At 36.2% G+C, this 123,500-nt stretch overlaps 4 protein-coding genes and 1 non-coding gene across 8 annotated transcripts; 4 read left to right on the top strand and 1 right to left on the bottom strand.

Annotated features, from left to right (window-relative positions):
• Positions 1-19,105: 19,105 nt before the first annotated feature.
• LOC123537080 (uncharacterized) lies at positions 19,106-23,054 on the top strand. Its single transcript, XM_053529309.1, has one exon. It carries the CDS (start codon positions 19,323-19,325, stop codon positions 21,039-21,041), a length of 1,719 nt encoding a protein of 572 aa, XP_053385284.1. The 5' UTR covers positions 19,106-19,322; the 3' UTR covers positions 21,042-23,054.
• Positions 23,055-28,535: 5,481 nt separating this feature from the next.
• Positions 28,536-55,574, bottom strand: LOC123535896 (putative phosphatidate phosphatase). Of its 2 annotated transcripts, XM_053529305.1 has the most exons (7): positions 55,431-55,573; positions 47,776-47,905; positions 46,845-46,996; positions 44,381-44,688; positions 43,409-43,466; positions 33,443-33,619; positions 28,536-31,110 (listed from the first exon to the last, which is right to left on the bottom strand). In XM_053529305.1, the coding sequence occupies exons 2-7, from the start codon at positions 47,846-47,848 to the stop codon at positions 30,964-30,966; spliced, it is 915 nt and encodes a 304-aa protein (XP_053385280.1). In that variant the 5' UTR covers positions 47,849-47,905; positions 55,431-55,573; the 3' UTR covers positions 28,536-30,963. The 2 variants fall into 2 exon arrangements, with proteins under 2 accessions (XP_053385280.1, XP_053385281.1); XM_053529306.1 differs by lacking the exon at positions 33,443-33,619 and having other exon boundaries at positions 55,431-55,574.
• Positions 32,603-32,675, top strand: Trnat-ugu (transfer RNA threonine (anticodon UGU)). The gene has a single exon. It is a non-coding gene; the product is annotated as a tRNA-Thr (tRNA).
• LOC123537082 (uncharacterized) lies at positions 55,413-83,453 on the top strand. 3 transcript variants are annotated; one of them, XR_008368246.1, is made up of 7 exons: positions 55,413-55,666; positions 65,135-65,267; positions 67,325-67,435; positions 71,567-71,645; positions 75,756-75,835; positions 77,618-79,460; positions 79,597-83,453. XR_008368246.1 is itself a non-coding variant. In XM_053529307.1 (6 exons), the coding sequence occupies exons 1-6, from the start codon at positions 55,643-55,645 to the stop codon at positions 77,710-77,712; spliced, it is 522 nt and encodes a 173-aa protein (XP_053385282.1). In that variant the 5' UTR covers positions 55,413-55,642; the 3' UTR covers positions 77,713-83,453. The 3 variants fall into 3 exon arrangements, 2 of the variants coding, with proteins under 2 accessions (XP_053385282.1, XP_053385283.1); XM_053529307.1 differs by having other exon boundaries at positions 77,618-83,453; XM_053529308.1 differs by having other exon boundaries at positions 55,418-55,666; positions 71,570-71,645; positions 77,618-83,453.
• Positions 83,454-85,981: 2,528 nt separating this feature from the next.
• Positions 85,982-123,206, top strand: LOC123537063 (nucleobindin-1-like). Its single transcript, XM_053527722.1, has 13 exons — positions 85,982-86,151; positions 86,883-87,015; positions 87,826-87,876; positions 88,842-88,949; positions 92,467-92,629; positions 96,188-96,282; positions 100,281-100,466; positions 103,425-103,515; positions 105,484-105,542; positions 116,125-116,179; positions 117,201-117,596; positions 117,881-118,168; positions 123,070-123,206. The coding sequence occupies exons 2-13, from the start codon at positions 86,896-86,898 to the stop codon at positions 123,204-123,206; spliced, it is 1,749 nt and encodes a 582-aa protein (XP_053383697.1). The 5' UTR covers positions 85,982-86,151; positions 86,883-86,895.
• The last annotated feature ends 294 nt before the right edge of the window (positions 123,207-123,500 follow it).

Raw genomic sequence — 123,500 nt, 5'->3', positions numbered from 1 at the left:
TTTGGCATAAATTTTAGTTTTAACAGATTCTTTGAAACGAAATACTAGTAAGTATGCTTCGACTGAGTAACCTTTCTATTAGTTTTCTAAGCCTCAAATATTGCTTATCAAACTAAATTTTTCTGTTCAAGCAAGGATATATTGCTTGTCTGATATGAGCTTTTCTTGAACATTTTAATGTATCATAGATCATGCATGCCATTAAAACAGATCATAGCTTTTATAGAAGTATGTGCTTATAAACTTATTCCATGAATTATTAATCATTTAAGGAGTTATGAGTACACTTTCTTTCATATTCGCCTACATACATATTTCTTGTAAAAACATCGTTGTCATATAATTCAACCGAAGCTCCAGCTATGTGATATGAGTTTTTCAAGTAGGACTTTCGTCAGTAAGTGTTCATGAACACGTGCATATTTCTGCACATGCCCTGCACGTGCAAAATATGCTATATTGGTCAAAACGCCTAATGCGGTTACGTTGGCATTGAGTCGGCCAAAAATAAATCGATAATTAGCTGTAGTACCTATTCAAATGTCGGATGTTAAAATTCTTGTAAATACATGCATTATTAACAAAATAATAATACAAAATAAATTGACCGATTAGAAATTTATGGAGTGAAGGCCGCTGGTCCTCCAGGACGCTAATTTCAGGCCGCTAGGCTGCTAGGCTGGCAACTTCAAGTCGCTACCCCGCCGACTTCACTATAGACTTTATTGATTTTTTGTTTGGGGGCAACAACATAAGGATATTAATCAAGTAGCAAAAAAGTAGAGAGGGGAAAAAACTTTTTAAAATTTATTTTGGTAGACTGTTTTTTTTTCCCTTGACTACAATAAAGAACAGAATTTAAGACCTTCTCAAAAAGGAAGTAAAATCAGTTTACATAACAGTACGATATTATAGCCCTTTTCTCGAAAGGGAAGTCAAATCGTTGATCATTTACCGTAACTCAGAATGTGCTTTTTTTCTAAATTTAATTTTACACATTTATCTTCTTTTTCTTTCAACGGGAAATTTATGTTTGTGGGCTATTATTACAAGATTTGCGGCAAAAAAACAAAGATTTAAATAATCTGAAATACTATGTAACACTAGTTCTAATTTGACCTCAAATTTGGGCAGTTTCGGGTCGAAAGGTTCGGGTTTTAAAGGTTTCTATACCCAAAGGTTCAGCAGAGTATTTTGACTATAGTGTCAACCATTTTTGGGCGATTGGTCAGCAAATAGAACTCATGATTTTGTGGGCTGTAAAGAATACCTTTGTAAGAACTGCCTACTTACAAAAAGAACAAAGGCCTCAAAACACACACCGGGGTAAAAAAAGAAATAAAATAAACAGCTGTTCCCACGAAAATTCGATTGTGCACTAAAATGGCCGTGATCATAAAAATAAGTAAAAAATTTTTTCTGTGTAAACCTAAGCACTTGGTTCCATACTGCATGAAAAAAGGATCATAGAACAGTAAAATCGACTATTACCTGACAAATTTTTCAAGAAAGGGGCATGAAAGTTCAAGAGGTAATGAGAAACGGGACCAGAAAGTGAATGGGCCCGGGGATGTTATAAAGATGGCCTCATGTAGAAAAAAAAAATTTGTTCCTGCCAGAAAACCCTTCAAAAAAATTTAAAAATTTTTCGCAAAGAGAAAAATGATGCAAACCCAACTACAAACGAAAATTTGTGGCAGATGCGGGCCCAAAAAAATTTCACAGATCAACAACATTAAAGAAGGTTTTTTAAAAACATGTACAAAAAATTCCTCAGAAATAAAACCCCTACAGTAAAGATTACAAGATTAAAAAGCTCACAGCAGAAGGACAATTTACTTTACAATGAAACAAGCAAAAACCCAAAACAAAAGTCAACAAAATAAAGGGGGCAACAGAATTTTAAAAATACAAACAGCAATATATTGAGCAAAACCAAAGGCCGGAAAACACTTTCAACACAAAATCATTTGGGAAAGCTCCAACTGTCTTTTCCGTCGAAATTTAAAAGGGAGACGAACTGATAAAAAATTGACCCCAAAAAAACAAAAATGTCGACGGACTCAGATCAGAGGAATGCTGGATACGGAGGGTTGTCCGCCCTCTACGACTTGGGGGGCCGACGTTAACATGGGAAAGAAAGTTTTGACACAAAAAATAAAGCAAAAATAAAAGAGTCAAAACTTTATTCAAATCCATGGGACATTGCAGCAATACCTCGGGCCCGTATTGCTGTGAAAAGATTTTAAGAAAGGACCTTAAAAAAAACACCGGAAAACTAACATTGTCCGCAAGTGCCCGGGTTAAAAGGGTGACTGTAGATATAGCTTATCATAAAGGGTCTTTCTTATATAGTTTCCATTGTTCCGAGGTGTGTTTTATTACAAAACAAAAGGGTAACGTTCAAAACACAATTTTATTTGTAAAAAGAGATTTGGCAACCAAGTTTTTACTATAATAAGGATCTGAGTCAATCTTCATCAGTAAAAGGGAAAAACAGTGTTTTTAAAACTTACAAGTATATATTGCTGAATACAAAAAAAAGATTTTAAAAACCCCACGGGGAATGATGACTTGAGAGGGATCCTTGCGGTGTGCTGCTGTAGGGAAGATGGCACATACATCAAATCCTTGAATGAAAAATGTATACAATATGAGATCTGGCCCCCATCCTCTATGTGCATAATGGGATCAACATGGCTTTCGGATGTTCTTAAACAATAGATGATTGGCTGTGCAAAAAATTAGTTTTATAACACAAAAACCCGTTTTGGGTCATGCAAAAATTTTTTTTATAATTTTTCATATGCTTTCCTTTTTGTCGAAACGATTAAAAGAAATGGAGGTAAAAAATACAACTTTTAATCTCAGCAAATTATAACACATTATATGGTACGATAAACGACATTAAGCAGTGCATTTTTTGTTGACTTTGGTAAAATGTATTTTAAACAGATTTGATCTGCATTTCTAACCCTTTTTTATTACATCCACTCGATGTACTCCTCTGAAATGTTTTGTCATTATTCCTAATGGTGAGTCTACATTTTTTGAGCTTGAATATTTTATACAATGTCATAAAGACTGTCACCCATTTCCAACCTTCACATTCATAAATACATTATTTAAAGTTTGAAGCAAAGCGAGCCAAAAAAAATCAAAATTGAATGATTTTTTCAATTTTTATCGAAAGGGGTTTTTGCTCATCGGATTTTGGGGGCGCACGCCACCCGCGCCCCCGGGACCGCCCTTTTTTTTGAAAAAACTTTCACAAACCCGAACTTTTTGTTGATTAGTATTCTATTAGTATAATACAATGTTGATTTTAATAAAATTTCTAACGTCGTAAATGAACGTGTTTTTTAATTTTGAGATATTTGCCCATGTTAAAGACATCTAGCATTTCAATGTTTTTTTTTTTTACATTTTGGAATTATTTAACGTGTGAGATTTCGAATATTTATTTTAACTTTGAAAGTGAAAAGCAAACCCATCATAAAAGTAACAGTAAATCTCTAAAAAAAAGACTTTTTATTAAAATAGTTTAAAGAAGATGATCTATTTAAGAAAAAAAAATTTTGTCAAAATATAAACCCTTACAAACAATTGTGGCTTCCTCACAGGAAAAAAAAAGGAATAAAGTATTGCCAGCAATAAAAAGTCCCCCTAAAGGGTACATAATTTTCTCTACTGCAGTATAACATAAGAACTGATACTGTCAATAGTAAAAACAATATTGTCATACAAAAATAGAAACAAAACCCGGGATTAAAATTTGCATAATAAAAACCTACATTTTTTTCATTGGAATTTTTTTGGGCCATTTTTAAAAAGTTACATATTAGTTTTTTATAGTAACAAAAAAGGGGAAAAAAAATCCTAAAACAAAAGTTTGGACGGACAGCAAAAAAGCCCTTTTTACTTTTGACCCCAATTTGGACCTTGCCCTTTTGGCTAGGGCCCGGGGTTTTTGGCATGACACCCGTCTCATATGGGAAACATTTGGCCAAGTAAAATTAAAACCCCTTTCGAATAACAAGTTGGACCAGAACGAAATTGCGGACGGACGGACGGAAGGGTCGCGGAATGACGGACAAAAAGCGCACTCCTATTCCCTAAACGGGTTTTTTCAACCAGTGGGGGACTAAAAATCTACATCCAAAGCGATTTTTCGAACCTAACGATTAGGGGCGTTTCCATTGACCTCACCCCGACATCCCGGGTTTTCCCCTCCTTGACCAAAAAAATTTTTAGGGTCGAAGTTTATGAATATGACGGGAAACACCAAATTTCAGGTTTAAAATTTTTTGGTTTAAAAAATTAAAAAACATACTGTTTTCCTTTTTTTAAATTCTTTTTCAACTTCTCTTTTACGCAAAAGGTGCCATTTTATAACATTTTTCCCATGTTCTTTTTTTGTTTTATAAAAAGGATTGTTTCAATATGTAGACTAAAACATTCTTAAGAATTCCCGAGTTGCAATAGAACTTTTTTTTTTTTTCAAAATATCATGATTGATTTGAATTTACTCAATTTTTTATGTTAAATGCCACCATTGTTTTGAACCAATAAATTTAGGGCAAATGGCTAAATCATCACCTCCATACGGGACTTAAACCCCATTTTGGTGAAGACAAATGGTCTAAGTCATTTCCCCCCTGCGGATTTAAACCCTATTGGTGAATGACAAATAATCTAAACATTACCTCCATAGGGATTTGAACCCATTTTGGGTGAATGAAAAATACCAAAAGTCATTCCCTCCAGCAGGAATTGAGCCCATTCCCCCTTGTGAGGGAAAAAAGATCAAGTCATCACCTCCATAGCGACTTAAAACCCAAAATTTGGGAAGACAAATAAAATCTAACTCATTAACTCCATAGCAGGTTTTTACCCCAATTCCAGAGGGAAAAATGAGTCAAAGTCAGTTACCTCCATAGCGGGACTTAACAATGCCATGGGGACAAATGAGTCAAGTCTGTCACCTCGATAGCGGGGCCTTAAAACCAATTTTCGGAGGGACAAATGGTGTGGGTCAGTTACCTCCATCAGGACTTAAACCCCAATTGACGGGGGACAAACGAGTCAAAGCAGTCACCCATAGCGGGGCTTGAACCTTTTTCGTGGTGTCAATGATTTGGGGTCTTTTACCTCCTATAGCGGGACTTGAACCAAATGGGGGACTGACAAATAGTCTAAATCACACCTCTATAGCGGGACTTGAACCATATTAGGAGGGACAAATGATTCAGGTCAGTTTCTCCAAGCCACTTGAACCCATATTGGTGAGGGATAGCTAACCTAAGTCACCTCCATAGCGGAACTTAAAAACTTATTGACGGGGACAAATGTTTCTGGTCATTTTATCTCCATACAAAACTTGAACACATTCGATGAGGATAAACAGTCACCTCTATAGAGGACTTGAACCAATATTCGTGTAGGACAAAAGATCTTGGGATACCTCCACAGCAGGACTTGAACCATATGGGAATGACAATGAATCAAGTCAGTTCCCCTAGCAGGAATTAAACCCAATTGTAGGGACAAATATCGGGGGCAGACCTCCAAGCGACTTGAACCGAGCCCTGGGAACAAATGATCAAGTCTTTTTCCCCCATAGCAGAACTTGAAGCAATAACCCGGGGGACAAAGAGTACAGGTCAGCACCTCCAAGAAGACTTGAAGCAATATTCGGAGGTACAAATTATTCTAGGTCATTTTTTCTCCAACGGGGCTTAAAAAATTTTCGCGTGGACTTGAGGTAGGTAAATTTCCCTCAATATAGCGGCTTGAAAATATGGGAGACGGACAAATGATTTAAAATCGTCACCTCTATAGCGGGACTTAAAACCAAATTTTCGTGAGGGACAAATGATTCTAGTCATTATCTCCAAACCCGGACTTAAAACCCAACGTGGTGAGGGAAAACTACCCTAAATCAGTAAACCCAAATAGCGGACTTTAACCAATTTTCGTGAGGACAAATGAGTGAGGTCAGTTACCTCCAATAGGCTTGAACCCATTTTAACGAGGAAAAAACGAGTCAAGTCATCACCCCATAGCAGACTTGAACCAATATCGTGAAAAAATGAGTGTAGGCATTACCTTATATAGGACTTGAACCCATATTAACGGGGGAAAAAAACGAGCTAATCATCACCTCCATAGCAGGACTTGAACCCATTTTAACGAGGGAAAAACGAGTCTAAGCAGTCACCTCCATCAGGACTTGAACCAATTTTCGTGGGGGACAAATAGTGTGGGTCAGTTCCCTTTCTAGTAGGACTTAACCCCATTTAACGAGGGAAAAACGAGTCTAATCGTCACCACCATAGTGGGATTGAACCCTATTAAGGGGGAAAAAACGAGTCAAAGTCATCACCCCATACGGACTTGAACCAATATTCGTGAGGGAAAAATGTCTAGGTCAGTTACCCCCCATAGCAGGACTTAACCCATACAGGTAGAGACAAATGACCTTTAACGGTCCCACCAAGCAAACTTGAACCCTACGGGTAAAGGACAATGACCTTTAAAAGGGTCACCACCATAGCAGGACTTGCCCCCAAATTTTGGGCGGGGGCAAATACCCTTTAAAGGGGAAACCCCCCATACGGGGACTTGAATTGTTTTTTGGGGGGGACAAATGGTTTAGGTCAGTTCCCTCCAAGTAGGACTTAAAACCCATATTAACAGGGAAAAACGGTCAAGTCATTCCTCCAAGCGGACTTGAACCCATACGGTGGAGACAAATAGTGTAGGCAGTTCCCTTCATAAGATTTGAACCCATATTAACGGGGAAAAACGGTCTAGGTCAGTTCCTCCATAGTAGGCTTAAACCCATACGGTGAGAGACAAATGGTGTAGGCATTTCCTTCATAGTGGGACTTGAACCCATATTAAGGGGGGGAAAAAAAACGAGTCAAAGTAGCCCCAAACCGTAGGACTGAACCCATTTTAACGGGGGAAAAAACGGCAAGTCATCACCTCCATAGCAGGATTTTGAACCAATATTCGGAGGGACAAATGAGTCATCTTACCTCCATAGGGGGACTTGAACCCATACGGGTTAGAGAAAAATGACCCTTAAAGGGGTCCCCCATAAGCAAACTTGAACCAACGGGTGAAAAAAAAAAGACCTTAAGCGGTCACCACCATAGCGGACTTAACCCTTTTGGCGGGGGAAAAATACCCCTTAAGCGGTCACCACCAACCCACTTGAACTTGTTTTTGTAGGGACAAATGACAATCATTACCCCCATAGCGGATTTGAAACCCATACAGGTAGAGACAAATGACCTTAAAGGGCGGTCACCCCATAGCAGGACTTAAACCCCATACGGTGAGAGCAAATGAGCCTTAACGGTCACCACCATAGCAAATTTGAACCCTACGGGTGAAGACAAATCCTTAAGCGGTCACCACCATGCAGGCTTGAACCCATTTTGGCGGGGACAAATGACCTTAAAGCGGTCACCACCATAGCAGGACTTAAACTTGTATTTGTGAGGGACAAAGAGTAAAAGCTTTACCTTCTAGTGGGCTAAACCCCCATTTTGGCGGGGACAAATGACCTTTAAAAGCGGCACCCCCATAGCGGCTTGAACTTTTATTTGTGGGGACAAATGATCTAGGCAGTTCCTCCTAGCAGGACTTAAACCCCATACGGGTGAGAGACAAATGACCTTAAGCGGTCACCCCATGAGGCCTTGAATTTGTATTTGTGGGGGACAAAAGTCTAAGTCGTTACCCCCATAGCGGGACTTGAACCCATACAGGTAGAGACAAATCCTTAAGGGGGCACCACCTTAGCGGGGACTTGAACCCAACAGGGAGAGACAAATAGCCTTTAAACGCACCCCCAAAAGCAAACTTGAACCCTACGGGGAGAGAAAAAGAGCCTTTAACGGTCCCCACCATAGCGGGATTTAACCCATATTGGCGAGGAAAAAAGAGTTTTAAAGGGGGTCACCACCATGCGGACTAAAAATTGATTTGTAGGGAAAATGATCTAAGTCGTTACCCCCAACGGGATTGAACCCATACGGGGAAGAAAATACCTTAAGCGGTCCCCACCTTTAGGGGCTTAAACCCAAAAGGTAAAAAAAAATGAGCCTTAAGGGGTCACCACCATAGCAAACTGAACCCATACAGGTGAAGAAAAATGACCTTAAGCGGTCACCACCAAAAGGGGACTTGAACCCATATTGGCGGGGGGACAAATGACCCTTTAAAGCGGAACCACCATAGCAGGCTTGATTTGTATTTTGAGGCAAAGGTTTAAGTCATTCCCACTCCATAGCGGGGGGTTTTAACTAACAACTAAAAGATGTAATACAGAATTTGAAAAAAATTTAAACTTTTTATTTTTCTTTGTTTACGAAAAAGTGACAACAAAAATTTTAAAATTCGCAGAGAACGTTTTGTAAATTATCATCAATATCATCCAAAATGCCTGGTCCCGTTGAGGGCACCTGCGGATGAATCCCCAAGAAAATTTTTTAGTACTCAGCCAGGTGGCGACCTTGTTTGTTAATTGGGGGTTTTTAATGGAAAACGACTTCTCCATTCTAGAATTCACCCAGATATTTGTTCCAAAAATTTTTAAACAAGAATTTTTTTTTCAAAAAAAGGGGTCTAACTAAAGACAAAAAAAAGATTGAGTTTGTGAAATGATGGCTTTTTTGTTGAAAGTTTGAAATGGATAATGTTTTTTTTTTAATTAAAGATCAGAGTTTAAGACCTGTTAAAATAAAGGGGCTTATCTTAAAATTTAAGAAACTGGCGTCATTAAAATGTTTTCCAAATTTAGAATTTATTAATTTGTTGTGTTAACCAAAGTTTAATCTAATTAGCATAAAAATGAAATTAATTTCCGACTAAAAAAAATCTTTTTTAAACAAAAAGAAACATTACATGTTTTTCATCGAAAAAGGACATCGCCGCGTACCAAATCAATATAATTTTAGACACATTAAAACAATCAGCTTTTTTACTTAGTGGGTGTACAAACGAAAAAAATGAAAAATCACACTTTTTTACCTGATTTTTTCTGTAACCTTTTTTATATCCGTTTGTATGTAATTTTGGATTTTCTTCAAATTATTTTAAGGGCCTTTAAGGGCAAAAAAATGCGAGCGGGGGCCCATCATGATGGACAACGACCCCAAAATACAGTATGTATAATTATATTATACACACTTTAAACTTGATAAATCTAAGACGTTAATCAAATCTCTTATTCCATAATTTTACAAAAAATGTACGCTATTAAGAATTTTTTAACTGTTAAATTATTCCTGTTAAATGAAAATTTGTTGTATTAAGTAGATTTACTTGGTAGATTCTGCTATCAACAAGTGAAAAAAAAATTAATTTAATAATTATAGACTTCAACGTTGATGGACTAAATACACTCAACCATTATAAAAAAGTAGACTGGGTATATCCTATTTTACAAAATAAAAAAATAAAAAAATACATAAAATTTAAAAGCGTCTAGACTTGAACCTAATTGGTGTGGGAAAATGAGTCCAGTCGGACCCCCAAAAGCAGGACTTGAACCCCTATTGGCGAAGGACAAAGTCGTCACCTAAACCCTTTTGGGCGACAGGCTATTTCGTAACATATTTTCAAAAGTGCAATTTTTTTAGTGTTTAAATTATCACGGTTACACAGTTTTATAAAAACTCTGATATTATGTCTAGATATTTGATGAAGCCTTAATTGTGTTTTTAATGTTCGAGAATTTTGAAAAAGAAAAAAAAAAAAAAACTCCACAGGCCGTTTCAAAACCCGACAAAACGGAAATGTTGCATGAAATACAAAGCATTTGTTGAAATCTCTGAATCAAATCACATAAATTCCATGTTTAATTAATTCTTCTTGAGAAGTCCCGACAAATCTTTAATTTTTTCATGTATGTCCACATTTCACGTTCTGAAGCTTTTAATTTTTTCTATTATTGACATTTTATCCATTTCTTAAATTAAATCATTTCCCTTTCCCTTCTTTATTCTCTCCATATTTTGTGCTCTCCCTTGTCTGTCATACTGAATAGATCGATCACAAACTACCTTAAGATTAAAAAATTTTTGCAAAAAAGAAAAATGGTATCACCAATTGTAATGGAAACTGCATTTCTATTGATTTTTAGGGCAAATTGCGTATTTCTTATGCCTGACTAAAAAAAGACGGGGAGGCATGTCTTCTAAAAAAGATAATTGACTATTTTAAAACATATAATGCTACCATTAATTTTTTGCGAAAGCTGTTTTTTTTAAATATTTTTAAAAAAGCTTGTTACGTCAATTTTTAAAATGATAGCAGGAAGAAGGAAAAAGAAACTTTAAAAAACCATAAAGGAAAAAAATGCTTCAGATTTTTTACGCAAACTGTAATCTCTTTAATCTCCATACAGTCGTCCCCCTTTCAGTCAAGATCACAGGTTTTTCAAATTTTCATGTTTTTTTTTACATTATTTGCTTGTTTTCAAAAAAAAAAACTACGTGTAGTCAAAAAAATAAAATCTTTGAAACATAAAAAGTTTATTTAAAATAATAACATTTGAAATTTTTGATAACATGTCCCGCTATTGCGGTAATCTTGCGCTTTGGATAATCCGTACTGAACTGCACCTCGTCTAAATCATTTCCTGTCTACAACTAGACATTTGTCTAGTTTTATAGACTTTCGCTAGAAAAGAAAAGTAAATATTCAAAAAAGCAATAAACCCTATCATTTTGAATGGAAATCGTAACCCTTCATGTTAAGGTACGGTTTTGTAAAAAAAACGCAAAAAACTTTCAATACCCGTGAATAAAGTTTTTTATTTAAACGGTTCAAAAAAGTCACAACATAAATAAATTTTTTAAAATATCACATTTCCTTATTATCTTACCATCATTTCTTTTATGGATCTTAAAATAGTCATAAAGTGTAAGGGTTTTCAGCAACCAACTTGCGCAATGAGAATTACCCACGCAGTGTTGTGTACATCCTTCTTTCGCCTTTTGTTAAAAAAAATAAATTTTCCCCAACAGGACTTCCCGAGAATTAAAACATTGTTTTAAAATTCAGAAGGGCGAATGCAGTTTAAATGATAGAAATATCATTTTGGATGACAAAACATTGACCAGAGGTTGTAAATTTTTAAGGTTAACGTCAAACCCGACCAAGAGGACATATTGCGACTTTTGAGGAAAGCCCGATACAGGATCTCAGGCTTGGACTAGTTACAGGATTTCAGGCTGGACATTCCCGAGAACCTATGATTTCCGGACTAGCTGGGTTGATTGTTTTTCCCCACATGTAAGTTTCTACGAGCGGGGGTTTTGAACCCAAAAGATGAGAGGGAAATAGCAATGCCTTACTAAATAGCCCAAAAACACCGACATCCCGACAGAGTTCCCTCCTTTACCAAAAGAGTTTTTATTTTTGAAAATTTAAATATGACTGGTCAAATTTTAATCCTTTTCACAATGACCCAAATTTCTGACAAAAAAATTAATGACCAAATATTTTTAACAATTTGAGTGTTTAATACAAAAAAAAAAAATTACAAAAATTAGAATGTTCAATAAAGAATAAAGACAATCATTTTATAAAAAAAAGTGCAAAAAAAAAAGTTAACAAAGATACAAAATTTTTAAAAATTTTGATACTGATTTACTTTAGACAAACGGAAAAAACTACAAACCATTCTAAAAAAAAACAACATTCTTTATTTTCTGAACCCCCCCAAAATTTTGAACAGGTACAGAAATTTGGGAAAGGGGGACTATTAAGTAGGGGTTTTTCATCCAGAAGAAAAGTAAGAAAATAAAATTCACCATCTCCCCAGGGAAAGTCAATATGGAGTGTGATGAAATGAACAATTATTTTTAAATTTTAAATTAAAATTTTTTTTTGTATAACGATGATATTGCATCAATACAAAAACCAATTCTAATGTAAAAGGGGCAAAAAAAAATGAAATAGGTGTGAGGATTGAATTAGTGTTATTAAAAATTTTTGGTTCTTTTGGGGTTATGGGTAATGCAATATCCATGTTAAAAGAATTTCCTGCTAGGGTTTTTTTGAATTAAAATTTCCCCAAAAAGACTCAACAAACTAAATCTGCTTAAATTTTGCTTGGGGTTTCATTCTACGTTTACAAAGGACTTTTAATAAAATTATGACTTTCACACAGCAATTTTAATTGCAGTAGGCGGGCCCCTACTTGGGTTCATTTGTTTAAATTTTTAGGTCTATCAGGGAAAAAGAGTACATTCAATTCATGAAATAAATTGCTAGCTGGGACAAGGGGGCGTGGGAGTATTGGGCATTCCATTTCTCCATAACAGAGCGATCACCGGTTTTTCTATTATTTCTTTGTTGCTTCGTGTTTTCCACGGGGTTTCTAATATTTTTTATTGACCTTTGCCATATGTGTGTGTTATGATGTTTAAAAAAATCTTTTTTGATCACACTATCAGGGATTAAAAAGAAATGTCTCTGGAAAAGACACCGGTGTGACAAAAGGGTGAGGGGAAAGGGTGAAAATTTTTTGTAAATCGAGCTATTAAAAAATCTAAAAAATCCACTTGATCCAGTTTAGACAAATATGATTAATATAGAGTTGATACACTTAAAAACAATACTACATAATGTAACGTAGATTATTATATATGTTTTGTTTGTTTAGATGTTTCCTAACATTTTTTTTTCTTCTGTAATTTATATGTTTGTTTATTGTATGCATACACTTTTACTTTTTTGAACTGTATATGTATACATGTATTTGTATCAATAGTTAATATGCCATGTTCCTGTTATATTTGTTAATGGCCAAAGGCATGTGTAATGCCGAATTTGCCGAATAAACCTTGAACCTTGAATTAAAATAATCGTTTGATATATTAGCACGTTTGATAAAATCTTTGATATTATGTTTTCGTGTTTGCTGAAGTCTCTGATATTATGTCTTTATGTCTAATGAAGTCTCTTATATTATGTTTCCATGCCTGATGAGGTCTCAAGTATCTGATATAATGTCGACATCTTCGACAAAGTCCCAAATACCATGTTTGCATGTTCGACGAAGTATCTGATATTGTGTTTGCATGTTTAATAAAGTTTCTGTCACTGATATTAGTTCGACATGTTCTATTAAGTCTCTGATAGCATGTCAAACTCTTTCATTAAATCCTCTATTAATCCGGCTTGATTAAGTATACATGTTCCATGAAATATCTGATATCATATCTAGATGCTCAGCGCAGTCTATAATACTTTTGTCTATATGTTCGATGAAGACTCTGATATTATATGTATATACTCGATGAAGACTCTGATATTATATGTATATACTCGATGAAGACTAGTATTCCTTGCATACCAGACGGGAATTTACCGGTGCTGGAAAAATCCATCTTTAAGTTAATCCCGGGGTTTTTTTTGGTGGGGAGGGGGTGGAGTCGGGGGGTTTAACGTCGCACCGACAGAATTGTAGGTCATATAGCGACTTGATTTATGTAGTAATTCATATTTTTTTTTTCATAAATCGGAACAAAAATCTAAAACTTTGACTGTTCCTCTTTGTGCCTGATTATATTTGTCGATTTAAAAAAAAGTTATTTTATCAAAAATGAATAACGTTACGCTGCAACTGATAAAACAAAACCGGAACTAAACATTGTTATTTGTCTTTGAAACGTCATGACGTCTTTCCTGTTTACGGACATTATTTTTGTTTTAAAACGCTGCTATAAGAAATAGTTCTAGAAAGAAAGTCGTTCGATTTTCATTTTTATTATTATTTCTTGAATATGGTATGCGAAAAAAGATTATATCACTGGCTGTAGGTGCAGATGGGAATATCCGCCTAAACAGTTATACTCGAGGCCGGCTATTCCCATCTGCATCTACAACAAATGAAAGAACCTTATAGTATAATATGTTCGATGATGTCTCTGGTATTATGTCTCTATGTTTCGTCTATATATTCCCCAAAGTCTCTAATATTATATCTACATGCTCGATGAAAACCCTGATATTACGACTACATGCTCGACGAAGACTGTGATATCATGTCTACATGCACGATGAAGTCTCTAATATTATGTCTATATATTTGATAAAGTGTCTAACATTATGCATACATGTTTGATGGAGCCTCTTGCTATACTGTTCAAATGTTCGATGTTCGATGAAGTCTCTGATATTATGTCTATATGTTCGATGAAGTCTCTGATATTATGTATATATGTTTGATGAAATCAGTGCAATTATGCTACATGTTTGATGTAATCTTTGGTAATATGTCTATTTGATCGTTGACGTCTCGTCTCTAAAATTATGTTTGCAGGTTCGATTAAGTCTCTTATATACATGATCGATGGAGTCTTCATCTGCGGACGTCCCTAAATTGAATTTCTGTACTTGTAACATGTAAACATGTTGAGCTCTGCTCAACTTGTGGCTAGAGGGCGTGGACGGTTATACTATACCGTCCACGAACAGGCTCAATCTTACCGAGTCTGTAACATTTTCTTTTATTCCGTGTTGGTCGACCTCTGGTTGTTCACTTTTTTATTTAACATGTTGGACGAAGTCTCAATATCAATATCATGTCTAAACATATTCGGTAACGCCTCAGAGAGAGAGAGAGAGAGAGAGAGAGAGAGAGAGAGAGAGAGAGAGAGAGAGAGAGGGGATATATATATATATATCAGTGCATGAGTTTGTCAGGCACAATTTGACTGAAGCGTCTGATACTTTCTCTATATCTGTATTATGTTCTGGGCTATATCTGACATTCTCTACATATGTGTGTACATCTCCCCGTTTATATTTAACGCCCCAGAAATAAAAGGTCGTAAGTGAAAAACAGTACCTTTGAGAAAATTGAAAAAAAAATCGTGTTCACCGAAACTGTTCGTATCTATATATATTCGCCTTTAAATACTTCAAATATTTACCGATTGTCATAAAAATATGGATATTACAGAAATTATATATTCACCATTTTAAGAATGTGCATGCACTTAAAGTATCTGAATACAGCAGAGGATGGCCTATCACCAGCAGGCGATGACCTATCACCAGCAGACGAAAACCTATCACCAGTAGACGATACATGTCACCAGCAGACGAAAACCTATCACCAGCAGACGATAAATGTCGCTCGCAGACGACAAATACCACCAGTAGACAATGATACATCCGCTGCAGACTACAACATAGCACCATCAGACAATGAAATATCGGCAGTAGACTAAGACGTATCACTAGCAACCGACATTATTTGTGTCCAAATTTAAAACAAAAGTTAATTTTATGAGAATGTAATGAATTAAATGGTTACAACAATATTTCTGTTTTGAAACAGTAACATTTGATGTAAAGAGGCGTGAAAAACATGTTAATTTTTCATTAATCTATAAATACTTTATGATCAGATGACAAGTTATATTTCTTAGATTGATATGTATCAGCTTTTACATACAACTGTGTTTTTCGTTTATTCTCCTTTGTAGATATTGTGGTTTATAGAGGCTGTGTTCTACAGGTAAATATTCTTAGGTATCTGTATCCGTAAGGTGGCTGATTTCTACAAAGTCGTGTTGGCGTGTTTTGCGCGGTGAAAACACGACAGCACGAAAACATAACATATTCTTATACCTTTGTTGTCGCGATTTTGTGTTTTCGCCCCACCGACATGAAAACAAGACAAATATATTATTTGTCAAGTTTTTGTGTTTTCGTTTTGGCGTTTTCCGTTAGACATGAGAACAACTTTATTACGCAAGACATGCAAAGAGATCTAGACTGATGATATCAGGTCATAGTAACAAAATCTGAATGGCGTGAAAAACATGACAAATAGTTGCTGAAGTAACTGGTATTGTGGAGGATGAGAACTGGTATGAGCTGCTCCCTGAGGATACCAACCCACCACACTCACGACCAGTACGAACCCAGACCAGCCAGTGCACCCCCACGATCCGCCAAGATCCCACACCTCCCACCGTGAGCGACTAGTAGGGACCCCGGCCAGACCACCCAGACTTGCACGCCAGCCCGGATCCACACCGACTGCAACAGTAGCACGCCGGCCCCGCAGGGCGCGACTCACACGATGCTATTAACCATTTATCTAAAATCAGCAATAATTTTCTTACAGAAGACAGTCAGTTTTAACAAAGTATTCTTATTGTTGCTGTTCATAAGGTTCGAAAATTTGAAAGTATTTGGATTTTTATAATAATATTCGTCTTCATATTTCTTTCTATCAACATTGAAGTATTTGTAATTAAAAAGATAGTGAAATTCAACTCCTAATAAATTACTGTTACACAGGTGACAAGTTCCCTGTTCTCTTCTCAATGTTTTTAGTTCAACCTTTTTTCTGTTGGCAACAGATGCTTCATGCATCTGAATTTACAAAGTGAAATGCTAAGGTCTTAACGTAAGAGCTTGAAATATTTTTCAAATACAAAGTCGTGTTTATACATTCTATAATTTAAACATTTGCTTGAGTTATTGACAGAGAAAGTTCCAATTTTGTATAAACTGATCTTTAATCCTGGTGTAAACAGCATTTTTGAAGGAGTTAAGAGAATGAATTTATAGCGCACAGTATAAGAATATGACCCATCTGGCGCTCAATTTGTGCGTAGTCAACGGCAAATGGTTTGAGTATACCTCCCGTTACAGCTCTTCTTTTTCTAGCCCGGGCTGTACAAAATGCATTAACCATGGTTTAGATTTGAAAACCGTATTTTCAAAATGTGAACATTTTACATATCTATCTACATGATCGGGACTTTTTATCCAAATACAACAAATATTTAAATAGATTAGTATGACTATGTGATAATGCAAAAAGATTGTTTGATTAAGGAGGTAGAGTTATTTTTTGTTGTATCTTTAATCTTTGCAACCATGTTTCGATTCTGATGTCACTTCCCTTTGGAAACAGTCTGTGATCTGTAACAAATACTGTGTAAGACATCCGTTTAATTATTTCTAAAGTATGAAATATATTTACCTATTTCGCACTCAAGCTCGAATTCAGGCATTTAAAAGACCATCTGTTTCATCTTTCGAGCGCGGTATAAAACTTATGTTACATTCCCTTTTTAAACTAGAAATAGGCTTTCGAAAGGTACCAATAATATAGTCTTAAATATATTTATGTTGTATTCTAAAAATCAAGAAATCATACGTTCAGACTAGAAGTAGACAATGCCTAAATCAAAATATTGTTTGTTTCCCCTCCCGGTTCCTACCCACAAGAAATTGACTCTACCCAAAATATTTCAATGCAAATTTAAAAGTATTCTTAGGACGTCAGAAGTATTATAGACAAAATGTGTATAACAGCGGTGTTTATGACTGAAAAATTGTACAACTATAAAGTAGCACATGGGAAAGACAGATTTTATATCTCATAAAGTATTTGTCGTGTTTTCGTGTCGCAGATAAGGTATTTGTCATGTTTTCATGGATGAAATCTTGACAACATGAAAGCATGGCAAATAAAGGCACCAACACGACATATTCATACATGCAAAGACGAAACCTCACCTCGACAAATCAATATGTCGTATCGGCGCCCTCTAAACGTCGTGTTTTCTAAGAAGAAGTATACCGACGAAGAAGAATGCAGATGATGAAGTATACGACGACTAATAATTTTGAAGACGAAGACGAAGAATACCGACGAAGAAGAATGCCGCCGAGTTCGAGTGCTGCCGAGGACGAATGTCGATGAGGAAGAATGCTGACGACAGAGATGCTGACGACGATGAATGTCTATTACGGACCGTCTATAACAAAGGAGGTGACGAAGAATCATTCCTGTATTGATCCTTGTGTTGGGCGGGGGGTGGGAGGTACCAGTGCATGTTCAGGAATACCAATGAACCTCTATATTTAGACCATGAAAACCGAAACCATATGAAAAATAAAGTATATCTGGCCACGCCGATCGTGATGACACTATATAAATAATATTCAGTAACTTTACTGCGTGAATAACTCTGCACACATCTTTACTATCTCATTACAGAATATATACCAATATTTTCATAAAAAATACTTCTCAACACTAACGAATCGCATTGTATTATCTATGCGTGCATGCGTGTGTGTGTGTACGTGTGCGTGTGTGTGTGTGTTTACAACACTGCAATTTTCGGCTGTTTTATGTAAATCTGGATGTATGTCCCCCACACCTCTTTATTTAACCTTTGGTCTACTGGCGGCAAGTTATTCTGCCTTTGCGCCCAGTGCAGACGGTCTGAACTGTTCGGTATTCAATCAGTAAATTTTCAGTGAACACCCCTTCAAATAATAAATGGTACTGCCCAAATTGAACGATAGACCAGTCCATTGTAGAAATTTAACAGGGTAAAGGTTAGAAAAATAGACATAAATATTGTCCGTATGTATTGACCTGGCCCTCTTTAACCTTCGCCAATATTTTCAAGTGTTTTTCCTTATCTAACAAGTGACATCTAGATTTTTTAAATTCAATGTAATGTAATTTTATCGATTTTGCTTCTATTCTAACATTATTCTATAACATAGTTCACTTCATTTGTTTTCATTTTTTAAATGTTTTTGTATTATTTATTTTATGATCTCTGATTTTCATCTGCTGACGCTAGTGGCTTGAATTGTCCATTGCATTGAATGAAAGAACGCTTGTCCAGTCCTTAATTTTTTTGAAATTTTATGGAAACGCTGGTGACAAGAAATTTTGATCTTTTGACCTAAGACGTTCTGCAACGGTACAGTGACGTCTACATAAAGAAATGTTGAAATCAAGTGTATTGAGCAATAAAAATCATAACATGTGCGACAATTATTTACAGATGAAAAACAAGAGATGGTTGTTTGGCAGCTGAACAGCTATCTGCACATCCGACGTGGTGTCAGTTAAGAAATGTATATCTTTATTTTTTTTTAATATCCCTTATTTGTTCGAACAATGAAAACTATTTACAGAAACGTGCGGGTTCATCACAAAACTGAGGGGAGATAACTTATTAAAGTTGATTTCGTGTAGACATGTGTATTATTTTCCCTTGATAACAAAGTTCATTTTAACTGGAACATGATATTTATAGACTCGTTCTCGAAAAGGAAGTAAATTCAGTTTAATATTTACCGTAACTTCAGAAAGTGTTGTTTTTCTAAATTTCTTTTCATTTTACAAACATTTACTTCGGTTTTTCTTTCAACGGGAAATATTTCGTGTTGTGAACTACTTAGTTACAAATATTTTCCCTAAATAACAGAGACACTAGTTGAAAGTTTGACCTCTTAATATGGCGGTATCGGGTCGAAAGACTACTGATTTCCAAGGTTCCATATCCAAAGGTTCATCAGAGGACTTTGACCATAGATGTGAACCATGTTTGGCGATTGGTCAGCAGATAGAAGCTCATGGATTTTGTGTGGACTGCCAAGAATACTTGTGTAAGAACTGCTTTGCTTATCATCAAAGGATAAAGGCGACCAAACATCATCATTTGGTCAACAAAGATAATATGGATAAACATGCTGTTATCAAGAAGGAGTCAGACGAATGCACCGAGAAGTGTCAAGTGCACAAAAAAGAAGTGATTAAATTTTTCTGTCCAAAACATGAAGCACTCGGCTGCAACGATTGTATCGTCCTGAATCACAGAGCATGTGACATTGACTATATACCTGAGAAATGTGCAGGTATTGGCGACAGTACAGAGTTCAGAGAGTTACTAAAGGAACTTGATCAACAAGTAAATGAGACTGATAATATTATAAAGCAGGCCTCAAGTAGAGAAAAAGAATTAGATTCTTGCTATGATAAGCTGCTCAAAGAAATCACAATGTTTCGCAAAGAGATAAATGATCGCTTAGACCAGCTACAAAAGCAAATCTGGACAGAAGCTGACAAAAAGAAATCCACAGATAAACAAGCAGTAAGGAAAGTGCTTGAAACATGTACAACCATTTCTTCAGATATCAAACAACTACAATCAAGACTACAAGATTACAAAGCCTCACAGCAGAATGGACAACTTTACATTACAATGAAACAAGCCAAATCCAAACTAAAGTCAGACGAAATAAAGGAGACAGACAGAAGTTTAGAAAAGACAAACATGCAATACACATTTGAGCAAAACCAAGACCTGACAAACATGCTTTCAAGACAAAATGTATTTGGAAAGCTCACTCTGTCGTCTTCTCTTGTAACTTCAAAGGGGAGGAAACCCATCAACAAATTAACCCGCAAAGAAAACATAAATGTAAAGACGAAATCAGATTGGACGAAATGCTGGATCACAGGATATGTTGTTCTGTCCTCTAACAAACTTGTGGCGGCTGACTTTTACAGTATCAAGCTGAAAGTTGTTGACATAAAAAACAAAGCTATAATAGAAGAGACAACACTTTCTTCAAATCCATGGGACATTGCAGTAGTGCCTCAGGACCATATTGCTGTGACAATGCCAGAGAAGAAAGAGATCCTTATAATGACAACAACAGGTAAACTGTCAACTGTCCGCAAATTTCCAGTTAAAGGATATTGTAGAGGCATAGCTTATCATGAGGAACATCTCTATATAGTCAGCAGTTATCCAAAGTGTGTATATGTTACAGATACACAAGGTAACGTACAGAACACAATTAAACTGGATGATAAGATATTTGTCAAACCATACTACTTACTGCTGAGTAAAGATCTGAGACATATCTTCATCAGTGACTGGGGTAGCCACAGTGTCTTCGGTATAACATTACAAGGTGATATATCTGCTGAATACAAAAACAAAGACTTTATATCACCAGAGGGAATGATGATGCTAGACGATGGATCCTTGCTGGTGTGTTGCAGTGTAGGAAATGGCAGCATATATCGTATCTCGGGTGATTTGAAGCAATGTCACACAATGATAGATAATCTATCATACCACTACTCTATGTGCTATAATCGTGATGCACATGAGGTCTATGTCGGATGTATTAGTGATCAGATGATTGTGTTGAGTTCAAAATAATGTGTTTTATGACACAGAAAACAGTCTGGGTCATGTAAAAATACAATATTGTGTCATTCATATTTCATATGCATTCTTTAAAAGATCAACGATTACAGAAATGGATGAAATAATTCTAAACATTTAGAATCTAATCCCTAATAATCAGAGAACAATTTTAACCGCTTACACAAAAGTGATAAACTAGAAAACAGTTATAACTGTTAAATGAAATTTGAAGCGGTTTAACTCTGACTGTACTATTGATAATATAATCAGATTCTGAGTTTTGTTACATCTTCTATTTATGTTATACATGTACCTATATATAAAAATAATCGTTTTCCGGGGTAGATACAGGGTTTTGGTTAGAGTGCATGGTGTTTTAGGGCATCCAGGATATCTTCATTTAACAAGTTTGTTATCTAAACAGATTTAATATTTTAAAGATATAGTAGGCTAAATTTTTCCAATCCATCATTAAATTTTGTACAGGTAAAATAACAAGTGCTGTCCGTAAGACAGCGCGCTCGACTTTTCGCAGTGCTTGATTCTGAATTAGAGCTTTGCCAGTAAAAAAATCCAAGTTGAAATGGGACATAACTCAAATCAGAGTTATGGAAATTGTGACTCCTGATGTATACTTTGATAGTAAATAAATATTTTGAGTTTCAAGTCAAAAGCTTTAATAGTAACAGAGATATTTGACTTAAAAGGGGGCATAATGTTGTCAACATTCAAATCAGAGTTGTGCGGATTGTTTCTCCTGGTGTAGACTTTGAAAGCAAATCACTATTTTGAGTTTCAAATTCATAGCTTTAATAGTAACAGAGATATTTGACTTTATAAAAAAATTTAACAAAAAAGTTTTAAGCTAAAAAGGGGAATAATTCTGTCAAAGTTCAAATCAGGGTTATGGGGATTGTTTCTCCTGGTGTAGACTTTGATGGCAGATAAGTATTTTTAAGTTTCAAGTCAATAACTTTGATAGTAACAGAGATATTTCACTTTATCAAAAACTATAACCAAAAATTCTAAGTTAAAAAGGGGCATAATTCTGTCAAGATTCAAATTAAAGTTATGGGAATTATTTCTACTGGTGTAGACTTTCATAGTAAATAAATATTTTAAGTGTCAAGTCAATAGCTTTGATAGTAACAGAGATTTTTGACTTTATCAAAAACTTTAACCAACGACGACGCCAACACCGACACTAGGGCAAGTGTAATAGCTCTACATTTTCTTCGAAAAGTCTAGCTAAAATTATTATTATATTATATATATTAACTATTATATATATACAAGGCAAATTTTTTGAATAAATTTTTGAAATTTCACACCTGAAAATCTTGGACTTTATTTTTTTTACTTTAATGTACACATATTTGGTCCATTTTTTGAGCAGGTGTAATGTAAAAAAAACATAGAAAAAATCTATTAGATATTAAATAAATAATATGAGACAGGTAATTAAATATTTCCTTGTAACCACAGGTGTCTGAAGCTCAATTAATAAAATATATATGCAAGTTAGATCTCATAGTAGGTGGGTGGGGTATGGTAATGCATATACATGTATCTATTGATGGAGCTTCAAGCGCCTGTGTTGTAACAGCCATGTGATTTTCATTTTATCATGTGATGTTTGCTATGACAGTTATTAATACATGTATTGTATCAATGTCGAATCATCTGAATATTTCTGGCAAGTGGCAAGGTGTCCGGTCCTGAAATCAATATACATGTACTATGATCTATTGTTTATTACCACATATAAATGGTAATTGTTGGTGAAGATTAGTTGTCATACGTTATTACGGGTTTGTTTTGTAACTATTTTTATAGATAACTACCAGTCACGCACGCTGGAGAGAGTATTCAAATTAATAACTGGGCCTCTCGACAGCCCTTTACAAGTTGTCTAAAGATCCGGTAACCTGATAACGGGCCCTAGCCGCTGCTTAATTTCTATCTCTTGCGTACCGCATGAAAAGATATTTTATACGTGAACGTAATAAAACATATCATAGTATATTTTCATCTTAAATTTCCATCACTTTTATATCTAAAAATGCTGCCATTTGCTTTTATTTTATGGAACTTAACCAACCTAAGCTGTTAGGAAATTTAAACTCCTGAGTATCTGAGATCTCATCTTCTTAAGTATTGCTTGGTTGGTTCTTGTTTTCTTTCTCTGTCTGTTTGGGTTTAATGTCACACCGACACAATTATTGGTCATACTGTGACTTTCCTGCTTTTGTTGGTAGAGGAAGACCCTAGATGCCCCTTCAGGCATTGTTGGTAGAGGAAGACCATAGGTGTCCCACTGGGCATTGTTGGTGGATGAAGACCCTTGGTGCCCCTTCGGGCATTGGTGGTGGAGGAAGACCCTAGTTGCCTTTCGGGCATTATTTTAGACATAGACGAGCAACCAGGTAGAACTACCGATCTTCCGTAAGCCAACTTGGTAGATTCCTCATAAGAAAACAAGAGGGCCATGAATCGATCACCTGACCTACTGACCTAAAGATTATCAAGATTAACATTCTGACCAAGTTTCGTGAAGATACAGTCATAAATGTGGCTTCTAGATTGTTAACAAGCTTTACATTTGATTTGACCTGGTGACCTAGTTTTGACCCCACCTGACCCAGATTAAAACTTAACCTTATGATCATTGAGACTAGAAGTTGCTTTTGTAAAAACGCACTTGTCTTCCCCAATGCAAAGTCATATAGGCAAGAAGCCAATAGGGGTCAGGAGCAAAAGTCAAAGAGACACTAATGGTTGGCTGAGACAGTGATAATCTACTTGACATGTCCAGTCATCCCACTAAGTTTCAACATTCTTGGCCTAGTGGTTCTCAAGTTACTGTTCAAGCTCCTGTGACCTTGACCTTTGATCAAGTGACCCCAAAATTAATAGGGTCATCTACTTTGCATGTCCAATCATCCTATTCAGTTTCAACATTTTAGGTCAAGTCATTCTCAAGTTACTGTCCGGAATTGATTTTACATGACCAGACCCCTGTGACCTTGACCTTTAACATAGTGATCCAAAAATCATATGAGGTCATCTACTCTGCATGTTCAATCATCCTATGTAATTTTAACTTTCTGAGTCAAGTGGTTCTCATTTATTGATCGGAAACGGTTTTCCATGTTCAGGCCCCAGTGACCTTGACCTTAAACAGAGTGACCCCAAAATCAATAGGGTTCATCTACTCTGCATGACCAATCATTCTATGAAGTTTCAACATTCTGGGTCAAGTGGTTCTCAACTTACTGACCGGAAACGGTTTTCAATGTTTAGGCCCCTCTGTCCTTGACCTTTAACAAATTGACCTCAAAATCAACATGAATCATTTACTTTTGCATAAACAATCATCCTATTAAGCTTCAACATTCTGGGTCAAGTGGTACTCAAGTTATTGATTGGAAATGTTTTTCAATGTTCAAGCCCCTGTGACTTTGACCTTTGACGGAGTGACCCAAAAAAACAAAAGGGGTCGTATACTCTAGTAGCCCTACCACCCTATGAAGTTTGAAGGTTCTAGGTCAAATTCTTCCCCAGTTATTGATCAGAAATGGAGTGTGACTTACAGACAGATGGACAGGCCAAAAACAATATGTCTCCCCTAGATGGGAGAAGCGCAGGGAGTGTGTGTGTGTGTGTGTAGGGGTGGGGGGGAGACATAATTAACATTCTGACCAAGTTTCATGAAGATATGGTCATAAATGTGGTCTCTAGAGTGTCCACTAGCTTTTCCTTTGATTTGATTTGGTGGCCTAGTTTTTCATCCCACATGACCCAGATTCCATCTTGGCCTAAAGAACACCAAGATTAACATTCTGACCAACTTTCATGTAGATAGAATCACAAATTTGACCTCTAGATTGTTAACAAGCTTTACCGTTGATATGTCCCGGTGACCTAGTTTTTTACCCCACATGACTCGGAATCGAACCTGATCTAGACGTCATAAAGACAAACATTATGATCAATTCCTATGAATTCCAAACTTAAAATTAGGTCTGTAGAGTGTTCACAAGCTTAACCTTTGATTTGACCAGGTGATCTAGGTTTTGGTGGCCTAGTTTTTAATCCCACATGACCCAGATTCCATCTTGGCCTAAAGAACACCAAGATTAACATTCTGACCAACTTTCATGTAGATAGAATCACAAATTTGACCTCTAGATTGTTAACAAGCTTTACCGTTGATATGTCCCGGTGACCTAGTTTTCTACCCCACATGACTCGGAATCGAACCTGATCTAGACGTCATCAAGACAAACATTATGATCAATTCCTATGAATTCCAAACTTAAAATTAGGTCTGTAGAGTGTTCACAAGCTTAACCTTTGATTTGACCAGGTGATCTAGGTTTTGACCTCACCTGCAGTAAATTGAAACTTGACCTAAAGATCTTCTAGATTAACATTCTGACCAAGTTTCATTAAGATTTGGTCATAAATGTGGCCTCTAGAGTGTTAACTAGTTTTTTCTTTCATTTGACCTGGTGACCTAGTTTTTGATCCTACATAACCCAGATTCATATCTGACCTAAAAATCATCAAGGTTTACATTCTGATCAAGTTTCATGAAGATACGGTTATAAATGTGGCTTATAGAGTGTTAAATAGCTTTTCCTTTGATTTGACCCGGTGACCTAGTTTTTGACCCCACATATACCAGGTTCGAAACTGACCTAAAGATCATCAAGATTAACATTCTGACAAAGTTTCATTAAGATATGGTCATGAATGTGGCCTCTAGAGTGTTAACTAGCTTTTTCTTTGTTTTGACCTGATGACCTAGTTTTTGACCCCACCTGACAAGTTTAAAAGTTGTCCTAAAGATAAACAAGATTAACATTCTAACCAAGTTTCGTTAAGAAATGGTCATAATTGTGGCCTCTAGAGTGTTATCTAGCTTATCTTTTGATTTTACCTGGTGACCCTGTTTTTAACCCCAAACAACCAAGGTCCGAACTTGATCTAAATCATAGAAATTTAACATTCTGACCGAGTTTCATGAAGATACAATCATAAATGTGGCCTGTAGAGTGTTTACAAGCTTTTTCTTTGATTTGGGCTGGTGACCTAATTTTTAACCCCACCTGACCCAGATTTAAACATGACCTAAAGGTCACTAAGATACAATCATAAATGTGGCCTGTAGAGTGTTAACAAGCTTTTTCTTTGATTTGAGCTGGTGACCTAATTTTTAACCCCACCTGTCCCAGATTTAAACATGACCTAAAGGTCACTAAGATACAATCATAAATGTGGCCTGTAGAGTGTTACCAAGCTTTTTCTTTGATTTGATCTGGTGACCTAATTTTTAACCCCACCTGACCCAGATTTAAACATGACCTAAAGGTCACTAAGATTAACAGTCTGACCAAATTTCATTAAGATACAATCATAAATGTGGCCTCTAGGGTGTTAACAAACTTTTCCTTTGATTTGACCTGGTGACATACATTTTGACCCTACCTGACCAGGATTTGAACTTGACCTAAAAATCATTATTATTATTATTATACCAGATTTATATAGCGCCCTTTTCATGATCAATTTCACATTCAAAGGCGCTTTACATAGTTCAAATGCAGCCACACAGGGCGCCTAATTCATCCTCTACTAGTACAGACAAAGAGCGATCTGACCAAAGGGACAGAGTGAGACAAAGCCCCCACGACAGAGAGATCAGAAATCAGATACAGGCTTATCCAGCTAACTTAGCCTAGCTCGTTTCGAATAGACAGCCTGGTTCTTTAACTTGCCCAGTGTATAAATTATCAAGATTAACATTCTGACAAAGTTTCATTATACCCCTACAAAACAAAGTTTGGGGGGTATATAGGAGCGAGCTTGGCGGTTGGTCGGTCCGTTGGTTTTCATGGTTTCAGGATGGTAACTCATGAAAGGCTTGACCAATTTAAGTAACGTTTGGTACACAGGTGTAACATCAGAAAATACAGGTCAAGTTCAAATTTGGGGTCAGTAGGTCAAAGGTCAAGGTCACAGTTACCCTGAACAATTAAACGGTTTCCGGATGATAACTTCAGAACGCTTGGGCCTAGGATCATAAATTTTGTTACACAGGTGTAACATCATAAAGTGAAGGTCAATTCAACTTTGAGGTCTGTAGGTCAAAGGTCAAGGTTACAGTGACTCGGAACAGTTAAATGGTTTCCGGATGATAACTTGAGAACGCTTGGGCCTAGGATCAAAAATTTTGGTACAAAGGTGTACCATCATGAAATGCAGGTCAAGTTCGGCTGTGAGGTCTGTAGGTCAAAGGTCAAGGTCACAGTGACTCGAAACAGTTAAATGGTTTCCAGATGGTAACTTGAGAATGCTTGGGCCTAGGATCATAAATTTTGGTACACAGGTGTAACATCATGAAATACAGGTCAAGTACTACTTTGAGGTCAGAAGGTCAAAGGTCAAGGTCACAGTGACTCGGAACAGTTAAATGGTTTCCAGATGATAACTTGAGAACGCTTGGGCCTAGGATCAAGAATTTTGGTACACAGGTGTAACATCATGACATACAGGTCAAGTTATACTTTAAGGTCAGTAGGTCAAAGGTCAAGGTCACAGTGACTTGGAACAGTTTAACGGTTTCTGGATGGTAACTTGAGAATGCCTGGGCTAGGATCGTGAAAATTGATGGGGAGGTTGGTTATGACTAGCAGATGACCCCTAATGATTTTGAGGTCAGTAGGTCACAAGTCAAGGTCACAGTGACCCGGAACATTTGAACAGTTTTCGGACAATAACTTTAGAACGTTTGGGACTAGGATCAGGAAACTTAATCGGGAGGTTGGTCACATCAAGCAGATGATTTTGAGTTCCAAAGGTCAAAGGTCGTTTAAACCTTTTATGGACAATAATTTGAGAACACTTGGGTCGAGGATCGTGAAACTTTATAGGGAGGTTGATCAGACTAGAAGATGACCTCTATGATTTTGTGGTCAGTAGGTCAAAGGTCAAGCAAGTTCAGCTTTGATATTGGCTTAGGTCTGTGACAAGGCAATATTGTGGGGGTAAAATTCCTCACCCCTTTGACAACTCTATTTAAGATATGGTGATAAATGTGGCCTCTAGAGTGTTAACAAGCTTTTCCTTTGATTTGACCTTGTGACCTAGGTTTTGACCCCAGATGACCCAATATCAAACTCGTCCATGAGTTTATTAAAGGTAACATTCTGACCAAGTTTGGGCTAAAATTGTGACCTCTAGAGAGTTAACAATCAAACTGTTGACGACTAGGGACGACTAGGGACGACGGACAGACAAACAGACACAGGGCGATCACAAAAGCTCACCTTGAGCACTTCGTGCTAAGGTGAGCTAAAAATCTACACCCAAAGCAAAGTTTCAAACCCAAAGTGATGAGGGTTGATTGCAATTATACTTCAGCGCTGGTATCCCTCTGTACTGGTCTGAAGATTTTAAATACGACTGGTCAAAATTGAAAGCCCTTTTTCAAAGAACAAGTACGTGTTGACAAAGTTTTAATGACCAGAACAGTTTAAACAATAGAAAGCATTTAATATAAAAGTAATACTAAACAATCCTCAGAACTTAACAATAAAATGAACAAATATAAATAATCTATATATAAAAGTGCAAAAACGTATAGTAAACAAAGATAACAAACTCAGCTGTTTATTATTTCTTTACATTAATAGAGGAGTGGACAAAACATTTCCATCTGATTTTTTACTATGTGTACCCCTTTCATGAACCTCTCCCATGAATTTTCCTTAATTTTCATTTTCAAATATTTTCAAGGACAAAAATTTAACTATGTTTAGTTGTATTTAATGTTACAAAAAAAAAGCTGATGATGCTGAATATACAAATACTTTCATATTTTTCTTTACAAAATTGTGATTATTCTCTTAAATGTACCGGAGAAATTTTGTCTGCTTTGTGAAACATAAATAACCAAAGATTTGGAAAAATTTACAGATTCTTCTGTAATGGATATCATTTTGTTTGTTTCAGTGTGAGATTGAAAAATCCTTTAACAAGTGAACATCAGATGCAATATTTTCACGAGTGTCATAGTTACAATTGAAAATTTCACAAGTGAAAGATACTTTGATTGACACGTGAGACAATTTTTTTACTTTATGTCTTCCAACGGTTTTTACCAAATTATGCCAGTTTTACCAGTGCAATGCCATGCACATTTTGCAACATGTTTTTCTTTGTTTTACATCTAAATACGACAGTGTGCATATCTTTATCATTTTACTTCTGTATCTTTTTAATGTATATTAAAGAAAGAATACTTCCAATTATATATACTTCATATCCTTTCATGTTCAAGTTAAGTTCCACAACAGTGAAAATTATAAAATGAAAATCCCAATGTTTAAAACAGTAAAAGTTTCATATAAATCCCCACTTATATTTCAATAAACTACTGAAAAACATGAAATCAAACTAGATGCCCACAGACAACATCTCAGCCCACCCTTTGACCCATAACTGTGACCTTGACCTTTGAGATAAGAGTCCGTCTCATTGAGATAAACACTCATGCCAAATACAAACAAGATTCCTAAATGCATGTCAAAGTTATGGGCCAGACAAGATCTGAGATGACCTTTGACCTCCAACCTTGACCTTTGAGATAGGAACCTGAGGTTTGCGCATGACATTCTGTCTCACTGAGGTTAACATTCATGCCAAATATAAACAAGATTGCTCCATGCATGTCAAAGTTATGGTCCGGACAAACAAATCCGAACGGATGCACTCACGTACTGACGGACGCACACACGCACATACAACGAACAGCCATTTGGACAACTATGTCTTCGCTTCCGCAAGCTGGCTCTACAAAAAACAGGTTCAATTAATTTAGCAGGTTTTGTTATACATATATAAAGAAAAACAAATGAATTGTTAATGATTTGTTAATGTCAGTTATGATTAAAACTGTATGATTCATAAACTTAAGAAAATAACATACTACTGTGAAATTGTTAGAAGTAAAACTAAATGATTCATAAATGAAAAAAGAGCATAAAACTGTGAAATTCACAAAAACAACACAATAGAACTTGAAAGAAAAACAAAACATTAGCATTCTGCAGCCTTTCAGTCATATTGCAGAACCAACAACCTTCCGCAAGCTTCCTCTCACGACAGCGAGAACAGGACTTGAACCTATATAGGTGAGGGGCAAAGGAATCCAAGTCAGCAACTTTAACTACTGGGCCTCAATGACCCCTAACATTTTAACCAAAGTATATATTTTGAAACTCACTCAGTTTTATTTGTTTGTTTTGCGGTTTAACACCATTTTTTAAACAGTATTTCAGTTATGTAACTGACAGCAGTTAACCTAACCAGTGTTCCTTGATTCTGTACCAATACAAATCTATTCTAGGTTAACTGCCTACTTCCCCACATAAATCAGAGGTGGAGGAGAAATGATTTCAGACACAGTATCTTTCATCAAATCGTCACAGAGAACATATTTCCCGCCTGGGTGTCAAACTCACGAACGCACGATCAGTAGATCTGTGCTCTCCCTATTTAGCTAGTAAGCGGATGGGGTGCAGCTGTCTAAATCTTATCACTGGTGACACATGTTCGATAAAATCTCTGATGCTATGTGTAAATATTTGATGAAGTCACTAATATTTTGTCTAAATGTCCATTGAAGTCTCTGATATTATGTCTTGACATTTGTTGAATTCACTAATATTATGTCTCATTGTTTGATAAGTCTAACATATGATGTCTACATCACTGTCATATTTGATGAAGTCTCTAATATTATGTCAACATGTTCGATGAAGCCTCTGATATTATGTTGACATGTTCAATAAAGACTCTGATATAAGATCTACATGTTGGATTGAGTATCTTATATTTTGTCTAAATCAGTGCATCAGTTGGCCAGTCACAATTTTACTGAAGTATCTGACATTTTGTCAATGTCTGAAGTCCTTTCTCTGCCATTCTCTGATATTCTCTCCATATTTTTGTACATGTCCCTGTATGTCTCCCTGCTGTCTGTCATGCTGAATAGATCTGACACACAAACTGCCTGCAAGATTCAAACATTATATGAAGAATGAGAAGAATGGTAGAAGTCAATCTGACTAAAGTACATCTCCAATTATAGCTATGCTTTGGATCTGAAGATGTGCTATTGATAGACTTGTTCTGACGACCCTTCCGCTAGCCAATCAGAGCCTTGCTTTCAACATTTTGAAAGTGAAAGTAGAAGTTTAAACAAGAGCACTGCCTTGCTGACACTCATCGGATTTTTTTTTGTATAATAGAGAAATTGTCCTAGCCATGATTTTCTAAGTCCAAAAGGGGCCATAATTCTTGCAAAAAGCAGGATGGAGTTATGTTTTCAGATGTACATAGTCAGCTTATAATGGTGAACAACTGTTGCAAGTTTCAAAGCAATAGCTTGAATAGTTTAGGAGAAAAGCTGACCTAAACATAAAACTTACTGTAACCAATACATCTGATATTTTCTAAGTCCAAAAGGGGCCATAAGTCTTGCAAAAAGCAGGACAGAGTTATGTTTCTTGCTGTACATGGTCAACTTATGATGATGAACAAGTGTTGCAAATTTTAAAGCAATAGCTTTGATAGTTTATGAGAAAAGCTGACTTAAACATATTACTCAACCTAGAAATCCAAAAGGGGCAATAATTCTTCAAAAAAAGCAGGATGGAGTATGTTTCTTGATGTACAGGGTCAGCTTATGATGGTGAACAAGTGTTGCAAGTTTCAAAGCAATAGCTTTGATATGACAGTTTAATTAAGAGAAAAAGCTGACCTAAATATAAAACTTAACCAAGAAATCTGATATTTTCTAAGTTCAAAAGGGGCCATAAACCTTGCAAAAAGCAAGATGGAGTTATGTTTCTTGCTGTACTGGGTCAGCTTCTGATGGTGAACAAGTGTTGCAAGTTTTAAAGCAATAGCTTTGATAGTTTAGGAGAAAAGCTGACCTAAACATAAAACTTAACGAGAAAACTGATTTTCTAAGTCCAAAAGATGCATTAATTCTTGAAAATAGCAGGATGGAGTTATGTTTCTTGATGTACAGTGTCAGCGTATGGTGAACAAGTGTTGCAAAGCAATAGCTTTGATAGTTTAGGAGAAAAGCTGACCTAAACATAAAACTTAACCAAGAAATCTGATATTTTCTAAGTACAAAAGGGACCATAAATCTTGCAAAAAGCAGGTGGAGTTATGTTTCTTGCTGTATAGGGTCAGCTTCTGATGGTAAACAAGTGTTGCAAGTTTCAAAGCAATAGCTTTGATAGTTTAGGAGAAAAGCTGACCTAAACATAAAATTTAACCAGGCAACGCCGACACCGACGCAGATGCCGATCAAGTGATGACAATCACTCATCATTTTTTTTCAATAAATAAGATGAGCTAAAAATCTATATTTAGCCTGACTTTTTCATGTTTATTATGATGACCACATCATGACTGCGCCCTCATGTTTAGAGAGGTATTATATGTCATGGTACAGACTTGGTCACGTAAGGGAAGAATATGTGTCAGGCAGCCGGTTAGCTCAGTCGGTAGAGCACTCGTCCTGTAAGTGAGGGGTCCCAGGTTCGAGCCCTGGACTGGCTGCACATTTTGCTCACCCTGTGACATTCGACGCTATTTTGATGGTTCAGCCAAATGCTTGTTGAAACAAGTCGTCCGATTGGTTCAAATAAAATAGATTTGCGAAAATGAAAATAGCAATATCGGAAATCCAAATATACAGAAAGATGAATGTGAATAGGTCATTATCAGATGTTCGTTTAGAAGATCAAGTACTTTAGTCAGATTGGGTATACATGTAAGCTAACAAAATTGTATCTCGGAAAAGAAAGTTTTCTTACTGTGTGAGATAATCTGAAATGTTTCAATTCCTGAGAATGAATATGACATGGAAGTAAGAATTAGCAAGAACCAATGTACTAGTATCGACTATACCACTGGCTTACAAACAAAAACTGAACTGCGGTATCTAAGCAGGATGATATTCATAATCTGATACTCTGCTAAGACATGTATGTACAGAACTGAACTCGTTACTTACCTATAATACTGCAACAATAATCCCTATAACTGCACCTGACAATACGTTTATAATTTGACACTCGACATAGACATATATTGTACAGAACTTGTTTTTTACCACTAATACTGCTAAAATAACCCCTATAAATGCACCTGGCACAGTCACTACATCTGAAAGGTTGTGTTTACAATTTGACACCCTACTTAGATATGTATAGTAGAGAACTTAAGACTTACAACTAAAAGTCACCTGCCATTATATCTTTAAGATGATGTTTTAAATTTGACATTCTTCTTAGATTATTTATAATATAGAACTTGTAACTTACCACTAATACTGCTACAACAATGCCAATCACAGCACCTGCCATTACATCTGTAGGATGGTGTTTATAATCTGACACTCTACTAAGACATGTATAGTAGGCCATCACAAATATAAGTGTCTGTAGGAGGGGCCGTATCAAAGACTTGAACAAGAATGTGAGGCGTTTCTGTAAAAATATCTGAAATAGATTAAGTATAACTTATAGTCCTACTGTCAATGTGGTACAGATACAAACAGAGTTTATAGCAATTAGACAGATACAAACTGAGTTTATAGTCCTACTGTCAATGTGGTACAGATACAAACAGAGTTTATAGCACTACTGTCAATGTGGTACAGATACAAACAGAGTTTATAGCACTACTGTCAATGTGGTACAGATACAAACAGAGTTTATAGCAATTAGACAGATACAAATGGAGTTTATAGTCCTACTGTCAATGTGGTACAGATACAAACAGAGTTTATAGCAATTAGACAGATACAAACTGAGTTTATAGTCCTACTGTCAATGTGGTACAGATACAAACAGAGTTTATAGCACTACTGTCAAAGTGGTACAGATACAAACAGAGTTTATAGTCCTACTGTCAATGTGGTACAGATACAAACTGAGTTTATAGTCCTACTGTCAATGTGGTACAGATACAAACTGAGTTTATAGCACTACTGTCAATGTGGTACAGATACAAACAGAGTTTATGGCAATTAGGCAGAAACAAATGGAGTTTATAGCACTACTGTCAATGTGGTACAGATACAAACAGAGTTTATAGCAATTAGACAGATACAAACTGAGTTTATAGTCCTACTGTCAATGTGGTACAGATACAAACAGAGTTTATAGCACTACTGTCAATGTGGTACAGATACAAACTGAGTTTAAAGCACTACTGTCAATGTGGTACAGATACAAACAGAGTTTATAGCAATTAGACAGATACAAACTGCGTTTATAGTCCTACTGTCAATGTGGTACAGATACAAACTGAGTTTATAGCAATTAGACAGATACAAACTGAGTTTATAGCACTACTGTCAATGTGGTACAGATACAAACAGAGTTTATAGCAATTAGACAGATACAAACTGAGTTTATAGTCCTACTGTCAATGTGGTACAGATACAAACTGAGTTTATAGCACTACTGTCAATGTGGTACAGATACAAACAGAGTTTATAGCAATTAGACAGATACAAACTGAGTTTATAGTCCTACTGTCAATGTGGTACAGATACAAATTGAGTTTATAGCACTACTGTCAATGTGGTACAGATACAAACAGAGTTTATAGCAATTAGACAGATACAAACTGAGTTTATAGTCCTACTGTCAATGTGGTACAGATACAAACAGAGTTTATAGCAATTAGACAGATACAAACTGAGTTTATAGTCCTACTGTCAATGTGGTACAGATACAAACTGAGTTTATAGCACTACTGTCAATGTGGTACAGATACAAACAGAGTTTATAGCAATTAGACAGATACAAATGGAGTTTATAGTCCAACTGTCAATGTGGTACAGATACAAATGGAGTTTATAGTCCTACTGTCAATGTGGTACAGATACAAACAGAGTTTATAGCACTACTGTCAATGTGGTACAGATACAAACAGAGTTTATAGTCCTACTGTCAATGTGGTACAGATACAAACTGAGTTTATAGTCCTACTGTCAATGTGGTACAGATACAAACTGAGTTTATAGTCCTACTGTCAATGTGGTACAGATACAAACTGAGTTTATGGCAATTAGGCAGATACAAATGGAGTTTATAGCACTACTGTCAATGTGGTACAGATACAAACAGAGTTTATAGCAATTAGACAGATACAAACTGAGTTTATAGTCCTACTGTCAATGTGGTACAGATACAAACAGAGTTTATAGCACTACTGTCAATGTGGTACAGATACAAACTGAGTTTAAAGCACTACTGTCAATGTGGTACAGATACAAACAGAGTTTATAGCAATTAGACAGATACAAACTGCGTTTATAGTCCTACTGTCAATGTGGTACAGATACAAACTGAGTTTATAGCAATTAGACAGATACAAACTGAGTTTATAGCACTACTGTCAATGTGGTACAGATACAAACAGAGTTTATAGCAATTAGACAGATACAAACTGAGTTTATAGTCCTACTGTCAATGTGGTACAGATACAAACTGAGTTTATAGTCCTACTGTCAATGTGGTACAGATACAAACAGAGTTTATAGCAATTAGACAGATACAAACTGAGTTTATAGTCCTACTGTCAATGTGGTACAGATACAAATTGAGTTTATAGCACTACTGTCAATGTGGTACAGATACAAACAGAGTTTATAGCAATTAGACAGATACAAACTGAGTTTATAGTCCTACTGTCAATGTGGTACAGATACAAACAGAGTTTATAGCAATTAGACAGATACAAACTGAGTTTATAGTCCTACTGTCAATGTGGTACAGATACAAACTGAGTTTATAGCACTACTGTCAATGTGGTACAGATACAAACAGAGTTTATAGCAATTAGACAGATACAAATGGAGTTTATAGTCCAACTGTCAATGTGGTACAGATACAAATGGAGTTTATAGTCCTACTGTCAATGTGGTACAGATACAAACAGAGTTTATAGCACTACTGTCAATGTGGTACAGATACAAACAGAGTTTATAGTCCTACTGTCAATGTGGTACAGATACAAACTGAGTTTACAGTCCTACTGTAAATGTGGTACAGATACAAACTGAGTTTACAGTCCTACTGTCAGTGTGGTATAGATACAAACTGAGGTAATAGCACTACTCTCAGTGTGGTACATATACAAACTGAGTTTATAGTCCTACTGTCAGTGTGGTACAGATACAAACGGAGTTTACAGTCCTACTGTCAGTGTGGTACAGATACAGACGGAGTTTACAGTCCTACTGTCAGTGTGGTACAGATACAGACGGAGTTTACAGTCCTACTGTCAGTGTGGTACAGATACAGACGGAGTTTACAGTCCTACTGTCAGTGTGGTACAGATACAGTCTGAGTTTACAGTCCTACTGTCAGTGTGGTACAGATACAGACGGAGTTTACAGTCCTACTGTCAGTGTGGTACAGATACAGACGGAGTTTACAGTCCTACTGTCAGTGCGATACAGATACAGACTGAGTTTACAGTCCTACTGTCAGTGCGGTACAGATACAGACTGAGTTTACAGTCCTACTGTCAGTGCGGTACAGATACAGTCTGAGTTTACAGTCCTACTGTCAGTGTGGTACAGATACAGACGGAGTTTACAGTCCTACTGTCAGTGTGGTACAGATACAGACGGAGTTTACAGTCCTACTGTCAGTGTGGTACAGATACAGACTGAGTTTACAGTCCTACTGTCAGCGTGGTACAGATACAGACTGAGTTTACAGTCCTACTGTCAGTGTGGTACAGATACAGTCTGAGTTTACAGTCCTACTGTCAGTGTGGTACAGATACAGACTGAGTTTACAGTCCTACTGTCAGTGTGGTACAGATACAGACTGAGTTTACAGTCCTACTGTCAGTGTGGTACAGATACAGACTGAGTTTACAGTCCTACTGTCAGTGTGGTACAGATACAGACGGAGTTTACAGTCCTACTGTCAGTGTGGTACAGATACAGTCTGAGTTTACAGTCCTACTGTCAGTGTGGTACAGATACAGACTGAGTTTACAGTCCTACTGTCAGTGTGGTACAGATACAGTCTGAGTTTACAGTCCTACTGTCAGTGTGGTACAGATACAGACTGAGTTTACAGTCCTACTGTCAGTGTGGTACAGATACAAATGAAGTTTATAGTCCTACTGTCAGTGTGGTACAGTGGTACAGATACAAATGAAGTTTATAGGCCTTCTGTCTGTGTGGTACAGATACAGTCTGAGTTTATAGTCCTACTGTCAGTGTGGTACAGATACAGACTGAGTTTATAGTCCTACTGTCAGTGTGGTACAGATACAGACTGAGTTTATAGTCCTACTGTCAGTGTGGTACAGATACAGACTGAGTTTATAGTCCTACTGTCAGTGTGGTACAGATACAAATTGAGTTTATAGTCCTACTGTCAGTGTGGTACAGATACAGATTGAGTTTATAGTCCTACTGTCAGTGTGGTACAGATACAGACTGGGTTTAATGAAAGCTCATTTGGTAAAACATGTATACCTCTCATGATGACCTGTCAGATTAAAATGTTTGAAATTTGGCTTCAATCTAAATTTCACTGAGACCTTGACCTTTGATGTACTAACTCCAATACAACATGGGTAATGTATTGACCAAAGAAGTTTAGTGTGAAGGTCTGAGGCCCAAGCATTCTCCCCAAAACGTTTTTGTGTTGCGTTTAGCACCATTTATCAACTGTATTTCAGCTATGTAATGGTGGGTATTTAACCTTACCAGTGTTCCTGGATTCTGTACCAGTACAAACCTGTTCTACGCAAGTAATTATATTGTATAGCTTGGTCTATAAATACCAACCTTGAAAACAAGAAAGTGGTCTTTGTTGACAAGTGGTCTCATAGGTCAAATTAAACTAATTATAGTTCAGCGGGAAAAGAAAACAGTGGCCTTTAACCAAAACTCGACATAATATTTTTCAGCGCCATGCCTTTATTTTGTTTTGTTTTGTTTTGGGTTTAACACCATTTTTCAACAGTATTTCAGTCATGTAACGGCGGGCAGTTAACCTAACCAGTGTTCCTGGATTCTGCACCAGTACAAACCTGTTCTCCACAAGTAATTATATTGTATAGCTTGGTCTATAAATACCACCCTTGAAATCAAGGAAGTGGTCTTTGTTGACATGTGGTCTCATAGGTCAAATTAAACTAATTATAGTTCAGTGGAAAAAGAAAATAGTGGCCTTTAACCAAAACCCAACATAATGTTTTTCAGTGTCATGCCTTTATTTTAGGGATGGGAACGAATATTCGAATATTCGAATATTCGGAAATCGGTCGAATATTCGAATATGAAAACCAAATTCGAATATTCGTAAATTATTGTATATTTTTGCTCAAAATAAGTATCATTGATTTTGGGCAATATGAGCATGCTAATTCTACAGAATAAAACCATGTCATGTTTGTTTAACGAGTATCAAAAGATGTCCAATTAACAAGAAAATAGCAATGCATAATTGGCAGGGGCCATCGTTACGGATTAACAGTTTGCAACAGGCGTCAATGTGTCAGATTCATGTCAAAAGATGTCCAATTAACAAGAAAATTGCAATACATAATTACCTGGGGTCATCGCTACGGATTAACAGTTTGTATTAGGCGTAAATGTGATATCTTTATATCGTTTGTTCATTTTTATTGGCGCCTGTTTTATGTAACAAGCTGTAGAATTTTTTTTTCGGAAACAATACCAAACTTGTAGATATTGCCGATCTTTTCGCAATATTTTGTACGACGTTTCAGACCATCCGCAGAATCGGTTTTCATCCGCAATCGGCCGTATTCGAATTAACTTTTGAAATACTTTATAATAAAATCAAGATAACATATGACTGATGCATAAGTTCATGTTGAAGTTTGCCTTACTTGCTTTTTACACGACGATTAAAAATTTTCAAGATGGCGGCGGTAATACAACAGCGCGTCACGTGTTTAAATGGGGCGACCTGCTATTTTTAGATAAAATTGCGACGGTCTAAATTATAATCGTTTTGATTTTTTGTATTATTTTGAAACTAAAACACTAAATTAGTTAAATATGTTCATGATTATACTGACAGAATCGTGAAATAAAATGCTAGGATCGGCGGGTTTTGCTAAGCAGGATCGGGTTACCCGAAGCAAACATTTTTTGGCCTTATTACGTACGATGATCCACGCTGTAAACAAATGAATACGTTGTGTATATGCCAATCACTTAATAAGAATTGAAAGCTTCCATTAAAACAAACCGAATATTCGAATATATTCGAATATGGCAAACCGAATATTCGAATATTGATTTCAGTATTCGTTCCCATCCCTACTTTATTTTGTTTTGTTTTGCGTTTAGTGCCGTTTTTCAACAGTATTTCAGTCATGTAACAGCCAGGGCTCTCACTGGCCTCCAAAAAATAATAGCCAACTTTTTAACCTATGAAAAATTAATAGCCAAAATTGATGCGGATCTTTGCATGCAATTTTTGTAAAAATAAAAATGATAAATTTTAACATATATATTTTCTTAATTGCTTTAAAAAGTAGTAGGCCCCAACGGGGTGTGGGAATTGGGGATTCAGGGAAATTACCTCCTAATATTGGTGGTGGGGTCCCACTATAAATTAAAATGCTATATTTTGATGGATATTGAAGTCATTTACAGGACACATATTTAGTTTGTGTAAGGCAGCTGAAATGGTTGATACTGACTGACATTATAGACTGGACAATAGTTCAATTAGGCCCATTCATGCACACACAATATGGACACAGTTGCACACAATGGAAAGTTTACCAAGTCTTTGAGTATCATTCATGTTTATTTTTTTTCTTTATACATATCAAAAGTGTTTTCATGATTCTTTTGACCATAACTGCACTTAAATTGCTCGAAAAGTACAAAACAATCGGGTTGCGAAAATAAGTGATATTTGGCATCTATGCACACTACTGAATTACAGCTTTTTGTCAACAAGTTATGGCGGGCAGTTAACCTAACCAGTGTTCCTGGATTCTGCACCAGTACAAATCTGTTCTCCACAAGTAATTATATTGTATACGCAAACTTCCCCACATGAATTATTAGAGGTGGAGGACGAATGATATCAAGGCATCAGGAGAACATACGCCCTGCCCAGGGATCTAACTCGCGACCCCGCAATCTGTAGACCAACGCTCTCCCTACTGAGCTAAGCGGGCGGGTGTAATGCCTTTAATCTTTGTAAATGATGGTGCAAGTTTTTCAATAGTATGCCATAAAGAAGAAAAAGATCTGATTACTCTTTGTGAACACATTACATTATCTTGGAATTATGAGAGCTATATTGAACTACAGTAAGCAAATTACACTAAAAGAAGCAGAAACAGAATCACAATGTAATCCATTCATTCCTTTTCCTATAGGAATAATACTAAAATCAAAATCTGGATATAAAGACATCTATAATATTCTAAACAGAAACTCTGATACCCCAACAAGCCAGACAAAATGGAATTCAGAATTTCACTTCAAATTTGATGAATGGAAAATATTTCTACAGTATGCCATTTAAAGTAACAAAAGATAGCAATTTACAATGGCTGCAATATAGACTTCTACATCGTATTTTGCCAGTTAATAAATATTTAAGAAGATTAAGCTTGAAAGATAATGATCTATGTGACTTGGCTTTGAAACTTTGTAACTTAGTTACTGACAGATTATATGTCATGAAAACACATGCGAATAGGTTGTTTTTGCTAATTTTACCATTAAAAACTGAATAGAACCTTAAAGTTTAACCTGCTGCCCACAAGTGATTCTGTCTTTACGACCAGTGCAGACCTGAACATGGTCTGCACTGGTCGCTATTCAGTCAGAAAATTTTCAATGAGCACCCCTTTGAATAATAAATGGTATTGCTTAAATTGAATGATGGACCAGTCCATTATAGAAATTTCGCAAGCTAAAGGTTAATGAATTATCACAGGATACCCAAGGTAAACTACCTTAATTATAAAGGTTTACATAAACAGTTGTTATTAAAAGTACAAATTCCGCATTACTGTGTTGGCCAAGATAGTATGAAAGGCACCTCTTGTTCGATTCCAGACTCAGACATGTTTTTTTTTCTTGATTTAGCATTTTCTGAAATAGGTAAGAAACAAAGACACATGTTCTAATATTCATTATATGATCAAACTGGAATTTTAAAGACAGATCATTTTAAGTCAAAATCTGCAGTCCAACCGTGCAGTCTGATCTTAGTCTGCACAGTTTCCTTTTCAGACATTAAATTTTAAGTGAACACCCCTTCTAATAATAAATAGTGCTGCCCAAATTGAATGACAGACCAGTCAATTTAAGAAATTTAGCAGGGTAAAGGTTAATATTTTATAAGATAGTCTGGTGTTTTGTAACAGTGACAGGTGTTGTCTATTGTAAGACATCATTTGGTGTGGCTCTATACCAAAGGTTACTTTAATCATTGGGTTATTACAAAACATAATACAGTTAAAATCATAATCAAGATCAATCAAAAGAATTATGAGAAAATATAGTTGAAATTTTCTTAAAGTTACTTCAAATAAAATTATTTTCAAATCTAGCCCGTAGTTTCATACAAGAAGTTTTTTAACCAAAAAGAAAAAAAAATCTTACAAGGTACAGATATGTCAAAATACATCTAAAATTTGGAGGTACCATCCATGTTGTTCCACAGAAAAATGGTCTTGGTTTTTCCCTTCGGCCAATAATGAAAAAGTTACTAAATAAGCTATTTATAGTAACATAAAAAGGAATTAATTTAAAAAAATATGGTAAGTGAACAAAAGAAGGATCTGCCAAATAAAAAGAGCACTGCAATGCAACGCAAATGCAGATCAATATGCACACAAAACAAAGTCATATGATATTTGACCCCTAAGTGTGACCTTGACTTGAAGTGAGCCATCCGAAACATACGCTCTGCACATCGTTCTGATGAGGTGAACATTTGTGTCAGGTTTCTTTGAAATCCTTCAAGGGGTTCAAGAGTTACAGAGCGGAAGGGAAATTGCTAACCAACAGACAGACAGACAGACACCGAGGTGATATCATAATACGTCCCTTCAGGCGTATAAAAAGAATCAAGATCTTATGGTGATACAAGTTGTGTGCAAGTTTGGTTAAAATCAAATCATAAATGAAGCTCCTATTGTGCAGACAAAGTCAAAATAGCCAATTTTTGCCCTTTCAGGGGCCATAACTCTGGAATCCAGATCTGGGATCTGGCCGGTTCAAGAAAAGAACCAAGATCTTATGGTGACACAAGTTTTGTGCAAGTTAGATTAAATTCAAATCATAAATGAAGCTGCTATTGTGCAGACAAGGTCAAAATAGCTCATTCTGGCCCTATCAGGGGCCATAACTCTAGAACCCATAAAAAAATCTGGCCAGTTCAATAAAAGAACCAAGATCTTGTGGTGATACCAGTTGTGTGTAAGTTTGGTTAAAATCAAATCAGAAATGAAGCTGCTATTGTGCAGACAAGGTCAAAATAGCTAATTTTGGCCCTTTTAGGGGCCATAAATCTGGAACCTATTAAGGAATCTGGCCGGTTCAAAAAAGGAACTGAAATCTTATGGTGACACAAGTTTTGTGCAAGTTTCATTAAATTCAAATCATAAATAAAGCTGCTACTGTGCAAAAAAGGTCAAAATAGCTAATTCTGGCCCTCTCAGGGGCCATCACTCTGGAACCCATTATGGAATCTGGCAAGTTCAAGAAAGGAACCAAGATCTTATGGGGATACAAGTTGTGTGCATGTTTGGTTAAAATAAAATCATAAATGAAACTGCTATTGTGCAGACAAGGTCAAAATAGCTAATTCTGGCCCTCTCAGGGGCCATCACTCTGGCCAGTTCAAGAAAGGAACCAAGATCTTATGAAACCACTATCGTGCAGACAAGAAATTGTTGACGCACGCACGCACACATTTTCTGGCCCATTAAGGGGCAATAACTCTAGAACCCATGATGGGATCTGGCCAGTTTGCGAAAGGAACTGAGATATCATGCCAATACAAGTTTTGTACAAGTTTTCAAAATTGCTTGTAAAATATGGTCTATATCCTGTTCACAAGAAATTGTGGATGGACGGACGACGGACGAAGGGGGATCACAAAAGCTCACCCTGTCACTATGTGACAGGTGAGCTAATAAAAAGTGGGGAAGTGGAAAACAAAAATTAGTATAAACTATACTAACACTCAACCACATTGGCCAAGCAAACAACAAGTGTGTAGGTGTTGGATACATACCATAAGATACACAGCAACATAGGAAGAAAAAGATGCATGTCCAGATGGAAATGACAACCTGAAATATTTCACAACATGCTAATATATAAGCCGTGCCATGAGAAAACCAACATAGTGGGTTTGTGACCAGCATGGATCCAAGTTTGCAGGCTGGTCTGGATCCATGCTGGTCGCAAACCCACTATGTTGGTTTTCTCATGGCACGGCTCAATTATAAGATTACACTTATTAATACATGATAATGGTAACAACCGTAACATGCTTGGTTGTCAATCCAGGGGTGCAGTTTCGAATCCTTCTGCAGGCACTACAAAATTTTTAGAAGTCCCCAAGTGCCTTCTGATCAACTAAAAGGCTAGTACTTGTTTTTCCAAGGAAAGAAATTTCATGTGAGCTGGTGTTATACAAAAGGCATGTTAAAGATTTAGCAAAGGGCTAGGTTATGTTAGCCTGACCTGCTTGCATCTAAAAGATGTCCATCTGGTCAGATCATCTCTGCTGATACTGATAGAGGATGAACTTGGCCCCTGAAAGGCTGATGTTGTATTCAAAGCACCTCTGAGAGTGTTTATCATGTAAAGGGTGCTATATAATCTGGTTAATATAATATTATCTAAACAAACAAACAATATGAAATTAACAAGAAACATCTGCCTTAAGATGTACTTGAAATCCACTGACACAATTAAGGATTCCTGTTTGTAATGGAGGCAGACCCAAGGCCTCCAACGAGGCACGGGTTGGAGCACCAACCTTCTGTGTGCTAGCAGGATGACTTCCTTGCATTTAACAATCCTTGAGGGATTTGAATCCACTATTGAGTGGCGACCAATCTGAAGACAACAACCTTAACCACTAAGCCAAAAAGGCCATTTAAACAGACTCAACATTAGAATCTCTATCCTTTCTAGAGTATCTGTGTTGTCTAAAAACCCTTAACAATAAAGAACAAAATTCTGAAAGCAACCTCACCTGACTTCCCTTATCCTGTTACTATCATCTCCAGTGCACTCAAACTCTTCTATATATCCCGCCGAACAATTCACCTTTGCGTAATCTACTTTACACACGTCAAAGAAGTGTGGCCGGAGACGCCCTATACTATATTTTCCTATATCAGTAATTATATGTTCCAAAGCAGCTCCAAATACAAAAGGAACGAGGGAAAGATAAATATCTCGGATCAATATCCAATGCTTTCCATAGTTCTTTATGTCAATTGTTTGCTGCGGGTCACGATCTTTTACTCCGTATATCCATATTGATTCTACAACAGCAATCTGCAAAATGATAAAAAAATCTTTTAAACCTAACCCTGCTAAATTTCTATAATGAACTTGTCCATCTTTCAATTTGGACAGTACCATCAACTGTTAAAAGGGGTGCTTACCAGAAAGATACCGACTGAATGGCGAACAGTGCAGACCATGATATCAGACTGCAAGGATGTGCAGGCTGATCTTGGTCTGCACTGGTCACAAAGGCAGAATCAGCTAGTTTCTGCCAGCAGGCTAATGGTTAAACCTAACTTCAAAATATTTCTAAATAAGTATGAAAACATTTCTCTTACTTCAATCATTCAGTGAATTTACTGAAGCCTGGCAAACATATTGACAACTGCAGAACCTGCACTAGGGAAGAAAAGATGCAGTGGTCTTTTGGTAATGCTATCTGACACAAAATTAGGGATGTTGATTTCAAAGCTCCATTTCTCCAACTAAAAAACTAAAATTGGGATACGAGTCCTGTTTATTGTGCTTTACACCTGGCATGATAAGGAACCAGGGACGATTCTGGAACTGGAATGTCTCCTGTATCTTTGGGTAACTCCCAACTAAATTTACTTTTAAAGGAGCAGCCTTATAGGTTTCTGGTGACCACTGTACATAAGCTTACAAACAAACCAAAGAATTGCACTTGTGGAAAAGACATCACATAAGTTTAACTTTTCAAACGTCTAAATTCCTCCATCAGAACTTTGACCGATTTGGACAGTCGCTAAAAGGATCAATTCAAGTCAGACTTGGACTTAGTCTACTTTCATTCAACACATATTATGCAAAATTTACGTAATTTATCGCCACAGTTACTGTCTTTTTCACAATTACAGTTGAACACCACTTGCTCAAGCATATATAGCAGGAGAGCCTGTGCTCATCTAAGCAATTTATGTAGTCACTGGTCACACTCATGGGGGGTGGGGAAGGGGGGCAGTAAGTAAAACATCTTTGATCTTGATCTGTCCCACACCTCATGACCTTGACTTTGAAGGATGATTGATAAATTTTAAATTTTAAGCATCACAGACTGTAATGTTTTGATTAAGTGTAACATTTATGACCATATCAACCCCTGAATGCCCTGTGTCATTGACTGTAAAGACAACACAATGGATAATGTGCAGTAGTGTAGACCACACTTTTGTGACAAATACTAATTCTTCTAAGCTTAAATGAAATCAAAGTAAGAGTAACAAAGTTATGACAATATTAAAGATGCTTTAGTTTCCTTTGACCTTGACCTTAACGTTCTGTGCACTACACACCACAACTTTACCAAGACTTGAAGTTTGAATAAGACTGGATTAAGGGTGACAAAGTTAGGGCCATGATGTGCAACACTTTATTACCCTTTATTTTTTTTAGTTTATACTAATTTGTTTTAGCTCGATTGTGATGAAAGCTTCAAGCTTATTGGAACCACTCTCGAGTCCGCTTCCTGGAAAAGCCAGTACTGGTGTCATATGAGAAGTCATGGTCGTGACCCCAATGGGGCTCGAACCCACGACCCCTGGATTGAGCGGCCGACACCTTATCCACTAGACCACCGCTCCCCTTTATTACCCTTTTGACCCTCCTTACCTTGACATCCTCCTTACTTTGACATTGTAGATAGGACAGCAGATTCAGTGTATTGCATTCTGCATTTTTTTTGACAGTTGTGCTAAGTTTGATTCTAACACTTTTAAGATTTTCTTTTACATAAATATAGAAAGTTTTTACCGTGTATTGTCTTGTCGATTAAAACATGTTTCACAAAATGACCTAAGTAAGGATTCCAGATTAGAATCTAGTATCTCTTGCTGGTGTAATTCGAACATGTTAGAATGGAAATAGATTTTAGTTTGGCTTGCTTTGTTGGCAAATAAAAAACGTTTTTTTGTCATTCAGATGTGTCATAATTAATTAGATTACTATGTATCTGAACTCAAAACTGTGTTTTATTTGCCAACAAAGCACGCAAAACTAAAATCTATTTCCCAAATGAAAGTAGAACAAGAGTTACAAAGCTATGGCCCAAAGAAGGTGTAAGGCCAAGGACAGACAGATTGGCAGTGTGCACGTGTTACAACTGTCTAGGACATCCAGCAGGTGCTTTTATTACTAGTAGCCTTACACTGTTTATCTTCTTTCTAGAAACATAACAATCATCTTACAAGTATGGAGCCAAGAACAAATCCTATCCCATACAATATGGCTGATGACACGGTAGACTCTTTGAATGGATGTTTCAATGACTCATCATCACAAAAGAAGCCACGTTTATATGGATCCCCCATAAACCTGAACAGCAACAATACAACTCCACCTGCAAGAAACAAAACACTGTAAAATACACAGGAAATATAGAAAAAATAATTATGTAAATAATGATATAATGTGAAATTACCAGGTTCAGTCTCAGTGCATTGTTGCTAATATTAAACTGTAGTTCACATTACATTTTTAAGACATATCTACTTCCCATATGAGCCGTTCCATGTGTCAGCCAAATGACAGGTTCCTGTTAAGTTTGCTTCCATATATACATAAAATACTAAACAGTGTTGCATATGGCTTAAAACTGGTTGGAGTCGCCATATGACCTAAAATTGTGTCGGCATGACGTTAAACTCAACAAAAAAAAAAATAAATAAATAAATAAAACTGATTGGGTATGGAAAAAAAGGCATTTCCTGAAATCAACAATGTCTGTGGCAGACTAATTTTCATGGAAACTGAAAGTTGATCCTATCCATTTCATCAATCCAAGAATTCATAGCCTCAAGAAATAGTCATTTTTGCCGAAACCATGAAATTCCACACTCGTAAGTTACATGATTTCACATTACCATAATATACTTTAGTTAACCTTCAGCCTGCTAAATTTCTGAAATGGACTGCTCCAGTATTCAATTTGGACATTACCATTTATTACTATAAGGGGTTTTTGCTAATTTATTGACTGAATAATGAACAGTGCAGACAGATGTGCAGGCTGACCATGGTCTATGTTCGCAAAAGCAGAATCACTTGATATCAGCAGGCTAAATGTAAATTTATGTACAATAATCAGTAACTTCACCTATATCTACTAGTACTAGTTACCTGAGCCAATTATGATGACATCAGATATCAAGCGCTTTACAATATCTGCTTTTTTCTTTTGTATTGCACTCATCTTTATTATCTTCTGCTGCTATTATCTTCTGTTGAAGTTATCTTCTGCTGATAATAACTGAAAATCAATTTAAAAAGATCTAGTTTAAAAAAAGGTATCATTCTTCAATTCTGAAAAAATCTCAATATGTTAATTGTTTTTACAAGATGCTTTTACACAACTAAACTTTTCCTACTGTTTTAAATATACATGTTGGTGAGTCAGGTGTTAATGTGTTATAGACATATACATGGCATACCCCAGGAGTCACAAATGTTACCATGATGAAAGGCCAAGTATGGATATAAAACAAGTGCTGTCGGAGAATAGCAACGCTCGACTATTCAACAGCCTTGTCAATAGAATGAATACAAAAGTCTAAAAAGGGGCATAATTTTGTAAATTTTGCAAAACAGGGTTATGGAACCTGCACAGTGCTTATCAGCTCATGACAGTGGACAAGTGTGTGAAGTTTCAATCCATTCCCATTAGTAGGTACTGAGATACCAGCTTACATACAAAAACTGCTAAGTTGAAAAAGGGGCATAATTTCGTAAAAATGCAAAGTAGAGTTATTGGACCTATGCACTGCATGTCATATCATGACATTGAACAAGTGTGTGAAGTTTCAATCCATTCCAATTAGTAGAAACTGAGATACCAGCTTACATACAAAAACTTAATAACCAAAAATTCTAAGTCGAATAGCTCTACCTTTTCTTTGAATAGTCGAGCTAAAAACATCACAACAACAACAAACTTTATTGGAAATATTGATGTAACATGTTTGTGGCTAATAAATAGATATTACCGGTATACTAATAAAAAATAACTATATGCATAGATGAATAAATATAACACTTCTATGTAGAATATGACACATTTCTAACATTGGTCTTAACTATAGTGTCAACCTACTTTTTTGACCAATCAGAAGAAGTTAATTTAAAAAAATGTGGCTTCTTATTCCTGAAGGCCAATGTGACTTTAGCATTAATTTTTCGAAGAACAGCTTTACAAGCTGAAGAGCATCGACACGACTGACTCTGCAATTCCGATTGGTCAAACGTAGATTTTACACTATGTCAGATAGAGTCCATGACGAGAAATCCGGTCACTCCCTATCGGTTTCTTTTTCATGAAGAACTCATTTCATAAACTCTATCTGTAACATAGATACTGTTTTTGCCCTTATTTTTTATGTTATTATTCTGTTGAATATCTTCATACCAGACCATGAAATATTTGGGACATGTACATGTATATGCTTTGACTGAATATTAGAATATTTGCAGCAAGTCATCAAAAAGTGATATTCTGATTCTTCAACATTGTGATTACAATTTCTACATACATAGCCATTTTTCCTGGAAAAAAAAACAGTACTGGCCTCTTAGGTGGAAGAGAGCATCTCAGAAATGTTATCAAATTCTTGTTTGTCTCAGGACTAATAAATTTAAATAATAAACTTAATGTTTTCTTTAGTTGTGCTCATGAACTGTTGGATTCGTCCTGCTGCTTGAGTAAAAAAATACTTCCAGAAATTGCTGCCTAGAACCCGGGTGAGATTAATTATAAATATTTAAAATATTTACAAAACAAGTAGCTGCGCTCAATAAATGCTTGATGCCCCCGGTAGAATCCTTGTCGATACAAAGCAACCTAAGTCCAAAACTAGGTTAAGTTCAAGGTCAAGGTCAAACTAAGGTCAGGTGATGTCTGAAGATGAGGAATGGTCACAGGTTACATCTGCATTAGTATCAAGTCATTCTAGTTAGGGGTATTGATGCTAGACGAAACGGTCCCATTTGGTTAACCTCGTACGGACGGACAGGACAATCACTATATGCCTCCCGCATCAGTAGATGCCGGGGGCATAAAAACAACGAAATTAGACAACTTTATAACAACAAATCATAACTTTACCAGCAATTACCTTATATCTAGGAATACTGTACATGATAGCACATATATATTGATTACCGAACCCCTAGCCACTTCCAACTTTAACAAGTGTTTTATTTTGATATCAGGTTCCAATGTACTGCCTGTTCAGTAGAGATTATAACTTTAAAACAAGAGGGTCATGATGACCCTGGATTGCTCACCTGAGTAATATGAGCTACATGTTTCAAATGTCAAACTGATGATAAAATATTAAGAAAGTCAGTAGGTCACATTCATGGTCAATGAAATTCAGTTTTACAATTTGTGTGCAAAACTGTGTATGTTATCAAAATTTCAAGGCTGTATCTTAAAAAACAAGAAAGTAGGTCAGTAGGTCAAGGTCACAGTCAAGTGACATCATATTACTTGGGGTCATCAGGTAATTATAATTAAACAGTCTTGGAAATAGGGTTAGATGATTGTTTAAGTATTTTCCTATATAACTCACATAATAACTAAGTGACCCCAGGGCGGGGCCTCTTTTAACCCCAGGGGCATAATTTGAACAATTTTGGTAGAGGACTACATTATTATTAGACAATGCATCATACCAAATATCAAAAGCCTAGGTCGTATGGTTTCAGACAAGAAGATTTTTAAAGCTTTTTCCTATATAAGTCTATATAAAACTTGGGACCCCCAGGGCAAGGCCTCTTTTCACCCAAGGGGTACAATTTGAACAATTTTGGTTGAGGACCATAAGACAATGCTACAAACCAAATATCAAAGGTCTATAAGTGTTGTGGTTTCAGACAAGAAGACTTTTAAACTTTTTTTCCTATATAAGTCTATGTAAAACTTCGGACCCCCGGGGCTGGGGCCACATTTGACCTTAGGGGGATAATTTGAACAAACTCGGTAGAGGAACACTAGATGATGCTACATACCAAATATCAAAGCCCTAGGCCATGTGGTTTTGTACAAGAAGATTTTCAAAGTTTTCCCTATATAAGTCTATATAAACCATGTGACCCCCGGGGCGGGGCCATATTTGACCCTAGGGGGATAATTTGAACAATCTTGGTAGAGGACCACTAGATGATGCTACATACTAAATATCAAAGCCCTAGGCCATGTGGTTTTGTAAAAGAAGATTTTCAAAATTTTCCCTATATAAGTCTATATAAACCATGTGACCCCCGGGGTGGGGCCACATTTGACCCTAGGGGGATAAAATGAACAATTTTGGTATAGGACCACTAGATGATGCTACACACCAGATATCAAAGCCCTAGGCCCTGTGGTTTTGGACAAGAAGATTTTTAAAGTTTTTCCTTTTGGTTGCCATGGCAACCAGAGTTCTGCATGGAATTCAATTCTTTGAATAATTTGGAAAGGGGGCCACCCAAGGATCATTCCTGTGAAGTTTGGTGTAATTCTGGCCAGTGGTTTTCAAGAAGAAGATTTCTTTAGAAATTGTTGACGCACGACTGACAACGGACATCAAGCGGTCATAATAGCTCACCTTGTCACTTCGTGACAGGTGAGCTAAAAAGGTTTTGGGGTCAAAATTAACAGGCACAGAACTTGGCAAAGCACATATTGCTCTTTCTCTGACAAAAATTCTTACAGTGATAAAGAAGGAATTATTGGAGGTGGCCACATTTTTCTAATTTTTAATAATTTATATAAAATTGTTGATACAGTGTGTTTCAATATGAATAAAAGATATTTTCTCTCCATCTTGGTGCAGATGTATATCTATACCGCACTTTCTCTTGTTTAGAATATTTGTCAAGTGTTCACATGTCGAGATTTAGTTTTAATGCAGTCTAAGACATAACAAGCTTATACATCATGTATTGCATTTAGAAATTATGGATTATCATTAATTGCAAGTTAATAAAACTTGGTCTTGTGACTCTAGAATATCAAAGGGATTGTGATTTATAAATCAGTTCACAGTCTTGATGATTTGAAGTGGAACAATTTGTTTTCATTGGCTCAGGACGATTTGCATGGACACTATCTGAACTTTAAAAGCAAAGACTATCTCCAAAACTAATGCAGATATTGAATTGAAACTTCACATGTGTCTTCGGGGTTATAAAACTAGTTGATAACACCAAGTCCCATAACTCTTACCTTCATTTTGGCCAAATTATGCCCCCTTTTAGACTTAGAAAATTCTAGTTAAGTTTTGCGTGCAAGTACATACAGCTATAAGTGTAAACATAATATGAGATTAAATTCCTTCAGTCAGAGATCAATTGCTTAGGCGTAAAAAAAAAATTGTTTGTTTCCGGTATCCCGACCTTCCCTAAATTTTTGGCCCGACCCTAAATGTTTTTATGGCCTTGGAGAATATTTTTTTCAACTTTTTAACAAAATGATGCAAAACTGCACTTTTTATGCGTTAAACATGGCCAGTGATGTTAGAAATCAACTTACTGATGCTCTTAAGGCATATCCCCCTTATTTGTAATCATTTTTTGACAAAAAAATAATTTCCGAAAAGTCGCCCTTAATAAAAAAAAATTTCCAAAAAAAAAAATTTTCCGACCTACCTACCCTAATTTTTTTGAGCATGTTACCGGAAACAAAGAATTTTTTTTTAGGCCTTATTGGAATAATTTAACAGAAGAAACAATTTCTGCAACTAATCTTAATCAATTTAAAAGTCTACTAAATGAAGAGAATTGGAATACTAAGAAGTTCAAGCCTAGTTGAACAACATTATTAATCAAGCCTAGTTGTTATTAAGCGCAGTAAGAGAATATTAATGTTACGTAAACTTATTTAGAGAAAAGGATTGTATGAAGAGGAACTTGAAAAGAGGGGGCATTAAAGCTTCAGCTAATACTATGGCCCTTGATACAGGTAGGTAGTTAATAATAGAACATATAAACTTCCTAAAACGGATCCATAATTTGATATATTTGCAGCCATTGCAATAACACCACTTCTATGGGGCACTGGTGATTTTTTAAGGCTAGGGCTTAGGAGCTGGGGCGGCACGTGCCGCCCCAATATTTCGAGGAGCGGCGAAATGCCGAACTCGTAAATTTTTGAAAAGGCTAGAAAATATAATTGAAAATAAATACAGCAGTCTTCCATTTATTATAAAGTGCATCGGCGAAAGATATGTACACAGAATCTTGTCATATCGCTGACACCTTGCTAGATCACCTTGGTGACAGGGTATTGTACAAAATCGATAATTCGCAATGACCAAGGTCACTGTATTTTCACGCCCCGCAGACACGGATTATAGGCAATACATTAATTTAATCAATGAAAGTTAATCGTTTTTAATAGCTTACTGCCAAATTGCAATTAATGTTGTGTCTCAAATTAAGCCGACAAAGAAAGTATCTTGAGTAAAGCACAAATTAGCTATAGGCAAAATTTTCCCGGACCCCCTTCATAGGAGGGGGACACCCCCTCCCAAACCCACCCCCTCCGCTGCCCCAATGCTCAGATCGTCCCTACGCCCCTGCAAGGGAGCTCTGCCTTTTAGGTAGCACCTAATTTCATATTTAAGGTCACTGAAATTCCTAATGTATTTCCGGGTTTGCCAATGACAATGTTTAGAAAGTTCTGTATTTCCGGGTTGGAAGTGGCTATTCCTACGGTCCCGTAAGAATAGCCTCACAGGCTATTCCTACGGCTCTCTCGTAAGAGTAGTGAAATAGCCCGCAGGTGGCTATTCCTACGGCTCTAAAGACAGTTTTGTATGTCCATCTTGAACTGTATTGTACGGAATTAATTTATATGGTATATTTTCGAACAAATTGTTTACCTTTTAGTACAATGTATCACATCGAGAGAGAACTTTGCATGTCAATTTTCACGAAAAAATAGTTATATATAAGGTGGTTTTGAAACGAAAAACGTATATGGGTGTTGATTTCGCCAGATTCTACTGTATACGCAGAAATTTTAAATGACAGGCAAAATCAAGATATAAAATTTAAAGTGATGATTTTTTAAAGAATCATTTTAAGCTTTTATTCATGAAAAACGTTTGAGGGTGTTGATTTGGACAGAATTTATATGCGAAGAAATCTCAAGTAAAAGGCAAAATCAAGACATAAAATCTAAAGTGTTGAATACTTTTTAAAATCCTTTTAAGCTTTTATTAGGTATATATTTCTACGTGTGCATGCCAATTTTCAAGAAAAAAATACTTATACTAAGTATTAATTAGAAACGAAAAGTATATACGGGTGTTGATTTTGCCAGATGGTCATCGGCATGCAAAATCAAGTCATAAAGTCATAAAGATTACAGGGAGTACTTTGGTAAAAATTATTATCATTTCATTTCAAACCACAGTTTGTGGTTCTCATATCTTGCCATCCAAATTAATTGCCTTATTTTTTCAGTTCACTTAGAGATAATCGTCTTTAAGATATGTAAGTGCTATTTTACATTGTTTTAAAGAAAAGGAAGTAATATTCAAATCACTGAACTTAGCGTTAAAAACCAATAATTACCGGTATGTTGTTAGTACCAGGTAGATAAATGGTTTATAGTGGTGGAAGAACAATTCATCAGATAATAGTTTGTACTGTTTTTCAAGGAATTTGTTTAATTTTTCAAAGTTTCTTTTTAAGAGTTTTACTTCAGTTTAGACAACAATTACTGCCTGTGCTTGTGAACATGTAGAAAATATTATAAGTCTTCTTATAAAACAATGCATTAGATAAGGGGTTTCACATTCTGAGTACATTAATTTTTCATGTTTTTATTGAAAAGGGGAAAATCTGGGTGAATTCGCCAATTTCACAATAGATACTTATTTGGCAGATGTGAAATAAGTACATGCACTTGTTAAAGGACGTGGCTTAAAGAAGCTGCATAAAAATTTGATCTTTTCAAGGAAAAATAAGTTTTCTAATACCACTTGCATTTGGCCTCCATTACATGTTCATTATCATTAAGTCACTGTTAAATTTTGATTGGAAGGTAGGTGCATTTTCTTTCGGGTGGTGATCAAATATTCATGCATTAAGGCTTTCATTGCCGGACAGCTACATATTGTGTGTGAAAATGCTTAACATAACATTGACAGAAAAATGTGTCATTTGATGATTTTCCAGTCTTTCTGGTACTAGAGGAAGAATCCAGGCGCTTGTCAGGCCCGTAGGAAGCATTTTTAGAGTGGGGAGCTAGGGCGGCATACATTTTGAAAGTCAGCCGACCTATAACAAACCCAGTTCCATAAAATGTTAAACGTTTTTTGTTGTTTTTTTTTGTTTTTTTTAAAAAGTGGTTGTTAAAACCTCAAAAACAACTACAAAACTGCAGGACACAGCTAAAATTGACTCGTTGTCAAAAGATTGTTAAGAGAATTAGCTTAACTGGTCAAATTATTGGGAGGGGGCGCCCTGGGTGTGAAACTGAAAAGTAAACAATTTGTTCGAAAATATACCAGTTGAATTAATTCAGTACAATGCAATACAAGGTGGACATACAAACTGTCTTTAGAGCCGTAGGAATAGCCACCTGCGGGCTATTTCACTATTCTTACGGGAGAGCCGTAGCAATAGCCTGTGAGGCTATTCTTACGGGACCGTAGGAATAGCCACTTCCTTCCGGGTTTGCCAATGACAATGTTCAGACGGACTACCCCAAACTAGGTTTTGCTCTTTTAACTACACGCAGCGATTACAAAAAGTTCGTGACATGTGAAACCCAAGATATGTCTTACAGTGGTACAATACACCCTGCAGTCTGCAAATCTTTCAGCTGTCAAAAAGAAAAAGAAAAAAAAACAGAGAAAAATTTCCTGTCCAATTTCAAAGTCTCGGAAAATATTTTTTTCGGGATAATCGCCGAAAATCCGAATTCAGCGGTGTTGCAGTAGAATAAAAAATATAAGAAATTGCATAAAGTTTTTCAGCATTGGTTACGAATATTGCTATGTTTCGTCAATTTTGCAAGAAGGTAAAACATTCATTTTGTTTGTACACTTAAACCATAGGTTTTTGTAATTCTTGAAACTGTTGTTAATGGAAAAAATATCCTGCAGAAATATATAGGCAATAGTGTCACATGTATTCGCGATTAGTAGGTATAAGGCGACTAAAAGTAGTAGTTATTTTGTCTGTACTGTTACAGATCTCCGAGCAGAAACTAACCCCCTATTGAAAACTAAACAGGAATTGTTCCAGTAACGTATGAAAAGTTCCATTTGCCATACCAGTCACAGACACTTGGGGGTCAGCACCCCTCCCCCTCCCATGCCGCCCCTGACAACCCTCAGTCAATATATTTTTGTTTTTTAAAACAAACTGAGCACATGTCTTGATCATCCAACGACTTCTGTTACCATTAACATGTTTGAAAAATTCCCATACTGGTTAGGAACTATTTTCCGGACAGAACCAGTTTCCGGACACATGCAATATTCGATTTATTTCGTTGTTATTCATGTAAGTGTTTTATCTAGAACATTTAGATGTTTGTTCTTCATGTCTACAACAAACCACTGTTTTATAAGGCTGTATAATGTTTGGGTTTTTTATGATAACCCACCTGCGTTTACAAAACAACTTTCTGTCTTAACGGGGCATGAAGATAGCATTGCGCATGCGCAGTAGTTCACACATGCCGAGGTATCAAGTGTGGAAGAAAGAATCAAACTTCATAATGATAGTCTACTTATAACTTGTTCTACTTTTAATTTCACACTAAATGTTACGTAAGATGCATTGCTGTCGATTTTCGCACTAATTTTATTCTATTTCTATTGAAATTATCAAGGATTCGTGTTAGACGAAATTCAATTTCTTATAGTCAAACTCGGTTTGCTTTCGTAGCTGCTATTGAACGTCGGGTCATGTTTCAAGTGCAATTTTGAAGAGATGAGTGATTAAGAAATGTGTTGAAATAGTTTAATTACTTATTTTGATATCAAATTAACAACAAAACACCGTCAAAATATTTGTCCGGAAACTGGTTTACCTGGCGGGAAAAATACCTTATTTTAGTGACCCCATTTCAAGCCCCACGGAACCCATATTTTACGTCACAACGCGATGCTGATTACAACATCGGATGCGGAAGGAGCTGAAGTTTGTGCAGTGAGGACTTTATTTATGTCAAATATATTTTTAGGAATTAATGGAGCCGAAATATGAAAATGTGTCCGGAAAATGGTTCCCAACCAGTACTCTATGAATGCTCAAAAAAACTAAAGACAACTTACTTCGCAATGTAAACACGATTTTCTTGTCCAAGGAATAGGAGAATAGATCCCAGCTTGATGTTGGGCAGTCGAATTTACTACATAGAGCCGGGACACAGACGATATCATTAGCAGTTAAAATAAAAATACTTGCTTAGAAAGTCAACTGCCGCGATGGTCGAGATAGTACAGACGCTGGTTCTGAAAGAACTTTTTGGGCAGGGCCACGGGTTCGCTCCGCGCTTCGGGCATTCTTTTTTTCTTTTTTTTAATATAATATTTTCATTTTCTTTTTAAACAATATAAAAAAATATCTAAAAAAAAAAGAAAAAAAGATCGCCCATAGCGCGGAGCGAACCCGCGGCCCTGCCCAAAAATATGCTTACAGAACCAGCGTCTGTACTCTCTCGGCCACCGCAGCAGTTGACGTCATGAGCGAGTATTTTTATTTTAACCACTAACAATATTGTCTGTGTCCCGGCTCTGTGTAGTAAATTTGACATCAAGCTGGGATCTATTCTCCTATTCCTTGGACAAACTATTTTGTGTTGAAAACGCTCGGAGTAAGTTGTCTTTAGTTTTTCTGAGCATTGATAGTATATGGGAGATTTTTTAAACATATTGAAATGGTAACAGAAGTTGTTGTATGATCGAAACATGTGCTCAGTTTGATTTAAAAAGCAAAAATATATTGGTTGAAGGTTGGCAGGGTCGGTTTGGGAGGGGCAGGGGTGTAAAATTCTTTTTCACACCACTCGCCCTGCAGGACTAGTAGCTAGTAAAATCTACTCGCCCTTAGTGGACAGTCACTCGCCCTAATAATTGACACTTTTAATACTGTCACGTGTTATGGAAGGAGTATTATGTACAACAAGCAAATTTCAAACAGCACATAGCTCATACACTACGTTTCCTTTTTGATTATTCATTTTTGTTACTCTTAAATTTTCTTTTCACACCAGACATTTTTCTTTCACTAATTTTGTCATCTCCACCATCAAGTTGTTCTCCATAATAACTGCATTGATAGTAAAAATAATCACAGTCTAACCCCTACCGTAGTTTCCCAAAGTGTCTGGAAAGTTTTAAATATCAGTTATTTTCATTTTCTCAAGACTTAGATTTTTCTATTTCCCGAAAAATAATTATTTTGAAAAGTGTCTTAAAAATATGGACACAATAATCATCATCCACCTACCCGTCTTGAAAGCGCAAAAAAAAGTTGACGATCATCGGTAATTATTCTGTTGATAAACTAAGTAATTGGTTTGTTTTCATCATCAATTAACATCCTCTCAAAGAGCTAAAAGTGTGTCGGTATCATGAAATCTGAAGTGGAGATCAAAGCGGTATTGTTGCACGAGATTGTCATGGCATTACGTCATATTACAGTTTTCGCGCCATGTTACCTATTTGCCCTCAAGGAATTTACATTATCGTTTGAGAAGAATATTTTATTATAAAAATACATGTACATGTACAAAGACTCATTTAAAACTTATTAAAAACCGCAACAACATCATTTTGTTTTATTTTAAAACCACATTTCTATTTACGTCCACGAGGTCACGTACCCTATTCCGCCGCACTAACAGAAACCTTTTTACCAAAAAATCGTTTTACCCAATGTATTTAAATTACTGCCGCTTTTTCATTATTTAAGATTTTTTAATTCTGTTTTTTGTTCTTTCTAGTCAAAAGTCTGAATTTTATGCCCATAGCATGTATCAGTTATTTTCTCTTAGAAAGAAATCAGTAATTAAGATCGCGCTGTTTGAAATTTAACAAATGATTATATGAAAATTCGACCGTTTTAATACAAATTCCGTCGATATTTTATTGAAATATTAATAGAATTCAAATTGTATTACTTCTCAAGCGGTGTTAAAAAACTGAAGCGATAATGTTAAAAAATGAATGCACTATGCGCGTTTTTTGTGTACGTGTCGATAAAAGTAACAGAGATGTAAATTTGATATTAGGATAGGTCGCACGTGCTCTCGGAATGAAAAATTACCGGCATGACGTTTTGATATCTTTACGATTCGCGGGTAAATTCCAGTCAATCAAAGTCAATGTTTGTTGACGTTTTTCAAGATGTAATTTTTGAATTTTATTAAAGCTACGACGTAAAAACCACTCGCCCGATCGGTCGAGTATACAGCGAGATCCACTCGTCCTATCCAGACTTTAACTCGCCAATGCGAGCGGGCGAGTGGAATTTTACACCCCTGAGGGGGGACAGGTTTTGACCCCCAAGTGTCTGTGGTACCAGTAACATGAATTGAGGCATGGGGATTTATCTTTTATATACCAATTACCGGGATATACATATTACCGTGAATGTCCTGTTTTGACACTTAACATGAAAATTGCTTTTTAATTTTTCTCTCATTATTCATGCTCAGTGTGCTTAGATTTTTAGTAAAACTATTTTTGAAAATTGGAGTGTCTTTCTTTTTATTTCACACTGATCCCAGAAATTAAGGAATTTAGCTAAGTGACTGGTCATTATGGTTAATCTTTGCAATTTTTCTCCGCAAATTTTCAGTGAAGTTGCTTATTTCTGCCATATTTGTTTCATATTTAGTTTGGCCAATTGTAAAATAGAAATGCTTTCTTTGCCTTAGATCAGTGTAACAACTTCTTAAGATTGAAAGCTGAAATTCACGGTAATAGGTATATGCCAGAAAATGCTAAAAGTCCCCACCTCTGTGCTTTGAATGACAGTAATGGAACTTTTACCTGGGGTTTTGACGATTTTTTTGCCAAAATTCTAAAGCTAAAATATAAATTAATTAAACAGAAGAAAATTTATACTTTCAAACAATCATTTTGTTATAAATAGAGTCCACTGAATATAAGACTCGCGGTAATTGGTATACCCAGTATATATCTGCTTACAAAGCAACTATTCTCTACTCAAAAGAAAGTGAAACTTCGCGAGAACCTCTTCACTTGAAGCAGTTTACATTTAGTGTCATCATATCTGTTACAGCGAATATCATACTTTGCAAAATTTATGAGAAGCCAGTGTGACGGTGACGTCATTCGCCGCATTCACATACTGGCTTTAGAAATTGTTTTTAGCTCGACTATTCGAAGAATAAGTAGAGCTATCCTACTCACCACGGCGTCGGTGTCGGCGTCGGCGTCACACCTTGGTTAAGTTTTTCGTACCAGTCCACATTTTGACAAAGTCTTTTGAGATAAAGCTTTGAAACTTTCAACACTTGTTTACCATCACCATGGCCAGTTATAGGCAAGAGCACATAACTCCATCAGTGATTTTGGCTGAATTATGGCCCCTTTTGACTTAGAAATCATGGTTAAGTTTTTCGTACCTGTTCATATTTTGACAAAGTCTTTGAAGATAAAGCTTTGAAACTTTCAACACTTGTTTACCATCACCATGGCCAGTTATAGGCAAGAGCACATAACTCCATCAGGGATTTTGGCTGAATTATGGCCCCTTTTGACTTAGAAATCATGGTTAAGTTTTTCGTACCAGTTCATATTTTGACAAAGTCTTTTGAGATAAAGCTTTGAAACTTTCAACAATTGTTTACTATCACCATGTCCAGTTATAGGCAAGAGTACATAACTCAGTCAAGGATTTTGGCTGAATTATGGCCCCTTTCGACTTAGAAATCTTGGTTAAATTTTTCGTACCAGTTCATATTTTGACAAAGTCTCTTGAGATAAAGCTTTGAAACTTTCAACACTTGTTTACCATCACCATGTCCAGTTATAGGCAAGAGCACATAACTCCACCAAGGATTTTGGCTGAATTATGGCCCTTTTTGACTTAGAAATCTGGGTTAAGTTTTTCGTACCAGTTCATATTTTGACAAAGTCTTTGAAGATAAAGCTTTGAAACTTTCAACACCTGTTTACCATCACCATGTCCAGTTATAGACAAGAGTACATAACGTCATCAAGGATTTTGGCTGAATTATGGCCCCTTTTGACTTAGAAATCTGGGTTAAGTTTTTCGTACCAGTTCATATTTTGTGTAAAGTGTTTGACATATGGCTTTGAAACTTTTATCACTTGTTCAGTATAATAGTCTCTATCTGTAGGATAGAGTACATAACTCTGTCATATATTTTGGCTGAATTATTGCCCTTTTTGGACTTTGAAATTGGTTCTGATTTCATACAAGTCCACGTTTTTTCAAAACTATTTGACATATGGCTTTTAAACTTTGAACACTTGTTTATCATCATGATTTCCATCTGTAGGCAAGAGTACATAACTCTGACAACTGTTTTGGCTGAATAATCGCCCTTTTTGGACTTTGAAATTGGTTCACACATTGCCATTGAGTGCAAGACTTATCGAAATCCACAAATACAGGAACATTGTTTGTCTAATGTATTTTTTCTTTTGTCTGAATATCTGTAGAAATATTTTGACTCCATCAGTCAGGGGTGTAACTGTTTTAAGTTATGTAACCTATTTCAGTTACTTTTCAAGCATTTTATAACCTGTATTAGTTATAAAATATAGATATTGTCCAGTTTTTTTGACCTGTCAAAAAATTGACCCGGCTTTCATTATATTCTGTTCGAGCCTATATAAGATTAACATGAAAGCCGGGAACATGTTTTTACAGGTCAATTAAATTGTACAATAACCCAGGTAAGTTATCAAAAAAAGCCTTTTTGCTGTTCTCACAAAGTGACCTTTAAAGTGTAATTAGTAGCAAACTGTGGTTAATCAAATTCTCTTTTAGTCTGATCATGACGTGATGAGCATAATGGGATGTTAAGAGTTTTATAGCTTTAAAACCATTTGCGTAAGACTTTATCAGCCTTGCGTAAAAAATTTTACTGCATAGCTGGAAAGATAAAAGGCCAAGGATTCAGGAGATGATTGCATTAGTCACATTCAAAATGAGGAATTGACACAGGAGGGCTTTGTAATATTTTATGATAACTGAAACAAGTTATGAAAGTAAACGCAATAACTCAAATGGGTTATAAACTGTGATAACTTGAAACAGTTACACCCCTGACTGTCCATTCTTCAATCAGTTTTTCGAATAGTCGAGCGCGCTGTCATTCGACAGCTCTTGTGTTTGTTTGCACTCCACGCAGAAACTTGATGGCCTTTACACTTCCTTACTGTTTAGAAGTTGTATTTCAGTTGCATATATATTTTTCATTACAAAAAAGAAATAAAGGAATCATGCTGGCATGGTTAAAGACAAAGAAAATCTCCTATATAAGTGACCCCCCCCAAATACCAGACTTTTTAATCCCCAATATACAAGATTCTGTCTGGTCCAGTCTGATAAGGGTCCATAAAACCCCTGTAGACTTGACATGTAGCCTAATTATTGACAGAGAATCATAAATTTTATTGCCTACAGGTAAATTGGTTATTTCCTGTGTTTTGCATTTTATTAATTGAAATGCTGTCGTTTTTTTTAGTCTTTTTTCAGCATGTACACAAAATTATTTTAATTGATAAGATACTAATTTTGATTGCTCAGTCATGTTGAGTAATGTCCTGGCCAGTTAAATTATAACTCTTATAGCAAAGCATTTCTCACTATAAAATAATTATTCAAAACTTAATAAGAGAAATTACAAGTTTGTTTATTCAATGATTATAATCTTTTTATCAAAAGTAACAAAATAAAAACAAAAAAAAAAGATAATTGCTGGATTTTATCAGAAATTAAAGAAGCATTCAGTTGCATTTTTAATAGATAAAGAAGGTATATAGACAGAAGGATGTTATATATTAAAAATGCTTAATTCCTCTTGTGTTGTCTAAATAATGTTAACTTTCTTTTATGTATAATAAAATCCAGCAATAAAGATATATCGTTGTTCAAAATACACAATAATTTATTACTTCTAAAAGCTATGTGCCTGAATGCATTTTTTATATTTTTGATAATAAAAAACAGCAATAATGAGATGTAATTGTTAAAAAACTTACTTTGTTAAAAATATGATAAAACACTGTTGTATCTTATCACTTTGTTTATTTAGCCCTAATTCAATCAAGCTTTCTAAACTCGTTATAAAGGTGAGAACTGATTTGCTATAAAGGTGAGAAATATCAGTATAACTTTAAAAGTTATCTATTCTGCATTAATTCAAAATAAATTATATTTAATTTCTGTAACTGATTTGGGGTGCTCTGTTGCTCATGCAGACAACCAGTCTGTGGACTGTACATAAACCAGAACCGGAAAACATCGAAAAAATTGCCTTGGTATATGCAGACAACAAAGACTAATAACTATATACAGACGTTACTGTCTCGGGGATTTTCATCCCCTATTAAGATGTTCTTTGCAAGTAACGAAGACTTCCTGGATTGAGAGACATTCTCTCGATCTAAACACTACATGTCTCTCAATTAAAAGACAAAATATCATTAATAAAACAACCATTTCATTAAAGATTCATTATTTATTCATTTAAACAACTTGTCATAGAAGTTTCTTTAGCATTATAATGCTTAAGTAAAAACAAAATTCCATGGAATTAGAAAATTTGATAAAAGAAACATAATTTTCTATAGTTGAAATAAATTTGCACATTCTAAAATGAAAATTTTAATTATTCTTTCATTGATTTTCATTGCTTAAGCTAATTTTAGTCTTTCAAATGTCTTTCGAACAAGAGACAGTGTTTAGATTGAGAGAATGTCTCTCAATCAAGGGGAAGTCTCCAACCTGTTAAAAGTGAATAAGTAAGTTATAGCGGATGAATTTGAACAGACATATAATGTTCTCTTCAGTTAATCATCACAAAGAACATAGGCTTCAATCATGCTTCCTGTACAAACATTCAGCATAACAAGGCAATATGTCACATGCAAGACACAGACCCATGGTTTGAAGGTCAAGATCACATACAAAGATTTTAATTAATTTAAGCTGTCAAGTCCTTATGCACTAAAACAGGGCAACATATCCCTGGCAAAAAGACCCCTAGCTCAAACACGGATAATCTGAATGACTGTAGGCAATAGCAATAATGCAAGAGGGAAAAATTCAGGATTTCCTCAGTTTCAATTGATTGGCTGTTAATTAACAAATTGCATAAGCTCTCCACTCATCTTGACCAATCTGTGACTCCTTATGTCTTCAACCACTGATTATGTCTCAATCCACTGACTGGGGGAGACATATTGTTTTTGCCCTGTCTGTTTGTTGGTCCGTCTGTCTGTTAAACTTCATTTCCGATCAATAACTGGAGAACCATTTGACACTGAACCGTCAAATTTCATATTGAGATAAGGCTTACCAAGCAGATGACCACCATTGTTTTTGGGGTCACTCCATGAAAGGTCAAGGACATGGAAAATCCATTTTTGATCAAAAACTTGAGAAACCACTTGACCTAGAATGTTGAGACTTCATAGGATGATTGGAAATGCAGAGTAGATGACCCTTTTGATTTTGGGGTCACTTGATCAAAGGTCAAGGTTCAGGGGCGAAAACATCTGATCAATAACTTGAGAACCACCTGGCCAAGAATGTTGAAACTTTTAATGTAGGATGATTGGACTTGCAGAGTAGATGTCCATTATTGATTTTGGGGTCACTTGATCAGAGGTCAAGGTCATAGGGGCCAAAACATGGAAAACTGTTTCCAGTCAGTAACTGGGGAACCATTTGACCTAGAACCTTTAAACTTCCTAGGTTTATAGGGCTTATGAAGATGATGGCCCCTTTAATTTTTGGGATCAATCGATTAAAGGTGAAGGTAACAGGGACCTAAACATGGATGAGGAAACGTTTTCAGTCACTCACTTGAGAACCACTTGACCTAGAATGTTGAAACTTCATCTAGGATGATTTGACATGCAAAGTAGATAACCCCTGTTGATCTTTGAGCCATTCTTTACAAGGTCAAAATCACAGGGGCCAGAACATGGAAAACTGTTTCTGATCAATGACTTGAGAACCACTTGACCAAGAATTTTGAAACTTCACAGGATGATTTAACATGCCATGTAGATAATCCCTATTGCTTTTCAGTCACTAAGCCAACAAACAGTATCTCTTTGACCTTTTGCTCCTGTCCCCTATTGACTTCTTGCAAATTACTACTATGCTTTGGGGGAGACATACATGTATGCTTTTCTACTAAAGTATCTTTAGTTTCAATTGATCTGTGCCAATGACTGTAACAGGCTTCTCAATTAAAAGGTTTGTACAGATACTGAAGTAGAAAATTTTAAACTATTTTCAGGTGATAAGTTTGGAAAGAAGTACAAACTTACAGAGATGTCTAAGAGCAAACTATTGTTCCAGTCTTGGACAGGATGAAATGGAAACTGTTGACATGGATGAAGATAGTGAAAATTCATTGCACAAAGAATTTTGTAAATATTGTCTTAATTATATTAAATGAAGGTTCAGGCAAACATTGGTCGGGATGAATGTTTTTCACAGTAATTTTTATGCCCCCCTTCGAAGGAGGGGTATATTGTTTTGCAGATGTTGGTCGGTCGGAATGTAGACCAATCCGTTTCTGGATAATAACTCAAGAATGCTTGGGCCTAGGATCATGAAAGTTGATAGGAAGGTTGGTCATGATCAGCAGATGACCCCTATTGATTTTGAGATCGGTATGTCAAAGGTCAAGGTCACATTGACCCTGAACAATAAAATGGTTTCCGGATGATAACTCAAGAACGCTTTGGCCTAGGATCATGAAAGTTGATAGGGAGGTTGGTCATGACCAGCAGATGACCCTTATTGATTTTGAGGTCAGTATGTCAAAGGTCAAGGTCACAGTGACCCGGAACAGTTAAAAGGTTTCCGGATGATAACTCAAGATTGCTTGGGCCTAGGATAATGAAAGTTAATAGGGAAGTTGGTCATGACCAGCAGATAACCCCTATTTATTTTGAGATCAGTAGGTCAAAGGTCAAGGTCACAGTGACCAGAACAGTAAAATGGTTTACAGGCGATAACTCAAAAACGCTTGGTCCTAGGATCAGGAAAAATTGATAGTGAGTTTTGTCATGACCAGCAGATAACCCCTATTGATTTTGAGGTCATTAGGTCAAAGTTCAAGATCACATTAGCCAGGAACAGTTAAACAGTTTCTGAACGATAACTTGAGAACGCTTAGGCCAAGGGTCATGAAAGATCACAGAGAGGTTTATCATGACCAGCAGATGACCCCTATTGATTTTGAGGTCAGTAGGTCAGTGGTCAAGGTTACAATGACCCTGAACATTTAAACCGTTTCCAGACAATAACTTGAGAACACTTGGGCCTAGGATCATGAAACTTGATAGGGAGGTGGGTCATGACCAGTAGATGACCCCTGCAGATTTTGAGGTCAGTTGGTCAAAGGTGAAGGTCACATTGACCCGTAACAGTTCAACCCTTTCCGGATGATACTTTGAGAACGCTTGGGCCTAGGATCACGAAACTTAGTAGGGAGGTTCATCATGACCAGCAGATGACCCCTGTTGATTTTTAGGTCAATAGGTTAAAGGTCAAGGTCAGATTGAACCAGAACAGTAGAACTTCTGTTTACAGTGAGCATACAATTTCTGTTCCTTGTGCAGTTACTGAATGCATCAAGGGGGGCATTTTGTGTTCGACAAGCTCTTGTTAGAATTTAAAGTCAAGGTCAGGTAAGCCTCTTCAGGGCCACCAAGGCCCTCTTGTTTGGGTTCGAAATCTCACCAACATCTGCATTAGTTCATGAATTTTCAGTTGTTACGTTACATTGAATTTCTCTTGCTTGTGGTATCCAGAAATCAAAGTGGCATTATTGACATCTTACTGCACATAGTGTGTTTTAAGTGAATGTTTTATAAAGGCAATTTCTGGTTGCTGTGCATTTTAATGTGTCAAATTAACAATAATACCGCACAAGTATTTGAAGTTGATGCTTTTAAATTAGAAGTAAAGAAATCGGACTAATAAAATGATAGTTCTTTTCTTCAATCTTCTACTCAGTGATTTCCCTTACCAATAGTTAGAGATTTCTGAAGTTGAAGGGAAGCAACTCCTGCATGCAGTTTGACCTTTCTTAAAAAGACTGCCCCAGTCAAAATAAGAAAAGTCATCTTTGGAAAGTTATTATTTCATTGTGGTAACAGGAAGAGTTTGGTTTACTGGATTAAAAGTTATAATTTCCTCCACTCTTTTTACACATCTATTTCAGCTGGATTTTTACTTGAAAAATGCACATAATTCCTCTTTAAAAATGGCATATAGAAATTGGAAATTTTAGAAAATGTCTAGAACTTGATTGGTTGACAAAGTGAGGAAAATACTTCACACAAAAAAAGAGATTATATTATGGTATGTGCTCGCAGTATATGTAAGTCAATTTCCAAATGGATTCAATGAACTTTTACAAACTTTTACAGAATACTTTATCAATTTCAGAATTAATGTATTCACTTTTTTTCAGCATTTTGCCATGTTACAATGCTGGGTAGAGTTGGCGTTAAACCAAAATTAATAGAAACGGAAAGTAGTCACAGTTTTGTATCATTCTTGATTGGAGTTGATCCTGCTCAAGGTACTGTTTAATTTCCTTTGCACTGATCTTCCCTTAAACAAACCCTTTTTAGCTCATCTGAGCACAAAGTGGTGAGGTATTGTGATCGCGCTGTGTCCGTCATGCGTGTATGCGTCCGTCTGTCAGGTCGTCCATCCATCGTCAACAGTTGTGTTTAAAAGACATCTCCTCCAAAACTACTGAATGGATTTTGATGAAACTTGGCATGGATGTTGCTTAGATGGTCCTCTACCAAGATTTTTTGCTGAGTTGGGGGTGTCAGAGCTAAAAACAGAAAAATCTTCAAACAACATCTCCTAAACCAATGGTCTGACTTTAAATTGATGTCACACAAATGATCCTTATGTCACCCTCTACCAAGATTGTTAAGATTATTCCGATTCATCAAAATCATGGCTGCAATAGGGGGGTGGTCACTTTTCCCTATATGTATATAGTGGAAACTTTAAAAATCTTCTTGTGTGAAACTGATGGCCCGATTTTAGAATAATTTTACGCAAATGGTCTTTAGGTGACCCTCTACCAAGATTGTTCAAATTAATTTGATTCGTCAAAAAAATGGCCACCAGAGGGTGTGGTCACCTTTCCCTATAATGTATATAGTGGAAATTTAAAAAAAATCTTCTTGTGTGAAACTGCTGGCCTGATTTTAGAATAATTTTACTTAAATGGTCCTTAAGTGACCCTCTACCAAGATTGTTCAAATTATTTTGATTTGTCAAAAAACATGGCTGCCAGAGGGTGTGGTACTTTTCCCTATATGTATATAGTGGAAACTTCAAAAATCTTCTTGTGTAAAACTACTGCCCCGATTTTAGAATAATTTTACGCAAATGGTCCTTGTGTGAACTTCTACCAAGATTGTTCAAATTATTTTGATTCGTCAAAAAACATGGCCGCCAGAGGAGGTGGTCATTTTTCCCTATATGTATATCTGTAGCGGAAACTTTAAAAATCCTCTTGTGTGAAACTGCTTGCTTGATTTTTAGCTCACCTGTCACGGAGTGACAAGGTGAGCTTTTGTGATTGCTTTTTGTCCATCGTCCGTAAACTTTTACTTTAAACGACATCTCCTCATAAACAGCTAGGCCAATTTCATCCAAACTTTACAGGAAAGATCCTTGGGTGGCCCCCTTTTAAAATTATTCAAAGAATTGAATGCCATGCAGAACTCTGGTTGCCATGGCAACCGGAAGGGAAAACTTTAAAGATCTTCTTGTCTAAAACCACAGGGCCTAGGGCTTTGATATCTGGTGTGTAGCATCATCTAGTGGTCCTCTACTAAAATTGTTCAAATTATCCCCCTAGGGTCAAATATGGCCCCGCCCCAGGGGTCACATGGTTTATTGTCGAGCCCGCTTGTGAATGCGAAGACATAGTTGTCCAAATGGCTGTTCGGTGTATGTGCATCCATGCGTGCATCCGTCCGGATTTGTTTGTCCGGACCATAACTTTGACATGCATGGAGCAATCTTGTTTATATTTGGCATGAATGTTAACCTCAGTGAGACGGAGTGTCTGCGCAAACCCCAGGTTCCTATCTCAAAGGTCAAGGTCACAATTACAGGTCAAAGGTAAAATTCAAAAATGACTTTGTCTGGAGCATTTTTTCTTCATGCATGGAGGGATTTTGATGTAACTTGGCACAATTGTTCACCATCATGAGACGGAGTGTCATGCGCAAGAACCAGGTCCCTAGGTCTAAGGTCAGGGTCACACATCCATAACTCTGCCATCCATGAAGGGATTTTAATATTACTTGGCACAAATGTTCCCCATGATGAGACAACATGTCATGCGCAAAGCCCAGACCCTTAGCTCAAAGGTCAAGGTCACAATTGGAGTTCAAAGGTCAATAAGGTTTTTTTCCCTGTCCGATCCAGAACTCTGTCATCCATCAAGGGATTACAATATTACTTGACATAAATGTTTCCCATGATGAGACGACGTGTCATGCGCAACACCCAGTACCCTAGCTTAAAGGTCAAGGTCACACTTTGAGATCAAAGGTCAAGAGGATTTTTTTCCTGTCCGGTCTATAACTTTGTCATACAAAGCAGGATTTAGATATCAGTTGGCACAAATATTCCCCTGGATGAGACAACATGTCATGCGCAAGAACCAGGTCCCTAGGTCTAAGGTCAAGGTCATATTTAGAGGTCAAAGGATACAAGAATGACAACTTTGTCCGGAGCATTTCTTCTTCATGCATGGAGGGATTTTCATGTCGCTTGGCACAAATGTTCACCACCATGAGGCGGAGTGTCATGCGCAAGAACCAGGTCCCTAAGTTTGTGTCTCATGTATCTCAAAATGAATTTGACTTAGGATTGTTAATTTGTTCTATATCTTGTGAAGTTTTGCACCTTGTATTCTGTTTAGCATTTTAGCCAGACTGGTGTACACAACTTCTCCTACAGTTTCCATCCGGTTGAAATGAAACTTAGTATACTTCATTAGCATAAAGTGGACATGTGCATATTGCCTGGGCTTTCATGTCCGATTATCTTTTCTGGAGTAACTGCCCCGTTGTAGACTTCATTATTCGAGGATTTTCAGTAGGCATGCTTGATATAACATAAGTGATAACTAGTAACTACTTCTCAGGGGTGTAAAATTCTTTTTCACACCACTCGCCCTGCAGGACTAGTAGCTAGTAAAATCTACTCGCCCTTAGTGGACAGTCACTCGCCCTAATAATTGACACTTTTAATACTGTCACGTGTTATGGAAGGAGTATTATGTACAACAAGCAAATTTCAAACAGCACATAGCTCATACACTACGTTTCCTTTTTGATTATTCATTTTTGTTACTCTTAAATTTTCTTTTCACACCAGACATTTTTCTTTCACTAATTTTGTCATCTCCACCATCAAGTTGTTCTCCATAATAACTGCATTGATAGTAAAAATAATCACAGTCTAACCCCTACCGTAGTTTCCCAAAGTGTCTGGAAAGTTTTAAATATCAGTTATTTTCATTTTCTCAAGACTTAGATTTTTCTATTTCCCGAAAAATAATTATTTTGAAAAGTGTCTTAAAAATATGGACACAATAATCATCATCCACCTACCCGTCTTGAAAGCGCAAAAAAAAGTTGACGATCATCGGTAATTATTCTGTTGATAAACTAAGTAATTGGTTTGTTTTCATCATCAATTAACATCCTCTCAAAGAGCTAAAAGTGTGTCGGTATCATGAAATCTGAAGTGGAGATCAAAGCGGTATTGTTGCATGAGATTGTCATGGCATTACGTCATATTACAGTTTTCGCGCCATGTTACCTATTTGCCCTCAAGGAATTTACATTATCGTTTGAGAAGAATATTTTATATAAAAAATACATGTACATGTACAAAGACTCATTTAAAACTTATTAAAAACCGCAACAACATCATTTTGTTTTATTTTAAAACCACATTTCTATTTACGTCCACGAGGTCACGTACCCTATTCCGCCGCACTAACAGAAACCTTTTTACCAAAAAATCGTTTTACCCAATGTATTTAAATTACTGCCGCTTTTTCATTATTTAAGATTTTTTAATTCTGTTTTTTGTTCTTTCTAGTCAAAAGTCTGAATTTTATGCCCATAGCATGTATCAGTTATTTTCTCTTAGAAAGAAATCAGTAATTAAGATCGCGCTGTTTGAAATTTAACAAATGATTATATGAAAATTCGACCGTTTTAATACAAATTCCGTCGATATTTTATTGAAATATTAATAGAATTCAAATTGTATTACTTCTCAAGCGGTGTTAAAAAACTGAAGCGATAATGTTAAAAAATGAATGCACTATGCGCGTTTTTTGTGTACGTGTCGATAAAAGTAACAGAGATGTAAATTTGATATTAGGATAGGTCGCACGTGCTCTCGGAATGAAAAATTACCGGCATGACGTTTTGATATCTTTACGATTCGCGGGTAAATTCCAGTCAATCAAAGTCAATGTTTGTTGACGTTTTTCAAGATGTAATTTTTGAATTTTATTAAAGCTACGACGTAAAAACCACTCGCCCGATCGGTCGAGTATACAGCGAGATCCACTCGTCCTATCCAGACTTTAACTCGCCAATGCGAGCGGGCGAGTGGAATTTTACACCCCTGCTTCTGTTTCATGTTTCAGCAGACAATACAAAATGGCATGAGGTGCAGGTGAACTCGGACTTTCAGAAAAAAAAGATACTGAAGGACATTGATGTTGGGTAAAGTGCATTTTTCTTGCTTGAGCATTTTTAAAGTTTAAGCTGCAACCATTGTTACGAATTTTTGAGCAAAAATACAGATTTTAGGCAAAGCCTGCTTGGGTTTTGCTAAACAACTGTGTATGTGTCCAGTAATAAGTGCATACATGGATGATATTAATATCCTTACTATCACTTTGGCATACATAGAGCAGTCTTTTTATATTTGACCAGATTGTTTGCCTCAAGGAGACAGTGTCATGCACAAGACCAAGTTCCCTTTTTCAAAGGTCAGGGTCTCAACTTGCGGGTCAAAGCTCATTTCAGACTTTGTCTGGGCCCTATCTTTGATATGCATGGAACAATCTTAGATTTTTGGCAGAAATGTTTGCTTTATTGAGAGGGAGTGCCCTAAGGCAAAAATCCCTATCTCAAAGGCCAATGTCATACTTAGGGGTCAAAGGTCATTTCTGATCTTACAGGACTGAAACTTTGACATACATAGAACAGTCATTTTCATTTGGCTAAAATGATTGCCTCATTATGGTGATTTGTTTCACATAAGGCCTGGGCACCAATCTTCAAGTTAAAGGTTACCGTACACTCTGGGTTAAAATGTCATTCAGGTTTTGTCCAGGCTGTAACGAACAAATATGAAGCAATGTTTTTGAGCTCAAATATACACAGTATATGGAGAACCATCTTACTCAATCTTGTTACAGCATCTCTGTCTTTGAAGTGTAGATGTGCTTGACATACTTTTTCTGGGATTGGTGAAGGTTGGGTTTTGAGGGCGCCCTTGAAGCAAACTTCCAACTTCTGCAGTTTTAAGTTCCATTGAAACTTCAAACATATGGTCACCATGAATTGAAGATATACATGACATATTTCTTTCTGGTCTAGAGATACAAATTAAGGCAGAGATGGGTGAACCCATTAGAGGCTTGCCCTCGTTATACATTACATTGAGTGAAAATCGTTGAGTAAATACTATTTGTCAGAACTTAATCTTGTCCATGATCAGTGAAATAGATGAGTAATCTATGTATGTTACCTGCATCTACAGAATAACGCATCTAACAGTCCTGAAATTGTTTTCTTTTATATTTACATATTTCTAGATATTTTCCCCATACTTTGACACATAAAAATAGGTAGAAGAGATTGCTAGGTAGTGCCTACTTAAAGGTTGTAGTTTTAGCTCCATTGCCTTTACCCATATCCCTCCTCCCTCCTCTCCCAACCCTCCAAAAAAAGAATGAAGCTTTCTTCTTTACTAGTATTGCTTCGCACCTGCAGGTTGGTCTGTCCCTTGGTTGGTAGAGTGAAGGATTTCCACCAAATAACTTGAGAACCATTTGACCCAGAACATTCAAACTTTGTAGCATGATTGGGACATGAAGTAGATGACCCCTTTTGTTTTGGGGGTCAAAGGACAAGGTCCCAGGGATCTGAACCTTGAAACAGTTTCTGCTTAATAACTAGAGAACCACTTGACCCAGAACATTCCAATTTGATAGCATGATTGGGCTTATGAAGTACCGGTAGATGACCTCTATTGTTTTCTGGGTCAGTTAGTCAAAGTTCAGGGTCATAAGGACCTGAACATTGAAAACTATTTCTGCATGGTAACTTGAAACCACTTGACCCAGAACCTTCCAACTTGATTACATGATTGGGCTTTTGAAGTAGATGACATCTTCTGGGTTTTTTTGGTCAGTTAAGCAAAGGTCACGATCACAGGGGCCTAAACCTTGAAACCTGTTTCAGCATAATAAATTGAGAATCACTTGTCCCAGTGTCTTCAAACTTGATTGAAATTATGAAGTAGATGACCCTTAATGTTTTAGGGGTTAGTAGGTTAAGGTCATAGTGAAAATGGACTAAAAATTGGACCAATCATGAGGGGCATACATGTTTTACAAACAGCTCTTGTTAAAATGAATATATCATTCAATAAAAGTGTAGGTCTTTTTTGTTACCCTGCCCTTTAAAAACTGTTTGAGCCCTTATCTCATAATTTCTGTGCAGTATTCTCATACTATTTGTTATTTTGGCATTCTTCAGTGCTAAATTTTTGTCATATTGGCACACAGCTTTCCTTACCAAACAGGAAGTTCTAAATTGTTTACGGAGAATTCATTGAACAAAAATTGCCAACTGACTTTACAAGTCCACTTCCTCGAGAGATATTCTTGCACAGTTTCTTTGAAATTAGATAATTGAGCCGTGCCATGAGAAAACCAACATAGTGGCTTTGCGACCAGCATGGATCCAGACCAGCCGGGGCATCCGCGCAGTCTGGTCAGCAGGGCTCCGGAAATTTTGATAACTCAATCGGTCCGAAACGAAAATCCTGACATCGGCGCTACCCCACCCACCGCATTCCCAATATTACATATTTTGTAAAACGTGGTAGGGTAAAGAAATAAGCATGTCATGCATTAAAACTGAGTTACCAGTCACCGCGCGTTACCATACAATGAAGACAGTTATTCAGTGCTATGTGTGATCGTTAATTTGTTTAAATTTCGATGTTTTTCCGAGATAATACGAGGCATTGACACCGTGTGCGTAACTAGTCTAAAAGCCAACGCACGTGACTTCGATACCGTATACACGGCAGATACTTTGTGATGTTTCCTCATTCTTTGACGGAATTCTATAAAATACAATGCGTCAAAGTGAGTTACACGACACATATTCTCTGCTAAACAGCCTCAGTATTTAAAGAATACTCTGCCGCAGACCGAATGTGTACGTTATTTGAACGCTGAGGTCGAATTCCCCGCATGTATAGTACCAAAACGTCACGCGGGTTGGCCAAGGATATTTCATTTCACTTACGTTGTACTTCAATAAGCAACTAAATTTTATAAAGTTATATGTTCTCTTCTGATGTAAACAAAATTTCATTTTGAAACGTTTTTTAAAAGACCGATTTGATAAACAGTGCCACTCCGGTTTTCTTAATCATTCGTGGTTGCCCGTCCATTTTTTTCTTTTTTGTACAGTCGGGTTGCAAAGACGATTTTCTGCATTTGTTTCAACTGGAGCCCCAACAAATGAACCATGTAATTTTTTCAAATCAAGTAATTATAAAAATTATTTTTATCGGTTTTCCATGTGATGTCTCATTAAATCAAAGACCTATAATGTACAATTATAGCTCTTTGATTAAATGCAGCGACCATTTGTTGTTACCGTGATCAAACATAGCCTTTTGAAATAAACCATCTGTCGGATTCTAAATAAAAGAAGTGGATCCCCGTCGAAATGATTTGGATCCAGTCAGAAACGTTAGGAAACCAGTCAAAAATGTTTAATACACCGCAGTCGGCTGTCTGCTACATTAAAGGATGTGCCGCGCGAGCACTGATTGCGTCACGCGCTAATTACGGACCGATTATCAAAGTGACAGTCAGACCGATTGACACGTTTACTGATTATCTGAAGGTGCGACCAACAATTTCCTACTTGGCAGGTGATCGTGTATTGAGATATCAGACCGAAATTTATACTTTTCTCCATTTTTACGGGACCGATTTTTTTCGTTTTTTCACTTCACGAATCGGTCTGAAAAGTCAAAAATCGGTCCAAAACCGACAAACCGACAAATTTCCGAAGCCCTGCTGGTCAGGATCCATGCTGTTCGCTAACTGTTTCTGTAATTGCAATAGGCTTTGAAAGCGAACAGCATGGATCCTGACCAGACTGTGTGGATGCGCAGGCTGGTTTAGATCCATGCTGGTCGCAAAGCCACTATGTTGGTTTTCTTATGGCGTGGCTCAAATATTTTCTAAGATAATTTTACCAATGCTGCTGCTAATTCTTTACCTTAGGAAGTCACTTGTAATGATACCTGCAGAAAATGTGTAAACACTGTCAACTCTGTAGAAGTTAATAATAAATCAATATGGTATATCCTGTGGAAACAATTTGATTGGTTGAGAACCTTGCATGCACAGTTCCCCAAAAACCAATCAGGACGATACTGTTAAGAAACATTTTACTAATTTTCTCACTTTTACAGTTGACATCATAGGTATATGACATAACATTTATAGACTATACAAATAGGTTAATTGACTACCATTGATAATTTGAAAGTTACTGTAATTTTGACTTCAGGGACAGAGTATATGTAAGTGGGAGGTTGTCATATATATTGGCGCGTGAACAGTATGTCAAGAAGTATAAAATATATTCTGGTAAGTAATAATAGTGGATTTGGTGATATGTAGTATTCTTTTTAACCTTTTCTAAAATGGACTGGTCCATCATTCAGCATTGTCAAATTGGGCAGTACCACTTCTTATTGAAAGTGTTCACAGAACATTTTTACAGACGACACATTGCAGACGATGATCAGCTTACCAGTATTCACTGCCTAATTGCAGCTGTCCTACTGTAGCAGTTTCAGTTAAATTTGCCAGTATTCACTGCTGTAGTACAGCTGTTATGTTTTGGCAGCCTCAGTGTGTTTGCCAGTATTTACTGCCTTATTACAGCTGTCCTACTGTAGCAGTTTCAGTTAATTTGCCAGTATTCACTGCTCTGTTGCAGCTGTTCTGGTGTGACAGCCTCAGTGTGTTTGCCAGTATTTACTGCCTTATTACAGCTGTCCTACTGTAGCAGTTTCAGTTAATTTGCCAGTATTCACTGCTCTATTACAGCTGTTATGTTTTGGCAGTCCCAGTGTGTTTGCCAGTATTTACTGCCTTATTACAGCTGTCCTACTGTAACAGTTTCAGTTAATTTGCCAGTATTCACTGCTCTATTGCAGCTGTCCTGGTGTGACAGCCTCAGTGTGTTTGCCAGTATTTACTGCCTTATAACAGCTGTCCTACTGTAGCAGTTTCAGTTAATTTGCCAGTATTCACTGCTCTATTGCAGCTGTCCTGGTGTGACAGCCTCAATGTATTTGCCAGTGTTCACTGCCTAATTACAGCTGTCCTACTGTAGCAGTTTCAGTTAATTTGCCAGTATTCACTGCTCTGTTGCAGCTGTCCTGGTGTGACAGCCTCAATGTATTTGCCAGTGTTCACCGCCTAATTACAGCTGTCCTACTGTAGCAGTTTCAGTTAATTTGCCAGTATTCACTGCTCTATTGCCGCTGTCTTGGTGTGGTAGCCTCATTGTGTTTGCCAGTATTCACTGCCTAATTACAGCTGTCCTACTGTAGCAGCCTCAGTTAATTTGCCAGTATTCACTGCTCTATTGCCGCTGTCTTGGTGTGGTAGCCTCATTGTGTTTGCCAGTATTCACTGCCTAATTACAGCTGTCCTACTGTAGCAGCCTCAGTTAATTTGCCAGTATTCACTGCTCTATTGCCGCTGTCTTGGTGTGGTAGGCTCAATGTGTTTGCCAGTATTCACTGCCTAATTACAGCTGTCCTACTGTAGCAGCCTCAGTTAATTTGCCAGTATTCACTGCTCTATTGCCACTGTCTTGGTTTGGCAGACTCATTGTGTTTGCCAGTATTTACTGCCTTATTGCAACTGTCCTGCTACCCAGATGTGTTTGCCAGTATTCACTGTCCTATTGCAGCCGCAAACTGCATTCTCAGTTTGTATTTGCAAGTTTTCACTATTATTTTTGCAGATTTTTTCACTGCTGATTACTTACTGTGTCACCCCAGTATGTTTGCCAATATTCACTGTCCTATCGCAGCTGTCCAACTGTATTCCCAGTTTGTATTTGCCAGTTTTCACTATTTTTGCAGATTTTTCACTGCAGATGACCTACCTGTGTCATCCCAGTTTGTTTGCCAATATGCACTGTCCTATTGCAGCTGTCCTACTGTAGCAGCCCCAGTTTATTTGTGAGTACCAACTGACAGAGTGCAGCCGCCCTTGTTATTGTTTACTGTTTTAAAGTAACTGGAAAAACGACAAACGCTACTGGCTTTTCTCTTTGACATAATATTGAATACATTTCTTTTAGGAAGTCATCCTAGTCATGGTTAATCAGTTGTGCTTGTATTATTTCAGACTATGTAAGACTTGTAAGTCATTCAAAGAAGTTCTGGGACCAAAGACTGGAATCCGAAGACAAGGCAGGAGATGACAGTGACATTGAAAAATAAAGAAGTACATGTATTGTAGACAAATGTACAAAGACAATGGAGTCCAGATGAATTCAGTGATGTTTCATGATCAGCATCGGAAACATGCACTCACTCGCTGGTGAATCCTGTTCAAGAAACTTGGCATGTTCTAACATCAAAGTTAGGAGCTTGTAGAGTTGACGTCAGTGTAACAACTTGCCAGTTTGTAATAAGGAACTTCAAAATACCTTTACAAGGATTGAAAAAAAAAAAAAATTTGCAGTTTTTAGCGGAAAGGAAATATAATGCAAATATAAGAAATGAATTTTTTTTTTTTGGAGTTCATGCTAAATGGACGACATAATAGGATCGGCAAATTAAACATGAATCACTAGTGCAATTCATGGATTTGCCGATCCTGTAATGTCGTTCATTTGGCCTTAACTCGGAAAACAAATATTTCATTTCTTAAATTTAGCCAACTTTTAGTCTTTCAAAAAAATCTTTCTTTTCAGAAATTAGATGCAAATGAACAGATTTTGAAATTATACCTGTGCCAGTTATTTCAAAATTGTATATAAAGTGTGTAATGGTGCTGTGCAGTTTTTTTTTACCTACTGTAAGATGCCCCAAATTTGGCTTGCTATTTGGTGTTACTTAGTACAATTGTTGTGTACAGAAATAATATTTTTACTACGAAACATTCATACAGGTATGTAAACATTGAATAATTGCTTTAAAGAGTTTCTTCATGAATCACAGATGTTTCGTTCAGTGCATAAAGAAATCATTAAATAATTCAATAACACTATCAATATATTTTATGTTTTCAGCTTTGTGATATGTTTCTGTCAAGTAAAACCATAAAAGTGAATGGTCTAAAAAATCGGAATACCATCCTTCTAATACTTACAAACTGAAAGTAAAAGCGTCATTTTTTTAATGGTTGGAAATTTGTCGTTGACCCTTGTTTTCTTAGAGAAGACTACACAATGTGTTCATTCATTCATTCATTCATTTATTCAATCATTTATTCATTATATTGTTCATTTATGTTACAATTTTTGTTGTTATTTTTAGTGATACATTAAAGGTAATTGAAACATTTTGTACTTTTAGAAATGTAATCCAATGTATTATTTTGTTATAATTATGTTTTATACTGTCTCCACCACAAGCAGGCAATAATCTCTGAGTAAGATTTAATCTCGACGTTGTTAAACTGTAGCTTGCTGTACTATATAGCATTCACAGTACTGCAGCCGCATATAAACCAAGACCCCATGTTGTTCTTGGATGATCTGTTTATGAAAAGAAATGCAAACTCAGTTTTAAAATCTTGAAGCCAGGCCAAGGTCCAGTCTAAAGTTACAGAGCCATTTTTTCTAAAAAGGAGGACTTGTTTTTTGGAGGTTTTTTTTTTGTAAATTGATTGTTGTTTAGAGAAACTAGGGTTTCAAAGAAAATAAAATTTATACATTATTCTTGATTTCTTTTAAGTGTACAGTATTATTTTAACTTTTTCCATTTTGAATATTGTTGTGCCCTCTTTACATTGTTTTGCAGATGTCGTTCAGTCTGTCGGACGGCATAAAGACCAATCCATTTCTGGATGATAACTCAAGAATTCTTAAGCCTAGGATCACAAAGGTTGATGGGGAGGTTGGTCATAAATCAGCAGATGACCCCTATTGGTTTTGAAATCAGTAGGTCAAAGGTCAAGGTCACAGTAACACGAAACAGTTAAACAGTTTTCGGATGTTAACCCAAGAACGCTTTGGCCTAGGGTCATGAAAGTTGATAAGGAGGTTGGTCATGACCAGTAGATGACCCCATTGATCAGTAGGTCAGTAGGTCAAGGTCATAGTGACCAGAAACAGTTAAGCAGTTTCTGAATATAACTCAAAAACGCTTGGGCCTAAGATCATGAAAGTTAGTATGGATGTTGATCATGACCGGCAGATGACCCCTATTGATTTTGCGATATGTAGATTAAAGGTCAAGGTCACAGTGACCCGGAAAAGATAAACTGTTTCTGGACGATAACTTGAAAATGATTGGGCCTAGGGTCACGAAACTTGAGAGGGAGGTTGATCATGATCAGCGAATGACTCCTATTGATTTCAAGGTCAAGTTCACATTGACCCGGAACAGTTAAAACGGTTTCCAGATGATAACTCAAGAACGCTTGGGCCTAGGATCACAAAACTTAATAGGGAGGTTGATAATGACCAGCAGATGTCCCCTGTTGATTTTGAAGTCATGGGTGAAGGTCACATTGACCCAAAACTGTAGAACTTTTGTGTACAGTGACCAAATAATTTCTCTTCCTTGTGCAATTATTGAATGCATCAAAGGGGACATTTCATAAGCTCTTAAGTTGAGTATTTCTTATGGCTGAAATTGTATTTCAAAATAAACTTGTTGTAATTTGTTGTGTTAATTCTTAGCCTGCTGGCGGCAAGTGATTCTGCCTTTGCGACCAGTGCAGACCAAGATCAGCCTGCAGATCCATGCAGTATGATCATGGTCTGCACTGTTTGCCACTCAGTCTGTATCTTTTTGGTAAGAACCCCTTTTAACAGTTAATGATACTGTCCAAATTGAAAGATGGACCAGTCCATTTTAAAAATTTAGCAGGGTGAAGGTTAATTCATTTCCTTCATACTTCCTTTTGTTGTTTTACATTTTGCTGATCCAGAAAATTTTACAGTTTTGTAATGGTAAAATGACAACATGAATGCAAATTAATTTCACTGAAATACTGAAATTCTTTATTGAAATGAACTCTGTTAAGGTAGCGGACCCATACTGACAGTCAGCAACCATTAAGGTATTAGACCAGTATTGTTGCTGCTTCTCATTACGTGTCCACAATCTTAACGTGTATTTTAGACCATAGCGTGTAGAAGGAGGTACCTTTTGCTACCTGTGAAATTTTTGTAAAATAATTTTAGATATTGTCATCAGATAATTACTTAAGTTTTTTAGCTCATCTGATTTTTGGAAAAAAAATGATGAGTTATTGTCATCACTTGACCAGCATTGGCGTTGCCTGGTTAAGTTTTATGTTTAGGTCAGCTTTTCTCCTAAACTATCAAAGCTATCGCTTTGAAACTTGCAACACTTGTTCACCATCAATAGCTGACTCTGTACAGCAAGAAACATAACTCCATCCTGCTTTTTGCAAGAATTCTTGCACTTTTTGAATTTAGAAAATATCAGATTTCTTGGTTAAGTTTTATTTTTAGGTCAACTTTTCTCCTAAACTATCAAAGCTATTGCTTTGAAACTTGCAACACTTGTTCACCATTAAAAGCTGACACTGCACAGCAAGAAACATAACTCCATCCTCCTTTTTGCAAGAATTATGGCCCCTTTTGGACTTAGAAAATCAGATTTCTTGGTTAAGTTTTGTGTTTAGGTCAGCTTTTCTCCTAAATTATCAAAGCTATTGCTTTAAAACTTGCAACACTTGTTCACCATCAAAACCTGACACTGTACTGCAAGAAACATAACTCCATCCTGCTTTTTTTGCAAGAATTATGGCCCCTTTTGGACTTAGAAAATATCAGATTTCTTGGTTAAGTTTTGTGTTTAGGTAAACTCCTTAACGGTCAAAGCTATTGCTTTAAAACTTCGAGCAGTTATTCGTCATTAAAAGCTGACTCTGCACAGCAAGTATCGTAACTCGACATTGCTTTTTTTGCAAGAATTATGGCCCCTTTTGGACTTAGAAAATCATGGGTGTGACAAGAATTTTTATTATACAGAGACAATAAGATCAGTTGAGTGTCTGCAACCGCAAGGCGGTGCTCTTGTTTTTATTTGAAAATCATATTGCAGTTTAGTTGCTACTGCTATGTTTGCACAGGTTGTAGTATAGTAGAAATACCGTACTTAAGCATTTTAAAGATATACCAGGTAAGTAATTTTATAAAGAACAAAGTCATAATTTTGTAACCGTAGTGTGTTCTTTAGGTTGATATGAATGATTTGTTAGATCTTTTACCATTATTTTGACATTTTTAGGTCACCAGAACTTATTGTTTGAGGTGAACTTTTTTGTATAGGTGGATGACCTGTCACTTTACCTGTCATGTTGTATAGCTAGTTTGTTCCAACCAAGTTTGTCCAATATTGGAATTCAGTGTTAAATTCCGGGAGCAATAGATATGGAAGAGCATCATATGAAAACCCTAAAAAATTATTTTCTGAAAGCAAAGCAGTTTTAGCTAAATCATTTTACATGTGTTTTTTGCATGACATTGTGTTTCTCCACCAAATTTAAGCCAAGTAGGGGCCTCCGTAGTAGAGTGGTTAAGGTCGCTGACTTCAAATCAATTGCCCCTCACTGATATAGGTTTGAGCTTCACTCGGGGCCATTGAATTCTTCATGTGAGGAAGCCATCCAGCTGGCCTACTAAATGTCGGTGGTTCTACCCAGGTGCATGCTCTTGATGAAACAATGCACAGAGGGGCACCTGGAGTCTTCCCCCACCATCAAACCTGGAAAGTCGCCATATGACTTACAATTGTGTTGGTGGAACGTTAAACCCAACAACAAAAAACAAAATTCAGGCATAATTTTATATGAGGAAAACTAAAAAAATTTCAGAAGTTTCAACAAAGAAGTCTAACATATATCAGTATCTTGGCATACTTTGATTGTTCGACACTTTGCTACCGTTGTTCCTTTTGAGGTTAAGAAAGTACAGCCATTTGTAATTAGTCAGCCAATGAAAGTGATTGATATAAAGTAACGGTTCTCAGTCTTCTTTTGCATACTTAAAGACAGGGAACAAGCCAACACTGGTCTGACTATGGCATTGAGCAGTGTCGAACATGTGAAACATGACTTGATCGACACTGGCATGTCTATCGCTAATAGTTGTCAAGCAGCTTTTGTCACACATAAAGTACCCTCTTGTGTTTTTATGCCCCCAGCATCTACTGATGCGGGAGGCATAATAGTGATTGTCCTGTCCGTTCGTCCGAGGTTAACCAAATGGGACCGTTTCTTCTAGCATCAATACCCCTAACTAGATTGACTTGATACTAATGCAGATGTAACATGTGACCATTCCTCATCTTCAGAAATCACCTGACCCCAGTTTGACCTTGACCTTGACCTCATTTTGGACTTTGGTTGCTTTATATTGGCCATCTCTTGGTTAACCCAATGGGACCGTTTCGTTTAGCATCAATACTCCTTACTAGAATGACTTGATACTAATGCAGATGTAACCTGTGACCATTCCACATCTTCAGACATCACCTGACCTCAGTTTGACCTTGACCTTGAACTTGACCTCGTTTTGGACTTGGGTTGCTTTGTATCGACAAGGATGCCACCGGGGGCATCAAGCGTTTATTGAACGCAGCTCCTTGTTTTTTTCACAGATTGATACAGTGAAATGCCCCTCGCTCAAGCTTCCGTTGGTCAGCAGCCGTTTTCCTTACATTTTCTATATTATATTAAGATTGCTGGATAACTCAAGCAGTAGGCTCATTCCCTAGTGATTTTTAGCAATCTGTGTTTGATTGTGCTTACCAAATGTGGCCATATCTTAGGTCAGGTGAGCTGCTAAGGGCCATCATTGCTCTCTTGTATTTTTAGGGTTGTTTGTATAACACCATAACATTATATTGCTTTAGAATGGTTGTATACATTTACTAAATTGAGGCATTGATTTTAATACCAACATATGTTACTGTTATGACACATTCATGTTATTGTCAAGACAAATGATTTGAATAAAATTAAAATATGCTTTTAATATGCGTTATTGTCACTCTGTCTCTGCCATTTGTATCTGAGCATTTAATGTCAGCAAGGTAAAATTGTACTGCTGGACTTGATTTTTTGTTTATAAGTAAAGATGTGATTTATACCAGTGATTTTTTTGATACCCCAGTAAATGAAGTTTAGGATGGGGTATACTATAGTCAGGTTGTAAGTGCTTGCTGGCGTCTGTGCACCTTTGGATGGATTTAGTTCATTTTTTGTACATAGGTATATGATCATGATATCCAGTTTGGGGATGAAATTCATTACAATTCATTTATTTTTGCTAGAATTATGGCCCCTTCATGCTGATGTCTGTTTGGAACTCTTGACAGAATGAAAAACTCTGGTAACAATACATCAATTTTTGGTGGAGTTATGGCCCCTTTTCAACTTAAAATTTGGTTGTCTGATACCTCTTGCTATAATTACCTTGGGCTACGCACAGATGAAATTATTTCACAATGCGTATAAACCTCTTCATGGCATCAAATATATTAAAACATTGTTCTGCTATAATATCATTTCTTAGTGCATGTACGAAATCACAATTCATCTTGTGTTATACTTCCATGAATTAATTTTTGTACATTATAAAATTAATTAATGCATTTAAAAATGTCACAATCTTACAATCAGTATTATTTTATGTAGTTCTTTAATTTTAGGTGTGTTCAATCACGTTTAAGCAACATTTTATGACATTTTTAGCTCGACTTTTCGAAGAAAAAGTAGAGCTATTTTACTCGCTCCGGCGTCGGTTAAATTTTTTGATAAAGTCAAATATCTCTGTTACTATTTACCATCAAATTCTACACCAGGAGAAACAATCCCCATAACTCTGATTTGAATTTTGACAGAATTATGTTCCTTTTTAACTTAGAATTTTTTGTTAATATGTTTGATAAAGTCAAATATCTCTGTTACTATCAAAGCTATTGACTTGAAACTTACAATAGTTATTTACCATCAAAGTCTACACCAGGAGAAACAATCCCCATAACTCTGACTGAATTTTGACAGAATTATGCCCCTTTTTAACTTTGAATTTTTTGTTAAAATTTTTGATAAAGTCAAATATCTCTTACTATGAAAGCTTTTGACTTGAAACTCAAAATAGTTATTTACTATCAAAATCCACACCAGGAGACACAATTCCCATAACTCTGCTTTTAATTTTGACAGAGTTATGCCCCTTTTTAACTAGAATTTTTGGTTAAAGGATTTTATAAAGTCAAATATCTCTTTACTATCAAAGCTTTTGACTTGAAACTTAAAATACTTGTTTACCATCAAATTCTACACCAGGAGAAACAATCCCCATAACTCTGATTTGAATTTTGACAGAATTATGTTCCTTTTTAACTTAGAATTTTTTGTTAATATGTTTGATAAAGTCAAATATCTCAGTGTTACTATTAAAGCTTTTGACTTGAAACTCAAAATAGTTATTTACTATCAAAGTCCACACCAGGAGACACAGTTCCCATAACTCTGATTTGAATATTGACAGAATTATGTCCCTTTTTAACTTGGATTTTTTTTTACTGGCAAAGGTCTAATTCAGAGTCAAGCACTGAGAAAAGTCGAGCGCACTGTCTTACAGACAGCTCTTGTTCAGTTAATTTTTTATATATATATATATTCTTTTAGAGATTAATTTAATGAACAAAAAGTGCCATTACAAAGAGTCAGATGCCAATTGGAAATGTATCTTTTATTACCTTTTGTGAAATTTTGCAGTTACCTCCCTTTAAGTTTAATATTGTGGGCTATTTCTTTAGATTTTAATATAGCTCTAGTTTCTAGTTTTACATTTGCATTTGATAAATAATGAGATATTTCTTCTTCCTGAAACAAAAGGCGCCAAAATTAAATCGCCCCTATTGGATGTACGCAGACCTGTATGTACTATATATCGACTAAAGGTTATGGTTCGGTTAAACATAGGTTTAATAGAGTACATTCAATGTGTACGGACACTTAGTGCATGAGATTTAATGCTGACCAAACAAATGGCAAGTTTTGAAACATTGTATAGCTTTGGCATTTAAATCTGTCTTCAATATATTTTGGTTGTGCAACCAAGATAGGCAAAGGGAGGTAATAATACTTTAATAAACTTGCATAATTCTAATGAATTTGGGCACAGTATATATTTGTACACTTTTTGATAAATTTAATACAGTAGTGCTTATATTCATATTATTCCTTTGGCAAAATATGTTTAATAAATTTATATTTATGCTAAAATAACCCTGTCTTGGTTTGACAACCAGTATAGGAAAATTAAATTTTGAAATAGTTCCAGCGAACATCTAACATGTATTAGGAACACAAATAAGTGTAAATGATTAGTTGTTAAACGTTTTGAACAAATATCCTTTATTTGAAATGAAAACTGAACGTGCAAACAAAAAACTCCCAAGAAGGGCCTCACCTATGGAAATAATGGTAAAGTTAAACGGCCAGCGGTTGGATAATGTACAACAAAGGAGCCAATCGCAAGCTTTGTTTCATGTGTAAGTACACGTAATGAAAACAATCTGATTGACTGGAGTGCACAATTAATTATCTTCTTAATTGATCACTGATCAGGTAATTGCAACGCGTTTTATTCAACTTTCTGGGTAGGTTTCCAAAGTTTATCAACAAAATCGAAGGAAGACAATAAAGTGAATCAAGAAAAGGTATGTTTTTGATGTTTACAAAGTCCGGTTCATTCAACAATATTTTGACAGCTGTTGCCGTTTTCTGAAACCCGGATATCGCCTTTCTTGTGAATTTCAACATACAGAAGTGAATTTAGTGATATAAACAATACTAGGCAAATGCTTCGAATACTATTTTGTACAAATCGGCAAGTAGTATTACTCGCGAAAACATGTGATAATTTAGGAAAAAGTAACCTCGACTATGAAACCAGCTATATGTTAAAATCAAATGCAACAAAGTCTTAAATGCGTCCCAATGGTTTGAAAGATGAAAGACATCAACACAACCATGATTTTTGCAGTAAAACTTTCAATGAATGCAGCAAAATTTTGCAATAAACCATTGCAGAATGCTTCACTTGTGAGGATCATCATTGCATAAGACTTAATTATATCTCCAACCACACAGTGATGTTGGATACATATTGTATTGTTTGACAATAAGTCCCTGGCCAAGTTCGATAACTAGCTAAATCGGCCCAGGCACTTTGGAATTATGATGTGGCCGGGAGACATATTGATTTACTCTTGTGTCTGTCACAAATCTCTAGCTATACTACATAATAAAATATAGCTAGATTTAGCTATAGATATAACCAATTGCTGACTGTTCTGGGACTTGTTAAATTCTTGTTTAAACTGACAAGTAAGTTTACTCAATAGAAATTGCAGTTTTTACTCGGGCTCTTGTTATTTATGCATTGTAGAATTAGAATCACAATGAGGTGGTTGGTGAGTTTTGTGCTGCTGGCTTCCCTGATGCAAGAGATAACATGCCCACCAGTGCAGCCTGAGATAAAGCCACCTGTGGAGGGAGATTCTCCGGATGATGATGACCCAGTAAGTTAAAAAACTTGTGATAATAAAAGAATGGTGGCAACCTTTTAGATTGCTTTTTAAAGCAAGTGCTGTAGAGGTGATGTTTCATTTGTTTCACACTTTTGTAGTATTGAATATGCAGTGTTTTTCTTGGACGAAACAGCTTTATATTTGAACAAGACTGTTTTTTAAAAAGCGATGCTCAGAAAAACATACTAATTAACTCTGAAAACTTTATAGATACATGTATTAACCAATCTAAGAATCTTTATTCAAAATGCCTTGCAGATATTAACATTTCAGATCAGAGCGATTTTATTGAAATATTTTAATTTAAAAAAAAGTAATGAAATAAAATTCATGAGCTTTTGATTCGTATCTTTGGTGAAATTTGTATCAAGCACTTGGATGACAGTATATTGAGGGATTTAATCACCTGAAATTAATTCATGAATGTCGACAATAGAGTTATAATTGTCCATTTGGTTCAGAATTATTGAAATGGTCATTATTAATAATGTTAAATACCTAATTTCATGAGAAACAAGCATGATGCACTTGGTTTATATCAGTTGTCAATGTAAGACTTCTTTTTCGCCCTGACAGTAATCAAAAGAAACTAACAAGAAGTCTTTTATACATATTGTATCGAACCAAAAGGTTGCTAGAAACATAGTATCACGGATCATGTTACTGATGTTAGTGACAAATTATTCCAGCAAAAATACATAATTATTTACAAGTTTAGAAGTTCAAAAATTACAATAATTTGAAAATTAGGATGTAGTATAAAATTTTCTGTAATTATGTTGTTCTTTATACCCTGATTAGACAAACTTTATGCAGGAAGACTGGGAAGATTTTGCTTACGATGTAGAGGAGGTAAAAATAAATAGTGGGTTCCAGTTAACTGTAGTTTATACTACTTGAGACATATTTATACTGTAAAATCTGAAGTTTTTGTGAGGGATTTATTTTCACTCTATTAATAGAAAAGAATATTGGCGAATGTGTTATTTTGATAAATAGCCAAATAGGCCCCCAGGAGATGGCCACATGTCACTATTAAACATCTACTGTGCAAACCAATTTCAATTATAAATATACAATGAATGTAGTCAACTTTAAACCTTGCGGAAATATCCGATTTTACAGTATTCCTTAAAATCTCAAATTGGGATGATAATGTTTCCCGGGCAGTCTATGAATACATCTTGTACCTGTGGGCAAGATACATGTTGTACTAATCACATAAATCTACTAATCAGAGAGGTTTACAAAAAAAACCCCTTCTTTTACAGGTACTCTGCGGTAAAATTCCTTTTCTTTACTGTCATGTGACCATTCTATATAAAAAAAAGTATATCAAAGATGGAACTAGCTAGTTCAGAATGCTGTGTAATTCAAATGTCACATGTACTATTCTGTTTATGTATTTTTAGAGATTTTATAAAATTTGAATTGAGTCAGAATGTTTATATTTGGTTGACTGAAGAAAAAAATCTGCTTGTCGAAGTGAGTAGGACTGTAGATTTGACCATTTTTATCTCTGGTCAAACAGGGTGTAATTTTGTTTTGTTTCCGGCAGTGTTTTTATTAGTTTGAACATACATTATACTTACTAAAACTGTACAAATAGGTAGCTTTTATTATCATATGAAAGACATACTTCTGTTAAAAAAATTATTTTGTAAGAAATCATTTGCATTAAACAATAACTTGTTTTGTAGATGTACGTCTACAGTTTTATGAGAAAATGGCATATTTGCACTGAAATTTCAAAGGTTCAATATTTTATTTATTATTTATAGTTGTGACATTTTATAAAGATGAGAAAGTATTTTCAGGGCTTTGGTCTGGAATATGACCGGTATCTCAAAGAGATTGTCATGGCACTAGAAGAAGACGAGGCTTTCCGTAAAAAACTTGAGGAAATGAACATGACCGATATAAAGGTTGGCATTTTCTGATCATTACTTTATTGTGTTTATTCTAACTACTCTAAACCTCGGAAATCACTGGACTGTTTCAGGGCTTGGGTCTAGAATATGATCGGTACCTTAGCGAGGTTGTCACAATTCTTGAAGAGGATGAACAGTTCCGTAAAAAGCTGGAATCTTTGAGCGATGAAGATATGAAGGTTTGAATTTACCGTTGAGCAGCATGGCAAGGGTTTCGATACATGCATGTAGACAGATACATCTATAACAAAGCTTTAGTTTCATTATTTTAACATCTTTACAGTCTAATATTGCTATTAGGGACCAACAGACTTTTAAGGTGAAATACAATACAAATGTTTAAATGTCATTATTAATGAACAAGTAGGCCAGTGTTCCCTGGTGTGTGTCAGTGGTCTCAAAATATTGTTCAACAAAAGGAAAATGCTAGGTGTATGTTTAATATGTTTGCTGCGTGTGTGGTGATTTTTTCATGGTCACAAGTTACAGGTGAGCATCATGCAAGCAATATTGTATGAAAAAAAAGCAGCATCATGTATGTTGTTTACAGTTTAAACATGTTCTCTGTCACCGTAATATCAAATCAGCCACTGCTTGACAAAAAATTATGTTATTTCTTTTATGTTATGTTATCATGATGAAAAATTTTGATCCCAAACACAAATTTCAAGGATGGGTAGAATGTCTTATCATGAATGCACACAAAGAGGGCATCATAGACTCTGGAGTGCCGGCTATATTTGTGTTTAAAGCAGTGATGGAGCTGGTCCCAATGTAAATGTTTTACTGTCTTGGCGTTAGAAAACATTTACAGCTTTTGGTGGCTGTTTATTCCTAGATTTAAACAATGCACTTTAGTTTTATAAAATGCACATAAAGCACAATACCATGTACCCAGCACTCTGTATACATATTCAACTTTCACTCATTCACCGGTATGTAGTTGGTGTTGATATTGAAGAAGGTATTACAATAAATTACTTGAAAGAAATCGACTAGCTTACTATTCAAGAGACAGTCATGTTTTAAGGTAATTAGATTGATACATGTATACAATATACTAGAACATGAATAAAGCCACTGCAGGTCAGTTTCCTACATGGAAGTTGGACAAATGGGTGCAAAGTCAAAATAAAACCGCCCTTCCACTACATTGAACCATATTTTTTCTTCCAGAATTACCACTGCCGTCCCCAGATTGAATTCTTGCTTCCTTTGAACACCAATGTGTCAGTTTGTTTTTGTCTGAAGAACAAACTCATTATCTCACTGCCTTGTTTAATCCTAAAGTTCTTGCAGTATAACCTGTTACTAAATAACATGTCTAAAGCTATTTTAATTTGTGCATTTTATAACATACTTGATAAAATTGTCTGCCTACTTTCTAGTTCCTTTTTAACTAATATCATTGTAATAATAATTATAGTCATATATACTATTGTTTACTCATGTATTATCACAGTTATTAGTTGATATTACCAATTGTTAATTTTTATGTCATTTGAAATATTATTTTGCTAAAAATAACTATTTATGTATATTTCATGTTGTTCCTTTTTACATCTTTCATGATCATTGTCTTCTGAAAACAAATGTTTCAGCTGTTTTAATTGTTAATTTCCAGATATTCCCCTTCATAATAGAATTATTTGTAACAAGTGAATTACATCTATGATAAGCTGACGTAAAATTGTGGACCACAGACATATATTTTGATGTTAACCAGTTATTTTTCAAATTAAACCAGTCATTTTTCAATGTTAGCTGGTTACTTTTTAAAGTTAGCCACTTGTTTTTCTGTGGTTAACCATGCAGTCATTTGTTGTGCTGATAAAATCAACATAAACAATACAAGTTTTAAAGCAAACATTTAATAATAAGATTTAGTAAATTCATTCTTAATTTGAGCACGTAAATGAAAAAAAAAACTATTATCAGTCATAATTAAACTAGAGAGATTGATGAGCACAAACATGTTTTAGTTAATTCAAATGAGGTTGCAGTTATATTATGCAGTTAATAGACGCTTTGACAAATTACATCTTTCTTTATTTTTATAACATGAGTTTAATGAACGTAAATTTGTTTTTAATGTACTTGTAACATGAAAAATTTATGTGAAGAACACAACTGCTTTATGGCTGCATTTTGTCAAACATTCATATCTGGTATTTAACTGTCTGTTGCTAAAATTTTGTATTTGCCCATTTATCAATAACTGTTGTTTGATCCCTAACAGGCTTTTTTGTTAGTGAAATGTGGCTTTATTTTGTAAGATCCAGATATAAACTGTACATTATCCTAAAGGTCTCTGTGTTTGGTAGCAGGATCTTTATTATTATTATACGCCTGTCTCTAAAAGGGCGGGGCATATTATGTGAAGAACCGTGTTTGCGGCTGCAGATGGGTGGTCGGCATCCAAAGCATGTCCACTCTCTAAGTCGAACAGTCTTCATCCGATCTTCACCAAACTTGCTGACAATGTTTGTGGGCATAATATCTCTGCCAAGTGCGTTAACCAGCCAAATTGCCCCAGGCACTCTTGGATTATGGCCCTTGAATTACTCGAAAAACAGCGAATTTAGCCTTGCCCACTCTTTTAAGTCGAAAAGTTTTCATCCGATTTTCACCAAACTTGCTGACAATGTTTGTGGGCATAATATCTTGGCCAAGTATGATAACCACCCTAATAGCCACAGGCACTCTTGGATTATGGCCCTTGAATTAGGTCAAGTTTAATGACAGGTGTATTTTGTGACAGTCTGGCACTCTTGTTTTTAAGATGTTTTAGTAATGTCAGTTTTATTACCTTAAATTGTATTTTTTCTTATGTAAAAATTGGGCATAATATAAATGTTGTTTTTGGGGGGGGGGGGGGGGGGGTTTTAAGAAATTTTGCAAAAAAAATTTTGCAAGGAAATCTTGCTTTTATGCTAACTAAGATATCCTGTCAGATTTATAATAGTCTATTCACAAATTATGTCAAAATTAATTTTAAAAGAAATTAATGTTAAAAATGTCTAAAATTCACAACAAGAAATACCCCACCAAAATCTTATTTTTTGGTCGAAGATAATTTGAAAACTAATCAACATAATAATTATGTTCTTATTACTATCCTTAGAATTCTTTATAGTATCAGTGGAACTGTTTTGTTTTTTATGGAAAATGTAGATCAAACAGTAGACCCTTAATTTTTATGTTCAAGGCTCAATGACTGTTCAGTTAAATTTAGATACCAGTGTTTTATCGAGATTCTTTGATTGGTTTAGTTTAGTTTTAATCACTTGTAGAATCCCTTGCAGTGAACATTTTTAGGATATATGAATTTTATGTTATATATATACAGTATAATCTTGCATTATTGTGCGAAATTTAAATTGATGAACTTTAAGACTCAGGAAAGCATCTGATTTTACTGTAGTCGTGCTAGATGAGATGTTAGTTTTATTGGGCAGCTTTTGATAAAGTGAACATTTATAATTAATGGGTTAACCTTTCGTTGTTACAGAATGGAAAGATTGCCATGCATCTAGACCTTGTGTCTCATCAGATTCGTGAGAGGCTTGATGAAATCAAGCGCCAGGAGATGAATCGTCTGCGGGAACTGGCCAAGGAAAAAATGAAACAGATGAAGGGTATGGAGGTTTTAGGTTCAATAGCGAAATACGGAGGTATGACGTTACAGCAGTCGTGAGTACACACTGTGGGCACATTTGGAGTGGAGTTATCTCCCTTACATACTCATCCTTTAGAGTGGAGTTATCTGCCTTTAATACTCACTTTTGAGATTGTGGGCACGTTTGAGTAGAGTTTTCTCTTATCCAGACTGTGGGTACATTTTGGGGTAGAGTTGTCTCCCTTAGATACTCGCCCAAAATGTGGGCATATTTTGAGTGGAGTTGTCTCCCTTACATACTCACTGTGTAGCTGCTGTAACTCCACTTCCTGAGTACTGAACATAAAATTGCATGTGCAATGAAACCAAAATGTTGTTTTGTGTAGTTAAATAGATTATTTTAAGATTTATGGTTGTCAGAATAAAAATACAAGCATTTTATGCATCAGTTGATGAAACAAGAGAATAGAATGTGTTTATTCATCAATTCTGAGAATAAATTCACTGTGTGTTTGTTTCTTCAGTACTCAGAAGAGTAGATTTAAGTTTTTATATCTTCTGTTTGATTCTTCAGTACTGAGAAAAGTAGATTTAGTTTTTTCATCTTCTGTTTGATTCTGATCATTTGCAGTGTTGTAATTTTAAGGTTTTTCAACTCATTTAGCAAGAGAATTGCTGTGAAAAATACCTTTCAAGATTTTTTCATATGGAGTTTCATTAATCTTTTTTAATCTTTTTTTTGAGTAGAAATGGAAAATTTTAAATACAAAATACAATTTTTAACAATTTGCAAACACAGTTCTCAGTCTGTTCAGACATAACTAAACAAAAAACGAGCAAAAGTGGGTGATGTTATATATACATGTAGTATGAATATAAAAGAATTTGTACAGCTTCTCAGTGTCAGTGTCACAGCAGTCTTCTAGGACTTATGATTATCATAAAAGATTTCTTGCAAAAAAAGTTGGTGTCCAACCTTCTATATAACTCATCTAAATTAATCCTTATCATGCTGAACACAGTTGATTCTGCCTTTGCGACCAGTGTAGATCATGATCAGCCTGCACATCCATGCAGTCTGATCATGATCTGCACTGTTGCCATTCAGTCAGTATCTTTTTGGTATGCACCCCTTTAACAGTTAATGGTACTGTCCAAATTAAAAGAGAGACAAGTTCATTATATGTAGAAGTTCAGCAGGGTAAGGGTTAATAACTATTTGGCTTATCTAACACATGGATGAAATAATGTACTGAGTAGGAACTAACAGTAATTTTGATGGATTCGCAAGTAAGTTCTGCTTTGAATGCTGTTCATGTTAAACAATAACGACACAAGAAGAAAGTTTGAATCTTACAGAAAAAAGTTTCCATTCTCTTTTTGTAAACTTGTAATCTTATATAGTTAATGAGATGCAATATTTAGGTAGGTAAATCAGTTTAGATTATAAATTATAAAGGAAATGCATTAATTCTGGAGTAATTTTCACTTGGCGTTATTGTACTTTACTTTATTTTGATACTGGAAATTGGAAATTTTCACAATGGTTTTGTTTTTCATTAATATTACAGGAATAACCCTGTGGCGGCAAGAGATTTTGCCTTTGCGACCAGTGTAGACAAAGATCAGCCTGCGCATCCGTGCAGGCTAATCATGGTCTGCACTGTTCGCTATTCAGTCAGTAAATTTTCAGTAAACGCCCTTTTGAATAATAAGTGGTACTGCCCAAAATGATTTAGACCAGTCCATTTTAGAAATATAGCAGGATATGAGTTAACATGAATCATGTCCTAAAACATAAACAAGTATGTTTTACAAGTTCTTAACACTGCTATTAAGTGTGCTTACCATAACATCACTAAATAAAACCTCTGTGGAAATTATCCAATCTACAGTACCAGGTTGTTTTACTAGGGCTGTGACAATTTCTTCAATTTCGTTTTCCTGTTTTATACTCTTTATTCAGTTGAAGTCACAACTGAATACTTATTATTTAGTTTGGTAACTGGCATAGTGTGAGATAACTTGGAAAACTGTGACATTTTTTCAGCTCTAGCTTGAGAAACTTTTCTGTAAAGCTCTTGGTATATCATTATACAAAACAAATCATGATACTGAATTATGTCTTTACAGTACCTGTCTGCAGACAATTTATATAGATGTTGCTTAAATTGATGAAAAACTTCTTCATTATTATAATGTGTATCAGTTCTCAGATGAGCCTTACAGTTTCATTAAATTGTAAAAAAACTTAGAATTGTCACAGTCATGTGTTCTACTGGGGAACACACTTTTTCCTTGTGGATTTCTGGTACATGTAGTATAATTTAGGTATCGATTAGATACTGCCCATCAACACTTTTATTTCATTGTCTTTCTTTTTAATTCCCATATTAAAGATATACTTAATAGAGAACGAGTAGAGAACACATAAACCATATTTTTTGCTTTAAAGATAATTTTGTAAATATTTGTTAAGATTTATTCATTAGAAGTTTGATACAAAGTAATGTTCACTTTTTATGACGGTTTCTACTTGAAAATAAAAATTAGAAAAGAAAAAAAAGCATAAATATCTATCCTGTTTTTTTGGTGTCAACACAAGTATTTTTTTGGCCATGTAAATAATACTCTTTAGTGTACACATTATTTTATTTCACCAGATACTGTGAGATCATTTAAATTCGCTGGCATGAAATTTCGCCCAAACGTGAAGAAGGATTGTATCGGGCGGGCTTAAATTCGCGCATTTTCAATTTTAGGAAGGGAAAATATAATCAAAAAATAACAATAGCGCGGTCTTAAATTTGCGCATCGGTCCTAGCGCAAAATACGCGAAAATTAGTCCTACGCGAATAAAAATGATTTCACAGTAAGTGTGCATTAATGATGATTTTTTTATGATTTGAATTATATTCGCTATTCAGTCCTTCTGTAAAATTTGAACATTTAACTGACAATTTAGTGTAAAATAATGCTGCACCTGACCAATTTAACCCATCTTTGTAGTCCACATACTTTGATATTTGATTTCAGATAGATATTTTCTAAGTAAACTCGATGCTAGGGACCCTGAAATGACTTTAAAACAAGTACATTATTCAAGAACTTTAATCGTTTTGTTTAAAAATTCAAGACAACAACACTCTCCTTTGTAACTTAATGTTGCCACAACTTACAGTCTCCAATTCTGTGAAATATTTTGTTATGGACGTATGTTAGAATTCCCTGTATATGATATGGGCGGAATTTTTCGCAATAATAAAATTTCTTCAAACTTTGGATATTAAAGGACAATCATCTAAGAAACAAAAATATGCAATAAAAATCACAGGTCACCAGTATTGAAACAGAGTTATGTGCCCTTGAAAATGGCATTTTGGGGATAACTCTTTTTCAGTACTAGTGACCTATGATTTTTATTGCATATTTTTGTTTCTTAGATGATTGTCCTTCAGTATCCAAAGTTTGAAGAAATTCTGTTACTGCGAAAAAATTTTCCCCGAATTCTAGCGTATGCCTTTAAATGATGTCTGAATCTAGGATTTTATCTACTATGATTCAAAATTTGTGTCATTTCTCTGTTTACATTTTAGATTTACTTCATTGACAGGTATACAAAAGATGGATGAAAATTTCCTTCACCATGTTGATGTTAAAAATCCTCACTCATTTGAAGCCAAAGATTTGGAAAGACTGATTAAAAAGGTTTGTTGTTTAAGGCATCGCCTACAGTGGCAGCCATTTGACTCAAAATTTTACATGCAAATTTTCATAAAAATGAAAGATGACTAAGTGGTAACTATAAAGTCAATAAATTTGTCATAATTATGTTTTAAATATCTATGTGAACATATGCAAGTAGAAGGATGTGCATTTCACTACCTGTATTATGCCTTTATTAGATATTTTTTATGACAAAATTTTGCAATTTTATCTGCAGTCAAACTCAATATATATTCAATACATTTCAAAGATAATTACAGCCAATTGTTATGCAGACCGTGAAGAATAAAGTGTTCAGAAATTATTTTGAAATTTTACCTGATTACTGAATTATACACAAAAATCCCAACACCATCAATTTATCCAATTTGTGTTATCTGTTCACACATAATTTACATGTATATAAACAGGTGATATTACAGGATTATGTATAGGTTTACCTGGCTACCTGTGGCCAGTAATGCATGTACAAACAACATTTTAAATTAAATTTACATGGGGTTGTCTTTTTGTGTCTAATGCAATAACCAGGAACAATTTTGACAAAAATCCGTAGGAGTTTGCAGTATACATATTGTACTATGAAATTAACTAAATTTTGTCTTTGTAATATTTTTAGCTCGACTATACGAAGTATAAGGAGAGCTATCCTACTCACCCCCGGCGTCGGCGTCTTTCCGCGTCCCCACCTTGGTTAAAGTTTTGGTGCACTTTCTCTTTTTTCAACATATCTCTGTAATTACTTGATGGATTTGATTCAAACTTGAAATACTTATTCCTCATCATCATCCACATCATCTGACATAAGGGCCATAACTCTGGCACCAATATTTCATGAATTATCCCCCCTTTTCACTTAGATTTTCAGGTTAAAGTTTTGATGCACTTTCACTCTATCTCTGTTATGACTCAACGGATTTGATTCAAACTTAAAATAGTTGTTCAACATCATCACCCACATCATATGACACAAGGTGCATAACTCTGGCACCATTTTTTCATGAATTATTTCCCCTTTTTACTTAGAATTTCAGGTTAAAGTTTTGGTGCACTTCCACTCTACCTCTGTTATTACTGAATGGATTTGATTCAAACTTAAAATAGTTGTTCAGCATCATCACCCACATCATATGACACAAGATGCATAACTCTGTCACCATTCTTTCATGAATTATTCCCCCTTTATACTTAGAATTTCAGGTTAAAGTTTTGGTGCACTTTCACTCTACCTCTGTTATTACTGAATGGATTTGATTCAAACTTAAAATAGTTGTTCAGCATTATCACCCACATCATATGACACAAGATGCATAACTCTGGCACAATTTTTCATGAATTATTCCCCTTTTTACTTAGAATTTCAGGTTAAAGTTTTATGCACTTTCACTCTATCTCTGTTATTACTGAATGGATCTGATTCAGACTTAAAATAGTTCTTCAGCATCATCACCCACACCCTATGACGCAAGGTGCATAACTCTGGCACCAATTTTTTATTAATTATTCCCCCTTATTACTTAGAATTTTAGGTTAAAGTTTTGATGCACTTTCACTCTGTCTGTTATTACTGAATGGATTTGATTCAAACTTAAAATAGTTGTTCAACATCATCACCCACACTATATGACACAAGCTGCACAACTCTGGCACCAGTATTTAATGAATTATGCCCCTTTTTTCTTAGGATATACTTATATAGTGTTTTGATACATTTTACTTTAAGTTGATATTTTTGACATAGGCTCAGGCTATTGTGCAATATCTTCATCCACAATTGGAGTCATTAAACACTCCAGTGACGGCTCTAGTTTCCTCAGATGTGCCCAGTTTCACTATCCAGCATCGAAATAGTCGAGCGCGCTGTCTCCTGTGACAGCTCTTGTTTAAATTGGAGTTCTACTGCACATAAAATTTCAATACTTTGGGGTAAATTTTGGGTCTAAACGAGACTCAAATATTTTACAAGCGGCATATGTACTATAAATCATCATATGCTTCTTATGTTGATGATAATTTGACCGGCTGTTAAGGCTTTAGTGCAATTTTCAAGAGAAAAATACTCGGCCTGAAAATATGAACTGGTACTGAGTTGTGACTGTGGCGATGCCTTAAGCTATGATAATTAACAATATTTAAAAGCCTTACCGGTTTCCAAGTTTAAAGAAAATTCATCGACATTAGGTTACCATGGCCTCCTTGGCTGAGTGACTAAAGTCCTGAATCACTTCCCACTCACTTCTGTGAGTTCAATCTCTGCTTGGGGTTGTCATATAGGGCAGCCAGACAGCTAGCTTGCGGAATGTCAAGTATTTCTACCCTGGTGCCTACCCCTACCTGAAATAATGCCAGAAGGGGCACCTCCAGTCCTTGAAAAGTCCTTTATGTCTTCACCCACTATTGTTTTTGCCCTGTCCATCTGTCAGTCTGTCTGTCCATCACACTTCATTTTTTATCAATAACTGGAGAACCATTTGACCTGGAACCTTCAAACATTGTAGGGTGATAGGGTTTACAGAGTAGATGACTCCTATTGTTTTGGGGGTTACTAGATAAAAGGTCAAGGTCACTGGGACCAGAAAATGGAAAACTGTTTCTGAGGGGCCAGAACTGTGAAAACCGTTTCCGATCCATAACTTGAGAACCACTTAACCCAGAACCTTCAAACTTCATGGGATGGTTAGACATGCCAAGTAGATGACTCCTATTGATCTTGGAGCCATTCTTTCAGAAGTCAAGGTCACAGGGGCCAGAACATGGAAAACTGTTTCCAGTCCATAACTTAAGAACCACTTGACCCAGAATGTTGAAACTTCATGGGTTGATTGGACATGCCGATTAGATGATCAGCCATCTGTCACTTCTGTCCCCTATTGACTTCTTGCCTATTACTCCTATGCCTTTGTGGGAATTACTCCTATGCTTTTGTGGGAGACATAAGATTTTCTACAAAAGCATCTTCTGGTTTGGAAATGGAAAAAGTTGGAAAGTCGTCATATGACCTGATCTATATTGATGTGACTTAAACCAAACAAAACAAACATGCCATAGAGGACCACACAGTAATGCAAGGACAGGTTGTAAACTAGTATACTAGGTAACAGAACAAGTAAACTTTGCCTGTCTTACCCCTTACCATGCTGTACACGATTGGTTTTGCCTTTGCGACATCCGTGTAGTCTGGTCATGATCTGCACTGTTCGCCATTCAGTCAGTATCTTTTTGGAAAGCATCCCTTTTAACAGTTAATGGTACTGTCCAAATTGAAAGATGGACAAGTTCATCATAGAAATTTAGCATGGTAAGGGTAAAGATAAAATGTATTTGATAGATTTCTCTTAGACTCTTCTAATCTATAACTGATATCAGGCTGTTACTCAACCTGCTGAAGAACACAAACGTAATGAAATGCCAGGGATGATTTAGGCATCCAGGGGGTGACTGGTTCAAGCTGCTTAATTCCTATCTTGAAGCAGTCCATATATCATCTCTTTTATGCACCTTGCTCTCTTGAGCCCATTAAAAAGTCAGGAAAATGCTGGCTAGATTTCTACCTACACACAGGGCCTCTGTGGCCGAGTGGTTAAGGTCGCTGACTTCAGATCAGTTGCCCCTCATCAATGTGGGTTCAAGCCTCACTCCGGGCATTGAATTCTTCATGTGAGGAAGCCATCCAGCTGGTTTATGGAAGGTTGATGGTTCTACCCAGGTACCCACTCGTTATGAAATAATGCACGTAGGAGCACCTGGGGTCTTCCTCTACTATCAAAGCTGGAAAGTCGCCATATGACCTATAATTGTGCTGGCCAGTAAAATAAATAAATCTACCTTAACACAATTGTTTCTTTGGTAATCCTGTACAGAGGTTGTTCATATTATTCCAATTCATCAACAATAACAAAAAGAAGCTTTTTATGCCTACTTAGGTTTTCATGTTTTGTAAATTGCAAGATGTCATAATGCTCATTTTTCCTACTTTATAGGCCACAAATGATTTAGACGAAATTGACAAAAAACGTCGCGGAGAATTTAAGACATATGAAATGGAAAAAGAGCATCAGAGAAGAGAAGAACTGAAGAATTTGGATGAAGAGCATAGAAAAGCAAAAGAGGAAGAATATGAAAACATGAAAAAACGTCATGAAGAGCATCCAAAAATTCATCACCCGGTATGTTGGTCTTGTCTTGTTAATAGAGGGAAGGATATAGAGGATATTTGTTTGTTTCAGTGTAAGATCAAAATATTTTACACTGAGTGAACATAAGGTGCAATACTTTTTGGAGTGGCACAGCCACAAGTGAAAATCTAAAATCTGGTGGTCACAAGTGAAAGATAAATCTTACTGCCATGTTCTTTCTGTTTTTGCAGTGGTTTTTACCATATTGTTGCCAGGTTTACTCATGCAGTAGCATGGTCATTGGAATACATCAAAATTTGAGCCGTGCCATGAGAAAACCAACATAGTGGGTTTGCGGTCAGCATGGATCCAGACCAGCCTGCGCATCTGTGCAGTCTGGTCAGGATCCATGCTGTTTGCTTTCAGAGCCTATAGCAAATAGAGAAACTGTTAGCAAAAAGCATGGATCCTGACCAGACTGCGCAGATGCGCAGGCTGGTCTGGATCCATGCTGGCCGCAAACCCACTATGTTGGTTTTCTCATGGCACCGCTCAAATGAAAAATCATGACCTTATAATTTTAATTATTATTATGAAATTCTTCAAGATTTTTAGATTTCGTATACATTTTTATGTAGTCATGTCGTAATATTTTGTAAGTATTCTATATCTTTATTGATATAAATTTTGGATTATAATATCTGATTATTTATAATTAATATTCTATCGCATACAATTGTAAATCTGAAAGAGTGAATATTGTAAGATGATAATTTGGATTATTCCACCATTTGAAAAGGTGAAAGTTTCAGATATAATCCACCTTTTTCCTTTACATATATCTTAAAAAATATTTTTCTTGGAGTTATGAAACCATGCAGGAATATTATTCAGCAGTGAATTTGTGCCCATGAGATTTGTTTTGGATTTCATTTTGCAAGACTAGAGTTATGGCCCTTGACAGTCAAAAATATGCCTTAAGGGCATAAAACTTCATGTCCCATGTATCTCAAAAAGTGTTTGACCTAGAGTCGTGTAGCATTAGAGGATAGCTATAAAACATGTGCAGTTGTGCACCTGGTGTTCTGTTTTGAATTTCACTGAGGCAGACCACAGTTATGGTCTTTGACTTAGTTTAAGATACACATTAACTGTTTAAAAGTTTATGTTGCACTTACCATAAAAAACTATTTCCCTTAGAGACACAAAAACATGTACAGTGACAGGAAGTTGGGAAACATCTGTCCTGTGGACACACCTAATTTACTTTTTATGCTCCCAGCATCTACTGATGTGGGAGGCATATAGTGATTGTCCTGTCCATTCATCTGTCCGTCCATCTGTTCGTTCGTCTGTCCGTACAAGGTTAACCAAATGGGACCGTTTCATCTAGCATTGATACCCCTAACTAGAATGACTTGATACTAATGCAGATGTAACCTGTGACCATTCCTCATCTTCAGACTTCACCTGACCTCAGTTTGACCTTGACCTAGAACTTGACCTCGTTTTGGGCTTAGGTTGCTTTGTATCGACAAGGATGCCACCGGGGCATCAAGCATTAATTGAATGCAGCTCCTTGTTTATAACTTTTTAGCTTGACTATTCAAAGAATAGTCTAGCTATTCTACTCACCCTGGTGTCGGCGTCGGCGTCACACCTTGGTTAAGTTTTTGCATGCAAGTACATACAGCCATCAATTAAAGGCATATAGCTTTGAAACTTATTTTATCTTTTTCTAGATCAATTTCCAACCTCACTGGGTCAAGTCCCATAACTCTGACATGTATTTTGGGAAAATTATGCCCCCTTTTAGACTTTGGTTAAAGTTTTACATGCAAGTTACTTTCTCCAAAGCTAATGCAGATATTGATTTGAAACTTCACATGTGTCTTTGTGGTTATAAAACTAGTTGATAGTAGCAAGTCCCATAACTCTGACCTTCATTTTGGCCAAATTATGCCCCCTTTTGGACTTAGCAAATTCTGGTTAAAGTTTTGCGTGTAAGTACAGACAGCTATTACTAAAAGGCATATAGATTTGAAACTTATTTTTTTCTTTTTCTAGATCAATTACTAACCTTACTGGATCAGGTCCCATAACTCTTACATGTATTTTGAGCAAATTATTCCCCTTTTTGGACTTAGAAAATCCTGGTTAAAGTTTTGCGTGCAAGTACATATAGCAATTACTAAAAGGCATATAGATTTGAAACTTTTTTTTATTTTTCTAGATCAATTACCAACCTCACTGGGTCAAGTCCCATAACTCTGACATGTATTTTGGACAAATTATGCCCCCTTTTGGACTTTGAAAATTCTGGTTAAAGTTTTACATGCGAGTTTCTATCTCCAAAACTAATGCAGATATTGAATTAAAACTTCACATGTGCCTTCGGGGTTATAAAACTAGTTGATAGCAGCAAGTCCCATAAATGATATGCATTTTGGTCAAATTATGCCCCCTTTTGAACTTAAAACTCTTTTAATATTTAACCTTTTTGGATAATATTTTCCTGCTTCTGGGACAATATTTCGAATAGTCGAGCTTGGCTGTCTTACGGACAGCTCTTGTTAGTTTTTGGTCTTGAAAAAGGGAGTTTGTTTTGTCTTGAAGAATGTATATGCTAGTCTATAAGACAATCCTTTCGTAAGACAGGTTCCATAAATTACTTCAAAATAACTATTATTTTGCAGACTCTTTTATTAATGTTTTGGGTCAGTGGCACTGGCTCATATATTAGACAAGGTAACACATTAGGTCTGACTTTTTTGGAAGAAAATCCTTGTCTTTTAGACGAGTATATACAGTAATAGTTGTTGGGTGAAAGGCTTGGTGATGGGGTACCCATTGTACATTGCAGGGCAGCAAAGACCAGTTAGAAGATGTTTGGGAGAAAACAGATCATATGGATGCAAAGGATTTTGATCCTAAAACTTTCTTCAAAATGCATGGTATGTGAATCCTCATAAATTTTATAACAGTGTTTTGTATATGAACCTGTTACAGGGTAGCAAGGCACAGCTTGAAGGAGTTTGGGAGAAGACAGACCACATGGACCCAGAAGACTTCGACCCTAAAACTTTCTTCAACATGCACGGTAACATAATTCATGGATCAGATTTTTAACACTGCTCAAGAAATTTTTGGTAAACTACCTGTAAAATTATTCAATCTCTTGGACATGAAATTTGGTGGTTTTGATCAAAACTGCTATTTCATTGGGATATGAATTTGCGGATTTCATTTGCTTAAAGGGGAACATGCAACATTTGGCAACATTTCTTATTAGAAAGAACTATGTGAAGCATTAACACTAATGATAAAGTTATAAAAATCAAATTACAAACAAAAAGTATTGTCATTTGAATACCATGGCTGCCATTTTGAGCACAATGACATCATCATTCTTCCCTTGTATGGGCATTACCTTATATGGTAAATCAGTGAATAACAACCAAGAGAATCATATTTTGTGGGCCCCAATATAATATGAGCCTTAGTTTATGTGAAAAAGTCTATTCCTAAAATTTAAACTCTATGTTTAATTGTTGCCATAAATACCATATTTGGTAATGCCTTTAGCTTTACAATGTATAAGGAAAAAACAATGACATCACTTGTCCAAAATGGCTGCCATTCCATTAAATTGATAATATTTAAATTGCCTTATCATTTTTGCTTGTAGCGTGATTTTCCTCATTGTTTTGCAAGTTTATATCTTTCATTTATTTCTTTTTAAATTTAAGCCTTGTCAGTGTTGAATATTCCCCTTAAAGATAAAATGGGACTTTTATTGTTGGTTTGGGTATAATTGTTTAGCTTGAAACAACCATGGAATCCATGAAAATTAGTCCTCATAAATGTTAATGATTTAAGAAATTATTATAGAAAAACCTGTTTTAACATTATTAATACACAGACAGAGGTTAAACGTCGGCAGAATAATTTCATGAGGGCCTAGCCCGAGTGAATTATCCATGTGACATATAACCGATTTTGAGTGTATTAATTCATTTAAAACACAATTTTGTTATACATTATTTCGATTCTAATATGCCCTTAGTCTAAAACAGTAGATAAAATATAGTAGTGCTCTTTCTTGGTTGCAACAAAAACATTGACGTCATCGCATGGTAACATCATTTTAGCATAAGCCTTTTATAAGAGAAACAAGCAATATTTTAGTACTGGCTGGTCTGTATCAGCTTCACCAGTCAGGTTTTATTTGAGAAGATTTTGCCAGTTTTGAAACATTGCAAGAAAGCGAATGCATTTATGAAAATAAAAGATGAAAATATTTAAACTTTTCTTTTCTGACTTCCTTATTGTAAAGAAGACTTACCTCTACAGTGTATATGTGCATTGCAGTTTATGAATGAATAGGACATACATGTACTGAAATGGTGCAATATTTCTAGCAGCATTGTTAAGGATATCTTAAGCAAGGCATTATGTTCTCTCTGATGACTTGACAGAAGACATTCTTCCTCCTCCTCAAGTACTTGCAGGGAAGATTATACTTACTTGCAAAAAATAGATATACTGGTTACAGAATCCAGAAACAGCTGGTTAGGCACTGACGTGCAGGTTGATCATTATCTACACTGGTCACAAAGGCAGAATTAGTTGTGTCCAGCATGATCAGGGTTAAGACCAATACAACTTTATTACTGAATTATTTATTTAAAGTGAAGTATGTGCTTGATGTGTTTGATCTTAGTTCTTTGTTACCGGTACTGATATGAGGTTGCGGCTACAGGAATATCTATTGAAAAATCAGAAATTTTCATGAAAAATTTATCTTCACTATATCCACTATTAAACTCTCTGTATTGGGAAATGTAAATACAATATGATCATTGTTGTAAATAGCACAACGATATAACAAAATTTCAGCATTGGTAAGTGGGGTGGGGCAGAGTTGAATATCTTTTTCTACAGTATTTTTTGTTGATTTTATCAAAGGAAAGATTTCTGAAACCTGTCACATAGATCTCTCTCTAGATATCTTTCTTACTTGAAAAGTGATTTCTCTGTGATAATTGTGTGTTTGTTTTCCATACAGATATAGATGGTAATGGCTTCTTGGATCAAGATGAAGTTGAAGCACTCTTCCAAAAGGAGGTAACATTTTGAAATGATTGTTGGCAAAAATTTGTAACTGATATTTTTGCTTTATCCATACATCAGTTAGTCACTAGAGCATTTCCTATCAGTGAATCTAACTTGTGCATTCTACTTTAGCAGTGCAAGTAACTCATTTCAGTTTTCAGGAGGCCTTTTTAGCTTGACTATACGAAGTATAAGGAGAGCTATCCTACTCGACCCGGCGTTGGCGTCTTTCCGCGTCCCCACCTTTGTTAAAGTTTTGATGCACTTTCTCTTTTTATACGCCCGTTTGAAAAACAAGACGTATTATGGGAACGCCCCTGGCGGGCGGGCGGGCGGCGTCCACAGACTTTGTCCGGAGCATATCTTCTACATGCATGGAGGGATTTTGATGAAACTTGGCACAGTTGTTCACCATCATGAGACGGAGTGTCATGCGCAAGAACCAGGTCCCTAGGTCTAAGGTCAAGGTCACACTTAGAGGTCAAAGGTCAAATTCAAGAATGACTTTGTCCGGAGCATATCTTCTTCATGCATGGAGGGATTTTGATGAAAGTTGGCACAGTTGTTCATCATCATGAGACGGAGTGTCATGCGCAAGAACCAGGTCCCTAGGTCTAAGGTCAAGGTCACACTTAGAGGTCAAAGGACACAAGAAAGAAAACTTTGTACGAAGCATTTCTTCTTCATGCATAGAGGGATTTTGATATAACTTGGCACAAATGTTCACCACCACGAGGCGGAGTGTCATGCGCAAGAACCAGGTCCCTAGGTCTAAGGTCAAGGTCACACTTAGAGGTCAAAGGATACAAGAATGAAAACCTTGTCCGGAGCATTTCTTCTTCATGCATAGAGGGATTTTGATATAACTTGGCACAAATGTTCACCACCACGAGACGGAGTGTCATGCGCAAGAACCAGGTCCCTAGGTCTAAGGTCAAGGTCACACTTAGAGGCCAAAGGTCAGATACAAGAATGACTTTGTCCGAAGCATTTCTTCTTCATGCATAGAGGGATTTTGATGTAACTTGGCACAATTATACACCATCATGAGACGAAGTGTCATGCGCAGTTCCCTTTTTAGAATTACTTCCCTTTGTTGTTACTATAAATAGCTTATATTGTAACTTTTTCATTACTAGTCGTAGGGAAAAATCGAGACAACTTTTCTGTAGTACAACATGCATGCTACATCCAATTATGAGGTGTATTTTGACCAATCTCTACCTGGTAAAGATTTTTGTGTGGACTTACAATTTTTTTTTGGATTTTTTTTTTTTTTTTTTTAAGATTACCTTCCCTTAGTTGTTACTATAAATAACTTATATTGTAACTTTTTTATAATTGACCGTAGGGAAAAAACAAGACCACTTTTCTGTGGTACAACATAGATGCTACTTTAAAATTTTAGGTGTATTTTAAGGTATCTCTACCTGGTAAGGAGTTTTTTTGTGGACTTACAATGATTACTAAACAACCACAAAATTAAAATTCCATTTGCAAAGACAGGTGCTAGAGTAAAGAAATTTGCTGTGACGGCGTATACTGTGGCATTCTGGCACTCTTGTTTCAACTTACCTCTGTAATTATGCCCCCCTTTGAAAAAGGAGGGGTATATTGTTTTGCAGATGTCGGTCGGTCGGTCTGTCGGTCGGTCGGAATGTAGACCTATCCGTTTCCGGATGATAACTCAAGAACGCTTGGGCCTAGGATCATGAAAGTTGATAGGGAGGTTGGTCATCACCTGCAGATGACCCCTATTGATTTTGAGGTCTGTATGTCAAAGGTCAAGGTCACAGTGACCCTGAATAGTAAAACGGTTTCCGGATTATAACTCAAGAACACTTGGGCCTAGGATCATGAAAGTTGATAGGGAGGTTGATAATGACCAGCAGATGACCCCTATTGATTTTGAGGTCAGTATGTTAAAGGTCAAGGTCACAGTGACCCTGAACAGTAAAACGGTTTCCGGATGATAACTCAAGAACACTTGGGCCTAGGATCATAAAAGTTGATATGGAGGTTGGTAATGACCAGCAGATGACCCCTATTGATTTTGAGGTCAGTATGTTAAAGGTCAAGGTCACAGTGACCCTGAACAGTAAAACAGTTTCTTGATGATAACTCAAGAACGCTTAGGCCTAGGGTCACAAAAGTTGATAGGGAGGTTGGTCATGACCAGCAGGTGACCCCTATTGATTTTGAGGTTAGTATGTCAAAGGTCAAGGTCACAGTGACCCTGAACAGTAAAACAGTTTCCGGATGATAATTCAAGAACGCTTAGGCCTAGGGTCACTAAAGTTGATAGGGAGGTTGGTCGTGACCCCTATTGATTTTGAGGTCAGTATGTCAAAGGTCAAGGTCACAGTGACCCTGAACAGTAAAACAGTTTCCGGATGATAATTCAAGAACGCTTAGGCCTAGGGTCACTAAAGTTGATAGGGAGGTTGGTCGTGACCCCTATTGATTTTGAGGTCAGTATGTCAAAGGTCAAGGTCACAGTGACCAGGAACAGTAAAATGGTTTTCAGGCAATAACTCAAGAACGCTTGGGCTTAGTGTCAGGAAAATTGATAGTTAGGTTGGCCATGACCAGCAGATGACCCCTATTGATTTTGAGGTCATTAGGTCAAAGGTCAAAGTCACATTGGCCAGGAACAGTTAAATGGTTTCTGATCTTCTTGTCCAAAACCATAGGGCATAGGGCTTTGATATTTGGTATGTAGCAAAATCTAGTGGTCCTCTACCAAGATTGTTCAGATTTTTCCCTGGGGTCAAATATGGCCCCACCCCTAGGGTCACATGGTTTATATAGAGTTATATAGGAAAAAAAATTGAAAAACCTCTTGTCCAAAACCACAGGGCCTAGGGCTTTGATATTTTGTATATGACATCATCTAGTGATCCTCTGCTAAGATTATTCAAATTATTCCCCTAGGGTCAAATATGGCTCCGCCCTGGGGGTCACATGGTTTACATATACTTATATAGGGAAAAACTTTGAAAATCTTCTTGTCCAAACCGCAAAGTCTATGGCTTTGGTATTTTGTAATGTAGCATCATTTAGTGGTTCTCTACCAAGTTTGTTCAAGTTATCCCTCTCGGGTCAAATATGGCCCTGCCTCAGAGGTCAAATGGTTCATATAGACTTATATAGGGAAAAACTTAGAATCTTCATGTCCATAACTTACATCATTCAAATTTGGACCACATGTATAGTTTTGAGTGGCAAGATGAACCTTGACATGAGTTGACCTTGATCTTGACCTAGTGACCTACTTTCACATTTCTGTACCTACAGCCTTCAAATTTGGACCACATGCATAGGTTTGTGTACTGAAAAAAACTTTGACCTTGTTATTGACCTAGTGACCTACTTTCACATTTTTGAAAGTACAGGTTTCAAATTTGGACCACATGCATAGTTTTTTGTTCCAAAATAAAATTTGACCTTGATTTTGACCTAGTGACCTAGTTTCACATTTCTCAAGCTACAGCCTTCAAATTTGAATCACTAGCGTACTTTTGTGTACTGAAATGAACTTTGATCTTGAGATTGACCTAGTGACCTACTTTCACATTTCTGAAGGTACAGGCTTCAAATTTTGACCACTTGCATAGTTTTGTGTTCAGAAATAAAATTTGACCTTGATTTTGACCTCGTGAGCTACTTTCACATTTCTCAAGCTACAGCCTTCAAATATGAACCACATGCATAGTTTTGTGTACCGAAATGAACTTTGATCTTAAGATTGACCTAGTGACCTACTTTCGCATTTTTGAAGATACAGGCTTCAAATTTGGACTGCATGCATATTTTTGTGTTCTGAATTGAAATTTTACATTGATTTTTATCTATTACCTAATTTCACATTTCTCAAGCTACAGCCTCCAAATTTGAAGCACATGCATAGTTCTGTTTACCGAAATGAACTTTACCTTTAGATTGATCTAGTGACCTGCTTTCACATTTCTCAAGCCACCGCTTTCAAATTTGGACCACATACACATTGTTTTGTACCTAGATGAAATTTGACTTTGATTTTGACCTTGAGCTAGTCTTGAAATTTGGAACATTCAAAAATGGCTCAGTGGATGGCGCCAAGATCAATCTGTAATCTCTTGTTAGGTTAATAGGTTAAAGGTCAAGGTCAGATTAAACCAGAATAGTAGTACTTTCGTTTACAGTAAGCATATAATTTCTATTCCTTGTGCAATTACTAAATGCATCAAGGGGGGCATTTCGTGTTCGACGAGCTCTTGTTACTTGATGGACTTAATTCAGTTTTGAAAATTATTCTCATCATCTCCAATCATCGACAAAAGGGCCCATATTTGGGATCAATATTTCATAAATTTTCCCCCCCCTTTTCACTTGATTTTGGGTTTTTTAAGTTTTGATGCACTTTCATTCTATTCTGTTTTACTAAATGGATTTGTTTAATTTTGAATGTTGTTAAACATCATCCCCCACATCTATGAAACAAGGTGCTAATCTGGCCCCTTTTTTTCCGAATTACCCCCCTTTTTACTTTTTTAGGTTTAAAGTTTGGATGCACTTTACTCTGTCTCTGTTATATGAATGGATTTGATTCAAATTAAAAAGTTGTTCAAATCATCCCACCTTATGGAGGGGTGCATACTTGGCCAATTTTTATGCCCAGAAGGGAGGAATTAGTTTTTGAACCGTCTGTGGTTTGTCAGTTGTCCGAAAATTTTCGTTTTCCGGTCCTATCTTTTCTCTGGTGGATTTTAAATAATTTGGGCTAAATTATTTCCACAGTAAGACGACATGTCGAGGATGCCCCAGGCCCGTAGCTCAAAGGTAAAGGGTACCTTAGACTTTTAAAGGGGTCATTTTTCATGTTATTTGCTTGGTCCGGTCTATTCTTTGTCACCCATGGATGGTTTTTCAAATAATTGGCATAAATGTGTACCCAGTAAGAGAATGTCGCGGCAGCCCAGGTCCTGTAGCCAAGGTAAAGGCACACTTAGAGTAAGGTCATTTTTATGATAGTGTTTCGTGTCCGGCCCTTTTTCTTTGTCCCCTGGGGATTTAAAATAATTGGATTAGAGAAACGAAAGCGACGGTGCGGCAAAAGTCAAGGTCAACTTAGATTTAAAAGGTCTTTTTTCATGTAGTGCAGTGGGGGCATTCCGGCAATTTTTTGTCATTAGTTGGATTTTAAAAAAAAATTGCATGAATGGTGGCACAGTAAGTGACGGTCGCGCAAAAAGCCCCGGTCGTGGTGAAAGGTCCTAAACTCTAACATGGGCCCATAACATTATTCAAGTCCCATCGGGGGATGTGTCATCTATGGGAAGCTCTTTTTCATTAATTATTCCCTTTTTCTTAAAATTTTAGGTTAATTTTTGATGCACTTTCATGTTTCTGTTTTTACTTAATGTTTTTGTTTTAAAAATTTTAAAATATTTTGTTCGCTCATCACCACATATATGACACAAGGTGCAAAACTTGGCCCCAAAATTTTTTAAATGTTTTTCCCCCCTTTTTACTTAGGATATACTTATGTGTTTTGATACTTTTTATCTTTTACCTTCATTACTTTAAGTTGATATTTTTGCTAGATTCGGCTATTGTGCATATCTTCAACCCAATCGGAGTCATTAAAATCCGTGACAGCTTATTTTCCTGATATGCCCAGTTTCACTATCCAGCATCGAAATAGTCGAGCGCGCTGTCTCCTGTTACAGCTCTTGTTAAAATTCTCACTTGTAAATGTTTTTTTAAATGTTCTTCATAAAAACATGCCAGATAATTCTTTGAGGTATTTAGTAAACAAATTACATTCTTTCATCTGAAAATGATGTAGATCGTATTTCATGTGTTTACTGTTTGTTTTCATTTGGCCCAGGTGTTGACCAAATTTCCAGAAGATGCATGAGGACTTTTCGAGGTAGGGCACGTTGGAGAGAAAAGGTTGGTGAGCTAGCGCAGAAAAAGTTCGCCTGATCGGTTTGGGGATGGTTCCCCAATATACCGCTTAAGGAGTTTCAGAAGAAAAAGGTGGAAGGTAGTTTTTGTTAATATTGAAAAACGTTAATTTTGGGTGGACAAAAATTTTTGGGGTTTTTGGGTAAAACTGCTTTTTCTGGGATTTGGGTTTTGGTAAAATTTTTAATTCAAAAGATAAAAAAAGTGGGGGGTTTTTAAATTATTTGTTGTGTGAAAAAATCGCAGAGTACAATAATTGATCAAAAATATAGATTATATCAGTCCCTATAGTTTTATTGAGGGATTGATTTTGAAATATTTTATAGTAAAAGCAAAATTTTTTTCCTGGGTTAAATTTTTGTTTTTCTAGCGAGGCCCTCATCTTACAAAATTTCCCATTATTTAAAATTCAGATTCAAAAAATGATACCTTTTTTTTTCAACTTATAAAATTTTAAACCTTGCAACATACTAAAAAAATTTAAATTTTACCAAAATTTTGACCCAGCGAAAATTTGTGCTTTTACAGTAGTTGGAAGCCATCCAGTGGTTGGGAAGGTCGGTGGTTCTCCCGATGCCGTTGTGATAAAATATTGCTGGAGGGGCCCTGGGGTTTCCTCCACCTTTAAAAAGGGAAATGTGCCATATGCCTATCGGTGTCGGTGCGACGTTAAATCCAACCAACCAACCTTTACAGTAGTTGTTCTTCTTTTTACTGTGTAATCGTTAATATTGATGGGAGACACATTTTTGGGGGAGTCAGTCTACAAAATTTACCCAGCTGACAAGTAAAGGTTCCATCTTTCTTTTCAGAAGTTGAATCTTTTCCCTTGAAATTTTTTGGGCCCAAAAAACCTTAAAATTTAGCCAAAATTTGAAATGATCTCACAGAATGCAGGAAAAATTGAAAAAGAAGAAGTGTCAGAAATTAAAGACATTCTGACTGCAGGCTTTGCATTGTTTTGTCTCTTAGATGTTAGCTGTCATTTTACAGATCAGTAAGTTTTATGTATCATTTATTTAAGCCGAGAATGGATATAGGTAGGTCAGTTATGTTTGTACCATATTTGACCAGAATCAACCCTGTTTTTATGCCTCATTGGTTTGGGATATAGTAGTTACACGGTTTGTCTGTACAATATTTTATAGTCCATCCCAGATCTTTATTATCTTAACTGCAGCTTTCAAATAATTCAAGGGATTTCATTACGATGGTAAAATTCAACAACAACACGTGAATATTTATCTTTTATCAACGTTTCGGCGCTTACGCCTTCATCGGGATAAATACATAATCATAATACATAATTTTTTTTTTTTTTTTTTTTTTTTTTTTTTTTTTTTTTTTTAAGGGATTTCATTGAAATGTTAAACATGATTAGGAGTATGTCATGCAGAAGACTCAGATCTGTACTCTCAATGTCACAGGCATTGTGCCTTATAACCTAAAGGCAAGGGCACTTTTGCGACTTACTAAAAAATGTCATCTTTTGTTTTATTAGACTGTGGATGAAGAAAAAAACTTTACTGTGAAGAGTATCAGAGAAAATGAACAATGTTACAAGAAATGAACCAAAATGAGGCTCAGGATTAGCCCCAAAATGGCCCGCCTGGGATGGTGGTAAATTTTTTATGCTCCCGTTGTTTTTTTTTTCCCAATTAGGGAGTGGGTGGTTTTGACATTCAACAAATTACATAATTCTCTGTTTTTGATTTCATCTTTTCCCATATTTAGCTACCCGAGCCAAAGTCATGGTGGTTTTGTGACCGCTGAAAGTCCGTCGTTTCGTCGGGCGTAGTCAAATTTTCTAAAAAAAAACTTCTTGAAAAAACCTGGAAGAATTACATCAAATTCACATGGCAAACCCAAAAAGGGAAAAAATTTAAAAAAATTCTTGTCCAAAACCCCTGGTTAGAGCCTTGATGTTTTGGCATGTGACATCTTAATGGTCCTTATGAAAAATTATTCAATTTGCCCCCGGGGTGAAAAAAAAGGCTCTGCCCGGGGGGGGGTCCAGTTTTACTGACTTATATAGGAAAAAACTTTTAAAATCTTCTTGTCTAAAAACCAAAAACCCAGGGTTTTTCTTATTTGGTATGTGCATTGCCTTGGGGTCCCTACCAAATTATTAAAAATTAAACCATGGGGGGTGAAAAGAGGCCCTGCCCCTTTGGGCTCAAATTTTACATGATTGTATAGGAAAAAATTTAAAAATTTTTTTTGCTGAAACTGCAAGGCCTTTGACTTTTTATATTTGGTATGTAGATTGCCTTGTGGTCCTCACCAAATTTTTTCAAATTTTTCCCCCCGGGGGGGAAAGGGCCCTACCCCGGGGGTATCAAATTTAACGTTTTGCTTATTAGGGGAAAAAAATCATTTGTCTGAAAATTCAAGGCTGGCCCTTTTTTGGGTTTTGGGATGTGCTTGCTAGTGGATGTTTAACAAGATTGTTAAATTATTCCCCCGGGGTTTAAAAGAGGCCCGCCCCGGGTTGTCCATGCTATAGAGGTTTTTTAGGAAAAAATACTTCGAAATTATAGATATATTTCCGACGTTTAATTATAATTTCCTGTGACCCCAAGTGATTTGGGTCACCTGGCTGTGCCTTGACCTACTGGGCCACTTTTTGTTTTTTTAAAATACAGCCTTTAAATTTGGGTGACATGTACAGTTTTGCACCCGATCTTTTAAAACTGACTTTCAGTGAAATAATATGACTACTTTGTAATTTTTTAGCCGTTTTCCATTTTAAAAATGTGGGTATATTACTCGGTGAGCGATTCAGGGTCATCATGACCTCTGTTACGAAGTCATGCATGCATTGAACTTGTATAATGTCAAAAAATGCAAATTGTCTAGGAAAATACAGAAAACAAACGGAGATAGCCTATGTCAGTAAGGGTCAGCTGCAAAAAAGGGGTATGTTTATGCCTGCCTTGAGGAGGTGGGGGATATTTTTTTGCAGAGTCGTCGGATTGGTCAGTCTGTCTTTTCTGTCAGTAATCCAATGTTTCGGGATAAATCAAGAACGCTTGGGCCTGGTTTGAATGTTGATGGCAGGTTGGTCATGACAGCAGTGACCTCTATTGATTTTTAGGTCAAAGGTCAAAGGTCACAGTGACCGGAACAGTTAAATGGTTTTTGGGTGATAACTTAGAAAAGCTTGGGGGTAGGTCATTTAAAAAGATTGGGAGGTTGTTTATGACCAGCAGTGACCCCTATTGATTTTGAGGGCGTAGGTCAGGGTAAAGGGAAAATGACCAAGAACAGTTAAACGTTTCCCGTAAACACTTTACCGCAGTGACCCCTATTTATGTTGTAAGTTTAAGGGCAATTTTCCAGAACAGTGAACTTTTTTTTTCCAAAAAAATAGAGAATGCTTTGGTCCAAGATCACTTTGATACGAAATTGACTTTTTAATGGTAAATGATCGTAAGTATTGATTTGAGGGGGTTTCAAAATCCAGTGCACAGTGACAAATAAATTTTTATTCCCTTTTGCATTACTGATGCATCAAGGGGGCATTTCATGTTCTATGGCTTTGTTTCATGTCTTCTGTTAATAGAGTCATCGCCCAGACCTGTACCTTTATACTCGCAACAGAAATGAAAATTGCCAAAACTTCTTTGGTGAAGTGTTTTTGGGGGGTGCGACTTGCATCTCGAATCAAATTGCAGTGATTTTTTCTCCCCGAGCCAGTTTTTATTATTTGAGAAAAATGGCTACAAAAATGTTGTGGTCTTCTCCCAAGTTTGAATTTTGCCATTTTTAGTGGGGGGTGAGCAGAAGTATAAAAAAAAAACACAAAACGTGGGGGGCCCCCGGGACGAGTGGTTTAAAGGGCGCTGATTAAATCACTTGCCCTCACGTGTGGGTTGAACCCTCCCCGGGGCGTTGAATTTTCATGTGAGGAAGCCATCCAGCTGGCTTACGGAAGGCGGTGGTTCTACCCAGGTGCCCGCTTGGGGGATAAAAAATGCCGGGGGGGACTGGGGCTTCCCCCACCTCAAAGTGGAAGTGCCCTATGACTATAAAGTGTGGGGGGCGCGTTAAATCCAACCCCCCCCAAAAAACGTGTTTCCCCGTGTTTTAATGTTTATCTACAGTAAACACATCGTTTTGGGGCAATTGTTGTGATCCAAACATTTTTTCTCGTATTTTCGGGTTTGGATCCTAAAAATCTTGGGAAAGATCAAGCTTTTATTCTTTTTACTTTGGCGTTTGGTGTTTTACTGTATTTATTTAAAATAGTTCCCTGTAACAGGGGTAAAACTATTTTATGGTATTTTATAATTGTCCGTGTACTTCTGGGACAACTTGGATATGAAAAGAGTCAGAACCACTGTCGAACACTTGCATCATCGTAAGAGGTGACTAATAGGGTCTGGACACTTGATGTGATTCTAGCAGTTATGGAAGTTTTTATTCCATACCAGAAATTTCTGTTTCAATGTAAATGAGATGAGAAACCAAACTGTTCAGTCCTGTTTGGCCCATATAACCTGTACTTGAGTTGATGCCCATTAAAAACCCAAATCAAATCAAGATAAAATAAACAGAAGTATATTGAGATAAAAAATATTGTTAAGTCTCAAAAAATGACTTTCCCCACTGTGAATTTTGATAAACTTTTCTTTTTCAGCCCCTTGGACAGGACCCTAATGTTCAACACATGCAGATGCCACAGGGGGGACAAGGTACATTAGTTCTTGTTAAATAGTTTTCCTCACAGTGCTTTTTCATGTTGTCAGTGATTTCTTTATTTTCTGAGTATTGCTAATAGACTGTATGTCAGCCTTTTCAATACATTTTGTGATACCTGTTGTTATTTTATCATAGTATGACATTACTGAATTGAGACAAAGGTAAATGTACTTTTCTGCCAGATGAGACCATGATTTCAGAGGTTTTAATCACTGGTAAAAGCCTGCCAGGATCTAAGGTTATAAAACTTGAATTTGGAGACCAGTCTCATAACTCAAGCTTCTGATTGGTCGATTTTGTTCTCCAAGTTAGAATTAGCCAATGAGAATGAGAATGGTCTTCAAACCTAGTTTTGTAACCTTGAACCAAATAATTCACTAGTGTTGAATTAATATTGCTGTTTAGATACTGGTTCTCTAGCTGGTTCAGTATAGGAAAGTACATAATGTTTTGTTGATTTCTGTTGACAAAATGGAGGTGTTAAAATATCAGTGTTCATCACAACTTTAGTTGGGATTGAGTTATCCTGTTAGTATATAAGCCATATCAGTTGTTATAGTCAGAAAGTCAAATCTGAAAGGAGACATGCATGTTTTACAAAAAGCTGGGTTTTTTTTTTGTTGTTTTTTTTTTCATTTTATAATTTCTACATCTTTAGCAGTTATCCAGTATATAGACGGCCGCCATGGCCCAGTGGTTAAGGTTTCTGACTTCAGAACACTCGTCTCTCACCGATGTTGGTTCGAGCCTCACACGGGGCATTGAATTCTTCATGTAAAAATGCCATCCAGCAGGCTTACGGAAGGTCGCTGGTTCTACCAATGAGCTCACTCATAATGAAATAATGCACGGAAGGGCACCTGGGGTCTTCCTTCCCATCAAAGCTGGAAAGTCGCCATATGACCTGAATTGTGTTGGTGCGATGTTAAACCCAACAAAACAAACAAACAAATATCCTCTTTATGATTTATGCATGATCAATTTATGGTGATGGTTTACTTCATCTCTGTAAAGGCATGCCACCACAAGGAATGCATCAGCAGCAACAGTTTCAACAACATGAACAGCAACAACAGTTTCAGCAACACGGTCAACAACAACAATTTCAGCAGCATGAGCAACAACAGCAGATGAGACAAATGGGTCAAATGCAAGGTCAAGCACCTGTAGGTCAAGGTCAGATGCATGGAGGACCACCAGGTATGGGTCAAGGTCAAATGCCAGGATACCAAGGAGCTGGTCAAGGTCAGGTGCAAGGTGGACCACCAGGAATGGGTCAAGGTCAAGTGCAAGGTGGGCCCCCGGCAATGGGTCAAGGTCAAGGAGGTCAGGTCCCACCTGGACAGATGCCACAAGGTCAAGGTCAACGCATTCCTCGTCCTCCTCCAGTTAATGTTGACGTTGGTAAAGGTTGGTATTAAGATTCATTTAAAGTAAAAATGAAGAAAAACTCAGAAGATATGACTTTAAAATCAATTGTGAATAACTTTTTAAAATTTCTTTTATGTTACAAAAGTCATATATTTATTTGCATGTCAACTGTTGTCTTGTTGCATGTGAGTATATAGTCATAATGTTATAAATTTATTTCCTTTAAGCCTTTAGAGCTGTATTGTAAAGTTATCAAATTTTGTTATGCACGTGTGCTTGGTTGAAATTTTCAGACCAGAATATACATGTTGCTGATACTGCAGTGAATCAAGCAGTGCCTGTCTCTGATGGTCAAGGTCAAGCCCAAGGTGTTCAAGGTCAAAATGTCATTGTACAAGATTCTCAGGGTCAGCAACCTCAGAAAGAGGCTGCTGAAGCTGACCCAGGGGTTCCAGTACAAAATGTTGATCCAAATCTAGCCCAGGGTCAACAAATTTTATCTCAAAATGAAAATACTCAAGGGCAAAATATTGCAAATCATGAACAAGAAATTAAAGTTGAGGCCTTGGGTCAGCCTTCACCTGAAAGGCAGAGACAGCAAGTGCCCGAGGGTAAGTTGGGAGTGAAGATCACCTTGTCATAGCTAGATCCCTTTTCCATCCTAGTTTAATCCTTTCTCCTCTCTATGCTATTCCATATTTAGACCAATCAGATCCATGCAGTATCAATTTAAAAGCTTTATTTTGATTTCAAATTTAATGTATAATCTAATATTTATTTAATAATTAATTTGTGTAGTTCTTCATTTAAGGAGAAGTAAAATTCTTCAATTTTATAAAATATTTTTATGATATTCCTGATATAAGGTTGAAACTAGTTGAATAATAAAAGTAGTAAGCCTTCTCGATGTTGGTTGAGTGTTCCACTTAATCCTTTCTCATTTAGTATCTTAAATAAAGTTTAAATGGCATGCCTCGAAATGGACATTAAACTGCAGTGTGACTAATGCTTTGAAAGTTTTCTACATAATCAAAAGAGTGCCTTTGTAGATAAAAGGTTCCTAAATTGCACAGAATCACTTTATATTATCTTTTTATTGCAATTACTATAACAAAAGCATTTTCTAAATTTTAGGGTCAAGTTTTTTAGCTCACCTGAGCCAAAGGCTCATGGTGAGCTTTTGTGACCGCTCAATGTCCGTCGTGGGTCGTGTGGTGTGCGTCGTGCGTCCGTCAACAATTTCTAAAAAAATCTTCTTCTTGAAAACCACTTGGCAGAATTACACCAAACTTCATAGGAATGATCCTTGGGTGGCCCCCTTTCAAAATTATTCAAAGAATTGAATTCCATGCAGAACTCTGGTTGCCATGGCAACCGAAAGGAAAAACTTTAAAAATCTTCTTGTCCAAAACCACAGGGCCTAGGACTTTGATATCTGGTGTGTACCATCATCTAGTGGTCCTCTACCAAAATTTTTTCAAATTATCCCCCTAGGGTCAAATACGGCCCCGCCCCGGGGGTCACATGGTTTATATAGACTTATATAGGGAAAACTTTGAAAATCTTCTTGTACAAAACCACAAGGCCTAGGGCTTTGATATTTGGTATGTAGCATCATCTAGTGGTCCTCTACCAAGATTGTTCAAATTATCCTCCTAGGATCAAATATGGCCCTGCCCCAGGGTCACATGGTTTATATAGACTTATATAGGGAAAACTTTTAAAATCTTCTTGCACAAAACCACATAGCCTAGGGCTTTGATATTTGGTATGTTACACCATCTAGTGGTCCTCTACCAAGACTGTTTAAATTATCCCCCTAGGGTCAAATATGGCCCTGCCCCGAGGGTCCCCAAGTTTTACATAGACTTATACAGGAAAAAAAGTTTAAAAATTTTCTTGTCTGAAACCAGAACACATAGACCTTTGATATTTGGTTTGTAGCATTGTCTTATGGTCCTCAACCAAAATTGTTCAAATTGTACCCCTTGGGTGAAAAGAGGCCCTGCCCTGGGGGTCCCAAGTTTTATATAGACTTGTATAGGAAAAAGGTTTAAAAAACTTCTTGTCTGAAACCATACGACCTAGGCTTTTGATATTTGGTATGATGCATTGTCTAGTAGTCTTCTACCAAAATTGTTCAGATTATGCCCCTGGGGTGAAAAGAGGCCCCGCCCTGGGATCACTTATTTATTGTGTGAGTTATATAGGAAAAATACTTAAAAAATCATCTGATCCTATTTCCAAGACTGTTTAATTATAATTACCTGTTGACCCCAAGTAATATGATGTCACTTGACTGCGACCTTGACCTACTGACCTACTTTCTTGTTTTTAGCTCACCTGTCACAAAGTGACAAGGTGAGCTTTTGTGATCTCGCAGCGTCCATCGTCCGTCCGTCCGTGTGTCCATGCATGCGTGCATAAACTTTTGCTTGTGACTACTCTAGAGGACACAGTTTTCATGGGATCTTTATGAAAATTGGTCAGAATGTTCAACTTGATGATATCTAGTTCAAGTTCGAAACTGGGTCAGGTACGGTCAAAAACTAGGTCAGTAGGTCTAAAAATAGAAAAACCTTGTGACCTCTCTAGAGGCCATATTTTTCACAAGATCTTCATGAAAATTGGTCAGAATGTTCATCTTGATGATATCTAGGTCAAGTTCGAAACTGGGTCACGTCCAGTCCAAAACTAGGTCAGTAGGTCAAATAATAGAAAAACCTTGTGACCTCTGTAGAGGCCGTATTTTCATGGGAACTGCATAAAAATTGGTCAGAATGTTCATCTTGATGATATCTAGGTCAAGTTCGAAACTGGGTCACATGCGGTTGTAAACTAGGTCAGTAGGTCTAAAAATAGAAAAACCTTGTGACCTCTCTAGAGGCCATACTTTTCAATGGATCTTCATGAAAATTGGACAGAATGTTTACCTTGATGATATCTAGGTCAAGTTCAACTGGGTCACGTGCCTTCAAAAACTAGGTCAGTAGGTCAAATAATAGAAAAACCTTGTGACCTCTCTAGAGGCCATATTTTTCATGGGATCTGTATGAAAGTTGGTTCGAATGTTCATCTTGATGATATCTAGGTCAAGTTCGAAACTGGGTCAACTGCGTTCAAAAACTAGGTCAGTAGGTCTAAAAATAGAAAAACCTTGTGACCTCTCTAGAGGCCGTACTTTTCAACAGATCTTCATGAAAATTGGTCAGAATGTTCACCTTGATGATATCTAGGTCAAGTTTGAAACTGGGTCACGTGCCTTCAAAAACTAGGTCAGTAGGTCAATAATAGAAAAACCTTGTGATCTGTCTAGAGGCCATATTTTTCATGGGATCTGTATGAAAGTTGGTCTGAATATTCATCTTGATGATATCTAGGTCAAGTTCGAAACTGAGTCAACTGCGGTCAAAAACTAGGTCAGTAGGTCTAAAAATAGAAAAACCTTCTGACCACTCTAGAGGCCATATTTTTCAATGGATCTTCATGAAATTTGTCTGAATGTTCACCTTGATGATATCTAGATAAATTTGAAACTGGGTCACGTGTGATCAAAACTAGGTCAGTAGGTATAAAAATAGAAAAACCTTGTGACCTCACTAGAGGCCATACTCTTCATGAGATCTTCATGAAAATTGGTTAGAATGTTCACCTTGATAATATCTAGGTCAAGTTCAAAACTGGGTCATGTGCCTTCAAAAACTAGGTCATTAGGTCAAATAATAGGAAAACCTTGTGACCTCTGTAGAAGCCATATTTTTCAATGGATCTTCATGAAAATTGGGTCATGTGGAGACAGGTGAGCGATTCAGGACCATCATGGTCCTCTTGTTTTAAGATACAGCCTTGAAATTTACATACACAGTTTTGCACACAAATCATAAAACTGAATTTCATTGACCATGAATGTGACCGACTGACTTTCTTAATATTTTATCATCATTTTGACATTTGAAACATGTAGCTCATATTACTCAGGTTAGCGATCCAGGGTCATCATGACCCTCTTGTTTTAAGGATGGCTTTACAGATTTTAACTGGAAATGCTGTTTAACTTCCCCTGTGTTATTTGTGTTATTATACTTGCCTATAACCTTTCTCTGTCTCAGTTGAAACTCCACTAACCTGGAGTTGTATTTGAGTTTCAGCTCAATATTAGTCAGTTGTAATTTGTCACTTTGGAATTTGCCATCTTGCACAATGAGATTTTGTTTTATAAGAAAAAATAGTATAATAAATTTACCTTGAAAATGAACAACATACTTTGTCACAGATCTGTGTAAGTTGTTAATTGAATATTTACTGATAATTGTTCATTTAATGTAGATACTGTGAAATAATGTTGGCACTAAATTTTATGGTTTCCTGAAATGCTATTTCATTGAATATCAGTTTGTTGACTTCAAATTTCGAACACAAAATGAATGGGAATCTTACTTGTTTATCGGGATTGGCTCAACCGTGAAATTCACAAAGATTTATCCCCAGTGAATGTTATATTTCATCATATGGTTGTAAAAGTGACAATTTACATTGTTCAAAGAAGATGGCTAATAAAACCAATTGAATTCCTGAAGTGAAATAATATATTTCATTTGCAAAGATTGTTAGATTTAAAGTGACCTATTTACTTTTTCCAAATTCTTTCAGCTTCTTCTAAATTAATAGACATAGTGAAGATTCTATCTTTTCTTTTACTGCTGTTCAGTAGTAATTTTCACTTATGTTGTACCTTTGTATGTTCTGTAAGGCCTACCGTGCATCCCTACACAATTTTTAGGTTCAAAATTGGTAGGACCATTTGAGTGAAAATAAAAAAAGGTTTGCTTGAACTAACTTTTGAATTATGTATGATATTACAGTTTCCGTGAAACCATTCATTTTTGGAAATGACAACCGTATAGACGATAAGTCCATCATATTTTAGCCAGTTTTAGTGATAAAAGAATAAAAATGGTACTAAGATGTAGCGACAACACTGGCCATTTATTTTTATAAACAAATCTGCCGTACCATTAGAAAATCAACATTCGCGACCAGCATGGATCCAGACCAGCCTGTGCATCTGTGCAGTGTGGTCAGGATCCATGCTGGTCGCAAATGCAATATTTTGGTTTCTCATGGTGCGGCTCAAATCTGCATACTGATTTTTTCAGGTGTCTCAGTTGTAGACTTCTGTAGCAACCAGTATACCTGCAAACTGTGTGAATCAGATACTCACATTCTAGAAATAAAACTGTTTTGCTGTTTGTTTCAATAATTGCTGTTTGTTTCACTAACTTCCTTTAAACTATCTATACATAGCATATAATGTCATAATTAGATCTATATGATCTTTTTAAATAACTATCTTGATGTTATAAAAAAAAACATAACATGTAATGTGATTCAATATATGCAGGAATAGAATTATTTTCATTATAATTTTTGAAAAAAAAGGGAATTTATCAAGTCTTGTTAATATATAGGATGTGTTTGCAGCAGACGTCTGTACTAAACTACTTTTTTCCAGGTATGCCTCCTGTACAAAATCAGGTACCACAGCAGCAACCAAACAATGCTCAACAACAAGGCCAAGGTCAAGATGCACTCAGGTTTCAGGGTCAAGGTCAGGAGCAGCAGAAACAGCCACAACAGCCTCTTGTATAATGGACAATGGTTAATTGGTGCAATTTCATTTATTTTTAGCAGAAAAAAGTCTTTTCATAAGTTATAAAGTTATTCAAATTGTTGAAAATTTTACTCACACAAGAGTTTGAATTGAATGGACATATTTAGTTTGGTAAATAATTGAATCATCATTCATGTTTTATTTTATCACATATCAAATGATCATGCAGTGTTTAGGATCATTTTCTAGCATGTAATGCTAAAATATTAGACAAAGTGATGTCTGTGTTCATATTAACCTTTTACTGCCAAATTTCTAAAATGGACTCGTCC

The sequence above is a fragment of the Mercenaria mercenaria genome, chromosome 17, assembly GCF_021730395.1.
Source record: "Mercenaria mercenaria strain notata chromosome 17, MADL_Memer_1, whole genome shotgun sequence".
NCBI classification, from domain to species: Eukaryota; Metazoa; Mollusca; class Bivalvia; order Venerida; family Veneridae; genus Mercenaria; species Mercenaria mercenaria.
This window is presented reverse-complemented; position numbering and strand designations above follow the sequence as displayed.

What these genes read in the sequence shown, in the direction of transcription:
- LOC123535896 (XM_053529305.1), bottom strand. Translation starts at nt 47,848, where the DNA reads ATGAGTGCAATACAAAAGAAAAAAGCAGATATTGTAAAGCGCTTGATA. An exon ending in AACAGGATAAGGGAAGTCAG is followed by an intron (nt 43,467 to 44,380) that starts GTGAGGTTGCTT and finishes GAAATATTTCAG; the next exon opens with GTTGTCATTTCCATCTGGAC. An exon ending in TTGTTGTAGCAGTATTAGTG is followed by an intron (nt 31,111 to 33,442) that starts GTAAGTTACAAG and finishes TGAATCTTGCAG; the next exon opens with GCAGTTTGTGTGTCAGATCT.
- LOC123537063 (XM_053527722.1), top strand. Translation starts at nt 86,896, where the DNA reads ATGAGGTGGTTGGTGAGTTTTGTGCTGCTGGCTTCCCTGATGCAAGAG. An exon ending in CTCCGGATGATGATGACCCA is followed by an intron (nt 87,016 to 87,825) that starts GTAAGTTAAAAA and finishes TACCCTGATTAG; the next exon opens with ACAAACTTTATGCAGGAAGA. An exon ending in GAGACAGCAAGTGCCCGAGG is followed by an intron (nt 118,169 to 123,069) that starts GTAAGTTGGGAG and finishes ACTTTTTTCCAG; the next exon opens with GTATGCCTCCTGTACAAAAT.
- LOC123537080 (XM_053529309.1), top strand. Translation starts at nt 19,323, where the DNA reads ATGGCGGTATCGGGTCGAAAGACTACTGATTTCCAAGGTTCCATATCC.
- LOC123537082 (XM_053529307.1), top strand. Translation starts at nt 55,643, where the DNA reads ATGTTTCGTCAATTTTGCAAGAAG. An exon ending in TTCATTGCACAAAGAATTTT is followed by an intron (nt 65,268 to 67,324) that starts GTAAATATTGTC and finishes ACTTTTTTTCAG; the next exon opens with CATTTTGCCATGTTACAATG. An exon ending in TGGAGTTGATCCTGCTCAAG is followed by an intron (nt 67,436 to 71,566) that starts GTACTGTTTAAT and finishes TTCATGTTTCAG; the next exon opens with CAGACAATACAAAATGGCAT.